The 108,264-nt window shown below is 48.5% G+C and overlaps 3 protein-coding genes across 6 annotated transcripts; 2 read left to right on the top strand and 1 right to left on the bottom strand.

Moving 5' to 3' along the window:
- Positions 1-21,631: 21,631 nt before the first annotated feature.
- LOC130204676 (sodium/potassium-transporting ATPase subunit alpha-1) lies at positions 21,632-58,319 on the top strand. Of its 3 annotated transcripts, XM_056431574.1 has the most exons (24): positions 21,632-21,723; positions 22,558-22,720; positions 46,736-46,849; positions 49,488-49,547; positions 50,958-51,059; positions 51,197-51,298; positions 51,393-51,506; positions 51,615-51,749; positions 52,061-52,178; positions 52,271-52,539; positions 52,633-52,941; positions 53,559-53,693; positions 53,877-54,069; positions 54,154-54,329; positions 54,416-54,552; positions 55,037-55,187; positions 55,299-55,467; positions 55,555-55,709; positions 55,806-55,929; positions 56,013-56,158; positions 56,256-56,386; positions 57,069-57,170; positions 57,629-57,720; positions 58,125-58,319. In XM_056431574.1, the coding sequence occupies exons 1-24, from the start codon at positions 21,716-21,718 to the stop codon at positions 58,151-58,153; spliced, it is 3,234 nt and encodes a 1,077-aa protein (XP_056287549.1). In that variant the 5' UTR covers positions 21,632-21,715; the 3' UTR covers positions 58,154-58,319. The 3 variants fall into 3 exon arrangements, with proteins under 3 accessions (XP_056287549.1, XP_056287550.1, XP_056287551.1); XM_056431575.1 differs by lacking the exons at positions 21,632-21,723; positions 22,558-22,720 and adding an exon at positions 27,167-27,243; XM_056431576.1 differs by lacking the exons at positions 21,632-21,723; positions 22,558-22,720 and adding an exon at positions 46,228-46,338.
- Positions 27,585-30,252, bottom strand: LOC130204680 (obscurin-like protein 1). Its single transcript, XM_056431585.1, has 3 exons — positions 29,970-30,252; positions 28,371-29,607; positions 27,585-28,012 (listed from the first exon to the last, which is right to left on the bottom strand). Exons 2-3 carry the CDS (start codon positions 29,515-29,517, stop codon positions 27,699-27,701), a joined length of 1,461 nt encoding a protein of 486 aa, XP_056287560.1. The 5' UTR covers positions 29,518-29,607; positions 29,970-30,252; the 3' UTR covers positions 27,585-27,698.
- A 2,572-nt stretch (positions 58,320-60,891) lies between the features above and the next one.
- On the top strand, positions 60,892-77,728 carry LOC130204677 (sodium/potassium-transporting ATPase subunit alpha-1). 2 transcript variants are annotated; one of them, XM_056431578.1, is made up of 23 exons: positions 60,892-61,117; positions 68,027-68,146; positions 68,615-68,674; positions 69,395-69,496; positions 69,590-69,691; positions 69,782-69,895; positions 69,995-70,129; positions 70,255-70,372; positions 70,467-70,735; positions 70,814-71,122; positions 73,330-73,464; positions 73,579-73,774; positions 73,870-74,045; positions 74,201-74,337; positions 74,447-74,597; positions 74,712-74,880; positions 74,968-75,122; positions 75,245-75,368; positions 76,140-76,285; positions 76,358-76,488; positions 76,753-76,854; positions 76,971-77,062; positions 77,384-77,728. In XM_056431578.1, exons 1-23 carry the CDS (start codon positions 61,106-61,108, stop codon positions 77,410-77,412), a joined length of 3,084 nt encoding a protein of 1,027 aa, XP_056287553.1. In that variant the 5' UTR covers positions 60,892-61,105; the 3' UTR covers positions 77,413-77,728. The 2 variants fall into 2 exon arrangements, with proteins under 2 accessions (XP_056287553.1, XP_056287554.1); XM_056431579.1 differs by lacking the exon at positions 60,892-61,117 and adding an exon at positions 67,412-67,942.
- The last annotated feature ends 30,536 nt before the right edge of the window (positions 77,729-108,264 follow it).

Below are 108,264 nucleotides of genomic sequence, written 5' to 3'. Positions count from 1 at the left end.
GTGACATTTCCATCAGCACAGCCCCCCCCCCCCCCCCCGCTGAACGAAATTTTCGGATATCAGTCAGTTGCGCGCAATTCCAGGATGCTTTATTTTCATTGGTTGCTGGATTAAATCTTACCCAGATACAACAGATACGGGTTTTTTTTCTGATTGGCTATTGTGTAGCCCATTTCTTTTTTTGATTGGCTAATAAGTGGCTCCTCACAGCCAGTGTTGCCAGGTCCGCGGTTTTCCCGCGGAATTGGGCTACTTTTGAAGTGTTGCCGCGGGTTGAATTGTTTGTCCGCTGGTTCGGGTAGACCTATTTTGCATGCAAATTACATGAATATCTTTCAATAAAAATCCATATTTTAAATGAAATAATTTATTTATACCCAAATCCTACCAAACTGACTCCAGATCAGCACATACACACATTTTATTTCTGATAATATACTGTATCTAATTACACAAGGCCATTTTAAGGACCTAGGTGAAATAACTGTTTCGGGAAAACTGCTTTTAATGCTGGCATACTAAACATTTGGTGTTACTTTGTAGATATTACAATACATTTGGCAATGATAGCAATGCTGTTGGACTTTAAAAGCAGTGTATATGGTTTGGCACGGGCATATTTTGAGTTCTGATATTGGGCTGTGTTTTGGGCTGTTTTTATTGGCCATTGGGCTGGTTTTGTCACACAGACCTGGCAACCCTGAGTGAGAGACGACCCGCAGCAGCACACACACCTGAGCCTCGCGCAGCGTCTTTTCGCGGCTCTTTTTCGGACCAACAGTTACACGTAAGTACGCCGCATTTTGTCAATGAAGTTACTTAATGAACGGTTCTCAGTTGTATATGCTGGTCAACTGCTTCTATAGTTTACTTTACTTGTGTTGGTTAGCATTGTAACACTGTGTGTTGTTAGCACCGTAAGGTTAGTAGTGGGACGTATTTAATGTATATTGTTGTGTGTTTAACGTGGTCAGCATCAACAGGAAATCATTGACTTGTCTTTATGAATAATATTAGTTTGAATGGGTAATTACTACAGTTTCCCATCTGGAGTCAGTTTGGTAGGATTTGGGTATGAATAAATTATTTCATTTAAAATATGGATTTTATTTAAAGATATTCATGTAATTTGCATGCAAAATAGGTCTACCCGAACCAAGGACAAAAAATTCAACCCACAAGAACACTTCAAAGTGGCCGATTCCGCAGGAAAACCGCGGACCTGGCAACACTGCTCTATGGGCTGAGGGAACATACGGTCTCTGATCAAGATTCCCGGTTTCATCCGCCAATGTGAAGCCGGGTCATTGCCAAAACGACTGAAATGTTGTATCGATGCCAGCACACACACGTTAGACCAGCGTCGAAAAAGGGAGGGCTTCTCCGTGATAATGGCGATATATTATATTTTTCACATTAACTTAAGTGGTTGTTGACAGGCTTACGGTCTCCCACACACATTTAGCGTCACAACACGGTATATTTACTATTTAAATGATTTGGCATATAATGTTTTTGACAGGAGTTTGTTGTATTAAATAAACAGTTTACTTATAATTTGTTACAACTACATTATAAATAATGTGTTTAATAAACAGTTATTAAGTGTTTATGATATAAATGCTGAGTAACAGGGTTCAAATTGAATACATTAAGATTTGAGAACGTCAAATCTAAAACCGTACATATCTAAAATATATGAATTATTGCCACCATATATTTTTATACTTTATTATACTGTATGTATGTCACAGACCTAAAGTTATATAATGTTTGTCTTATTTCAGCTGTGCTGGAAAATATGACGTGTGGATTTATAAATAGATATACATCTTTGTAATAATTCAATAATAAGGCACGCATTATACATTAACTACAGGTTGTGAGTCATGGCTTTATTAATGGTTGGCAAATACCTTTTTGTTGGGGTTCATCCTCATCTTCTAATAAACATCACTTACTTAAACATTTCAGAACAAACTGAATATGGGCAGTTATGTATGCCAAATATGCAAGAACATTGGATTACTGAAGGATACACAAACTATCAGTTATCAGATATGAACAGCTGTTACTAAATGGCAATTCCAGATAAATGTAACATTTTTATTTTCACGAACATATCCTCAGTTCTTCAATGCTGCATCACAAGTCCAATTCCGTCTCGGCTTCACGGGATGCGGCCTGACCCTGCAGTAGTACAGTTCAGGAGCACTTGACCTGTATGACCTGGGTGGCCTAATTCTGCAGGTCATAGTTAGGTTCTCGCCAGTACAGTGATCCTTGCTGTACTGCTTGAGACCCAGTGTCCTCAAGCTCCATCTGTGGTTGTTTGGTGAAGTACCGGGTCTGCTCCACTTTCACATGTCTGCTGGCTCGACGACTGCTGCGGGTTCCATGTCCCCAGCACAGCGAAGCAGACCATAGCTCTTCTGGTAGTGCCGGTAGTGTCCCAGCATTCCTGTCGAATATTGTTTTTGTCTCTGCTGGCACAGCGCTTTCTGCTGTAACCACGCTATGCAGACCAGTTCAGGTTGCAGTTGTTTCTCTGTGCTGGTAGAATTGAGCGTAATCGCCTGCTCATCAGCGCCGCGCTTGGCAACTCTTAGTCCATCAACTGCGTCCCAGCAAACTGAGGCACGGGTCTATCTGCTGCATGCCGGTCCATGAGGGCTTTGACAGTCTGAACAGCCCTTTTCAGCCAAACCATTACTTCAAGGGTACAGCGGGCTGCTTGTGGTATGCTCAAAGTCCCATGCGTGAGCAAAACCTCTGAACTCTTGTGAACTGTAGCAAGGTCCATTGTCACTGACTACTGTCTGTGGTATTCCAAATCTGACGAACATGGATTTCAGCTTTTTTATGACAGTTGTAGATGTGAGGTTGGTGCTATAATAGTCAACAAGAACTATATAGTCAGTACTGTTCCATGTGAACAAGTCTGTGGCTCCTGTTTGCCAAGGTCGTTCTGGGATAGGATGTGAGAGCATCGGTTCCTTTGCATTGGAGCTGCGCCGCTCAAGGCATATGCTGCAAGATCCGACGAGTGCCTCTATCCGTTTGCACATTCCTGGCCAAAACAGTACGTCTCTTGCTCGCTGCTTACACTTCTCCATCCCTAAGTGTCCTGTGTGTATGCGTGAAAGCATTTCAGCTCTGAGTGAGTGAGGCACGATGATTCTTCCACGTTTGAGCAGGATCCCATTAGTCTCTGATATCTCGTCCCGATGATTCCAATACTCAGCGATAGCAGACGGACATCGTTTGTTTGACTCAGGCCATCCTGCTTGGATAACTTGTCTCAACATTGAGAGTTGCTCATGTGTGGGAGATGACTAGAGGCCTGGTTTGCTCAGCATTTGCACTGGAGCTCCACCGGTTGGGCTCTGCTCAGGACTCCAGCGCAGCTGTGGCCAGGCGCGGACATTCCGCCGGGGAAGGGCGGTTTTAAAGAACGACACGTCATTGGAATACTTAGAGCCAATAGAATCGATTGGTACCAAGAAAGACAAGATTGACAGCACTGTGAGCCAATAGGAGACAGAAAGGCGTCGCCATATTTGAAATGTGAAATCCGATTTGCTGAAATTGAACTTCCTGACAGCTGATTATGACGCTTCCCCAAAAGTCCGCCTGGTTTTTAAAGGGACATACACACACACTAAAGCCATGCCAGCTGGAATGCAGGGGAGAGAAACGTTTTTTCTTCTTCTCAAGAACAAAAGTATGTTGAATTTGCTGAATGTAAAGCTATGAAGCGATTAATATTTCTGTGTTCTTTGGCTTATATCTCCGTGATACTTTGGTGCAGAAGGATTCTGTAAAGATATTTAGAATCTGTGTGAAGTCCTCTTGCTTTCGAACATCTCTTCTTTTATGATTGCACAAAGCTACATGTCGCTAGCTACGGAAACGTTCTGAGTGGGCCGACACCTGACAAAATTATGATTATGATATTTGTATTTTTATTTCAGTTGGTGTTTGAGTTGTGTTTAAATGGCTCACTGATACTTGTAGCCCCAGTTGTCTTCTTTAATTTGATGTACAACATCAATATATTTGCTCATGTTTATTATAATATTATAGACAGTTTAGAACAAAATAAACTGCCCAGGGTGGGAGCAATTGGTAACTTGTATTAAGTGGGTGGCATTTTCCCATTACCAATCAGATATTAGTAAAACATTTATCTTATTATTCGATTTTATGAGTGGTTAAAGCACAAAGAGACACAAATTAAATACTTCCAAATTCTTATATCTTGGGTAAAGGGTGTTGCTTGACACTTAATAAATAAACACGGATTTGAGATATTGTCATGATCATGCAAAATATCAGTTTATTTAAAGTTAAGTAGCTGTTCAGTAAATTGTACCTTATTCAGAAAACATATATATAAAATATATTTGACGCCATGTAATGAACAACTCTTTTATTCGGGGGAATTTTCATCAGAATACAAGAATGTAAAGTCAATTAAAAATCTTTATCAGGCAAATAAATATCATAGACTACACAGTCAAAAAAAAAGAAGAAGAATAACATGCCACTGAACACCCTCAATTTTAAATATAATCAGATCGCTGGAAACATGACATTCGCACGGTTTCTCACGCTTTTCTGTCCATCTTTCTCTGTCCCAGAATTCCCGTCACGCTGGTGGCGCTGCCTCCTCCCGTGGTGACAGCATCATGTCCACACTGGTGTGTATCAGGGTGAGCTTGTGGAGCCCTGCGGCTCCAGGCGGACGGGGCGGCTGTCCCGTTCAGAGTCCAGAGGGGAGGCTTGTGTTCGGACACCGCACTGAGTGCTGGCCGCGACCTCCACATCCTGGAGCTCTGTGACCACGAAGGGATGGCGCGCCTGCGGGGAAGTGTTATGATGAGGCCGTGAGTGGCCTTGCTCCCAACCCGACTCACCTTCCACCATCAGTTTGGCTCACAGCTCCACTGCCAGGTGCCTGCCTCCACGGCCACTTGCTGGATCACCAGTTTGTGGCAGCATCCGTCAGCCAGGAGCTCCACCGGAGGGGGTTCCCCTTGTACCAGGCGGCGCTGGAGCGAGGCGTGGAAACGGTGCATTCGAGGATCACGCGGTGTTTCTCCAGGGCGGTTCGGTCTCGTAGGGGTTTCATGGAATGCAGTTCTGAAGTGAAAGGAAAATGTTTTTAAAAAGTCGTATTGGAACATTTTCACGCTGTTGGCCTCCTAGGTAGAAAACGGACGTACCTTTTACTTCCAAGTCAGCTGTAGATTCAACATCCCGGGCTGCAAACCGGATTTCCCCAGCATCCTCAGGGCTGACGTTACACATCAGTAGGAAGTGTTTAGTCCCTGGAGAAAAACAACAACAACAACAACAACGACAGGCTTGAAGAAGCAATCCTTTGATTTGTATTCATAGTGTATATCTTTTCCCTCGGCTCCTTCCCTGGTCTTGTTATCTGTTCTTTGCCCACCAGAGGTCAACCTACACACATCATATTTACATTTTTCTTTTAGTATTACATTTTTCGATCACCTCACTTCTAGATATTCAGCACAACAACAAATGTGCACGCCACACCGTTGGCAATTGTCTCGAGCTAGGTACCAATAAAATGATCTAATGTCTCATTCAGTCCCATCAATCATCAACACCCTTCTTCTCTCTGACCCTCAGTGCGGATCTTGACGCTGCTCAGGCCGGATCGCGGGCTGTCTGTACCACGCCCCAGGACTCATCCAGGACACCTCACACAGGCTGTTCTGTCTCCTGGATGGAAAGGTCCTCCAGGGCGTGCACTACCTCCAACGTGTGCTCTGTGAGGTGAGTGAAGAGATTCAGATTCAGCAAAAAAAAAACACAAGAAGCATCTTCGAGATAGAGATACAGAACCAGCTACTCCGGACACATACCATAAACCTCCAGTGAACAGGAAGTGGTCATCTCCCCCGTGTCACACGTGTTAGAGTCGGCCGGCCCTGCTGTGATCTGACAGGCGCATTTCCATGGAGTAGATCCGATGCGGCTTCAGCTCCGTCCCGTTCTGATTCACGGGGGGGAGGCAAAGGAACGGAGGTATTAAAAAAAAAAAAACATGCCGCCGTCACATTCTGCCATTCTCCAAACACGCTGGAGCAATGACAGCGGTCATCAGTTCGCTTCACCTTGAGCCATTTGACGTCGACGTTCTGTCTGGAGAATTCACACTCCAGGGTGGTCGGTAGCTCCTCCTCCACGCGGACGTCGGCCAGCATCTTCAGGATGGACACCGGAGTCTCTGTCGGTTCGACATCCAATCGATGAACCGGCGGATCGACGCCGCGGCGAATCGTTTTACGCGAAATCAAAAGAGCCCGGGGGGCCCGTGTTCACCTTTGACCGTGAGTCTGTGTCCGTCATCTCTCGCGGAGGTGTGACTCGGTCCTCAGGCTGAGGTTGGTCAGCTGAGGCCGACGGCCTGGTGTCACCCACTGGTGGGGCTTCACCGACGCCAACCTCTGCCAGATTCCCTCCACGTCCGCGTGGGACAGCTCCACCTCGAAGGAGGCGGTCTCTCGCTCCACGGTTTCTTGCTCCGTCAGGCCTTTGCGGATGGAGATTTTACGGGCTGGATTGCAGAGAGACTGGGAGAGGGACGTATAGACAAATACACTTCTCAGGATGAATCAGCTACAAATGCATGAAGAATATATAATAAGAGTCGGCATGTTGGCGTAACCTTTCACTGTACGGAGAGTACCGTGTTTCGGAGGGTGGTTCAAATATAGATCCACAAGACAGCTCGCAGGTGCCCATCGCTCATTCTCAGTCTTTAATATTGAGCAACACCCACTGGCCACTTTTCACGCCGTCGCCTCGTCCAAGGTTATTCAGTATCTTCACACTGTGACTGTGTGAAAAGCACCGATGATATGTTCTCTGGACCTGAGCTGGCAGTCCACCTGAACTCCTGAATCAAAGTCATTCCTGCTTATTGTAACGTTTCCAAGGCGAATCTCCAAATGTATTCATGTCGAAACCTCTGAACGAGGTTCAAACCCCCGACCACCACGTTCTACATTGAGCGCCTAACGCGTCCGGCCGTGCAGGGTCTGCAGCGTGGTGCCCGGCGGACGGAGTCAGTCTGATGCTCAGCGCGCCTGTGCCGCTCTTCCAGCGATGGGGCTGCTGATGACCACGCCTTGTCATTCATCCACTGACCTCCATCCAGGCTGTAGTTCCAGGGTGCCACCGATCCTTTCATGACGACCTCCATTCTCTTGTCACGGAGGCTCTGACAGAGAGGAGAGGCAGAGATGAACATTTAACGAAATACTCCGTGACTCTCTACCTTCGTGCCTGACCCTGAACTTTGAGGCTGGCTTTGCTCCTCTGCCCCTCGGCCTCTGCTGTGATCTTCGAGCAGTCCGACATCTGGCATGATGACCAATGAGCGAAGGCCGTTCCTCGCGCTGAACGGTCGCTTCGACGCCGTCCTGAACCAGGCACTGACATCCTCGGAAACCACACACGCGCGATGTCCGCCGAAACCACGGTGGTGCGCGATCTCGGTGAGATCACCACCGAGGCTCTGATGATCATAACATGGTCAAAAAAAAAATAACATCCAATCCAAGCGCGGCCTCAAAGCTGACTCTCAGCGCCGAACCTGTCCGTGCCTCCTAGCGTCACAGGTGTATCTCCCAGAATCCTCAGGGGCGGGGTCAGTTGTCGGCCGACGACGGTGGTGACCTCTGAGATCACGCCGTCTCAGCTACTGGACTTCTTTGGCTTGCACACCTCAGCGGGGTCACCGACACCTCCGCGGCCACCGTACCCGAGTGGCAACGAACTTGACATTTATGTGAGCAAAAATCGAGTTAATGTCAACAGGCAAATAATTTTTGTTTCGATAAGAAGTGACTGACGTTAACCTTTCACGTGCGAAGTGACCTGGTCGAAGGCCACAGGTCGCCGGCGTCGGATCCAGCAGCTCGATGGTATCGCCACAGTGGCCCTCCGGTATAAGCCGAACGTCACGACGGGCGCTCCAGTCTTTCACCTCCTGACCTTGGACACGATCAGGAAGCGCGCCTGGCCGGTCACTCGTCAGACGAGCCGCCCTCCGAAAGGAATCTGACCGCGGCTCTGATGGGAACGAGAAGAGGAAACAATGCGTCGACATCTGGTTCTAGAGGGCATGGTTTTTGCTCACTGATCCTGAAGAGGGAATCTTATGAGCGCCACAGTCTCCCGACTCAGCTGGACATTGAGATGATGCCTCAGCGTACCCCTCGCGGATGCGGGGTCAGCCGTCAGCAGTTGTCATTCCTCCACTCCTGGCGTCGCGCACCTTCACACGCCAGACAACTCGCCGCAGGCGGATCTCCGAGACGTAGCTCTCCTTCGAGGCCCACTTGTCAATGGGGCTCTGTTGGTGCGAGAAGAAGAGAGTCGGCATTTATCAAATTTCTCCCCGTGACTCTCTACCTTTCACCGCCACCCGAATCTGAAGTCAAGGCAGGAGTACTTTAGTCTCCGAATCTGCTGATGATGACCAATGAGCGGAAGGATTCTCCTCTCGCAGCCTTCGTGCCTGCCGCACCGTGGCTGACGCTATCAGCCGGCTCAGGCCGCTCCACGGCACGGACCACGTCAGTTGCGCCTTGATCTGGCCTTTCTCAACTCCACCGGGCCCTGAGGATCATAACATACGGTTACAGAGGAATGAAAACACCTCCGCACGCCAGCGGATATCCAGCTGAACCCATCAGAATTGATGCCATTTGTCACGAGCGCTCACAGGATCTCCCATCCTCACAGTGACGGCAGAGACGGGCAGGCTGGCCTCCAGATGGTCCATGCTCTCCCTCACTTCTTTGTGCATCACAACCGGCCTGAACTCCACCCCACCTACAGACGGGCTCGCCGCACCTCGTCGGGCAGCCCGGAATCCCACCTGAACGCCTCCATCAACTGAATAAATCATGAAGGGATAAAAACGACCCCACGATCAACTCAGGTGACCAGGAAGGCCACGAGTCGCCGCCAGTGTCACACGCACTGTGCGTCTCACGGCGGCGGGATCCACCGCGCCGCCCCTCCACCTCCAGGCTGCTCACCTGGTCACTCCGGTGTCGGCGTACCACGCTGGGGCTGTTGCCCGCCGACCTCGGGCCAGCGACAGGTCGAAGCCAGGCGAGTTCCCGCCCGCAGCCTGGAAAGGAATCTGCCGCTGCCTGTGAGGAGGACGATTTAAAACACGCTCACATTTGTCTTCTGATCAAAGTGAGGCATTTCAGTTCCAACACCGCTGGACAGAGTCGCCTCGACTCCACGTCGATTCCTCCAGCAGACCGAGATGGTCGCTCGGCGACTCGCACGCGCCGATTGTCACCTTCTCCACTCCGAGGTGAAACGTTCCCGCCCGCCGCCTTCTCCACCAGGGATAGGGTCACCTGGAGGTCTCGCTGAACCCAGGTGGGCAGGGTGCTTGGGCATCGGTCCCATCCACTCCCACGGGGCAGATAGGAGGGCAACGTCTCGTGGCTGAAAGTGGGGAAAGGCAATAAACGATTTTTGTCCTTCAAGAAATAAAACTCAAATTCTTTCGCGTTTCACGCACCTTGAGCCGACGAGTCTTGATCGCCGATGACGGTCACCCTTCCGCGCTGGGATGGCCAACAAAGACCAGATGTTTGCGAAAGACTTGCACGTGTCTCGCTGATGCAGCTGAGCGCCTTTGAACCAGTGACCTCGTGGACGCGATGGAGAAGTGGGCGCTCCTCCACCAGACCTCCAGCCCGGACCTCCAGCTTCGCCGGGAACTGAAATGGAATGCTTCACCGTTTTTTGTTGCTGGCGCAACCATTTCCTGACAACTTTTGCTCACCCAGATGGCCGCCCGGGTCTCGGGCCCGCGACGGCACGCGCACGCCGTGGCGGTAGTCGCCGCGCTCACGCCGTCGCCGCCGATTTCGGGCGGGCCGCTGGTCCTCCAGGTACACTTCTCCCACTCTGAAGCCCACGCCCGCCTCTCCACCACGAAGATCGTGGAGGCTGGCTGGGCGCCTGAACCCGGGCCTGAAGGAGGGTGTTGTTGGGTCAGTGTCCACATCCATGTTTTCACCGTGAGGATAGTTGGAGTGATGGGAAATAATGTCATGGGTGAAGATTTTTGTCGTCTTCAGAGACAAAACACAGATTCTTTGGTTTCCTTTTGAAGCTGTACCTTTGCTGCAACCACGATATTATCAGACATTCACGAGAGTGAAACGTTGACCCACCGAGACGAAACGGACACTTAACGGTAGAGGCAGCTGACGATCGATGCCCCATTTTTTCAGAATTGCATTGAAATATGATTTATAGTCCATTTACGCAGAACACGGCTTTTCGCTACCAGGACCTCCGCTGAGAGTTTTGAACAGCTGAACACGCATCAGGTTTCGCGGCGCAACCTTTCCTCAGCCTGACTGACAGCTTCAGCGTTTGGCCCCTGTCTCCACATACAGCTGCCGCTCTCCTTCCACGCCGCGGATGGTCAGCCCTGCTTCCTCGCCACGGCATTTCTGGCTGGGCGCCGCCGGTCCTCGATGACCAGGCCGACGGGCGACCGTCGCACCTCGCACCGCACCGCGACGCCTCTCCGCCACCACGCCTCCGGACGCCGCCGCACGGCCTGAAGGCGGCGCACGGGCGGGCGTCACCTGCAGGTGTTGGAGTGATGGCACGCGGGCCCGGCGCTGGCCCGTCCGTGGCGAGAAGTGCGCGCCGCGCGCTCGTTTCGCTTCTCTCCCACCGCCACCGGTAGAGGCAGGAGCGCCCACGGAGAAGCACGGCGTCCTCGGCAGAGAAGCGGCTTGATGAGGAATCGAGGTTTGTCCTCCGAGCGCTCGCGGCCTCCTCTGCTCCTCCTCTCTCGCCCTCTCCGCTGTCCTCTGTCCTCCTGTGAGGCTTCGGTGTGGATCCTTCTTCTTCAAGTTCTGTTTCTGGGTTCCTTCCAAAGCTGCATTTTGGATTAAATGTTTTCTTGATCAACGGAATGTCTGTATTTATAAAACGAATCTTGGTGTTTTCCACCTTTTCCCGCGGATCGATCTTCAGGGTTTCATCAAATTTGATCTTGTTGTTATTCATAATCTCGGCCGTTCCCTGACCGAGCCTGTTGCTCGAAAAGGGCTTGTTGAGTGAGCCTGGAGGCTGTGACTGCCACGCCCACGCATGGATCAATTCAGCCCACTTTGATGGTAACAACCTTCTGGTTGATTATGCAGGGTTCTGCTCAAATGATTTGGGCAGCTGCATACCTCCAGTATGACTTTTCTTGATCAACGGAAGCCTCCAGATATATCAATTCGATCTTGATGTTTCCCTCGATCTTCAGGGCTTTATAAATCTTGATCTTATCCATCATCTCGTCGTAGCTCTGACCGACCTTAGCCCCAAGAAGCGCTTTCCGTGGCTCAGTTCGTGGCGTGTCTTCTGAGCCACTGGTAACGTTTCTTTGATGGATGATGGTGGTTTCATGCTGTAGCGCTGCATTCAATGACTGCTGTTTGCTGATGTATATCTTCTGTAGCTAACAAGTTGATCTTGTCTGAGTGCACTTTTGTTCTCTGTGCGCTTTGTCTCTGTGCGCCTGTGTGTTGTGCCAAATACTAATAATGCTCTAAGAACTGGAAATAGTTGTCTCCTATATATTGGCATCCAGATAACACTGATTAAAGCCCCCTCATTAATTATATCTCTTCCTTCATGACTTTGTATCTGTATTTTTCCAAACACCTGAATGTTCTGTATACACCGTTTGTATACCCCAACTTCTGGAAGTGAAATTTTCTATCCTGTGTTTTGCAAAATCAATACAAAATCATAAAGTAAATAAAATAATAAAATAAAATAAAATAAAGTTTGAACTTCCTCAGCCGCCTTAAGCTACAAGCATTCCTTGAGTTTTTAGCGGCTCTTGTAGCTGCTGGAGGATCTCAGGGCTCTGGAAGGAGGAGTGTGTGTCCTCCTCCCAACTGGAGCTTGTTGTTGTCTCAGCTTGAGTCGAGCGCCTCGAGGTCGAGCTACTTTTGTTTCACTGTCTCGTTCAGAGCTGTTATGTTCCAGCTGGTCTTTGTTGTTGACCTGTCCGTGTGGGAGCCCTTGAGGGAAGCCCTTCTTTCTTTAGTCACAGACGATTTTACAACCGCTGAGATTCAAAGTGTTCTCAAACTTGATCTTGTTGTTAGCCACCATCTCGGTCGTAGCCTGACCTCGAGACCTTTAGCCCCGCGAAGGGCTTTCCAGTGGCTCAGCGTCTCCTCCGTATGCGGGTCTTCTGAGCGCCGCTACCGCTGGTGGTAACGCTTCTTTGATGGATGATGCAGGGTTTCACGCCAAAGGCTGCTTTCTCGGATTAAATGTTTTCTTGATCAACGGAATGCTCCGTATTTATAAACGAATCTTGTGTTTTCACCTTTTCCTGCGGATCGATCTTCAGGGTTTCATCAAATTTGATCTTTGTTGTTATCCATAATCTCGGTCAGTTCCCTGACCAAGCCTGTTGCCCCGCAGTGTTTGTTGAGTGGCTTAGTTGTCCACGCATGGACCAATTCAGCCCACTCTTTGATGGTAACAACCTTCTGGTTGATTATGCAGGGGTTCTGCTCAAATGATTTGGGCAGCTGCATACCTCCAGTATGACTTTTCTTGATCAACGGAAGCCTCCGTATTTATCAATTCGATCTTGATGTTTCTCCCTCGATCTTCAGGGCTTTATAAATCTTGATCTTATCCATCATCTCGGTCGTAGCTCTGACCGAGACCTTTAGCCCCGCAAAGGGCTTTCTCCAGTGGCTCAGTTCTCCGTGCGTGGGTCTTCTGAGCGTCGTCACTGGTGGTAACGTTCTCTTGATGGATGATGCAGGGTTTCTACGCGAAAGGCTGCATTTCTCCAATGACTGTTGTTTGTTGATACATGTCTTCTGGAGCTAACAAGTTGAGCTTGTCTGAGTGCACTTTGTTTCTGTGCGCTTTGGTTTACTGTGCGTCTGTGTGTGTTGTGCCGAAATACTTAATAATGCTCTAAGAAACTGAAATTGTTGTCTCCTATATATTGGCATCCGTGACAACACTGATTAAAGCCCCCCATCCTCCTTCATGACTTTGTAGCTGTATTTTCCAAACGCCTGAATGTTCTGTATACACCGTTCTGTATACCCCAACTTCTTGAAGTGGTATTATTCTTCATTCCTGTGTTTGCAAAATCAATACAAAATCATAAAATAAATAAAAATAAAAAAAAAAAAAAATAAAAGTTTGAATCCTCTAGCGCCTTAAGCTGCGTTTATTCCTGAGAGTTTTAGCGGCTTATCTCCATGGCTTTACCAGTATGACTTTAAACACCGTAAAGTCTTTTCTTTGACATCGGTACTAAATTCTCAACGATCCCATCTCACATTAACTCTGAATCCTCTCAGATGCTGCGTTTACTTGCCTGAGTTTACCCGCTTGAGCTTTTATGGCTTTTGGTTTCACTTGACTCGCTTACACACCCACACAACCTGCCATCGGCAGGCGACGCCTCCTGGCCTTCACGACACCGTAGCTAGACACCTCGTACTTTTGAAGTGGAAACACGTTCTCCACCGACACATAACAGTTGGTTTAAAGAGATCCTAAATCATATAAAACTTTTAAAGATCCGATTTGGACCACTATTTCCAGCGCCACTTTTTCATAACGCTGATCGGCTTTCCCAACTCTGCTTCTTCATCTGCAGCACATGCAGCAACATAGTTCTATTGTTCCATTATTGTGGCCTGTGTCTCTTGTTGTCTGTCTCGTCTCTAGCCTTTGTCTTTCTTTGATGTTTGTGGAATGGGTTCATCTTTGGTACCATTAGATCTCGGGCTGCTGGAGGATCTCTGTGGCCTGAAGAAGGAGGTATCCTCCTGCTCCAACGGGAGCTTGTTGGCCTTATCTTCAATGTTCTGGGTCCAAGCTCCAGCAGCTTCTGATTCACTGTCTGTTTGAGCTGCTATGGTCTCCAGCAGCTTTTGTTGCTGACCTGGGCCCGTGGAGATCTTGGCGGAGGTTGTTCCTCCCTTCTCCAGGTCCTCAGCCTGTACCTCATTGAACAGAAGAAGCGATGGTCTCCAGCTGGTGTCCATGCATATTTGACCTTGAGCTCTTTCAGCTCTGTTTGAGGACGATGTTCTCCTGCTCCAAAACCAGCTGGGTGTTGTCCGGTGCCTTTGATCGAGAGGCACTCGGTTCACTGCCACATTGAGAGAAGCGTTGGTCTCCATCAGGTCTTTGATGGTAACCTGGGCAGTGTGGAACTCACCTTGAAGGGAAGCAACTCTCTGCTTCCACTTCCACAGGTCTTTCTTCAGCTTATCTGTTTTCTGCTGGTAGATCTTGAGAGTTTCCTGGTCCTTGGCTGCCTCTTGATTGAGCGGATGTTGTTTTACCTTCTCATTCAGAGCAGCTATGGACTCCAGCTGCTCTTTGATCTTGAGCTGGTGTGGAGCCCGGTGAAGTCTTTTACTTGAGTCAAGTAACTCTCTGCTTCCTCCAAAGGGATTCAGCCAGCTGGGCTTTCCTGCTGGTCTTTGATCTGGAGCTGTGTGGAGCTCAGTTTTGAGGAAGGTGTTCTTCCTCCAACACCACCTGGGTGTTGTCCGGTGCCTTTGATCGAGAGGCACCCGGTTAACTGCCCTTGAGAGAAGCAATGGTCTCCAGCAGGTCTTGGATGTTAACCTGGCTGTGTGGAGCTCAGTTTTGAGGAAGGTGTTCTCCTCCAACACCACCTGGGTGTTGGCCGGTGCCTTTAGACCGAGAGGCATCCGGTTCACTGTCTCCTTGAGAGAAGCAATGGTCTCCAGGTGTTCTTTGATGTTAACCTGGGCCGCGTGGAGATCTTGGCGGAGGTTGTTCCTCTCCTTCTCCAGGTCCTGGGCCGCAGCCTGTACCTCGCGGAGCTGAACAGAAGAATCCTCGGTCATATATGCGATGGTCCTTGCATATTTACGGTGTTTGACCTTGGCTTCTTTCAGCTGTGTTTTGAGGGCAGTGTTCTCCTCCTCCAACACCACCTGGGTGTTGTACATCCCTTTAGATCGAGAGGCATCCGGTTCACTGTCTCCTTGAGAGAAGCGTTGGTCTCCAGCAGGTCTTTGATGTTAACCTGGGCTGTGTGGAGCTCACTTTGAAGGGAAGTCTTTTCATCATTCACAGCCGTAACTCTCTGCTTCCACTTCCAAAGGTCTTTCTTCAGCTTTTCTGTTTTCTGATGATAAATGTTGAGAGTCTCCTGGTCGCTGGTGTTCTTCAGGGCTGGTGTTTTTCTCAATTTTTCATTTTCAACAGTAAGCCGTTTTATTTCTAACCGCTCGAGGTTCAGAATTTTATCAAACGTGATCTTGTTGTTCTCCATCAACTCGGTCAGAACGGTGACCGAGGCCTTTGCCCAAGAAAGGTCTTTCTCGAGTGTCTCAGATCTCCAGGCCTGGATCTTCTGAGCGCCTCGCTGATGTTAACTTTCTGATCATGGATTATGCAGTTCTGCGAAGCCCTCCGCAGCTGCATTTCTCCAATCAGGTGGTCTTCTTGATAAACCGAACCTGCCGTATTTATCAAGTTGATCCTGATGTTTTCAAACTTTTCCTCGATATTCAGGGTGTTATCCATCTTGATCCCGTTGTTATCCATCTCGGTCAGAGCCCTGACCGAGGCCTTGCCCTGCAAAGGTCTTTCCTGAGTGGCTTTGTTCTCCAGGCCTGGATCACCTCAGCCAACTCTTTCTTTGGTAACAACCCCGATGTTTCCAACCTTTCCTCCTGCCCGATCTTCAGGGTTTGATCCAACGTGGTCTTGTTCTTATTCATCAACTCGGTCAGAGCCCTGACCGAGGCCTTTGCCCCGAAAGGTCTTTCAGTGGCTCAGATCTCCAGGCCTGGATCTTCTGAGCGTCCTCGCTGATGTTAACCTTATCATCACGGATTATGCAGTTCTGCGCCTCCGCAGCTGCATTTCTCGGTGATCGTTGTTTGTTGATGCATGTTCCTCCATAGCTATCAATCTGATCGTAGACAGCGGTTTGCTTCTCTTTGTGGTTTGCTTCTCTCTGTGTGCGGCTTATTTCTCTGGGTGCGCTTGCTTCTCCTCTAACTCTCAAAGAAACTGAAACGGTTCTCTCCTACTTATACACTTCAGTGATGTCACAGATCAAAGGCAGCACAGGCAGAATGATGTCATCATGATGATGTCACTATATTATGTTGAGCATGAAAGGCAATGCTGATGGGTTCTATCTCCATGACAACAGATTCTATGCAAATTTTTTTCCTTCTTCTTCTTTAATGGCGGTTGGCAAACAACTGTTTGGTGCTTTAGCGCCACCAACTGGTATGTAATTGCATTTATTTTATAAAATATATATATAAATTTTTATTTGACCAAATATGGCAAACTTGAAAGTGAAAGTTAGAAGGGAGTGAAGAAGAAGTTTGTCCGCTTGACTTGCAATAAACTGTTGTGATGAACAATTATAATATATATATATATTAATGTTCTGATCAATTATTCAAGTTTCGACCAAAAGGCTCAGATGAAGAAATCAAACGTGAAATATTAGATGATCAGAATGCTCTATCGATGAGATCCATATTATCAGATATAGGTTGATCGAGATCACAACGGTCTATTGATCGGCAATAGACAAAATAAAAGAGTTTCACCTCACATGAAAGAGGTTCAGAGCAGATGTTACAGATGTGGAACGGGCATGGAAGAAGTCGGCTCAGATGGTGGATTTTCCCAGCACTTATTTATTCTGCGAAGACAACAGAACACACACATTTGCCTTCTGATCGGCATACTGCACTTCCACTTCCCCTCAACAAAATAAAACCATTGTCCATGGAAGACAGGACCACATTAAATCTAAATAATAACAATGCCATCAAAAACCATGACATATAACATACAAGGGAAAACAGAGAGACCCTAATGGACAAATAAATAACCATGAGCTAGAGTCATTTCAGCAGAAACAGAAAATTCTAACTTTTGAACAAAGGAAGCTTACCTGCAGAAGACAACAGAACACACATTTGCCTTCTAGTCTGTCTCACTTCACTTCCTGAACCATAAAACACAATTTACACAAGGAAAATATCGTCAGGCGACCCGGATGTGGCAAACAAGCAGTGCCGAAGTGGCTCAATGAACCGCTAAGCATTGACGGTCTAAATAACCACATTAGCTGGACGCGGCTGATAGTATTTGCGACCATTACTGTATGTAACAAACGGTTAATTTTTAGAAAAGAATATAGCCAAAATAGTGCAACATCGTTTTTCACTCAACTCACCCTTAGCAATATAAAACCATTGTGAGCAGGGTTGCCAGGTCTGTGTGACCAGCCCAATGGCCAATCAAAAACTCAGCCCAAAAACCGGCCAATATCAGAACTCAAAAATATGCCGTGCCAAACCATATACACTGCTTTTAAGGTCCAGCAACATTGCTATCATTGCCAAATGTTGTAATATCTACAAACAACATATGTTTGGTTGCCAGCATTAAAAGCGGTTTTCCCTCAAGTTATTTCATCTAGGTCTAAATGGCCTTGTGTAATTATACAGTATCAATATCATAAATAAAATGTATTATACGTGCTGATCTTGGTCAGTTTGGTGATTTGGGTATGAATAAATTATTTCCATTTAAAATATGGATTTTATTTAAAGATATTCATGTAATTTGCATGCAATGGTCTGCGAACCAAGGACAAAAAATTCAACTAACAACACTTTAAAGTGACGATTCCATGAGGAAAACCGCGGACAACGCTTACTGCTCTATGGGCTGAGGCTCAGACCTCTGATGCGAATAATCCAGTAGCGTGCGCTTTGTTGTGCTAAGATTCAGTTTCATCCATGTGTAAGCCGGTGTTACCAAAACGACGAAATGTTGTATCGATCGTACACTGCGTTAGAACAGCGCCTCGAAAAGGAGGCTTCTCTCCGTGATAATAAGCGATATATTATATTTTTCACGTGCTTAAGTGGTTGTTGACAGGGCTTCTGATCTCCCACATTTAGCGTCAACACGGTATATTCTATTGAAATGATTTGGCATATAATGTTTTTGACAAGTTTTTTATTTATTTTCTTCTTTTTCATCTCCAAATTTTAAGAGGGGCGGCGCACTAGCGCCCCCTATGGACGAACCGCCACTGTTATTAAGTGTTTATGATATAAATGCTGAGTAACAGGGTTCAAATTGAAATACATTAAGATTTGAGAACGTCAAAACTAAAACCGTACATATCTAAAATATATGAATTATTGCACCCTATTTTATACTTTATTATACTGTATGTATGTCACAGGTCTAAAGTTATATAATGTTTGTCTTATTTCAGCTGTGCTGGAAAATATGGCGATATTGGTTATATAAATAGATATACATCTTTGTACAACTTATTAATAAAACCGCATTATACATTAACTACAGGTTGTGAGTCATGGCTTTATTAATGGTTGGCAAATACCTTTTTGTTGGGGTTCATCCTCATCTTCTAATAAACATCACTTACTTAAACATTTCAGAACAAACTGAATATGGGCAGTTATGTATGCCAAATATGCAAGAACATTGGATTACTGAAGGATACACAAACTATCAGTTATCAGATATGAACAGCTGTTACTAAATGGCATTTCAACTATGATAAATGTAACATTTTTATTTTCATGAACATATCCCTCAGTTCTTCTAATGCTGGGTATCACAAGTCCAATCTGTCTCTCGGCTTCACGATGCGGCCTGACCTCGTGGTAGTACAGTCTGGTGGCTCTTTGGAACCTGTATGACCTGCAGGGTCGACCCTGCAGGTCCTGGATTCTCAACTGTCAACAGAGATCCTGCTGTACTGCTTGAGAGAACTCAATCCTCAAACTCCATCTGGTGGTTGTTTGGTGGAAGTACCGGGTCAGCTCCACTTTCACACGTCTGCAAGAGGTGACGCCGGTTACGCCTGAGCGTGTGACCTCCATCAGTGGGAATATTGTAGGATCTCTGGGTACCTGCTGGCTCGACGACTGTTGCGGGTTCCCATGTCCCTGTTGGAAGCTGGAAGCGGACCATAGCTCCTTCTGGTGGTGCCGGTCGTGTCCTAGCATTCTTGTCGTAATATTGTTTTTGTCTCTGCTGGCACAGTTGCCTTCTGCTGTGAACGACGCTGCGACAGACCAGTTCAGGTTGCAGTTGTTTCTCTGTGCTGGTAGAATTGAGCGCAAACGCCTGCTCATCAGCAGCTGCGCTGGCGACTTCAGTCCATCAACTGGTGTGTTTCTGTATTCCAGTAAACTGAGGTACGGGTCTATCTGCTGTGCATGTGCTTTGTCCATGAGGGCTTTGACAGTCTGAACAGTCTTTTCAGCCAAACCATTACTCTGCGGGTCCAGCGGGCTGCTTGTGGTATGCTCAAAGTCCCATGCGTGAGCAAAACCTCTGAACTCTTGTGAACTGTAGCAAGGTCCATTGTCACTGACTACTGTCTGTGGTATTCCAAATCTGGCGAACATGGATTTCAGCTTTTTTATGACAGTTGTAGATGTGAGGTTGGTGCTATAATAGTCAACAAGAACTATATAGTCAGTACTGTTCCATGTGAACAAGTCTGTGGCTCCTGTTTGCCAAGGTCGTTCTGGGATAGGATGTGAGAGCATCGGTTCCTTTGCATTGGAGCTGCGTCGCTCAAGGCAGATGCTGCAAGATCCGACTAGTGCCTCTATCCGTTTGCACATTCCTGGCCAAAACAGTACGTCTCTTGCTCGCTGCTTACACTTCTCCATCCCTAAGTGTCCTGTGTGTATGCGTGAAAGCATTTCAGCTCTGAGTGAGTGAGGCACGATGATTCTTCCACCTTGGAGCAGGATCCCATTAGTCTCTGATATCTCGTCCCGATGATTCCAATACTCAGCGATAGCAGACGGACATCGTTTGTTTGACTCGGGCCATCCTGCTTGGATAACTTGTCTCAACATTGAGAGTTGCTCATGTGTGGGAGATGACTAGAGGCCTGGTTTGCTCAGCATTTGCACTGGAGCTCCACCGGTTGGGCTCTGCTCAGGACTCCAGCGCAGCTGTGGCCAGGCGCGGACATTCCGCTGGGGAAGGGCGGATTTGAAGAACGATGTCTTTGGAATACTTAGAGCTACTAGAATTGATTGGTACCAAGAAAGACAAGATTGACAGTACCTGTGAGCCATTAGAGACAGAAAGGTGTCACATATTTGAAATGTGTGAAATCCGATTTGCTGAAATTGAACTTGACAGCTGATTATATTTTTCCCAAAAGTCCGCCTGGTTTTGAAGGACACAGTTATTACTCAAAGCTATGCCAGCTGGAAATGCAGGGGAGAGAAACGTTTTTTTCTTCTCAAGAACAAAAAGTATGTTGAATTTGCTAATGTAAAGCTACATGAAGCGATTAATATTTGTGTTCTTTTGCTTATATCTCCGTGATGTTTTGGTGTAGAAGGATTCTGTAACGATATTTAGAATCTGTGAAGTCCTTGCTTTTGAACATCTCTTTCTTTATGATTGCACAAAGCTATGTCGCTAAATACGGAAACGTTCTGAGTGGGCCGACACCTGACAAAATTATGATTATGATATTTTGTATTTTTATTTCAGTTGGTGTTTGAGTTAGTTGTTATGGCTCACTGATACTTGTAGTTCTAGTTGTCTTCTTTAATTTGATGTACAACATCAATATATTTGCTCATGTTTATTACAATATTATAGACAGTTTAGAACAAAACATCAAATCTGCCCCACAGGTGGGGCAATGGGGCTTAAGTGGTAACTTTAGCGATTAAGGATTTTGGGTGGCTTATTTTCTCCCATTACCAATCAGATATTAGTAAAACATTTATCTTATTATTCGATTTTATGAGTGGTTAAAGCACAAAGAGACACAAATTAAATACTTCCAAATTCTTATATCTTGGGTAAAGGGTGTTGCTTGACACTTAATAACAAATTACTACGATTTTGTACGTTACATTATCATGATCATGCAAAAATATCACAGTTTATTTAAAAGCGATTTATAGCTGTTCAGTAAATTGCTTGTGTCCTTATTCAGAAAACATATATATAAAATATATTTGACGCCATGTAATGAACAACTCTTTTATTCGGGGGAATTTTCATCAGAATACAAGAATGTAAAGTCAATTAAAAATCTTTATCAGGCAAATAAATATCATAGACTACACAGTAAAAAAAAAAAAGAAGGAATAACTTGACTGAAGCGTCACTGAACACCCTCAATTTTAAATATAATCAGATCGGGTTGTGGAAACATGGACGATTCCCTTTTTTGCACTTGGTTTCTTTCTCACTTGCTTTTCTGTCTCATCTTTCTCTTGTCCTCTTCAGCTTCCCGTCACGCTGAGCGTGGCGCTGCTCTTGGCCTTGCCCGTGGTGAACTTCACCACGCCGCTCATGTCCACACTGGTGTGTTTCAGGGTGAGCTTGTGGAGAGGCCCGTGGCTCTCCAGGCGGACGGCGGGGCCGTGCTGGAGGGCCTCCCCGTTCAGAGTCCAGAGGGGAGGCTTGTTGATGGCGACGGACACCTCGCACTGGAAGGATGCGGCTTCGGGCTCGCCGACCTCCACATCCTGGAGCTCTGTGACCACGACGAGGGATTGGGCTGCGCCGCGGGAGAGGAAGTGTTATGATGAGGTACGTGGGATGAGCTTAAAAGGCCCTTAGCTCCCAACCCGACTCACCTTCCACCATCAGTTTGGCTCTGCACGTGTGCTCCCCGACCTCGATGCTGTAGGTGCCCTCGTCCTCCACGGCCACTTGCTGGATCACCAGTTTGTGGCAGCATCCGTCAGCCAGGAGCTCCACCCGGTCCGAGGGAAGCAGCTCCTCGCCGCCCTTGTACCAGGCGGCGCTGGAGCGAGGCGTGGAAACGGTGCATTCGAGGATCACGCGGTGTTTCTCCAGGGCGGTTCGGTCTCGTAGGGGTTTAACGATGGAAACGGGCAGTTCTGAAGTGAAAGGAAAATGTTTTTAAAAAGTCGTATTGGAACATTTTCACGCTGTTGGCCTCCTAGGTAGAAAACGGACGCATTCTTTTACTTCCAAGTCAGCTGTAGATTCAACATCCCGGCTGCAAACCGGATTTCTAGTATCCTCAGGGCTGACGTTACACATCAGTAGGAAGTGTTTAGTCCCTGGAGAAAAACAACAACAACAACAACAACGACAGGCTTGAAGAAGCAATCCTTTGATTTGTATTCATAGTGTATATCTTTTCCCTCGGCTCCTTCCCTGGTCTTGTTATCTGTTCTTTGCCCACCAGAGGTCAACCTACACACATCATATTTACATTTTTCTTTTAGTATTACATTTTTCGATCACCTCACTTCTAGATATTCAGCACAACAAATGTGCTGCACGTTTTCACACCGTTGGTACATTTGTTCCCGAGCTAGGTACCAATAAAATGATCTAATGTCTCATTCAGTCCCATCAATCATCAACACCCTTCTTCTCTCTGACCCTCAGTGCGGATCTTGACGCTGCTCGTGGGCCGGATCTTGCGGCCGTCTTTGTACCACGCCCCAGGGACATTCTCCAGAGACACCTCACACATGAAGACAGCGTTCTGGTCCTCCTGGATGGAAAGGTCCTCCAGGGCGTGCACTACCTCCAACGTGTGCTCTGTGAGGTGAGTGAAGAGATTCAGATTCAGCAAAAAAAAAACACAAGAAGCATCTTCGAGATAGAGATACAGAACCAGCTACTCCGGACACATACCATAAACCTCCAGTGAACAGGAAGTGGTCATCTCCCCCGTGTCACACGTGTAGGTGCCAGAGTCGGCCGGGGAGCCCTGCATGATCTGACAGAAGCGCTTGCGTCCCATGGAGTAGATCCGACAGTTCTTCCCCGGCTTCAGCTCCGTCCCGTTCTGATTCACGGGGGGGAGGCAAAGGAACGGAGGTATTAAAAAACATGCCGTCATCATTCTTGCCATTCTCCAAACACGCTGGAGCAATGACAGCGGTCATCAGTTCGCTTCACCTTGAGCCATTTGACGTCGACGTTCTGTCTGGAGAATTCACACTCCAGGGTGGTCGGTAGCTCCTCCTCCACGCGGACGTCGGCCAGCATCTTCAGGATGGACACCGGAGTCTCTGTCGGTTCGACATCCAATCGATGAACCGGCGGATCGACGCCGCGGCGAATCGTTTTACGCGAAATCAAAAGAGCCCGGGGGGCCCGTGTTCACCTTTGACCGTGAGTCTGGCGGCCGTGCGCACCCCTTCGGCGGAGAAGGTGATGGCGCCCGTGTCCTCCAGGCTGAGGTTGCACAGCGTGAGGCCGTGGACGAGCCCGTTGGTGCTCACCCGCCACTGGTGGTTCGGCTTCACCCGGACGCCGTCCTTCTGCCAGATTCCCTCCACGTCCGCGTGGGACAGCTCCACCTCGAAGGAGGCGGTCTCTCGCTCCACGGTTTCTTGCTCCGTCAGGCCTTTGCGGATGGAGATTTTACGGGCTGGATTGCAGAGAGACGAAGGGAGAGAGGGACGTTTTATAGACACAATACACTTCTTCTCAGGGATGGAATCAGATCTACAAATAAATGCATGTGAAGAATATATAATAAGAGTCGGCATGTTAAGGCGTAGCAGACCTTTTCACTGTACACCGAGAGAGTACCGTGTTTCAAGGAGAACAAAAGGTGGTTCAAATATAGATCCACAAGACAGAAACAACACCTGCAGGTGCTCCATCGTTCATTCTCACCGTGTCAACACAATATTGTATATCAACACGACCGCGTCTCGACCTTTTCACGCGTCCGCGTCTCGTCCTGCTATTCTTAGTATCTTTTCACACTGTGACTGTGTGAAAAGCACCGATGATATGTTCTCTTCTCTGGTTACCTTGAGCTGTGTCGGTGTCCCCACCTGAACTCCTGAATCAAAGTCATTCCTGCTTATTGTAACGTTTCCAAGGCGAATCTCCAAATGTATTCATGTCGAAACCTCTGGCAACGCGCGGTTCAAACCCCCCGCGCCGCCGACCACTCACGTTCTACATTGAGCTTGACCTGCGTCCGGTCGTGCAGGGTCTCGCAGCGGTAGGTGCCCCGGTCGGACGGAGTCAGGTTCTGGATGCTCAGGCTGCGTCTGCAGCCGCTCTGGGCCAGCGTGTGTCGGGGGCCGGGCTGGATGACCACGCCTTGCCTCATCCACTGGACCTCTCCCATCTCCAGGCTGATCTCTGTCTCCAGGGTGGCGTCACCGAACTCTTCCCCCATGACGACCTCCATTCTCTTCGTAAACGTGACCTGAGCCTCTGAATATCACAGAGGAGAGGCAGAGATACAGATTACAATGAACCGCCGTCACTTCCGGTGACGCGACTTCCCCTTTCTCGTCGTTCGGTTGCCTGACCCTGAACTTTGAGGCTGGCTTTGCTCCTCTGCCCCTCGGCCTCTGCTGTGATCTTCGAGCAGTCCGACATCTGGCATTTCCTGATAACCAGAGTGCGGCACAGGCCGTTCTGGTGCGCCTGGAAACGGTCGCCAAGGGCGACGGCCTCGTTGTCCATGAACCAGAGCAGCTGGACATCCTCGGGGGAAACCACACACTTGAAGGTGGCGTCTTCGCCTTCGAGCACGGTGGTGCCGCGGAGCTCGGTGAGGAACTCCACCACCCGAGGCACTGGAGAGACACGAGGAGGGTCATGGACCCGCCACCTCGCGCGGAAAGAAAGGACATCCAATCCGAGCGCAGGCGTACTCACGCTCTACTCTCAGCGCCGCCGCGGTCCGGTCATCTCTGGACTCGCAGGTGTACTCCCCAGAATCCTCTCTGGTTAAACGGTGGATGGTCAAGCTGCGCTCGACGCCGTCCGCCCGGATGGTGAACCTCCTGCTGGGAGCCAACTCCACGCCGTCCCTCAGCCACTGGACGTCCGCTTTAGGCTTGCACACGTCACAGCGGAGGGTCACCATCCCGTCGGCGTGGGCCACCGTGTCCCGGAGTGGCCGAACGAACTTGATTCTCATTTCTGCGATGTGAGAAAATTGAAAAAAAATCGAAGTTAATGTCGCTTAACTGAAATGCAAATAATTTTTGTTTCGGATAAGAAGATGAAACTGAAACGTTAACCTTTCACCAGCAAGCTGAAGTGGACCTGGTCCGTGTTGGCGTCGCAGGTGTACTCGCCGGCGTCGGAGCGCCTCAGCAGCTCGATGGTGAGGGTGCGTCTGTGGCCCTGGCCCTCCGGCGAGCCGGGAACGTCACCGCCGCCAATACGGGCGTCCAGTCTTTCAGCCAACGCACCTGAGCGCTCTCCTTGGACACGTAGCTCGTGAAGGTCGCGCCTGGTGTCTCCTGGCACTCGTCACGACGATTTATCGCCGTCCTCCTTGTTCGCCACACAACCGGACCGCGGGCTCTTTGATGGGAACGAGGAAACAGGAGCAAAAACACGAGGTCGTCGTACCGACAGTCGTGTCTCTGGAGACGTCGGCGTGGTGTGTTTTTTTGCTCACCTTGGATCCTGACGACGTTGACCATCTTATCGTCCACGGCGTCACACGTGTACTTCCCAGAATCCGAGGGCTGGACATTGGAGATGATGATTTTCCTCAGCGTGCCGAAGCTCTCGATGGATGTGCGGGGGTCACCGGTCAGCAGCTTGTCATTCCAGTACCACTGGACGGGGGCGTTGTCGCGGGACACCTCACACGCCAGGATCAGGTCGTCCCCGGCCACCATCTCCTGGTAGTCTGGGTCATTCGAGTTGCCCACAATTGTCACGGGAGGCTCTACGGCATAGGAGAAGAAAGAGATGAATAATGTAAGGAACATTTAATAATCAAATTCTCTCCCGTGACTCTCTCTACCTTCTACCGTCACCCGGAATCTGATGTCGTCGTCTCCGGCGTCCAGGAAGTACTCTCCCGAGTCTCCGAGTCTGCTCACAAGGAGGATGACCAATGAGCGGAAGGCACCTTCTTCCTCTTCGCAGAACCTCTCGTCGCCCTCGATTCGACCGCCGTCCTGACGCTAGCGCCGGCTCTGAGTTTTGCCGCTCCAGCATTAATAGATAAAACCACGGCGTCGGAAACCACGGACTTAAGTTGCGTCTTGATCTCGGTCTTTCTCAGGATCTTCACCGGAGGCTCTGATGATCATAACATGGTTACATGATGGTGGTTTAAAAAAATAAAAATACTTCATTGACGCACGCCATCGCATATTGCCTCATCACCTGAACTTTAACTTTCTCATCACCTGAAACTTTAACCTCGAAATCCATTGTGTCATCGCAAGCGTCACAGGTGTATCTCCCAGAATCCTCAGGGGCGGGGCAGTGGACGGTCAGACGACGGGTGAGGCCGTCCTCTGAGATGGCGACGTTACTGCTCTCCTCGACTTCTTTGCCGTTCATCCGCCACACGACCTCCGCGCCTAACCGGGACACCTCGACCTCCAGCACGACGGGCTCGCCGGCAAAACTCTCCAGTTTGTCGGGCGTGTTTTCCGGACGAGTGAGCGTCACTGACGGCTCTTAATGAACAGGAATAAAGTCATGAATGCGATTTTTTAAAAAGTCTTACATTGACCCCGATGTACTGATTCTAACCTGCGATGGTGACCAGGAAGGCCACAGAGTCGTCGTCAGTGTCACACACGTACTCCCCTGTGTCGTCCACAGTGGCGATGGGTATAACCAGCCGGCGTCGGGCCCCATCCACCTCCAGGATCAAGTTCTCACCCTCCTCTACCTCCAGGCTGTCGATGTACCACCGGACTGGGGCGTCCGCCCGGGAGATCTCGCAGCTGAGCTGCAGCCTCTCGGAAGCCAGGCGAGTCACTTCCAGCTCCGAGCCACTCGGGGAAAGGAATCTGACCGGCGGCTCTGGTGCAGGAGGACGCGATGGTTAAACACGTTCATGCATTTGTCTTGAATGCATGGTGTAATCAGAAGTGAGGGCATTTCAGTCTTACCCTTAACACTCAGCTGGAAAAAGACAGAGTCGCCATCTGTCTCGCAGACGTACTCTCCGTTATCCTCCAGCGAGCCGCTGAGGATGGTCAGCCTCCGGTAAGGACCCTCGCCGATCAGCCGGAGGTTGTCACCTTCCTCCACTCCTGGAAGCCCACGCCCCGTCTCTCCACCACGAAGATGGATCGAGTGGAGGTCTGGCTGTTGGGGGCGGGAACCCAGGTGAGCAGGGTGCTGTTGGGTCGGTCCACATCCATCGTCACTCCCACGGGGCAGATAGGAGGGCAACGTCTCGTGGCTGAAAGTGGGGAAAGGCAAATAATGTCATGGGTATGAATCGTATTTTTGTCCTTCAAGAAATAAAACTCAAATTCTTTCGCGTTTCCTTTCTGTACCTTTGACCTTGAGCCGCGACGAGGTCTTGGATCGCCCCGCGACAAAGGTCACGACCCCCGAGTCGCGATGGGCCACGTTGACAAAGACCAGGATGTGAGTTTTGCCGAAAGACTTGAGGACGGTCTGATGCGTCTCGTGGAGCTCCGAGCCGTCTTTGAACCAGTGGATCTCCGCGTCGTCGTTCTCCACCTCCACGCAGAACACGGCGTTCTCGCCCTCCAGGACCTCCAGCTTCCGGGAGAGTTTACGAACAATATCGCCTGAGAATGCAAAAAACGTGTTCACCGTTTTGTTTGCGTTGCGCAACCATTTCCTGACAACTCGCCTTTGACTGACAGCTCTGCGATGCTCTTGGCTCCGTCGGGCATCTCGCACAGGTACACGCCGTCGTCGTCCGTCTCCACGTCGCGGATGGTCAGCCTCCGCGTCGCTCCTTTCTGCTCCATCCCGTACTTCCTGCTGGGCGCCAGCCGCTGGTCCTCCAGGTACCAGGCCGACGGGAGCGACTCGTCGGGCACCTCGCACTCCAGCACGGCGACGTCCCTCTCCCTCACCTCGACGTCTTTCAACGGACGCCTGAACCGCACCGCCGGGCCTGAAGGACAAGAGCGGACACGGGGTCAGTGTCGATGTTTTCACCGTGAGGATAGTTGGAGTGATGGAAATCACGCGTGGAAGATTCTCACAGTGACGTCTTTCAGAGACAAAACACAGATACAGTAGGTTCGTAGTTTCAATACTTTTGAAGCTGCGCGCCGTTGCTTTAATGCAACTCGATATTATCAGTACATTCAGGAGTGAAACGTTGACCCACCGAGACGAAACGGACACTTAACGGTAGAGGCAGCTGACGATCTGCCCCCATTTTTTTCAGAATTGCATTGAAATATGATTTATAGTATTTTCACATTTATAAATCCGGCATTTGTTAAAAGCAAGGCGCCGCCTCCTACCTTGGACGGACAGCTGAACCGCGCTGAGGGTGTTTCCTAGAGCGTTCGACGCCGCACACACATACAGTGCCGTGTCCTTGACTTTACAGTACAGCACCTTCAGCGTGTAGTACCCCTCTCTGTCCTCAAATATCAGATGGCGCCTCCCGGGTTCCAGGGGAACCCCGTCTTTCTTCCAAATGATCTCTGGCTTGGGCTTCCCTGTCACGAAGCAGCGGAACTTGGCGTGTTTCCCCTCCGCCACGGCAAACTTCTTGGCTTCGGATGCTCCGGCCGGCTCCTCGATGACCCTCGGCAGACCGAGGCTCCCGGCCCCGTGCGTCTGACCGCCGGCGCGACCGCTCGACGACACCCTGCCCGCCTCTCGTTCCGGCACGCGCTCGACGAGGAGGACGGCGCCGGCCAGGGCGTCGCCGTGGCGGTTGACGGCCCTGCAGGTGTAGACGCCTTTGTCCGGCGCGCGCGTCCTGTAGACCGCGAGCTGGAACCAGCCGCCCTCCTGGCCGCTCGCGCTGAAGTGCGCGCTCTCGAAGACGTCGCTCAGCTTCTTCCCGTCTTTCTCCCACGCCACCTCGGGCAGAGGAGCGCCCGAGATTTTGCAGGAGAAGGCGGCGTCTTCTCCCCGATCCACGCGCAGAGACAGCGGCTTGATGAGGAATCGAGGTTTGTCCTCCGGCGCCGCGTCGGCCTCCTCTTGCTCCTCCTCTCTCGACGTCTCTCCGCTCGGCTCCTCTCCATTGTCCTCTGTGCAGGAGCCGTTCTGGTGTCCTTCAAGCTCTCCATTTTCTGTTGGTTGCTGCATACCATTGACTCCGAATTGCGTTGGCCCCCCTTCCTGTGGCTGGGCCTCTCCTTCCACTTTGAGGGAGGCCGCTGCGTAGGTTTCACCGACGCTATTTTGAGCCTTGCAAATATACTGGCCGGCATCCTGCAGGGTGACTCCGGCGATGGTCAGCAGGTACGCGTTCCCGTCCTCGGAGGTCTGGTGGCGGCCATCGGACGGGATCTGGATGTTTTTACGCTCCCAGATCACTTCGGGACGAGGGTCCCCCCCGATTTGGCACCTCAGCGTGGCGTCGGCGCCCTGCTGGGCCGTCACCGGGCGCGGGTAGCCCAAAACACGAGGAGCTCCTCCAAAAATATCCATGATGAAGTCAGCCGCTCTGGGGTTTGAGTGAAGGGATTTCTCCTGCCGCGGGATCGCCTCGGCGAGAGCCTCGTATCTCTGGGGGAGGAGCTGTAAGAGAAAGAACATGTGTCGGCACGTCTCATGTATTTAAACGCACTGTGTGCAAGGTGACGATCACACGCCTGGTGGTTTAGTAAAGTAAAGCAACGGTAAACCGCTCTTTATTTATCTCTCAGCTGGTGCTGTAACTCACTGAAGAGTGTATTTATAAAGTAGTCCAAAACCAGACCAGCCATCACCATCTTCCTTTTGCCATCAGCCGTCCACGCCGTAGGGACCACACACACACCCGGACGGCATGGGAAGCAACTCTCCGGGTAGCATGTGAGATATTCCTACGGTCTTACGGTCCAGCGAAGGCACGGAAGAGGCTCGGCTACAACCCGAGCATCGCGTGTCATTCTCCTTACCGCGATGTGAGTCGCTGTCTTCTAAAGCATCCCGCCACCGGTGGGAGCTTTTCTTTATGGCCCTTCCTTCCGTAGATTCCGACTCACATTTGGCAAAACCTCCCTTTCGCTGTCAGTCGGAGCAAGTGAGGGCAAAGTCGATCCCGTGGTCACAGGTTACCGGGTCTCGGCGGTGTGTGTCCCCCCCCTCCCCGGGTAGGCGTGTGGGTGGCAGGTGGCAGAGAGGGAAACGACCACAGCGTTTGAGCCGAGCGCCTGGTCATGCGTCGGCTCCGATACTGTCATTGTCCAACGAGCCAAAGAGTGAGGGAGGAGAGAGAGTTGGAATGATAGGGGGATGGGGGGGGGGGGGGTAAATGCCTTCACAGCTGCTGCAAGTCACCACCTAAAAATAGCCGGCGGCTTCGATGACAGAGGTCCAGATAAAGTTAGGCTCCCCATTCACAGACAGTGGCTCACTGAAGATAGAGGGGGGGCTCAGCTGTGGATCATCTAGAGTTAACCCCCCCCCCCTCCTCCTCCCCTCCCCTGAAGACCACCTGCTTTAGCTCCTGACCCGTAAACAAGGTCAAACTGTAGAGTCGCATCAGTAAATGATTTGGGCTTAGAGAATGGGCCGAGGCGACAACAGCCACAAAGAAGAAGGTGTCGGCCGGGAGCGTTCTCGGTGACGTATTGGCCACTGATAAGGGAAATATTTGACCAAGTGTTGGAAGCATTTTAAGCCTCGAGGATCCGGCAAGTCAAATATGGACTTTTCAGGGTGTTAGAAAACAGTTTGAATCAGCATTTTACACAAAGGATGCATAAATACTGCCTCCTCTAATTCAGTTGCATTAAACAGGGACAGTCTGGAGACGGTGGAGTCAGCGTCCCCGATTGACTTCATTCTTCACCGAAATGTACCTGCCACCTCTCTGAGTTGTGCGTGTGTCAAGATATTGACGTGGACATATTTTTTGTATTTTCCACGGTGTCGACGCGCGTGGCCGGCGTTCTCCGCGCCGTGGACACAGATATGTGACCTTCACTACCGGTCACATGGCTTCAGGGGGGGGGCTCAGCCAACGCAGACGTACTGTCATCCTTCCTTGAACTGATATTGAGTCATTTAACAATTTGCTCAATGAATATCATTTGGAGGACTCGCACCGCACCAGTGGGGCCCTTTAAGGCTGGATAACATTCTCCTCTGTGCAGTCATCCTGCAGCTGTTGGGTTCAATGACACCAGGAATCAGAAGCTCTTTGTCCTGAGATTGGGTTTCAATATCAAAAGTGTTTTGCGTGCTTCTTAACTGGACCTATCCACCCGGATACACGGACTCAGACCGGCAGTGTTCCGGTGTGACGGTCGTGCACAATATCGTCCACTAGGTGGAGCTAGAGGTTTATTTTTAAGAGGACAAATTACTTGAAATCAAGGTCCAGTCTGGGGATTGATAGGAAATAGATTAAAGAGGTTTCAACTTTGACCTCTGACCTCCCCGAATGAGGTCGACAGCAGAATTTTCATCAGGAATAAACGTCATTATGACATATAATTGCTCGTATTGAAAACATACAGATTTTAGCTGATATGGTTGGGGAAAAAAGTTTGAAGACTTGACGCCAAGCAACAATTTAATTAAAATTTCTTTTGTCATTTGTCAAAAGAACGAGAAGTCGTAAAACCTTCTCTTAAAAAATGTGTCGTAGTCGAGCTAAAAGCACGATATTGCTTCTTATCGTTGTGATCTTATCAAATTGGAAAAGTCTGTTTTTTTTAAATTCGTGACCCCGGAGAGTGGAGGAAGCGTGTTAGAGCGCACGTACACTTCCCTCCGCCCCTGAGACGATCAGCGACTGAATGTATACTGGCCAGAAAACAGGAGTGGAGGGGTGGTCCATGACGTACAGAGGGGATAAAGTCAGATCAAAGATTTGGGTCAGGTGACCTCTGACATTGTGGCTCCTCCTCCTTCTTCCTGCATCCTGCAAGCATGCTGGGAGAAACAACAAGGGATTCTGGGAAGGACAGGAGGAGGGCTTTCTTTAAATATAAACAACATCTGTGTGTATGTGTGCGAGGCAGATAGAGGAGTGCATGGACTCAAGCAGACGGTTTTTTAAAATTATTTTATATATTATCTCCTCAGAATAATTTTCGCTCTGACGTTACATTTGAGAGAGCGAGAGAGAGAGATTTTATCTTCTGACCTTGTAAATCTAACTGTCATGGAGGTCAAACGTGTGACCTTCAGGTTGCAGGACCTCCACCTCTAAACTTCTTGAACTTCTGGTTTTTCCATCTCCTTCAAAATGTTCCATTCCCATAATTTGGACTGCGACGGCAGAGCGGCGTAAACATTCGTTCAGATGTATTCTCTCGTTTTCTCTCGTTTGCTGAACAGTTGCTCTCGATGAGCGATCCCAGAGGACGGGGGTTCAGACCTCTGAGCCGCACCAGCCTTTGTTTAGTGTGTAAACCCAGACCCGTATTTAGTGTTCTGCTGCGTAAAGCTGATACACTCCGATCTGGGGACTTGGCCTTTAAACTCCATATTGTACTTGTTTTAATAATGGGAGTCAGATGTCACGTTGGATAAAAACTGCGTTGCTTTTCATGATCAGAAGCAGATGTGAAGCAACGTGTGAAAAAAAGGGCTCCCTGCTGAGAAAGCCCAGCAGAAGGAAGAGCAGAGGGGTCCTGCACTGTCGGGTAACTCTTTGAAGAAGTGTGGATCGATCCGTTTTCATTTTCAATACCAGAGTTGCTGTATATCTGTTGATCGCTGCTCAAATAACAAGTAGACATGTTTGTGTGTCTATTGATGCGTTGTGATCCGCTTGCTGAGGGGGTCTGGGACGCATTGAATTAGATTTTGTGTGGTGCAAATTGTAAAACTTTGCTCACGCTACGAGCGTCGTCATGGGAACTGGCATTTATGTTGACAATGGTCATATAAAACAATGACCTTAATGCACCTTAATGCATCTTCATGCATCCTTATGCATCCTCATGCATCCTCATACATCCTTATGCACCATAATGCATCCTCATACATCCTTATACATCCTTATGCACCATAATGCATCCTCATGCATCCTCATACATCCTTATGCACCATAATGCATCCTCATGCATCCTCATACATCCTTATGCACCATAATGCATCCTCATACATCCTTATACATCCTCATGCACCTTAATGCATCTTCATACATCCTTATGCACCTTAATGCATCCTCATGCATCCTTATGCACCATACTGCATCCTCATGCGTCCTCATACATCCTTATGCACCTTAATGCATCCTCATACAACCTTATGCACCTAACTACATCCTCAATGCATCGTCATGAGTCATCATGCACCTCAATGCAGCCTCATACGTCCTCGTGTGACCTCATGCAACCTCATGTGTCCTCATCCTCATGCACCCTTATGCGTTCCCCGACAAGCATGCAACAGGACAGCGCTGCATTAATGCCCCGGCTCTTCGATCTCCATCTTATACGTGCCTTAAAGCAAAAGTCTTGATGGCACGATGTAATGACGTAGCCGATTACATCACCTGAATGTAAAGCCACGCTCCTAATCCGTACGTCCTGCATCGGACATTGGAAATGAAAACCCGGTTACACAATGCGTTAATCTCACCGTCTGCACGTCGCACTTCACATCGCAGAAAGCCGTTGCAGTGGAGGTCCCCTCGTTCACGCTCTCACTCCCTCTCTCACTCCGGTTCTCACATTGTCCTGCGAGGCGGCAGCAACGCAACCATTTTTCTATTTTGATTTCACAACATGAACTAACCATATGCGTCTAAATATAACATCAATATAGTTCTGGATCGTACGTCTGGTATGTGGCCAACACACCAAGCTGCTCATGCGGTTAGTTGGCCTTAATTAATAAATCTCTTTTATTAGTGACAGGTTATGCAACGAGAGAGAGAGAGAGAATAACGGAGGTAAAGGAAGGGAGAAATGTACACAGTGCATTGTGTGTAACGACTGTAGTGTAACAGAAAGATACAGACAACCAGATGCAGGGAGCAAAGTCGTCCTCCTCGTGAACCCTTCGCACGCACTTGTCTTTCCAAAGAGAGACAAGCCACTCACTCCTCTTTGCTGTTTTTTTCCTCCTTTCCCGTGTAAAAGTAGTCCCTCGGAATCAATCATTTGTAATTGGTACAATTCACCTTTTAGCTCTGAGCTCAGTCGCATGTTTTACTGCGGGCTCGACACCAATGCTGCTGCATTAGTTACGGGCCGCTCTGAAGCTGCCGCTCTCGTGTGGACGAGCTCAGACCTCCTCAAAGATCCAGAGACACGCTGAGGCCGAACGGTTTAGATGCATCTCATTAATTGGGAATTTTGACGAGAAAAAACACGCAAACGCTAGCAGTCAGATGAATATGAATGAATGAAAAAGGGACTCAATCAGGAGAAGAAAACACACACAGGACTGTGAGGACTGATCATGGTGCTCTTCCCTCATTAGACTTTCTCTTAAAACATCTTTCGCCTCTCCCGCTATCTGGTTACCATGGTTACCTTTACACCTGTCACTTGCAGACACACTTATTCTCAAAATAGCAGTTTTTTTTGCACCGGCAATCTGGTGGGAAAAGATCAACCGTGAACGCTTTGCTTGCTGCAACTTCTCCCCTGACTTCTCCAAAAACATCCGGAGACAAACAACATGAGCTTGTAACGGCGGCTGAAATTGCCCAGAATGCTGTGCGGTTACAAGCGACACTGCGTGGTGTTCGTGGAGATCGGTAGAGCGTACATTTTCTTCGTATGCGCATCACAATGTGGGAGAGAAGAAGTATCAGCGGCGTTGCGTCATCCATTCAGATGGACTGTGTTTCTGAATGCATGGCAGCAGAGAGGGAGGGAGGGATGGAGGCATGAGGTCCCCGTTGACCTGCCACTCAGCTCCATTAGATATCTTACACACACGTTACCAGCAGAGTCGACGACTCATCATGCTGTTATCCATGTGTTTTCACTAATGCATTGTGTATCTGATTTATTTGCAGCGATTTTGCATTTTAAAACCCTCCTAAATTCCTCTTTGTATTCCTCAACGGGCCGCACGTTGAACCGGCGAAAGACATGAAGTGTTATGTAACGAGAACGCCGCACACACGTGCTCTCCATGGAGTAAACCGGCGTGGGAGAAAAAGAAATACTGAACAGAGTTTCACGTGTGTGTGTGTGTGTGTGTGTGTGTGTGTGGTGAGTGTGTGAGTGTGTGTTTGTGTGTGCATCCAACTTCTAACTGGCAGATTGCTTGCAGTGAAATGTCAGCTGCCCACACCATACGACATGCTGCGCTGCTGCTGTGTGAGTGTGTGTGTGTGTGTGTGTATGTGTGTGTGTCAATCTTCATTCACAAGAGTGTATATAAGAGTGACAGGCATATGAATAAATAGATGGAGGGTGAGTTAGAGAGACAGCAGGGAGAGGAAGAAGGAACAAAATCTATATTAAATGTCAGGAGGCATTTATTTGGTATCATAATTGGCTGATGCTTTGACCCGGTATAAATGCTATTTGCCAAATATACATTCCTCATTAAACGCTCCTCAAAGTCCGCCGTAAACGTGAACCACATGAGAATATTCTGCTTCAAATCCTGATCCATGGTCAGATTGAAAAATGAGGTTTTAATAGAACGGCTGACCTGCAACAGACTGTGATCCACGAATATCTTCTTGTTTTTCTGATTGTCAAAGAGATTAAAATGAATCAAAATATGGCGCCCAGTACCGGACAGACAGCAGGTGCAACTCCTGCTCGATGAAAGAACGCGCCCAAATAGTCCGTCATTTATTTTTTATTGTAAAATGTCATGGCAGCTTAATATTTTAGGGATTTTACAGAACTGTGTATCTTAATATGTTGAGACCTGCAGAGGTTTTATAGAATAATGGATTTAAGTCATTCATAAATATATGACATACATACAATTCTCTTTCACATACTAAAAATGGCAGGATTAAAAACGTATACAAAGATCTCACCGAAAGAATCAAATGCAGAACATGCATTTAAGAATAATTTATTTTCCCTTTTTTACCTCTGTGTCTCAATGAAAATGTGGCGACGTCATCTTGTTACGGAAAGATAGAAAGTCAGACGTTGCTAAGCTCACCGTTGTATGCCCTTGAGCCCACACACACACACACAGACACACACCCTGGTTGAACTTGTACACACCGACTGCCTTCTTCTCAGCCTGAGCAGACATTGTCTCGTCTGCATTCACGCATGTGTGTGTGTGTGTGTGTGTGAGTGTGAGAGTGTGTGTATCACAGGGTGTACTGCTGGAATGGGTGTCTTGGTTGGATGGGGTGTGGATCGTTGTCATGGCAACTAGATAATGGGGTTCAGATGGCGAGTTGTGTCTGTTTCTCTTTTTGTGTTGCGCCTCTCCAACAGGAGGGTCTCTTTGGGAGAGTGTTACAGTGTCGTCGATGACTCTTGGTGTGTGTGTGTGTGTGTGTGTGAGTGAGTGAGAGTGATGTCATCCTGTTTCAAAGCCATGCTGTTTTCCTGAGTGTGACCAGTAGAGGATCCAACAGGGCTGGAAGTGGAGTCTAAATCTAAATTCAGTTTTTTGTTCTGCAGTGGAAGCCCAGAGGGGATCTGGACACATTTTACTTTGCATCCATCCTCATATTGGCCCCTAGAGGCTCCCAGAGCAAATCCATTTCCATTACTGTGTGTGTGTGTGTGTGCGCTGTGGAAATCCATCTGCTCTCTCCTTGTTAAGACCGGCCCCTGGGGGCCCCTTCAGCATGAATCCACACAGGGAAAGCAGAAGCACCCGCCTCAGGACGGGATTCATTTCACTCAAACCGCTTCTCAGTCCGAGTCCGCCGTATTGCCATTGAGAACGTGGGTTTAGGATCATCTGCTTCTTGTGTAGCCGTCTGTATTATCATAGTGAGACACCCTGATCCTGATGGGGTCTGTTTGTCCTCAATGTTGCATTTTACACCGCGAGGACAAAGTGTCCCACGGCGAGAGACTCGCAGTTCATTTGACCGTCCTGCGAGTCGAGAGTGGAGGAGCAAGAAGAAGAACCTTCCTCTGAGGCGAAGGTCGGGTGGAGGCGAAGGTCGACGGCTCGAACTTGGACCTTTCGCTGCAGACACGCGCAGTTTTTATTCGGGTTATTTATAGTTCTCACGTGCAGCTGCACGCCAACGCTAACTCCTCTTCATCACGTCATTATTACTACTTTCCCTTCCTTTACTCACACACGCAGACACACACACACAGACACACACACACACACACATGCGCGCGCCAGCAGTACGGACAAAACACCTCTATAGACTTCGTTCATCGTGCTGTATACTTTGTTGCTAGGCAACACTGGCCTATGTCAGCACGTCCCTGCATGAGCGATCAGACTCGCAGTGTGTGTGTGTGTGTGTGTGTTCTTGTCATTTTCTAACAATACTGTACCGCAGTTTGATATCTGATCATGAGAGGAGTTGTCTGTAGGGCACATGAGGACATGTGTGTGTGTGTGTGTTGTCACTAATCTGGTTTGCTGGGTGCATTGTGTGGTTAAGCCGTAGAGGGACTACACACACACACACACACACACACACACACACACTGTGTTGCAGCATGTTTCCTCTGCTATCGCAGCATCTTTAGAGATATGAACTCTGCTTCCTGTTCACACGGCTGTCAATCAAAACATCGTCTTCCGCTGTCTTTTTTTCTAAATGTGGGGGGTCAAATATAACCTATGAGCCACATGAATGTATTATTCATTTGAAGAACTAGCAACCCATAATCCTCTCATCACACACGGGGCCATCGTTGTGAAACGAGGAAGCAAGGATTAAAGAAAAGTGCTGATATCAGACAAAAAAGATAACAACTTAGAGCTGCTGACTGAAATATGAGAGAACGTTATATTAATCAGACTGTGTGCACCGTGACTATTAAAGACATAAAAGCAAGAAAACTAAACAAGTATAACATTTTGAGCCATAAATATTCATGCTAATTACACAGTTCTTCCTCTACACCCCCCCACCATCGGTGCCACAGTTCCCCAAAATTCACCAGATGTTAACGTGTGCATTCAGTGGATATCCTGCTGCCTCGGTGTCATGGTTACGGTGCATTGCATCACCGTGGTTGGGTTCAAGCGTTGCAGAGTAAACCTTCATTGTAGGAACACGTGAGACAGAGGAGTAACGACTCCAATAAGTACAGATGTAAGGATGAGATGTGTGTATTTAGCACAATGAAAACTATCACTGTGTCTCATCCTCAAAGCGCCACGTGGATGACGTCGACTCTCAACGTTAATGAACATTATTGGACATAATTCAATATTGAAAGTCGACGGAGAATGAAACGAGTCATCACATTTTTGTCTTTTTTCCACCTGCATTCTTAAAATGACTTTCTGCTGAGCCCGTCGGGTTGCTCAGTCGGGGGCCCGTGTGTACTTTGTGTAGCTTGTGTAGTTTGTTGCGACAGCGTGGAAATACGTGTGCGCCCGCATCCAGGAGGAGCTCTCTGTTTGTGCCTAAACAGACGCCGGCTCACCTTTCTGCCGGCCTCCAGAATAGTTTTTTTTACACTCTATAAACCAGTTTTCACTCAGGCCGTCCTCTGCATAGTGCCTCTGCATATTTTTGGTTAACATGTTTTTTTGTTGGATAATCGTCGTTCCCATGGGGACGTTAAGTCCTCCCCATAAGACACAACAATTATGAAGGACGTACATCACTAAATGGCTTTAATCTAAATGATATTCAGGTACTCTTTGTGATTTGAATCACACGATATTGTGACATTACTTGTTTTGCCAGATATATTTTTTTTATTTTTATGGAAACACACAAACTGAGTTCAGACTTTGACCTTGAGCGGGCATGTTTCCGTGGAGACGGAACACGGCGAAGCACCTGCGAGGCCCCGAGACGTCTATGGAGGATTAGTCCAGGGGGAGGTGGTGTTGCTTTGCATCCACTTCTCTCTCTCTCTTTCCACAGCAGGTACAGTGGAGGGAGAGGGAGAGGCTCCAACCAGTCGTCTCTCAAGGCTGTTGGGAATGTAAATATGAGTGTTGTCACGTGTGTGTGTGTGGGTGTGTGTGTGTGTGTGGAGGAGTTGGAGGGCTTTAACATTTTCATCATTTTTTGTTAGTACCATCAAAGACCCCCTCTCTCTCTCGCTTTATTATCTCTCTCCCTCCCTCTCTCTCTCCATCTCTTCTCCCGTTATTGTGCCGTCCACTGTTAACACAGATCTCACTGTGTGTGTGTGTCTTTGTGTGTATGTACTGGTAGTTTTCCACGAGGGAAAGTTGTGAGGGCCCCAGGAGAAAGTATTCACTGAGGGGAGGAGTCAGCAAAGGAATTCTGTGTGTGTGTGTGTGTGTGACAGCATGATTATGATAATGAAGAGGAAGAGAGAATGTGGGGGGAGGGGTGTGGGTGTGTGTGTGTGTGTGTGTGTGTGTGTGTGTGTGTGTGTGTGTGTGTGTGTGTGTGTGTGTGTGTGTGTGTGTGTGTGTGTGTGTGTGTGTGTGTGTGTGTGTGTGTGAGTGAGTGAGTGAGTGGACTTCTATTGGGCAATAACTGCCTGCAGTGGAGCAGAAAGCGGAAAACTCCAAAGTACAAAGGGGTTGTCGCTCGTCTCTGACACACACGCACACACACGCACACACACGGAAAGTGGAAAAAAATAACTTCCGGCGTGTCACTCCGTAACTTTGCAGCAGCATCAAAAAGTTTGCCAAAGAGCAGGGAGACAGAAAAGAAAAGGAAGGGCGAGACAGATAAGGACGAATGAAGGTGAGAGAGAGAGAGAGAGAACAAGACAGATTCTGATGGATAGAGAGACAAAGAAAGCGTTTGTTGTGAGACGCCGGTGTCCTTTCCAAGGGCAAGCAGACGGGCCAGTAGCGTCATGGGAGGGGACTCCTCCTCTTCCTCGTCTCCTCCCCAGTCTCTCCGACTCCTCCCTCTCCAACTTCCACTTGTCCGGCCTTTCCCCTCCGCTCCGTGCTTCTCTCCGCTCGGCGATGTGGAGGGGAACGCAAAGACGAGAAAGGAAGAACAAAGAAAACCCGGAGGCACGTGTTTCTGATGAAATCCCACTTCCCCCACTTCTCAAAGCGTCTCTCTCTCTCTCTCTTTACTTCCACTTTTCAATGTGTGTGTGTGTGGAATAAACTTAAAGCTACTAAGAGAACGTCACAAGTATTGGTCCACTGTCAAACATCTGTTTCTCCCCAATACCCTCTGTATCTATATGTGTCAACCGTTGATTTAGTTTCTACTAGTTTGAAAAACTTTCCACCGGCTCGGCGACCTTTGACCCAGTCGGTCCTTCTGCTGCTATCTGTCAGGGAAGTGAAAACAGCTTGGGTCAGGCAGCGGGGCTTTTATTCTGAAAGGCTCACTCGGCGCTGTGATTCAGAGGACCGGGGAAGCTGACGGGGAGGAAGTGACTCAGTGATCCGTTACGCTGCGTTTACAAACACTTTTCCCAGTTGTCATCGTTTTAGGACATTTATTTCACTTGATGTGACTTGAAGGCAGCGTGTTGACTTCAGGTTTTAATGCACGTGCGACTAATTCACTCAGCATTAAACTTCTTTACCTTTTTATTTTTTTACATACAAATAATCTTTAAAACATACATGAGTTCACCACCCCGGCGTTTCATAACGACGATGATGAGTTCATGACCCCATCGCCGTACATGCAACATGTCACGGTCAATCCCAAGTCTTTAGCCACGCCCCTCCATCCCGTGACATCGGTCCGACTCCACAACCGATGGATTAAAGCGTCGCACAATCTTTTTGAATTCGAGTGCATTTCCCCCCAGATTTTCACAAGATAACCATTAAAAACTAATATTCACATTGGGAGAGTGGGGGGGGGGGGTTGGTTCTGTGTGTGTGTGTGTGTGTGCGCCTCTGGGCCGGAGTGGACACAGTCCAGTATTCATGCGCAGTGTGTGAGGCGCGCAGTGAGGGGGACAGTGGCTCTTTGTTGCCGTTGCCAGGGCTCGGGATCAGCCAGGCTGGCAGTGCCTACACTCACTCTTTTCTTTCTTTATCCTTTCATTCACTCTTTCACTCCTTTTTTCTCTGCGCTCTCCTTTTCCGCTGCAGAGTGAGACATGTGCTGGTTTAGGAACGAGGGATACCTGGCTCTTTCTATGGGTCTAAAAGGAGACGTTTTATCGTTTAGGATCACTTCGCATATGACGTGAAGTTTTCTGCACGCTCTCTTCGGGATGATGTCCCCCGTAGTTTCACACAACACGAGGTTTTCTGTGTCGGAGTGGCTGGAAATACCTATTTCTGCTCTGATATTTGCTATTCTTTCGTACCTGTCCCTCGGCCAAGAGACAAATATTTGAGCACCATAATTAACACTGGGGTGTTTGAGATGATTCACCTTTCATTTCTTCATATTTTAAGGCAGCTGATATTTGCGTTTGGCCACATTTAAGACATTTTTGACACATTTTCTGAAACTGGAGTTATTTTAAGAAGGTGAACCCTCATAAACGCGTGTTTGATAATTTATTTTATTAATAAGTGAGACAACTTGTTTAATTTTCTTTAAATACCTGTTTGCAGCTTCGACAGTGACCTGAACAGTCGGTGAAAACGATAACTGATAGCTGTAATTAAAATTAAAATCTCTCTCTTCCTCCATTCGTCTCACTTTCTCATTCCTCTAATTGCAGCTGTAATCCCTCGCCAGATTAGAGGGATGTGCAGGGTCTCTACTGTGTGTGTGTGTGTGTGTGTGTGTGTGTGGTCTGAATGAACGACGCAACGATCTTTTAGAGATGACTCGATCCCTCTCATCCTCACGTCGGTTGAAATTGACTCGAATACGAATCTAATTAGCTCCCCAAGGAATGTGAGGTTGGACTGACACACACACACACACACACACATGCTGTAATGTTGGATTTGGAACCTTCCTGGAAGGAACTCGGTTTCTGGCGAATGTTTGGACCTTTAAATAGCAGCGCGCTCTGTTGTGAGTCTTTTCCTCTCCTGGTTCTCAATGCTACCTAATTATTGTGCATTTATGATCCATTTAAGTGACATTTACAGTCTTTAGTCTTTCAGGCCATCAAGTGCAGAATTCACTTATTCACAATAATCCACTCTCCAGTAAACTCAGGGAACCATGCCGAGTGAGAAGGTCATGGCACCAAGTCACTTCCTGTTTGGCTCCTTAATGTTGTAATGTTATCGTTTTAAAGCCCTGTTCCTTCATCTTAAGAGGAGAGGAGGTGGGAGATCAAGGAGGCCAACTTGTTTCCTCATCATTCTGGTTTTCGCTTTCTGCACATCTGTATTATTCTGTCGTGTCTGTTGAGCTTGACGTTGAGCGCTTGAGAGTCAACAGCCGGACTCAAACACCCGGGTTGGGAATTTCAAGCAAGTGTGTGAAGTCTTTTTTTGGGGAGTCGGGACCGTGATGCATTTGAAGGTTTCCTGGCTCTCCGACCAAAAGGGAACTGTTACCGGTTCGTCGTTGGCACCGTGAGCGTCGAGCTGGAAACAACCAGAACATCAGAGAGATGCTCTTCGGGGAATTGCAGGTGCCACCATGCCATCGCTCCGAAATGTGGGACAGCAAGAGCAATAACGGGGGGGAAACGCTGGGTTTATTACTGCTTTATTATTTACAATTCCACGCTGTTCGGTGCGAGAGCACGAGATCGTCTCCCGTCACGTACCAGAGGAAAACACAAAAAGGCCCTTTAGGGGAAACTCAGTCGGATTAAGTGTGAAATGGCGTTGGATAGAGGCCTAAACGATTTCCCCTGATCTCGCTTGTATGAGACCAATGTGCTGTGAAGGCAGACCGATGTTCAGCGTCAGCAGGATGGCAGAAGCAAAGCGAACCGGCGGAAAGAGGCGACGATTCACTGTGAATAGTCACGTTTTTGTTTTTTCCCGGCGAGAAGGCCCAGAAACGTCTCCGTGCGGCGACAATGCAGCGTGTGTGCTGTGGGAACCCGGAACGCTCAGTGGGCCGGGAGTCACACGGCCGGGTGGGCTGCAACTTGTTATTCACTTCCTCGCTGCCGTCTCGCCCAATATACCCATATAATAGAAAATGTGTTTAAAAAAAATTATATTACCAACATTTTATCGCTTTTTTTTTAAATTTCACAATTCAATAAAATAAAAAATACAATGTTTCACTGCGAAAAATGACGTGGAATTGTTCGTTTAAAATTTGAGTTGTTTGAAGTCTTGTGACGGCCGCCGGAGAAAACAATCGCCCGTTGTCTGCTCCGGCTTCTCTGGAGGACGAGGACATTTTAAAGGAATACTCTCCCACATCTCTCCTCGTTTTGCTCAATGTGTGCAACTTGTTTTACGTCACCAGGCCCAGTAAATACACACACACACACACACACACACACACACACACACACACGTACACCGATGCCAAATAAACTCCACCAGGCCGCTCGAGCGTCGACGTAATCTAACCGTCCGGAGAGACGCCGCCGTGCCAATCAGTGCCCGACCTCTCGTCGAGCGGTTTGATTATTAAACATGTTCAAAAAGCCTTCGACGTCGCAGCCGGTGCAAAGTTCAGGACAGTTTGAAAACTACAAGGACAACCCGTGAAACATTGACAGCGCTCCCTCGTATACGCTTTTAGCCGAGGGAGCGTTTAAATGTACACTTTGATCAGGCGAAGGAGAATAATGACTCAACAGCTGGTTAATGCCCGACAGAGGGAGAGAGAGAACACTCCGGACGGATCGAACAGTCGCTCCATGTCTTCGTCAAAAAAAAGGAAATCTCACTATCTCCCTCACCGCTGGTGTTGAGCGGTGAGTAGAGGAGATACTATTATCTGCTGAGGTTCAGGACACGACCGCCCCAAAAATATAACGCCATTCGAGAGGAAGGTCAGGAGAATCTTCACTTTATCTTCCACCGTGCCTCTTTTCCTAATATGGCCTTGAAGTGAAAGTTTACTCCCTAATATGTTGACTCTGATAATATCAGTATTACTCCTTGTGCTCCCTCCACAATGACATTCCAAAGACCGTGTTGACGTCTTCTCCTCCCGGGCTGTTTATGCATGTCAGGGCATTGTTTGGGGTTAAACAAGAACGTACACCTCATTAATGATGGAGCTCAAGCCCCCACCAGTCGCTTTAAAACCCTCCGAGGGAGTCTCTTAGGCCCCATCATGGTGCGCCGCTCCGGGTTCTTATCGATGTGGGAGAGAGGCAGAGCGCGTGGGAGGTCGCTTTCCCAGAGACTTAAAAAACACTCCCGATGAAAGCGTAAACAGTCTCAGCGAGAGTGTGTGTGTGTGTGTGTGTGTGTGTGTGTGTGTGTTTGAAAAGAAGGTGTGGTCGTGTGTCATTGTGGGGTTACAGAGACAGGTGCTGGAAGTGCAGCACACCCGCCTTGTTTAGTTAGCATCCCGATGGCCGGTTGCCATCGGCTGCCATTGTCATGCGGCCATTATCGGAGTGGGGGGGGGGGGGGGGGGACTGTCCCCTTAAGTGTTTTCTCAACCCCTCTCCCCTTATCTCTCTCTTACATCATGAATGGATTTGGGGCAAATTGAATTCAATACGCCGCCGCCGCCCCTGCCGCCGCCGTGCTGCAACAGGAGCCGCCTCCATTGTCCCCCGCCCGGCTAGCGCCCCTCCCCGCCTCTCGTACTCCCGTCCAGTTTCCGAGAATTCCCATTTTACGATCTCCCCTCGTCCTTCCTCTCTCTGCTCATCTTTGTATTGTAACCCCCACCCCCCCTCCTCCTCCTCCTCCTCCTCCTCCCTGCGTAGTCTAGTGACTATAAACAGTAGGAAGTTTACTACAAACACATCCAGCAGCCCCCCCCCCCACACACCCCTCAGAGCCAGACAGACAGCCAACAAGGACAACCCCCCCCCCTCTCCCTCTCCTCCATTAGAGTTTCACTGAACAGGAAAGCCACTTCTTCAGGGTCATGAGATCAGGTGGCAGCCACAGATAAACGATAACGCCTTTGTCTCCTGCACAAATACACACGCCATAATTATTTGGCTCTGGTGACCAGTCGAGAAATCCCATTGTCTGTTCAAGGACGTGCCCGGGAGGAGGGGGGGGGGGGGCTCAATCATTCATTTAAAAAAGCACAGGAACAGCGAGGTGGGGCGCCGGCTTCCTGATAGTGGATCAGCTCGACCGATTAAACCGTCGTTAATATCCGTTTTCCTGGTTTTAGTCGCACAGCTCGAGCTCGGACGGTTGAAACCTAAATCTCACCTGAACTCGATTTGTTTGCACAAATTGTGTCCCGAATCGGATTTCTGTGTCTTTTTTTCCCTTCTCTCTTCCCCCCGCCGATGATTAACACATATTAATCCAGCCAGAGCCGACGACCTTCTCTCGCGTTTGCGTGAGACATTCCAGTTCGGGGTCCCACGTTTTATGAGGACTTCAGAATCAATGACAGGGCAGATGTATCTTTGAACGGGGCACATTGACCTCAGAGAGCCGAAGGATTCCTCCCTTTGCATTCCAGCCGTTATCTCTGCTCCGAGCAGCGGCTTCTCACAAGCCCTCTCGGGGGAAAAGGTCGTAATCAGCTTTTTGTTATTTCAAATGCCTCGTTCAACCCGATGCAGTTACTCACCTGCAGAACTGGACCATCCCCTAAAAAAAACCTCTGCTTTTCTCTCTCTCTAATTCATTTCCCACCATCCACAACCTTTTATTCGGCAGCATTCGTTCATCCCTGTTTGCACTGTAAACGAAGCACTGCGAGGGATTCGCTCTGCGGGGCGTGGGGGGGCGTCTGGCTCCTCCAAACCGCCGACCTGTCGCCCTGTAAAGGTCAGCAGGCGAAGCTGGATGGAAAAAGAGGAATGGACTGAGGGGAGAGACCGAATGAGAGAGAGGGAGAAGAGGAAGGGAAGCGGCGAGAACAAAACGGAAGTGGAGAGAGGTCTACCCCTCCCCTTTCCCCTGTCGTCCTCCTCCACCACTGCCTCCCTTTCCCCTCTAACACCTCCCTTCCCCACGCTACGACCTCACCTGTCCAGTTTTACCCCTTCCCAACCCCCCTCCCCCCTTCCCACCCCCCACCAAAACTCCTCCTCTCAGGGCAGGTGAGCCGGCTGCGGGTATAAAGGTATGCTAATGCAAAGCAGCCTATCTTCTCTGCTCTGGAGAGTGAGGAACACTCAGGGCTGAGAGAGTGAGGGGAGTGAGCGTGAGAGAGAGAGAGAGAGAGAGAGAGAGAGGCGGGGTAGGAAAGTTGCAATTTAAAAAGACAATTGGATTGAGTGTTCTCAGACGTGCAGTGCAACCATGGGGCTGGGAGTAAGTATTGGAGCTGTGTCACCGTGGACTAATGTTGAAAGAGTCTTTAGGTTGAGCTGCTTTTGCTTTCCAGTTCTGAGCTCAGACCAAGATTTTGTCAGGTTATTGCTTCAGCTTGACAGTTCAGAATGCCTGAAGAACTTTGTACCTTCGTTTCGAAATGTGCCGTGCGTGCGTTCAGTTTTTTTTGTCCAGGGGAACTCTTTAAACTTAAATTTTTCTTCCGCTCGAGAGTCGTTCACAATCCTTCTACCAATGATTAACACACGTTTTGCAGCATGTTTGAACAGCGGCGTTGACACTGCTGCGACTCTCGAGAAGGAAGCTCCGGGGCAAACTTTCCACGTGTGCTCGCTCGTGTTAAGCGGCGTCCTCTCTCTCACTTTCTTCGCTCCAGAGAGGGAAAGATGACTACAAGTTGGCGGCGACCTCCGAGAAGCCGACCTCCAAGAAGGCGAAGAAGGAGAAAGGGAAAAGGGATATGGAGGAGCTGAAGAAAGAAGTCGACCTGGTGAGTACACAAAGAAATGTAAAAACAACAACAACAACAACAACAACAGCCTGTCATTGTCTAGAAAAAGCACTATTTCCTTCGGGCAATATTTAACTCTGTAAAAGTGTCGTAACCGTCGTAAATCGAGGGAGGAACCGGCGTTGACCCCGTTGAACTTAACAACCATTGTCCTCTCCTCCACATTGTTGCCTCATGCTTAATGGCAGCTTTATTCCGGCCGTCGGTCGCGGCGGCGCTCCGAGAAGAACCTCGGCTTTGACCTCGCGGCCAGTCACATGAGATGCAGCTGTCCGTCCCGTATTTCACGAAGATTGCTCCTTACACGGCTGCATGTGCCGTCACGTGTTATGAAGGACTTCACAGCTGTACTTAACTTCTAAGTCACGCTTATCGAGATTAGCCTCCGACGCTGGAAATGGCTCCGTTGTCATTATTGTCTTCGGTTTCTTCAAAACATATCAACTCAGTCCCCTTTTTTCTGCCGCCGGTAAACATCCACGAATCTGCAAAACTCTCAGATCACGCGCAGTTCGTTCTTCACCTCCACTCGGCAACAAATGTGCGGAGCTGTTAGTGCTGGCGTGCGTGGAGGTTTGGGTGTCGAACAGTTGTCCGATTTTCCACTTGTGTCAGCTGTTTTTACCCCCCCCTCTGCCTGTATCTGTGGCTGGCGGAGGTCATTTCCCAAGGTCACCGAGGGATTCCTGCGTTAAGTTCATCCCCAGTAACTGAGATAATAACCGAGACATGATGCCGCCCACTGTATGCTGACACGGTGGCATTTTATAGGCAGATATACACTTATTAAAGGTGTTCGGGGTCCCCTACCTTTAGATTAGTTTGCTGTCCACTTCAAGCCTCTCTTCTGTTGGAGGATAGTGTCCTTCACAAGGTCAGTCCTCACAGAGGTTCAGGTCTCAGGTTCATCTCAAAGCCAGAAGTAGAGTCGAGTGAACTTGTTCAAATGTCTCTGATTAAGTCATAATGATCATTTTTCTGTAATTGTGCTGTATTCTAGATGCGAGCGGCTCTTTGACCTTCACAAGGTCATTCAGTGAAGGTTGACGGATGCTGTCAGTTAACTGTTGAAGTCAATTAACTTCCCCAAAAACAACCAAGTACAGGAATGTGATGGCCTGTTGCCAGTTATAAAATTAGTCCTTTGATTGGTGCCGATTTTTTTTCTTGCAACAGCCTCTTCCCAATGTCACTCGGCAGGTCACTGAGTGCTGTTGGTTATGAGGTAATAAAATTCCTAACTTGGAGACATATTAATGATTATTGTCCCCGGAGCGTTTTAACTAGATCTCAAAGTCTGCCGTCGCTGAAGGACATCTCAATGCCATAGCAACGGTATCGCCAGCATGCCATAACCTCCTTAACTTAGCATATCATTTACTACAATTACCAGAACGCGGTGTCTTTAGTGTGTCTACCGACGGTGGGCGTCGTGTCCTCGGGAAAAGGTTTGATTTCGGGACCAAAGAGACGTTCACGATCCTCGGGTTTCAGATCTGAACCCTGATTTAAGAGCAATGGCATATCGGGGAGCGGTAAAACAGGAATAAGTGCAACGGCGTCTCTCCACAAAGCCGACGTGTTAATCATTGTTGCAACATCATGCAATTATCCGAGGTGTCAAAGTCCAGCGGAATATTCTGCATAGCAACATCTCGCAACCAGTTTTATTTATATATATATAAAATGAGACAAAGTCCAACAGAAAATGCCAGATCTAGAATAATGTGAAATGTGAGCTTTTGAAAGAAGCTCTGGTCCAGAGGAGCACGTGGAGCTGGGAGCACTTCTCGCTTATTATCATGCAAAAACAGTGACAACTGCACCATTATGTAAATGTTTGATTTTCTACAGGACTCCGAGCCGTGGATGTGAAACGCCGTCCTCCAAGAGGTCAATGCGAACATACAAAGGGTCACACTGAGGGGTGTGAACTGATGCTTCATTCATTCACTCACGACCGGGAACAAAGCTGCCATCCATGAGGAAACGGTTTAGACAAGCGGCATTCATAAAACAAGTCAATGCTCTACCATATAAAACAGTTGCATCTATAAAATTTTGATTTATGTCGCTGTAGTCGCTGAGGAAAAACCAACAACTATGTAGTGGAATGGAAAATATGTCACATATGTGAGTAAACCAGCGTTGGCATTTTTACTGAGGGGGGGGGGTTACTCTCCTGCACAATACTCTGTTGTTTCACAGCATGACTAAAACAGAAGGTGGGAGTCAGATATTATTGCAGATCGTACAAATAACGCTGTAAGAATCTGTATTCTGCCCCTCGCTGTGGGCGTCATCCAACAGGCTCTCTGGTTGCTCATTTCTGCCGGATGGAACCCTCTTAAGATCCATTTAGACAACACTTCTAAAACCACCCGACAAGTTCATCTTGACGAGTTGAACTCCAACGTCCGCTTTGACGAATCCTCGCGCCGCACGGACCGTTGGCGTGCGTCCGTCATCCCGATCAGATTCCGCCCCGTCACCTTCATGTTCCCCGTGTTCCTCCTGGCGGGACACGCTGTAATCCTCAAAGGAGATCATATCTGCTGCGATTTGAGCTTGTTTGAGCAAATGTGCCTCAACCTCTCTCTCTCTCTCTCTTCCATAGGATGATCACAAGTTAACCCTGGATGAGCTCCACAGAAAATATGGAACCGACCTCGCCAGGGTGAGTGCATGTGTGTGTTTGTTTGTCTTTGAGGATGTGTGAGCCACAGATAAGCCGAGAGGCCCGGGAAGATCTGACGGCACGACCCGAGGTCACCAGCACTCTCACTCGCAGATATTTAGTGACGAGTGCAAAGTAGGGGGGAAATGATTTGAATGGGTCAGTTCAACCATTTCACTCCCTCCATGCCCTCTTGAAGATAGTTTGGGATTTTCACAACACTATAGGGACAATATTGACATAGAGAGACGTATACCCCCGAAAAGGAAATAACAAACACAACTATCTGCATGGCTGGAAAAGGTTGTGATTTGAGTGAACTGGCCCTTTAAAGAGTCAATACATGTCATATTGCGCTGAAAGGGGGGGGGGGGGGACTCGGCTGCTACGAAAAATGTCATTTTCATGTTTGGACCATGATCTTCGTCACGCCGACACACACACACACACACCGCAGAATCCCATTACACAACCCAGTAGAGCCCCACGTTGGCCAAATGCTCGACTGATGCCGATTATCCACTGAAATCTGATCTGTCTGAGTTTGACCCAAAACAAAGACTTCTTTCAGGCAGGCACACCGGTCTCACAGCGCTGCACTGACCACGCAGTTCTGCCGGGCCAACCCAGCAGTTTGCACGCCGCCGCCTCCCCTCGACTGAACAGCCAATGGGACTGCTCCACTTTGGATTATGGCAGAAAATAAGCTCTGCGGGAAACACATGTGCATGATAGTGAATGCAATAAAAAGCTAACGATAGGCTGTGAGGGGACTTCACCAGGGTCACGTGACTTCCTGTCAACAGCACTGAGCGACGGGTGTTCGGAGGGATGCCGTTTTGTAGTTTCATTAAGCCACTCGTCTTTTTAAAGACGTGTAAGAAAATGTTAAAATCTGTTAAGCGTGTGCTGATTACAGACGTTATTTCAGCCATGTCACCAAAATGTGACTCAGAGACGAGGAAATCGGGAAAAAGGGGAACTGATTTCCTGGTTCTAGGACTCAATTGTTGCTTTCCATAAACACCTAAAGGAACCTCGTTGAAGTACGCTCCCTCGCAGCAGAGATACAGCCGTCTTCTCTCCCTCTGGTATCACTCGTATCACAGGCTGTAATCCACCGCTAACTGCACGTTTCTGCTCTCTAATTATTCAGAGAGGAAGCCCTAGTTGTGAGATCACTGTAGATTTAGTTTCTGTTGTCATTTGTTTTAAAAGTTAAAATGCGCCACCTCCTCGAGGAACAGCGAGGTATGCGTTGAGCAAATAAACCACGTCTCTGACTCGTCCGCGCTTCAAAGTGTGAAGTAAAAAACCGGACTCACAGGTTTTTCTTTGGAGTTTATGATGGCATAACCGCTCACGCTGACTGCCTCTGGTCAAACCTGTCTGTTTATGTGTCTGTTTTAGGGTCTTTCCAACACCAGAGCCAAGGAGATCCTGCTCAGAGACGGCCCCAACGCCCTCACGCCCCCCCCCACGACGCCCGAATGGGTCAAGTTCTGCAGACAGGTAAAAGTCACTCCTCCTCAGTGGCAATGTACCAGCAGCCCGCTTTGCATACTCAAATACTTTATGCAAACGAAATCAGATTCCCTGCAGACTGTAGAAACCCAGCTTGAAACTTGTTGTTTGATGGCGTCCTGCAGCTGTTTAGCGGGTTCTCCATGCTGCTGTGGATTGGTGCCATCCTCTGCTTCCTGGCTTACGGTATCCAGGCTGCCTCAGAAGACGAACCGGCCAATGATAACGTAAGGGGGGGGCGGGGTATGTTAGTTAGTGTGCGATGGAAAGTTAATCCCCCCCCAGAGATGAACTGAACGTCTCCTCCTCTCTCCTCCTCAGCTGTACCTGGGCGTCGTGCTCTCCGCCGTCGTCATCATCACCGGCTGCTTCTCCTACTACCAAGAGGCCAAGAGCTCCAAGATCATGGACTCCTTCAAGAAACTGGTCCCACAGGTGAGTTCCTCCTCACTTCCTCAAGGCGCTAACACATAACGGCACACGTTGCGCAACCCCTCCCGCCGCTGGGGATCAAAACGATAACTCCCCCCGATGTTCTCGCAGCAAGCCCTGGTCGTCCGCGACGGCGAGAAGAAGAGCATCAACGCCGAGGAGGTGGTGGTCGGAGACCTGGTGGAGGTGAAGGGTGGAGACCGGATCCCCGCTGACTTGCGAGTCATCTCTGCTCACGGCTGCAAGGTGCGTACCTCCAAACACGTTTAGTTTTGGAGTATTAACAAGTGAGACAAAAACATTCATGATTTACTGGCACGCCATTCAGTCTGGTGTGATGAAATGAAGACGGTGTGGTGACAGGTGTGGTTGTCGAGCTTCGCTTCCTTTTCTATATTCTCATGTTTTCTTCTGACTGGCTCGACTTGTTCCTGAGTTGAGGTTTTAATGTCGGTTTTAAATGCTGTTTTCCCACTCGACGACAATGGCAGTCATTGTTGTCCCGCAGACATCGTGTCACCCTCACTTATCTTCCTTTCCTTTTCTCACTCCTCCAGGTGGACAACTCCTCCCTGACCGGTGAATCCGAGCCTCAGAGTCGTACTCCGGACTTCACCAACGACAACCCGCTGGAGACCAGGAACATCGCCTTCTTCTCCACCAACTGCGTCGAAGGTACGGGGAACACACGAGTCGGGAAGTTAATTTGGGAGCAAATGAAAGTTGCGAAAGAGCGACTCGTGGAGACAATGTGTCGCTCTCTCCAGGGACCGCCAGAGGAGTCGTCATCAACACCGGAGACAACACGGTCATGGGCCGCATCGCCAGCCTGGCGTCCAGTTTGGACGGCGGCAAAACCCCCATCGCCAAGGAGATCGAGCACTTCATCCACATCATCACCGGCGTGGCCGTCTTCCTGGGCGTGTCCTTCTTCGTCCTCTCGCTCATCCTCGGGTATGGCTGGCTGGAGGCCGTCATCTTCCTCATCGGCATCATCGTGGCCAACGTGCCGGAAGGTCTCCTCGCCACCGTCACCGTGAGTCCTCGCGGCGTTTCTGGCCGAGTCTCATTTCCGATAAGACTTCAGATATTACAGCTTAAAGCTATTTATTCTCCTTCCCGTCTCCAGGTGTGTCTGACGCTGACCGCCAAGCGCATGGCGAAGAAGAACTGCCTGGTGAAGAACCTGGAGGCCGTCGAGACCCTGGGCTCCACCTCCACCATCTGCTCCGACAAGACCGGCACGCTGACCCAGAACCGGATGACCGTGGCCCACATGTGGTTCGACAACCAGATCCACGAGGCCGACACCACGGAGAACCAGAGCGGCGCCTCCTTCGACAAGAGCTCCGCCACCTGGGGCGCCCTGTCCAGGATCGCCGGCCTCTGCAACCGCGCCGTGTTCCTGGCCGAGCAGTCCAACGTGCCCATCCTGAAGGTGAGAGAAAAGCTCATTGACCTTTTCCGAGAACTCAAAAAGAGTCTCGATGATTCAAGAGGGGAGGAAAACATCGCCGGCTTTCTCCTGTAAACAAGCGCGGAGACGAATCTCCCCCTGGTGGAATATTCCTCCTCTCCACGTCGAGTTAAATTTGAGACCCAGACGCGTCTCGAGATGCCGTGTCTGAGTGGGAGGTGACTTGGCGAGAAACTTTTTGGAAATGAAATGCAGCCAAATGCACTGCAAATCTTTATAAAAAAGCACTCAACATAATTAAAGGTCTTTCAGATATACATAGCTGCAGCTATCGCAACAGGTGGCTCGACAGACCCATTGATGTACTCCTGAATGAGAACTCAAGAGTGCATTTCTCTCTCTGACGGCATCGTTCTGGAGGAGGTTCTTTTAATCGTGTCTCTTTGGGGAATGAGTCATTGCAATTTAAGATAATCTGAAGTCATCTGTTTTATCCTCCCGCTCTGTGTTATCGTTTACAAACCCTCGCAGACCTGTACCTATTAGATGAATAGTCATATTTAAATCGTAAACACAACCTTTTTGTATCTGTAAATAAAGACATGATCCAACTCTCTGCGCTTTGCTTGAACGCACAGAGAGACGTCGCCGGTGACGCCTCCGAAGCTGCCTTGCTCAAGTGCATCGAGCTGTGCTGCGGACCTGTCGGCAACATAAGAGACAAATACGACAAGCTCTCTGAGATCCCCTTCAACTCCACCAACAAATATCAGGTAAACAAGCCCCAGAGTTTCCCACTGCCTCGAAATCAGTTCAACCTGTCCAGGCAGGTGAAGTGACGCAGATCTAAATCCCCCCAAAACATCACGGAGGGAAATGTTGAAATGCGCCCTCTAGTGGTCGGGCTCTATAAATGACTGATTTGGGGTTTAAAATCCTGCCTTCTTGTCCCACAGCTCTCCATCCACAAGAACACAACTCCCGGAGAGACCAAGCACCTGCTGGTGATGAAGGGCGCCCCGGAGAGGATTCTGGACCGCTGCTCCACCATCCTGTTGAACGGCAAGGAGCAGCCTCTGGACGAAGAGCTGAAGGACGCTTTCCAGAACGCCTACGTTGAGCTGGGAGGCCTCGGAGAGAGAGTGCTGGGTGCGACACCGCTCCGGTCTGAAGCTCCATCCTTCAAATGTCAGGGGGGGAGGAGAAGTAATGTGTGACGCCTTTCCTTTCCAGGTTTCTGCCACTACAGCCTGCCCGACGACCAGTTCCCAGAGGGCTTTGCGTTCGACACCGAGGAGGTGAACTTCCCCACGGAGAACCTGTGCTTCATCGGCCTCATGTCCATGATCGACCCTCCTCGCGCCGCCGTGCCCGACGCCGTCGGCAAATGCAGGAGCGCCGGAATCAAGGTGAGCCGTTGCACCCGCGCGGCGCTTTTTACGCGTCATATGTCGAGACCACGCGCACGTGATCACGCCCTGTGTTCACCCCGCAGGTCATCATGGTGACAGGCGACCACCCAATCACAGCCAAGGCCATCGCTAAGGGCGTGGGCATCATCTCCGAAGGCAACGAGACCGTGGAAGACATCGCGGCCCGCCTGAATGTACCAGTGTCAGAAGTCAACCCCAGGTGAGGACGACGGCCCCTAAACACATCCAATCAAAATACGGGGAAACACTCATGCTGTTTGTTAACCGATGAGTCAGATTCATATTTATAACGAGGAAGGTGTATACCGATGAATATACCAAAAAACATTATAAAAGCAAGGACTGAAATAGTCGAGAAATGTAAAATAAATATAAATATTTCCAATAAATGTATGAAAAAAATATACAAAACGTATGTATTATGTTTTATTTCGGGGAAAAGTACACTATCCTGCACCATGGGCTGATAGTATGTAAAATAAATATTCATTGTTCGAAGCAAAGTTCAGATTTTTTAGCAGATTCTTTTGCTGATGATGCCATTTTATTAATCAAGGGGTATTTTCTAAAGGAACTTCCTGGTCCGCCTATGAGTCTCTCTCTGATCACACCCCGCCTTCCTCTCAGAAACGGGATGTGGGATAACCGCCGCTGTCCTAACACTGCTGTGATTTCCTCTCCAGGGACGCCAAGGCCTGCGTGGTCCACGGCGGCGAGCTGAAGGATATGACCGCCGATCAGCTCGACGACATCCTGAAGTACCACACGGAGATCGTCTTCGCCAGAACCTCCCCGCAGCAGAAACTCATCATCGTGGAGGGCTGCCAGAGACAGGTGGGCGGCGCGGAGAGTTCAGGAGACACGCACCGACACAAATTGGGTTTTTAAAAGTTCAGCTATTTCTTTGCGCCGTTGCTCAACGCTGCTCTCCTCCCGTGTCCGCAGGGCGCCATCGTGGCCGTGACGGGCGACGGCGTGAACGACTCTCCCGCCCTGAAGAAGGCGGACATCGGCGTCGCCATGGGCATCTCTGGGTCCGACGTCTCCAAGCAGGCCGCCGACATGATCCTGCTGGACGACAACTTTGCCTCCATCGTGACCGGAGTGGAAGAAGGTGACGGGCGTTCCTCAAAGGGCGTCTAAAGCTCTCATATTTCCACTTTATAACGTCCCCATTTCAACGCGTCCGTGTTCTCATCAGGCCGTCTGATCTTCGACAACTTGAAGAAGTCCATCGCCTACACTCTGACCAGTAACATCCCCGAGATCTCCCCCTTCCTCCTCTTCATCATCGCCAACATCCCCCTGCCCCTGGGCACCGTCACCATCCTCTGCATCGACCTGGGAACTGACATGGTGAGCGACGGCAGAGCAGACGTCCTTTTTCTTTCTTTCTTCTCTCACGGGAAAGCAACTGAATGTACCTTAACCGTCTCACTGTCGCCTCCCCAGGTGCCCGCCATCTCCCTGGCTTATGAAGAAGCCGAGAGCGACATCATGAAGCGAAAGCCCAGAAACCCCAAAACGGACAAGCTGGTGAACGAGAGGCTCATCAGCATCGCCTACGGACAGATCGGTAAACACGAAGGACGGCCGAGGCCTCCCGGGGGAGGGCGACGCTGCGTCTCCAGACCCCTCACGGCTCTTCTCCCCTCTCAGGCATGATGCAGGCCACCGCCGGGTTCTTCACATACTTTGTGATCCTGGCGGAAAACGGCTTCCTCCCCTACGACCTGCTGGGGATCAGAATGCTGTGGGATGACAAAATGGTCAACGACCTGGAAGACAGCTACGGGCAGCAGTGGGTGAGTGCCGCTCTGGTTCTTTTCACAACGCCTTTGGTCCCAGAAGAGGAGTTGTTCTAACCTTCTTCTTTTTATTTATTTATGTTCTCGCCACCAGACATACGAGCGCAGAAAGATCGTAGAGTTCACGTGTCACACGGCGTTCTTCGCCAGCATCGTGGTCGTCCAGTGGGCCGACCTGATCATCTGCAAGACCAGGAGGAACTCCGTCCTGCAGCAGGGGATGAAGTAGGAGCGCACGCCGACACGCCGACGTCCAAACACACGAGACATGCAGCACCTGTGCAGCCCGGGCTCTCTCATCTCGAGCCCTCCCTGCTAGTTTTAGTCTCACTGACTACTTGTCAAAGAACTCAAAGGAAGACCAGCGAAGATCAGGCCAAAGAATCCACTCGCGCGAAAAAAGCGACGTGACACGACACGGGCCGCTGGCGGTCGCAGGGTTAACACACTCCCGGTTCCTCTGAGATGTGGTCCCACAACAAAGTCTTCATGTTGCTCGCTGTAATGAGGAGGAACACGAAGGTGTCTGCTGCTTTTGAGGAGAGCTCTCCCTGCAGCAGTCCGAAATCAACAGAGTGCTTCTTTGTCTTTATTCATGAGCTGAAGAAGCGACGCCGTGCAAGTTCCTGTACTGTACAGAACCACCCCCGCCCCCCCTTCCACCCATTTAAGGGGGTGAAACGTCCCCAACACTTTCTTCAGACTCTGGTCCCTGCTGCAGAAGCGCAATGAGTTCCTCAGACGGCCCCTGAGAGACTTTCCATCGTCTTAAGAGTCAGTAAAAAAACACCAAACTGACTCGAGAGTGAATTCTTACAGTCTAACGATCCTAATGTTTTACCTTTTAGAGTTCCTGTGGATAATAAAAGTTAGAGCGTCCTGACTGTGTCTCTCTTCGCTTCCACAGGAACCGTATCCTCATCTTCGGACTGTTCGCGGAGACAGCTCTGGCTGCCTTCCTGTCTTACTGTCCGGGCATGGACATTGCTCTCAGAATGTACCCTCTCAAGTGAGTAAAATACACACACACACACACACACACACTAGGTTGTGTTCACTCAGGCGTGATATTGAATTTACCCAAATAAAAACAATGTCTTTTTTTCATGCCTCTTCATACGTATGCAGGCGACTTCACGAGCGCAATATGCGTTCAGTTTATTTATCCCTATTGAAGTGCTAATCCATGAAATCCTGTTTTCTGTTCATTAACTGCCGTTCACTGAACAAGAGAAGGCAGATAGGCTCATTAGCTGAAGTCTCCTCGTCTCCTCGTTATGCGTCTCCCTCTACTCTCCTTTCTTCTTCTTCTCTGCGTCTGTCTCCTCGGTTCCGGGAGTCTCGCGTCTCTCCTCCCGTTTCTTTTGTCCACCCGTCCCCATTTCTGTCTCTCTTTTATCTCCGTCGTCACTTCTCAAATGTTGAATGAGTTAAACATCAAATGTCCGTGTCTGTGTCCCACCTCAGGCCATGCTGGTGGTTCTGTGCCTTCCCCTACTCCCTCCTCATCTTCCTGTATGATGAAGCCAGAAGATATATCCTCAGACGCAACCCAGGCGGTAAGACATGACCGACTCTCAGCCTTTGCGGCACACGTCTCGTGAATGCAGGGCGGGATTATCTCACCTTTGCCAAATGCAAAATCAGGTTTGATTCAAAGTGTTCCTTTACGGTCGAGGAAAACCCTTTACTTACAGATATTTACATGAGATATTTAGTGAATGACGTTCTGGCTAGTCGTGGACGACGTAGCTTAGCATGCGCCGCAGTGACGCCTCTATCTCGGTGCACGTGTCGGCTATTCCTGCCACGACTGCGCCTCCGGGGCAGATGGCGAAGGCCCGGTGCGATGTCATCCCGCAGCCTGGGTGCAGAGTGAGCGGGTGTCACTTTTAGAGGCCAAATGTGAGGGCGAAGCATTCCCAACCAGCCTGTCCCTAACTGTGTCTCTCTTGGTTTGCAGGTTGGGTGGAGAAGGAGACATACTACTGAGTCAACACACAGTCAGTGCTTCATCGTTATTTACTGCCATGTTACATATTTGTCTGATATGTCAGTCAGACCCCGAAAAAGACACAAAGCATGGATGAAATAAGAATATTTTGATGTATATGTCGTTCACAATAAAACATTTCCGTACTCCTGTACATTGATGCCAGTTGGGAACGCGTCTTGTTTCGGCTCAGGCGTCTGTTGTTGCCGCTCGCCTCGACACGCGGAGGCTAAAAACAGCTTTTCATGGGACTCGATGCAGGATGTTGTTTCATGGTTCAATAGATGTGCACCAGTGAGTCAGATCCGGTGACCCGCGCGGTGGGATTATCCACCTCAACAGTTCCTAAACTTCACTTCTGGAGTGTGATTGGTTTCACAGACTTTCACAATAAAACAATCCTGGTGAAGAGAGAATCATTCACACAGAGGCAATGAGCGGCTTTAGACGTTTCCACAGCATTCGACATCTGAAAAAACTGGAAAATTAAATCAAACACCAGTGTCGGATGTAACCGATCATCACAACCAGAATCAGTGAGTTTTTCTCTTGATTGACTTATCAGTGTCATTACATGTCATTTTAGAGACTTACAATCACGTTACATTCATACACCGTCGAGACAGCTACAGGGAGCAACTCAGGGTGAAGTGTCTTGCTCAAGGACACATCGACTAGGGTGGGAATTGAACCGCCAACCCCCTGATTGAAAGACACACCTGCTAACAACTGAGCCACAGTCGCCCAGTTATCTGCGACTTTGTAATCTTTATTTTTCCTGGATTTTATCTTTAACCCAACAGATATTAAGAAAAAGCCTCAGTGTGTGTGTGTGTCCATTATCTCAAGAGTCTGCCACAATGGCGTTAGCGATGGACCGCTAATGCAAAGTGGCCCTCAGTGGAAATGAACTGAGCCCACTCTAGTGCTATCTCCTTTGTGTTTACCTTGGTCATTATGAACGCTCCCTTCCCCCTCAACCCCTCTGATGTGTGTGTGTGTGTGTGTGTACATGCGTGTGTGTGTGTGTGTGCACGGCATCGTCATACCAACCTGGTCACAGATGGCATCCTTCACACACACACACACACCTAGGGAAACGTTCGAGCTCGTAGAGGGAGAATATGACCAGAAACGTCTCAACCGGGCGATCTGGGTCAGATTCACAGGCGACGGCTTCTACAGCAGAGGGTGCTGGTGGGAGATGGGCCGCGAGGGTCCGGTAGACAAAAGGATGGAGGGATGAGGAGAAGAGAGAGAGAGAGAGAGAGAGACGTGATGAAGAGTCGGAGCAAGAGAACGGTGTTGGGGGGGACAGACAGACGGTATCATACCTTCATCCTCCGTTCACAAGCAGCGCCGCCCTGAACGTGCCTGTTGCTATGGCAACTCTCTCTTTTTCCCTCACATCTAAATAAAATCTTGGCTATTTATAGAGCGGCGCCGGCAAACACAGATCGCACACACACACACACACACACATGGTCGTGAATGCACCCATCAAAACAAATCATGTAGGCTGTGGATACTTTGTTCTGCAGAGCTTACGTGCACACGTGTGTGTGAGTGTGTGTGTGAGTGTGTGTAAGCTGCACACACACACACACACTCCTCCGCAATGCCAGTGCTGTGTGTCCGCCTGTGACTCGGGTCCACCTGTGGTTCTGTTTGTTTACCCGCTCCAAAGCTGGACTCACGGGTTGAAGAGGGTTGCTGTCAGAGGAGAGCAATGGAGGGAGCTCTGCATGGAAGGCCACGCCCCCTTCCCCCCTCCCTCCTCCCCCCTCCCTCCAACTTCCATCTCCACAGGGGGTTTGAGAGGTCAGGGGGCATCCTGGAGCTCGCAGGGATTCAAAGATGCAAGTGTTTGCAGCCCAGTGACAGTAAAGACGGAACAAGGTACAGGGGCTCTCCACTCGTCAGGGGGGGGGGGGGGGGGGGAGTTACAGAGGGCCCCAGAGCTAAAGGGGGGCCCCTGTGTCCCGAGTCATTAGTGCATCGGTGGTGCGATGAGGCCAGAGAGGGTTCAGGAGTTGCTCCCCGCTATCGGGGGAAAGGAGGTGTGTGAGAACCCAGCTGTTAATCTGGTTGAGATGCATCAGAGGTGTGTGTCTGTGTCTGTGTGTGTGTGTGTGTGTATGGGGGGGGGGGGGATAACAAAACACACCTATCAGCACTTCCACTCACTCACGTCGTACTTTGTTTCTAAGTTGTTGTTTTTTTTTATCGTCACGGGGCGTTGTGCAAAACTATTTCTTCGAGCTTGGAGCAGTTGCCAGGCAACCAGTCGACCAGAGGAGGATTTTTTTTTTTACACTTTTGTGCAGAATTCAGATTAAACAAACAAGACGCAACACTTTAATGAGTGAGATTTAGAGGAGATAAACAGCCCGATACGTCAAGATGTTATTGTGTGTGATGTGCATGTGTATAATGAGGACAAATAATATTGTGTTATTTCTCTCAAGCTGTTTTAAATCCCTTTTATTTACAATGATGTCATTGTTTTTTCCTGTAATATTATATTTAATTATTGATCAATTGGTTATTTGTGAATCTTCTTGCCCATCCATGCTGAATGGTGTGTGTGCGTGTGTGTGTGTGTGCGTGTGAGAATAAAACGCCCAATAATGGAAAACGCCCCGCCTCCATCCGTGGGGTTACCATGGCAAACGGGATGACGTCACAATGGAAGGAACGCCGTCTATAAGTATTGGAGGAGCGACCACGGCGGCTCGCGAGCTCGGATGTGTGTCCTGGAGGAGTGACACGTGCTGTTGGGCACACAAAAAAGATATATAAAAAAAACATTAACAAAATAAAGCAATAACGGCCACATCCAGGGATATTATTTCGTTTTAATATCTCATGGTGTGCATAGCTTTTTTTTAGGTGGATTGGTGTTGCCCAACTTTTACTTGAAGAAGAGTTGAGTCCACATCTTAGCAACCATGGGACGAGGAGTGAGTATACATGTTGTCTTTGTTTAACACTCATCTGGTTGGTATTCATACATGCGGTGGGGGGGGCGCATGTCGGTACCATTCAAACAAGTGGGTCGCTGCATCGATGCTCACGCTGCAAGAATCACATGTGTGTAACTTTTTCTCTGCAAACAAAAAGCCGCTGTGTGTGAGAGAGAGTACCGGGGGGAACGGGGGACTTCCGCGTTGGAAGGCAGAAGTCCCTGGAAAGAAGTTTCTCCACCCCCCCGGCTTACAAAGACTGTCACATTTTTTTTGTTTTTTTTATTATTATAAAGTTTTTTTTTCAACCAGGTAACGGAATTCGTTGCAGAGAAGCCCGTGTGAACGGAGACAATAACGGCTGCAGAGTGGGGGGTAGGGGTGGGGGGGACGGTCACCGTTACTTCTGATCCAATGCATAGCCCCAAAAACTAGTGAAGACGTGCGCTCTTTTTCTCTTTAATGTTTCATGTTTCATGCACCGGGAGTGTTTTCCCGTTTCCAAACATTGTTCTCCTCTCGTCACTTTTCCTTGGAGCAGCTGTGTGCGCTGGTTCTGCGCTGGTTCTAATGGCCATGAGTGGGAGGAGATGTTAAAAGTCCAGCCCACGTTTCTTCTTCTACTTCTTCTTCTTCTCCTTCTTCTACTTCTTCTTCGTCTCCTTCTTGGAGGTTTGTAGCTCTGCCACCAATTAACGCCTAAGTTATCTTAAACCACATCTGCACCCCTTGAGGGAGAGGAAGTGTGACTGCTTCTTTTTAGACTCGCATACTTAAAATATATATATTTTTTTTATGACTCGACTAAAAACAATGCATTGTGGTAAAAGGCATTAAATTGGTCTTAACGTTCAGGAATAAAGCAGATGAAGAGGTTAATTGTGTTAACGGCTCTTTATTTTCACATTTCAAAGCTTTGTCATAAAAAAAATCATACAAAAATTCATAATTCACACATTATTTATATTGCAGTTAGAATATGTTATATTGCATGAAAATAGCCTGAAAGTGTAAACATTGTAATTAATGGGAGGTTGTTCACGCTCGGTAGGAAGATCTTAATCTTTTCTTTCCTCCTGTCGGGCGTTTGGCTTCAGACGGAGTTTTGTTGTTTGTGTTAAATCTTTTATTCACGTGCATTATTGATCATAAAGTGCTATTCTTTATTGTGATATATTTGACACGATGCTTCCTTTTCGAGGCGGTCCGGTCAAAAACACGATTCAGACCAACTCTTCTGTGATTTTTCCACAAACTTAAATTGTAAGGCGATGGAATTGAACCCTCGGCGTGTGAAATATCAGTCGCCGCCACACCCTGCCTTGCTGCGCAACGGCAACGCTCATGGATTCAGCCTGCGAGGGATGGACAGTTTGACGGAGGGAGAGAAAAGGAGGAGGAGATGGACTGAAAGAGAAGGAGAGATCTGGCGGGAGATGTGAAGCTCATTCAGCCTCGCTCCTCGTTCTCCATGACAGCCTCATTTACAGTCCTGTAAACCCTCGCTCCCTCTTTCTTTCTTTTCCTCCCCATGGGTGATGAGAGCCCTGCCCCCATCCAACCTCCCTCCTCTTCCCCTCCTCACCCCCTTCAGTCCTCCTCTCCTCTTTTACATTCAGTACTGCCACAAACAAATAATGAAACTTGGAGGAGCTGATTGGCACCACAGAGCTCTCCATGGTGCAGAGAGAGAGAGAGAGAGTGAGAGAGAGAGGTCGAGGGGAGGGGGAGTTGTTTCTTCGTAATGGAGAAGAAGCCGGGCAGTGAGAATGAGCACAGGTATAAAAAGAGTCAAATAGGGCTGTTTATTTGTTTTTCTCCCCTCATGACATCATGCTTCTCAGTGGTGGGGGAAAGTGAGCTGAGAGGAGGGATTGGTCGCCGAAGAAGAGGTGGGGGTGAGGGGGCATATTGGGCAGAGCCGAGTGGCACCAGTTGCCGCATTGCTTGGCTCCCAGACGTGATGGCGAGGGAAGAGTCCGATGGGTCCTGAGCTGGAGATGAAGGGGAAAGGGGGCGGGGCTAAGTAAAGATGTCTTACTGGGTGATTTTTGTTGTTGATTGCATGTGGAATTTAAAACGTATGAAACAGTCGGCAGGATGAACTGGTTTACTGGTCAGCGATGCGCAGCAGAAATTGGGAGACAGCTGTGGAACTCGCAGGAGAGGGGGGGGGGGGGAAACTAAATATTTAGCAATCTCACCTGAATCAACAGCTCTTCCTTTTCTCCCTAATTGACTGGATTCTGAGCGGTTTCCTTGGAGAAGCCCGTTGCGGTCCCTCTGCAGAGCGTCACCCTGCTCCTCTCTCCCAGTTTGAAGACTCCCCCCCCCCCCCCCCCCCCCCACACACACACACACACTGTTCCTCCCACTGTGAGCTGACCTGGCACGTCGGCCCTCGGCCACTTTCCCCCTCAGCCACAGGGGCACCTCGGCTTCACCTTAACATCCATTCTTCACAGTCCGTTTCCCCTCTTGTTCTCTGTGTTTGTACCTGTTCTCTTCCCCTCCCTCCCTCTCAATCTCTCTCTCCCCCCCTCTCTCTCTGTCTCTCTCTGAGGATTTAACATTCTTTCCGCTCGGCAGTCACTGTGTATTAACGGCGCTTTTGTCACACGCCGCCTCTCGCCTGTGACGGAACGCGGCCGACTCTCCCTCGCCTCCTTTCCCTCGTCGTCGTGGCGCGTTTTCATCCCTCTTGTCTTTTCTTTCACAAATCCACCTCTCTCTCTCATCCCCCCCTTTTCTCCGCGAGCCCGTGTTGCTCTGCAGACGTGGGCCAGTCTCGCCCAGAGGACACTGTCCATGCGTCTCCTCCAGGGGGGAATGTGACATGCGACTCCTCCGTAAACCAGGCCGCTGGCTCTGTGACCATGACGACGGGAAGTCGCAGGAGGTTCGAGGAAGTGATGCAACTTGTAGCCGTGTTGTCTCAGCCGGTGAATGTCACGGATGTGCGGCTAAAGGGCTTAAAGGGGGGGGGGGGGCAGACATTGATTTATTGGTTCATTCATTCTCTGCTGCCTGTTCAGCTCTTCAATGACTTGTTTTTCCCACGTTGAGAGCACGTTATCAAAGAGTCCATCTCTCGTCCAATGATGTCAGATCTTTGCCTGCATCTTTAATGCGACCGCCCTGACATGCGAGGGAGTGACAGCGATGTTGCGTTGGTGCATTTTAAGAAGTAGTTGTGTGTTCCCTGCAGAGGATTGTGACTCGGTGAGCGGGGACGTTCATGAAGTCACGTTTACCGGGACCGCGTCTGTAATGTTGAGTCCAGATGTGCGAGTCAGGTGACCGGCGATGAACATTTTCTCAGGTCGGTGGCGTTGTGCGTCACTCTTGAGGGGAAAAAAGTTCCCAAAGAGGACACAAGGATTCATTCATTCACTTTTGTTCCGCTGGAAGCTTCTCGGGACGTGGAGAGAGTGTTAAACACGTCCCCGTGTAAATTAACACACTTCCTTTTCACTCCAACAAGAGGGAGAAAGAGAAGGAAAACAAAAACCTGGGTGGAAATGGAGGCGGAAAGGAAGGAGTAGGGGAGGGAGGGAAGTGGGGGAGACGAGAGGTGGGGACTCTGGCCATTCCCATACATGAATAGGTGTGGCAAGAGTTGCTGGTAGCAACCAGGCAAAGCCCCAGGTGTGTGTGGGTACACAGTTGAATGAGCAGCTTGTGCATCGGGCTAAAGACCCTGCTGGCACTCGGGAGGACAGTTCAGAGGAATTCACCCGGCCTGTAAAAGAAAAAGAAGAAAAAAAAGCTTTAAAATATGCGGCCGCTTGACCGACCGCTCTGTTGTGATGTCGGTTGGAGCCCGGAGGTCGTTATTCTCTCAGGCCTCCAAACATTGTCGTGCGTTTCAGGGGTTTGGTTGCCACTCGGAGACAATCGCTCTCCATCCGAAGGGTTTTCTCGGAGTCCGGTTGTCACGCACATCCGGGCTTCTCCTCTTTCAGCGAGAGCTTCTCCTCCTTCGGCCCTCGCTCACGGCTCCGGGGCCCTTTCATTCAGGTCTGTGCCCACAGAGTTCAAAACCCCGTTTGAAAGGTTTCGTTCCCACCGCTCCGCTGGCCCGAGACCTCCAGCTCCTCGTGACCGATCGAGGCCTTTCTTTCTTTCTGGCCCGTGAAGCCGCTTGACTCCCGACCAACGAGCCCAACCCGGCTGCGTGTTGAGTGAAGCGTTGGCTCCTTGGTCGTGGTCCATTTAGAAAATCCCCGCAAATCTCCATTCAGGCCCGACGGGAGAAAAGCATCGGCAGCGCTGGCGGGACACCGTGTCCCACATGCTCGCGGTCTTAACAGACTCATGGAAAGATTTGAGCCTTTTGTTTGTGTTTTTGATGCGGATTTAATGGAAGTGGTACAAAGGGCCTTTTTGTTCTGTGTGTGTGTTTCATCCGCCACACCATTGCTGTCGAGCATCCCTCCAATTCTGCTTTCAATGCCCTCCTCTCACCCTCCTCCCCTCGGTTCCTCCTCGTACTTCTGATTTGTTTATCTCCTCGAGGTCGGGGGATTACTTCCTGTTGGAGAACGTCGTCTTTTATCTGGAAAGTGATGCATCGAGAGAGGGTTTTTCCGGAAGGTTTTGGGACTAGATCCACTACCGGTGCTACACATGTGGCTCTACAGGTGTTTTCAGATTATTGGGTCAGCAATCACTGGACCTGAAGTCATTAAACTCCATCAACCAATGAGAATAAAGAGATAAGAAGCAAAATGTCAGCCAAATTCAACATTTGGGGGCTTTAATTGCTCAAAATTCTTTGCTTGGCCGACTCCTTGAGTCCGATGTCCTGGACTCTGTCTCTTATTTTGATAAGTAAGTTAGTCATTTATTTTCCATAGGTACGTATACATAGTGTCAGGCATTGACAAAAAAAAAACGAACGAATGGAAGACCGTCCAAAGACCGAGGTCTGGAGGCTCCTCTGAGATGAGGAGTTGGACGGCCCCGCCCCGAACCCTTTAGCCCCGCCCCTCCCAACTCCTACAGGCACACAAACAGTACACACACATATGGATCAAAACATAACATTTCGTACAAGCAACAACAAAACCCCAGAACAGGAAAAAGAAAAGAAAAAAACAAAGAAAAGAAACATAATAAAAATAATAATAAAGGCAAATGTAAAATTAAATTGATAACTTAAAGGGGTGCACTTGAGCCAGCAGGTGTTTTGTATCGTGCAGATGTGCAGGCCTCACTGGTTGCTAGGCAAACGCTTCAGGTAACCAAGGAGCGAGTCAGGGAGCCGTCCCCCGAGGGCATCGTTTATCTTTACATCATTTTCAGTGACTGCACTTATTTTGTTTTAGTCGTGGTTCTCTAGCTTTAATTTCCATCGTCTGTTCTTATTTTATATCTCTAAATATCGACCATGTCAAGATTTGTACGAAATGAACAACATTCATATGACTCTGATACACTTATAGTAATTGTCTGTTACGCATAAACAAGGAAAAGAATCATTAAAATATCTGTATTCAAGGTAACAATCTCAACTATTCTGCTTGAAGACGACTCGTATAAACAAAAGCACCAAGCTTTAGTTTCCACTTGCATAAATACTGAAATCACAAGTTTCAATCGTTAAAAAGAGGCTCAAACAAACAGAGTCCTTCTCTCATGTCTGTGGGACATAACGTCTTCGTGCTCCCCTTGTTTTATGAGTTATTTGCCCCGGGCCAGATGGGCCCCTGGGGGCCCTCGGGGGGGTCCAGAGGGTGAGATCTGTCCGCATTGTGTCCAGAACCAGGCTCCGTGTTTTCCCAGCTTCCCGGGCCGGGGGGCCGCAGCAACAATAACAACATGTGTGGGATCGCCCTCTGCTCCGGTGACTCCCTGGGAAACTTTGTTTTTAATGCAGCAGAAGAACCCATTGGCTTGTTTCCATGACGGAGCCTGTGGGCGGGGCGTCGTCTGTGGGCGGGGCGTAGTCTGTGGGCACGCCGCTCGCTTCCTGTCAAATATACACACGGTTCCATAATGGCTGCTTGCAGGCGGGCGGCGGGCTCGTTGTCTCCGGGCCTCCAGCTGACGCCTCTGATCCCAGACCGCGGCCGGAGCCGCCGTGAGGCCCGACGGGGTCTGGACCGTTACATCTGCACCGCCATGTTGTCATTTGTTTTTGAAAGTTGGTCAAGAAGCCGTTTAGAGAAACCCAAACAATTATTTTTTAAACCTGCATTCAACAAAATGTATTCGTTTATTCACAGCACACGGCGGTAGTTGAGTAGTGGGAATTTAACCCGATTATAAAATGTAACTTAAGCGCTCGCCTCCTCTCTCTGGTCCTACACACACACACACACACACACACACACTCGTACGTCTGGCTGTCAGCCGTCTAAGACACAACCGTTTGTTGCTCCGTCAGCGGGGATGTGTGTGTGTGTGGAGATGGTGCCACAGGGGAAGTCACATGCCAGGCGCATCGCACACATTAAGATGTGTGTGTGTTTCTGTGAGATCCAGTTTTGCGCTCCCGTTTTAATTAAGATCTTTTCCAGACTCCAGCGTGAGAATTTGAGTCTGTCTGAGTGAAAATCGACAATGTCCCCGAGTGTGATTATCAGTGAACGACTCCTGTGTGTGTGTGTGTGTGTGTGTTATTGCTCCTCTGTGTTTAATAGTCTGGGTTATGTTCAGGAAAGCCTTGTAGTCGTTGTTTCCCGTCGCCCTCTAAAAGGGTTGTGTTTAACTTTAACCGAATATGAAAGGTGAAATGTATGACTGATGGAATAACTCTGTAATTTGACATCTTCTGGCCCTTAAAAGTCCAGCTAGAGTCCGAGTGGCAAAGCAACGGTGTGTATTTCCGATCCTGGACCTGTTGCTCTCCCCCTCTTGGTTTCTCACCGGTGTCTCTGCCCTTCGTCCTCGTGTCTCCAGGAAGGACGCGAGCAGTATGAGCTGGCCGCCACCTCGGAGAAGGTCGGCAAGAAGAAGGCGAAGGCGAAGGGGAAGAAGAAAGAGAAGGACATGGACGAACTGAAGAAGGAAGTGGATATGGTGAGTGTCTCGGCTTCGTCGCTTCCTCAGACCGTCTCCTGCTTCCTAGATCCCTACCCCGTCCTCTCTGTTGTGTTGGCTTCATTTCACGTCGGCTCTTCTTCTGTGAAAACATCCACTCTCTCTTTCTTCCCCCCCATCCAATTCCCCCCCCCACTTAATTTCACACTTCTCTCGTCTTTGTGTTGTTCACCCGCAATCTTCTTCTGCTCTTCCTCCTTATTATTTTCCTTTTATCCTCCTCCTCCTGCTCGCTTTCCTTTTGTTGGCTCCTCATTTTCTCACCTGTTGCAGCTCGACTTTGTGAAAGGTGGCCGTTTAAAAATGAAAAGTCGGCACACATTGAGCTGTGAATGTCACAAGTCGGCATATTGAACACACACACACACACACACACGTACGTGCACGTTCTGGATACACACACACAAACTGCACTGACGCTACCTTCTTTTCTCTGTGTCCTCGCAGGATGATCACAAGCTGACTCTCGACGAGCTCAACCGCAAATATGGAACGGACCTCAACAATGTGAGTGAGATGAGGAGGAGAATGCACAGTGTGTGTGTGTGTGTGTGTTGAACCTGCAGCTTTAAAAGTCACACCAAGATGTCTTTTTCCTCTCCAAACTCTGACATGGTAATGCTGTTTTTTTTTTTTTTAAAGATCAGTTGTATCAAAGTGTCTAGACGCAAGGATTTTTTTATTTTTATATCCGTCAGCCGGTTTGAGACTAACTCAATATTTCACTTGAGAGATGACGGACGGTGGGTTTGGTTAACCAGGCTAGCTTTCCCCCCCGTCTACAGTCTTTGTGCTAAGCTACGCTAACAGGCGGTTGCCTCGGGCCGAATATGAAAATGGTATCTCCACTGTCTCATCCCTACCTTTTTTTAAATTCCATACAGACACCGCATTAAATCCCCCCCCTCCATGCACATATGCTCCTGATCACGCAGCAGAGATCAAGGGGAATAGCTAATGCCTCTAAACTGGGGAGTCCAAGCTCTGAATAATTAATGTGGCAGAAGCCCCGCTGCCCTGATTTTTATGCATCCTCCGATTTTCTACATTCACTTCTCTCCTTTCCTTCTTCCTTTTTTGTTTTTCTTCCTCTTACCGATGAAGGAAATGGCCCTTTGTTTTGCAACTAGTAGCACCTGAAGTCCCCCCCCCCCGGGATTTTGAATACGTGGCTGTATGTACAATGAAGACGTGGTTGTCAGCGCTCGTGTCTTCTCTCCCCGTCAGGGTTTGACCGGTGCCAAAGCCGCCGAGATTCTGATCCGCGACGGGCGCAACGTCCTCACTCCTCCTCCCACCACCCCGGAGTGGGTCAAGTTCTGCAAACAGGTACAGGACCGCCGTGACCACGCCCCCCCCCCCCCCCCCCCCCCGCCCCGTTTCAGGCTCGCCAGCTCAAGCCTGTTCTGTTGTCCCCTGCAGATGTTCGGCGGGTTCGCCATGCTCCTGTGGACTGGCGCCGTCCTCTGTTTCCTGGCCTACGGTATCCAGGCGGCGATGGAGGATGAGCCCGCCAATGACAACGTGAGGAAGGGGGCCGATGAAGCCAGAAGGTGGCCCCCTGAGCTGCGTCGCTGGGTCCCGCCTGAACGTCTCCTCCTCTCTCCTCCTCAGCTGTACCTGGGCGTCGTGCTCTCCGCCGTCGTCATCATCACCGGCTGCTTCTCCTACTACCAAGAGGCCAAGAGCTCCAAGATCATGGACTCCTTCAAGAACATGGTCCCACAGGTGCCCCCTCCCCCTTTTCAGTGAACCCGAACAAAATGAAGCGGTCCGTTTCCCCTCCGTCTCACGCAAAGTGTCTCCCGCCTTGTCTCGGTCTCGCAGCAAGCCCTGGTCGTCCGCGACGGCGAGAAGAAGAACATCAACGCCGAGGAGGTGGTGGTCGGCGACCTGGTGGAGGTGAAGGGTGGAGACCGGATCCCCGCTGACCTGCGGATCATCTCCGCCCACGGCTGCAAGGTGCGCCGCCTTATTTCCTTGCAACAAAAACCAGCCCGAGATAATGACCCATTTATCTTCCATCAGCCCGCCATCATTTATTGTTCTGTTCTTCCATCCATCACAGTCTCTGTTTAATTCCTCAGGTGGACAACTCCTCCCTGACCGGTGAATCCGAGCCTCAGAGTCGTACTCCGGACTTCTCCAACGACAACCCGCTGGAGACCAGGAACATCGCCTTCTTCTCCACCAACTGTGTCGAAGGTACGGGTCGGCAATATTTTTTATTTATTTTTTGTAGTTCAAAGACTGCTGTTTAATAAAAACACATAATAAAATTGCTTCGTCCTTGTTGCAGGAACTGCCCGCGGCGTCGTGATCAGCACCGGCGACCGCACCGTCATGGGTCGCATCGCCACGCTGGCCTCCGGCCTCGAGGTCGGACGCACCCCCATCTCCAAGGAGATCGAGCACTTCATCCACATCATCACCGGCGTGGCCGTCTTCCTGGGCATGTCCTTCTTCGTCCTCTCGCTCATCCTCGGGTACAGCTGGCTGGAGGCAGTCATCTTCCTCATCGGCATCATCGTGGCCAACGTGCCGGAAGGTCTCCTCGCCACCGTCACCGTGAGTCCTCGCGTCTCATTTCCCGATTTCGATGATGTTGACGCGGCGACTGAGACCTCTCCTCCTTCCCGTCTCCAGGTGTGTCTGACGCTGACCGCCAAGCGCATGGCGAAGAAGAACTGCCTGGTGAAGAACCTGGAGGCCGTCGAGACCCTGGGCTCCACCTCCACCATCTGCTCCGACAAGACCGGCACGCTGACCCAGAACCGGATGACCGTGGCCCACATGTGGTTCGACAACCAGATCCACGAGGCCGACACCACGGAGAACCAGAGCGGCGCCTCCTTCGACAAGAGCTCCGCCACCTGGGGCGCGCTGGCCCGGATCGCCGGCCTCTGCAACCGCGCCGTGTTCCTGGCCGAGCAGTCCAAGCTTCCCATCCTGAAGGTGGGTTTCTGCACCTCGCGATGGTGGTTTCTCTTTCTCTGTTTACTCAAATTTATAATTCCAAATATTTAGGCGGCTGCTCTGAGACAACAGCCTTTTTTCCCATTTTAAATTTGTCCATTATTTTGACAAATAATTAGCTCCTCACTAAAAGAAGACATCTATTGTTTAAAAACCACAACGCTGCTTTTATTCTGTTCCAGGTCTTTTCGTTTGTGGGCTCATCATTTTTCAATTTGAAGTTTTAGTTTCAGTTTGAAAATGACCAAACAAGCGTTCTTCTTCCCTATTCTTATATTTTTGTGATTTATTACCTTCACATTGAAAATGCCAGAAGGTTTTGTTTTGATCGCCGTGTATTTATTTATTTATTTGTATGCGTGTTATTCGCAAATCTCAAAAAGTATTGAACCGAATCGCATGAAATTTGGTGGGATGATTGTTTATTATCCGGGGACCAGTTGATTAGATTTTGGGATCGATCGGGTCAAAGGTCATGAACAGGTCAAAATCTTTCGCAGAACTCAAAAAGTATTGAACCGAATCGCATGAAATTTGGTGGGATCATTGTTTATTATCCGGGGACCAGTTGATTAGATTTTGGGATCGATCGGGTCAAAGGTCAAGGTCAAAGGTCATGAACAGGTCAAATGTTCTTGAATCACATGGAATTTGGTGGGATGATTGGTTATTATCCGGGGACCATTTGATTAGATTTTGGGATCAATCGGGTCAAAGGTCAAGGTCAAGGTCATGGAAAGGTCAACATCTTTTTTTTACCATAGCACGATACATTTTTGTCCAATTGGCATGCAACTAATGCCAAAATGTTCATAATTCAATGCCCAATCTTGTGATATGCGAAGGTATGCGCTCTACCGAGTGCCCGTTCTAGTTTCCAACTGATATTGGCTTCACTTCATTTATAGTCATGCCAAAAACCTGTTCAAGATAAGTGTTTATTGTAGACTGCAACGTATTTAAATAAAATCATACGCATGAATAGGCATCAAGCACACGCGCAGTCCGTGGGTTTATGATAAGCTTGACCACATGAGTACACGAGTTTGAACAATATCTTGATATTGGGAGGTATGCACTTCATGGAGATGTTTTCCTCTCAGCCGACAGGCTTCTTTACCAGCTTGTAGCTCTCTCTCCCAGGAGGGAACGCACGCGTGAATGTTCCACACGCCCAGATGTAGGCATGTCTCTGGGCTCCTAGACTTCCTCTGGAGCCCGGTGTCTGGTTTCCACCCTGTGTTAATAACCTGCGATTGTGTGTGTGTGTGTGTGTGTTAATCACCTGTAACTGTGACTGGCATCACGGCTCTAATTACCAGTCATTCACTCTCACTCTGCATTATTCTTGGCTGGACCGCAGCAAAGTGAGGCCCGCCCCCGATTTACCGAGTGAGGCCGTTACACCATCGGTTGCTGCTGTCACTGCTCTACATGTTGAGGAAACTATATATGAATACGATACTACAAACTAAAGTGTGTCTGTAACGACACGCCCACAGGGACTGAAATAGGACAATAAGGCGTTAGATGAGTGATATTACAAAGGGCAAGTGTGACGGTTCAATTCGGTTTCAATTCAGTTTATTTGTATAGCCCATTTTCACAAATTACAAATTTGTCTCTGAGTGCTTTACAATCTGTACACATAGACATCCCTGACCTTTGACCTCACATCAGACCAGGAAAAACTCCCAAATAACCCTTCAGGGGGAAAAAGGGAAGAAACCTTCAGGAGAGCAACAGAGGAGGATCCCTCTCCAGGATGGACAGATGCAATAGATGTAATGTGTACAGAAGGACATATTTAGAGTTAAAATACATTCAATGAATGTGACAGAGTGTATGAATAGTTCATAGTAGGCATATTCCACGATGGAGACCTCCACGATCCATCAGGCAGATGGAGGTAGAGAGGAGGAGTGGGCGGAGTCTCAACAGGGCAATGGCATAGTTGGTAGTAGGCATATTCCACGATCTAGACCTCGATGATCCATCAGGCAGACAGGATCTATGACTTCATGGTTTACAGGGATGCGAGTGCGGTACTCCTTTAAAAGGTCATGGGCAATCACTTTTATTTTCTTCGTCCTGGTTTTAAGCCCTCGGGAGGCTTTCACGGCGAGGAGTTGAATAATTAAAGTCAAGGTAAACGGTCTCCGCTCTCCATCTTCTCGCCACGCCAGAGAGACGTGGCCGGTGACGCTTCGGAGTCGGCGCTGCTGAAATGCATCGAGCTGTGCTGCGGGTCGGTCCTGGAGATGAGGAACAAGAACCCCAAGATCTCTGAGATCCCGTTCAACTCTACCAACAAGTACCAGGTTTGGCCTCAACGATCATTAACATGTGGACGACGATTGTTATTTCCTCCTCGCACTTTTAAATCCTGAATGCTCCAAGTCACCTGCTTTTATTTCGTACCCGTGTGCCCCTAGCTGTCCATCCACAAAGACGACGCACCTGAATCGGGGTCCAAGCACCTGCTGGTGATGAAGGGCGCCCCGGAGAGGATTCTGGACCGCTGCTCCACCATCCTGTTGCACGGCAAGGAGCAGCCCCTGGACGAAGAGCTGAAGGACTCTTTCCAGAACGCCTACCTGGAGCTGGGTGGTCTGGGAGAGCGAGTGCTGGGTGAGGATGGACGGCGGCCGGGAGGAGATCAAGGAATTTATTAACGGGGCCGAAATCACTTCATTTGGGTGTTTTTTCCCTCGTCTCCTTTCCAGGTTTCTGCCACTTCAGCCTGCCCGACGACCAGTTCTCAGAGGGCTTTGCTTTCAACACCGAGGAGGTGAACTTCCCCACGGAGAACCTGTGCTTCATCGGCCTCATATCCATGATCGACCCTCCTCGCGCCGCCGTGCCCGACGCCGTCGGCAAATGCAGGAGCGCCGGAATCAAGGTGCGGCCCAGAAGATGTGAGACGGTTCACGTGACGCTAATCTCACGGAACGGTTCTGTTAAAATATGAATACGCGATGCATATAGACCCAGGTTGATGGAACGCCTCTACCTCAGGGCGACCCTCAGGCTTCATGAGCGTTCCCCTTGTCCCAGGTCATCATGGTGACAGGCGACCACCCAATCACAGCCAAGGCCATCGCTAAGGGCGTGGGCATCATCTCCGAAGGCAACGAGACCGTGGAAGACATCGCGGCCCGCCTGAACATCCCAGTCAACGAAGTCAACCCAAGGTGCAGAACAAATGGAGCGCCCCAAGGTCGTGTCCTGGGCCCCCCCCCCGTTTTTCGTCTCTGGTTAATCTGGCGCAAACCTTAATGCCGCCTTGGCGTTCCCCTCCAGAGACGCCAAGGCCTGCGTGATCCACGGCGGAGACCTGAAAGATCTGTCGGCCGAGCAGCTCGACGACATCCTGAAGTACCACACGGAGATCGTCTTCGCCAGAACCTCCCCGCAGCAGAAGCTGATCATCGTGGAGGGCTGCCAGAGACAGGTGGGAACGATTCATTCATCCGTCGATGTTCTTGTGAAATATCGCCCGATCGAGGGCAACCGGGACCGTGATGTTCTTCTTTCCCTCAACGCTGCTCTCCTCCCGTGTCCGCAGGGCGCCATCGTGGCCGTGACAGGCGACGGCGTGAACGACTCTCCCGCCCTGAAGAAGGCGGACATCGGCGTCGCCATGGGCATCTCCGGGTCCGACGTCTCCAAGCAGGCCGCCGACATGATCCTGCTGGACGACAACTTTGCCTCCATCGTGACCGGAGTCGAAGAAGGTGAGGGGCGTTCCTCAAAGGGCGTCTAAAGCTCTCATATTTCCACTTCATAACGTCCCCATTTCAACGTGTCCGTGTTCTCATCAGGCCGTCTGATCTTCGACAACTTGAAGAAGTCCATCGCCTACACTCTGACCAGTAACATCCCCGAGATCACCCCCTTCCTCTTCTTCATCATCGCCAACATCCCCCTGCCCCTGGGCACCGTCACCATCCTCTGCATCGACCTGGGAACTGACATGGTGAAGATGCAATGTTACATTTCTGGACACGCTATATTCCAAGTTATTGGCGACCGAGCTGCGTCGAAATGGCGCTCGTTTCGTGTGTACTCGCTGATTGGTCGCGTGTCCCGCCTCCCCAGGTCCCCGCCATCTCCCTGGCGTACGAAGCGGCCGAGAGCGACATCATGAAGCGGCAGCCCAGAAACCCCAAAACGGACAAGCTGGTGAACGAGAGGCTCATCAGCATCGCCTACGGACAGATCGGTAAACGGGCCGCTTTTTAAGAAGTCCAAATGTGCCGAGTGCACGGCGCCGTGTCTCCGTGGTAGATCCTTCAGGAGCTCCGAGTCTGGGTGGTCCAAGATAACCAGGAGAGGCATTCACCAAATATAGGCTCATGCCGATGGAGAACTGGAGTGTGTGTGTGTGTGTGACGGAGCTCTCTGGCTGTGGTTTTTACCCTCTTTGGTAATGAAGCCAGGAAAAGGTTTTAACCCCCCTGGACTTCCTGTACTACTTTGAGACCAGTCTCCCTCTTAAAAGTTGCATATATATATATATATATATACTTTTTTTGAGACGTTCTTTCCCCCTAATGTTACAAAGTGTTATTGGCCCCCGTTAATTGTCTTCATGAGCTCACGTCACAGGCTATAAAAAAGTAACATTGTAAACCCTTTTAATCATTATTCTGAGATTAAGTGGGTCCCAAACTGCCTTGACCCGCTTGTTAGACTCTGTTTCTTAATAATTAAACGTCCTTCATGGATTATTCAGCGTAACAATTTCAATACTTAATCGTCTTCATTTTGATTAAGCGCCTCAAATTCCTCAGACGACTGAATCTCGTGGATATATTTATTGATCAAATTACAGGGTTTAGTCCTCAAAACACTGAAATTCCATCAGTTTTTTTTAATCCGCCCTCCAGGCCAACTGGTTTCCCTAATCATTTATTGATCCCTGGTTTCCAAATTCTCATTAATGGTCGTCAGTTCCTTCAGTCTGGAAACACCGGTGCTCTCCTCCCTGCAGGTATGATCCAGGCGCTCGCCGGCTTCTTCACCTACTTTGTGATCCTGGCTGAGAACGGCTTCCTGCCCTACACCCTGCTGGGCATCCGCGTGAACTGGGACAACCGATACGTGAATGACCTGGAGGACAGCTACGGGCAGCAGTGGGTGAGTAACGTCCAGCGACGCTCCGGCGCCCGGCTGAGACCCGTCGGTGATGTGTTCGTGTTCCCCCGTCAGACCTACGAGCAGAGGAAGATCGTGGAGTTCACCTGCCACACGGCGTTCTTCGCCAGCATCGTGGTCGTCCAGTGGGCCGACCTGATCATCTGCAAGACCAGGAGGAACTCCGTCTTCCAGCAGGGCATGAAGTGAGCGCACCGGACCCGCTCCCCGGGTCTCCTCTCGGCTCCTCGAACGGCTGTCGTCTTGAATGCCACGCCCCCTTTTCCGTATCGCCGTTGCACTTTTTTGGTGGAAGAACTTTTTGTTGTTGTTTAAACTGGTGCTTTGGCTCGGCGTCAAGACTGAAATCCTGAGGCGTCCATTTTCGGTCACTTCGGGTTCGTTTACGTCTCAAATGTTCCAATCGGTGAGTCCTGATTCTCCCCCCCCCCCCCCCCTGTGTGTTTCAGCAACAAGATCCTGATCTTCGGACTGTTTGAGGAGACCGCCCTGGCCGCCTTCCTCTCCTACTGCCCAGGCATGGACGTCGCCCTCAGAATGTACCCGCTCAAGTGAGTAGTGAACTTCCCCCCACATCCAGTCGACTCCCCCCCCCACTCATGTTGCTCGTCCAGGCCCGGGGCACTGGATCACATTGCTCATCTCTTGGTGTGTGTGTGTTTTCCAGGCCCAGCTGGTGGTTCTGCGCCTTCCCTTACTCCCTGCTCATCTTCATCTATGATGAAATACGTAAGCTGATCCTCAGACGCAGCCCAGGAGGTGAGTCCAGAACCCGTGCTTTTATTATCTCTTCCTTTGTTTTCATTCTTCTCTCTCTCCATCTGCTGTTGCTTTTCTGCCCATTTCCTTTTTTTGTCTCTCTCTCTCTTCCCCCCCCCCTCTCCATCTCTGCTGTTGTTCTTTCCCCTCTGCCTGATGGGTAATCCTTATGTTTAGTGAGGGGGTTATTCCTCTCTTCTAGATCTTCTCTCTCATCACACAGTGTGTTTGCATGCTTTTCGATGAAGTACAAAGATTACATGCATTCCAAGAAGTTGCCTCTAAATCCTGTGTGTGTGTTTTCTCCCCCTGCGTGTCCAGGTTGGGTGGAACGAGAGACCTACTATTAAAGATCCAGTCAGCTGGCGTCTCCTCCTCCTTCACTCTCGTCTTTGCATGAATATTGTCTTGCTGCTCGGAAATATAAATTTTAACCTCTGTGAAGAAAAAATAAATTGGAACGTGTTTTTATATTAGGGAATGCTTGATACTACTATTAAACAAATACTGAGATTGGAACGTGCTGACGATGTTGATAAATGCTAATAATGAACACTGAACATCGACATGACTATGCGTGCCTTGTTTCTGAAACGGGACCAATTTTATACATGTTTTTAACCGTTATAAATGTTAAATAAAAATGCGCTCGTCAGGTCCCACAAACGTTTCCTGTGCTCATTTATTGTGTGTGTGTGTCCTGTAACTGGAGATCTGATTTATTTTTCTTCCTCAAGGTAGCTCCAGAGTGAAAACTGTCCAAATTTAAGATTATGGAGAGAAATCTTACTGCAGAAATATATTTTACCACCTGAATTTGATCAATAACTTTTCTACATTGTATTTAAAAGCCTTTGGCAAGTTGTTCTGTTAAATATTTTATCACATTTTTGTGTTTTAACCTGCTTGATATCCGACAATGATAAGTACAATTCAATAATACTTGCGTTAAATGTATAAAATGACTAGAGTAAAATGAACCTGATGGGGTGTTCCATATCGTTATGTCTTTTGTGAAATATTATTTTGGAAACTAATAATTTGAGTGAAATTTTTTTTTTTTCTATGTTCATATTAGAAACGTACATGATATTTGTTTGAATGCGTAACAATTTATTGAAGCGCTTGACTCATAAGCAGCTTCAAGTTGGTCTCATGCAAAGATGAGCGCGGCCGGTTTGTTTACCGAGAGGCTCTGCTACGTCTAATCCATTACCCATAATGCACTAAATAATAAAGCTGGAGATCTTCATGCAGCTCCTGCATGTGGTCTTTGTCTCCCACGCACTGCTGGCTGAGTCTTGATATGAACACACACACACACACACGGTGGATTTAAAGTGGCGCAGCTACTTTAAGATTGAGAGAGAGACATTCACATTTGTGATCTTGAGAAAAAAGAGCAACATGTTGACATCAAAAGCTAATTGATTAATTAAAGAGAACATCTTGGATGTCTTACAAATGTAGGTTCAGGGTTTCATGAGCCGTTTCAAGACACTTGAATATTTACTCTTTTTAATTGAGTATATTATTTTAAAATGAAGATCACATGTACATTTCTAGGTTCAGCTGAAGTTCTCAAGCCATAAAGGCATCACCGATGCAACTGGAAATAAACTGAAAAGATATATATATATATTTGTTAAGATATAGCACGTCTCCCGCCTGACCCCGGTGGCGTCGTGTGTGTGTGTGTGTGTGTGAACCCATCGCTCTGTACGACGTGCTCTGCCTCTTTAAAACACTTTAACTGCAAAAAATAAATCGTAGAAGGAACTCTAAATGCTTTTTTCTCTCTCCGCAAATTACAATTAAATCCTCAATAAATGCGGTTGTTTCCACATTGCCGTGTTCCTGCCGAGCGGGCAGCAGCTGCCGTGCTGTTTGCTCGTCATACGGCGGATGATTGCTCGCCTTCTGTCGTCTCGGTTATGGCCTGAATAAAATCAGATGCACGTCAGTCCTCTGCTCTCCGGCGTGTCACGCTATAAACACAATCACACGAAGAGGAAACACGAGATTTGGCATCACCGAACCGCTCTAACGTATCCGTTGGCAACCCGAGTGACGGCTCACCGGTTGAGTTCACAGAGAACAACGACACACACTCGCTCTGCTCCACGAGCCGGCACTTTGACTTGTTCCTCCTTTCTCTGGCAGGGCCGCGGCGGCGCCTCCTGCGCTCCTCCTGCGCTCCTCCTGTGCTCCTCCCCCGCCTCTGGCACACGGCGGCGGCGCTTTTAATATCTTCACAGTCATGTCAGAGTGGAGCGTCGCCTCCTCGTCCTGGACCTGGCGGCTACAATCCGGTGTTGCAACTTTATTTTGGGGTATGTATAGCATGCCGCACCATGACCATGTGAATGCATACAAATGTCACAAATGAAATGACAAAAATGACACAAATGACTATATGAACATCTATTTATTGAACTTTAACAAAACTGCAAAGTGCAAATGTAAAACAAATCTTATTTGTGGCATTTAGTCCAGCGCTTCTTTAATGTGTCTTGTGTAGTACCGGAGATACGGAGTCGGAGGCGGAGTATTCAGGATCGAATTCCAATCTTAAATATCCATACAGGCAGAGAACCTTAACAACACAACTGCCTAGCATAGCGAGTTAGCAGGAATGACCTGCCTCCCCCTGTGTTACCACTTAATCAGTCCGTGTGGCAACACTATTCCTAAAGGTGAATTATGTTACATTACGTGTCACCACACAAGCCCCCCCAGAATTCACACATAAACAAAATCTGCGTGGCGGGGAGGAACAACACGACCCGACCAACGACTCCTAATAACTGGAGTTGGAAGCGACTCCTTCCTGTGCGGTCCCGTAAGAGGAGGGACCGGAACAACAGGTCTAGCACCCGTGACAGGAGTCAAAGCTGGGCGGCCCTTCTCGGCGGCCTAGCGAGCACCACCGGTTGGCCCAAGTCCAAATGAGCAGCCTTCACCCGACCGACCAAGATGTGCTCCGCCTTGGCACCCAGGTCGACCACCAGGTGCTTATCCCGTGTTCCAAGACCCTGAAAGGTCCATCATAAGGAGGCTGCAGGGGACCTCTGCGTGGCGGATAAAAACGTGCCCAGCCGGCGTAGATCCGTGGGCACCTGAACCCCGGAGTACCGTGCTGAGTAGTAGGTGCACCGGGCGTCCAGCAAGAAAGCCCGCTGGGCCCTCGCCGACCAGGAAATCCTGGAACCCTCAGCGGCTGACCGTAAACCAACTCAAGAGCACTGCAGATCCTCCTGGCGGGCGCAACCCCAGCATCACCCAGGGCAGCTTGTCGACCCAGTTGCCGTCCGTAAGGCTGGCCTTAGGCCGCCTTCATGGAGCGATGGAAGCGCTCACAGAGGCCGTTAGCCTGAGGGTGGTAAGCGGTAGTCCTGTGCAGCTTAACCCCCAGACCGCCAGCCACCGCGTTCCAGAGCTCGGACGTGAACTGCGAGCCCCTGTCCGAGGAAATGTCTGATGGGGTGCCAAGTTGCAATGAAAGCCGGGCAGCGTCAGCGGCCGTGACCCGGCGGAACTGCCTCCGCCAACAAGTCGTCCTGTCCACCATAGTGAGGAGGTATGAGAAACCCTGAGAGGGAGGCAACGGACCAACTAAATCAATGTTCACATGGTCAAACCTCCTCTCCGGCACCAGGAAACGCTCCAAAGGGGCCTTCGTGTGGCGGTGCACAGCAGCGTTGACAAGCCACGCACTCCTGCCCAAGTCCTCACGTCTTTTTAAGTCCATGCCAGACGAACTTTGTGGCCTCAAACGCACTGAAGGCTTAACGCCGGGTGCGATAGGCTGCGCACTGCCTCAAACACCGAGCGCCTCCAGCAGGCGGGCGACAGGCCGCGACAGGCCCCGTCACAAAGCAGAGTGATGTCCGCGAACACCACGTCCTCCAAGCGCAATCCAGTGCTCTCCAACTTCAGAGCCTGGGCGCCAGGGTCAGCGACCTGGTCCGCCGCCATGCGCGTATAATCCAGGCCCAACTGGGCGGCCCGATGGCGACCCTGGAGAGGCAATCAGCCACCAGGTTTGACTTGCCAGCCACATGCTTAATGTCCGTGGTAAACTCTGAAATGTATGAGAGCTGCCGCTGCTGCCCGACAAAGGCTCCGCCACCTTCGACATGGCGAAGGTGGCGGCTTGTGGTCGACAACGCCGTGAACTCACGGCCCTCCAGCAAGAAACGGAAGTGCCGCACGGCCAAATAAAGACCCATGAGTTCACGATCAAAAGCGCTGTACCTGCGTTCTCTGGCGTAAGTTGGCGGCTGAAAAAGCGGCGGTTGCCAGCGCCCTCCACCCACTGTTTGTGCACGCGCCCGACCCGCGTAGTCCGACGCATCTGTAGTGATAGAGATGGGTGCCGTGGGTGATGGGTGTGCCAACAAAGCCGCCTGCGCCGCTGCCTTGACCTCAGTAAAGCCCCTCCGTTTCCACCGTCCAGTCGATCGCCTGGACGGGGTCTTGCCTTCAAAGCCTCATACAGCGGCCGCATGATGTGGGCAGCTCGGGCGATAAACGGTGATAGAAAGTCACCATCCCCAGGAACTCCCGTAGCGACCGGACTGTGAGCGGGCGAGGAAAGCCGCGACAGTCTCCACCTTCGCCGGCAGGGGCGTCGCCCCGCCGTCTGTGACGCGGTGTCCGAGGAAGTCAATGGCAGACAGCCCGAACTGGCACTTTGCAGGATTAATGATTAATCCATGATCGCTGAGCCGCGTGAAAAGGGCACGGAGGTGGGACAGGTGCTCTTCCACTGAAGCGCTGGCGGCAGTATGTCGTCCAGGTACACAAACACGAACGGCAGGTCCCGTAGCACAGAATCCATCAGGCGCTGGAATGTCTGAGCGGCGTTTTTGAGCCCAAAAGGCATCCGCAGGAACTCAAAAAGCCCAAAAGGCGTAATCACCGCCGTCTTGGGAATGTCTAGAGGGTGCATGGGCACCTGGTGGTATCCACGCACCAGGTCCACTTTGGAAAACACCTGCCCGGCCAGATGCGCGAAAAGTCTTGTATGTGCGGCACGGATAGCGGTCGGCGAGTGGCGTCGTTGAGCCGACGATAGTCCCTTGCGGGCGGAATCCGCGGCTGTCGGAGCGGCGGACGATGCCCAGGCGCTCCATAGTCGAAAACTCCGCCCTCGCCACAGCCAGCTTAGAAGGGTTCAACCGCCGGGCCCTGGCGTAGACAGGAGGACCCTCCGTCGTGACGTGGTGCTCCACGCCATGCTTGGTAGTGAGTGCAGAAAAGGTGGGACAGGTCTGGAAACTCAGCCAAAAGTTTAAGAAAATGTCTGACCCTGACAGCGAGCTCGACAGTCCGCTGCGCTGCCAGTGTGCACACCAGGGAGGAAAACGACAAGGCGTCAACCAAGCGTTTATTTTTAACGTCCACTAACAGTCCATGGGCACAAAAAAAATCTGCCCCAAGCAGGGGAAAAGAAATGTCCGCTGTCACAAACTCCCAGCTGAAACGCTGACCCCCGATGCACAAACACATAGGCGGCGCCATTAGCCGTCGTCAACCGCGGACCATGCTCTCGGCGGCGTCTTCCCTCGGCGCAGGAACTACACTCCGCTGGGCGCCCGTGTCACACAGAAAAAGGGTCTTAAATGCTGTCGTTGATAAAGGAGCCTGCCCGTGCGCTCACGGCCACTACTGGCGTGGGCCCTCCGTTTCCGGAGGTTTGTAGCTGCATGGGCGATGCACTTCTTTGCCTTTGTCCCGTGGTAAAAGCACTGTCCGGTGTCTCCACGCTGATTAGACATAGGCGCCTCGCCGCCATCGTCCTGCCTGTAAGCGGGCGCGGCGTCACAGCTAACGCCTCCGCTTCTGGCTGTCGTGGAGCCAGGAAAGCGGTCCGCCTCCTCAGCCAAGGCGCGGGGTCTGTGATGGCCGTGTTGGCCAGCGCCGTCTGGACGGAAAACCTCCATGAACAATATCTGGGGATCTTCCCCCCCGAGCAGATTCAGCATTTTCTCCATGAGATGAGACGGTCTGCTGTCCCCCAGGCTCTGAATGTCAAGAATCTGGCGGGCCTCTCCTTAGCAGATAAGCTAAATGTCTTAAGGAGGAGCTCTTTAATCGCCCTGCCCCAGCGGGGAGCAGCGATGAATCCCACCAACCTGGACGATGTGGAACTTTACCACTAGGTAGTATTTTGCGTCCCGTCACGGACCTGACGGCGGAAGTGTGCCTCACGTGGGCAAACCATGCCTCCGCCGCATGCTCCCAAAACTCCGGCAACTTTACATAAACATCACGCTCTGCCATGTTCACTAAGTTTCTGGAAACTTTCCTAGAAACGTCAGGGTCACCACTGTAGTACCGGAGATACGGAGTCGGAGGCGGAGTATTCAGGATCGAATTCCAATCTTAAATATCCATACAGGCAGAGAACCTTAACAACACAACTGCCTAGCATAGCGAGTTAGCAGGAATGACCTGCCTCCCCCTGTGTTACCACTTAATCAGTCCGCGTGGCAACACTATTCCTAAAGGTGAATTATGTTACATTACGTGTCACCACACTTGTCCATATATGGAAGCAATAATGATAACAAATAAAAAAGATGTCATGTGCTGTAAACAATGCAACTAGTGGAGGCGGCAAGGTGCTCAGTGTTGCCAGATTGGAAATGATGAAGTATCGTACCAAAGGCTCAAAATGGTCGTATTTGGAGGATAATTATCGTGTATCTGGCAACACTGAGATCAGTCGACCAATGACTGTTCTCTCTACAGTCAGAGCTCACGCAAGAAGGTGGAACGTAAGGGAGATACCATTTCCAAAACTTGTAAGGGCGTAATAACTAGTTTGTGAAAGACCCAGAGAAACACAAATATCCGACGAAGCAAAATCCCGGACGTTTTAGGAATCCCTGCCGGACGCATTTTTTAGGTCTCAAAAAGAGGACATGTCCGGGGAAAAGAGGACGTCTGGTCCCCCTACTTGAAGCAGCCGGCTCGGCCCTGTCTCCAGACGGTGTTCATCATCTCAGTGCCCTGCGTCGGTCTCCTCTCCTTATAAAGGCGCGATGCCACACGGAGAGACGCTCAGCAGCTCCTTGTGAACACACGTCACCGTGAAGACAAACGTAACACGTCAAACCTATCGGAGTTATCTGGGAACGCCTTCCCTCCGCGAACACAACGACAGCGTGTCCTCTGGATGAAGCCGAGAGGTTAGAGAGACGGCTGTGAGGATAATCACATTTCCAGCGGGGCCTGTTTATCGTCATCTGCAGCCTGCTTTGAGTTTACGGATGTCCTCGGCTCATGTATTGAATTTGAGGGCTTATAAAGATTGATAAAGCCATGAACTGCGAAGTAGTTAGCTCCCGCTTCAGGCACCAGTTTCATATGAAGAAGAAGAAGAAGAAACCTCCGTTTCCTTGTTTTTAAATGACCTTCGGAGAGGAGCTCCTGGTGTCGGGTGAGAACCTGCTGGAGACGAGGCGCCAACGAGTCAAAGAGACGGAGGACGATACAATAGACCTTTACGAGCTTGTTGGACCGGTGCGGGCCCTCCGGCTCTGGGAAGGACCCGATGAGCCAGAACACGTGTCCACGAGAAGCAGCCACTTGTCCCTGTGTCACTGTTTGTATGCCAGTGTGTGTGTGTGTGTGTGTGTGTGTGTGTGTGTTTCAGAGGGGATGGGGTTCTCTGTGGTTCAGTCTCTTGAGGGCTAACCCGAGTTGCGGAAATACGTTCCCTCTTTCCATCCTCTCTCCCTCCCTCTCTCTCTCTCTCTCTCTTTCCCTCCCTCCCCTTCTCTCTCTCTCCCTCTCTCTCCCCTCTCTCCCCCTTCTCTCTCTCTCTCCCTCTCTCTCCCCCTTCTCTCTCTCTCTTTCCCCCCTCCCCCTCTCTCTCCCCTTCTCTCTCTCTCTCTCCCCTTCTCTCTCCCCCTTCTCTCTCTCTCTCCCTCTCTCTCCCCCTTCTCTCTCTCTCTCCCCTTCTCTCTCTCTCTCCCTTCTCTCTCTCTACCCTTATCTCTCTCTCCCTCTCTCTCTCCTCTCTCTTCCTCTCTCTCCCTCTCTCTCCCCCTCCCTCTCTTTACCTCTCTCTCTCCTATCTCTCCCCCCCTTGTCTCTCTCCCTCCCTACCTCCCTATCTCTCCCCCCTCTTCTCTCCCTACCCTCTCCCCCCCCCTTTTCTCTCTCTCTCCGTCTCAAAGGCCTCAGGCAGAACTTATTTCTTGGCCAGCTGCAGCCGTCTTCTCTCTTCTCTCAACGTGCGACACTCACAAGCTGAACCTTCTCATGAACCTTCACGGATGAGTGAACCAGGAGGAGTAAACGGGAGCTGCAGCGGCGTGAAAAGAAATCTCTCTAATGATGAAAGTGGTCTACTTCAGAGTACCAATGAACCACAACGAGTTAATTAAAAAACCGAAAGTCCAGCGCCAATGGGAGACAGAGAGAGAGAGAGAGAGAGAGAGAGAGCGAGAGCAACAAGGTGCAGAGTGTTTAGTCAAAGTGTTGAAGAGAAGTTTCAGGAAGTAGTTTGTCCTCCTGCGCTCTGCCAGCGGCATCGTCTCTGGCTCGCACTTTTTCCACTGCCTCGGCCAACTCTTTCTCTGCTTCTCCCACACACACACACACACACACACACACACACACACACACACACACACATTCAACCGGGCACAGATAGACAGCAACACACGTGCAAACTAGGTCCCTCTCAAACACACACACACATTTTTAGCCTGCTCTTTGCTGCAGACCTGTGTGTATGTGTGTGTGTGTGTGTGTGTGTGTGTGTGTGTGTGTGTGTGTGTGTGTGTGTGTGTGTGTGTGTAGATGCCAGTGATGCTGGTGGCACCAGAACAATGTGGTCGTTATTGGACCCGACTCAGAGCCAGGAGCAGAAGAGGAGCGTTGAAAAGCATCGAAGCAGAACGCGCAGAACAAACGCGTCTCTGTTAATTGAGACTGATTGTGCTCCCAATTATTGTTTATACATTTCAGGTGTGTGTGTCATGTGACCACGGTCTATATAAGCTGATGCACCTGCAGATAATAAAGCGCTTGAGTACCATTCTTACAAACTTGCATCCAGTGTTTTTGTCCTCCCAAGTTTATATATGTTGAGTCGATACATGCGGTCAAGCTCTGCTTCACAGGTTATGGGCCCAGACGCGTTTGACGTTTGTGCGCAGAGATATCCGGCGTGAGTCGCCACGGAGAGACATTTGTTCGTATGCACGTTTGAATGCCCGTCTCACGGATTGGAGTGCCAGCACCATGAGCGAACGTACGAGTTCACGTGCAACGGTGATCTTCAAGGAAGGAAGAGACGTCCTGCAGTACAGAGACGGTACGTGCTTCCCCGTTCATGAGCACAACAGACTGTTCTATTTGCCTCCTGTGCCAGTAAACCGTGAATGTGACGATCAATGTATGAGCCGTCATGATATTCAGACGTGGCACGAGATTTTGGGGCACTGTAATTTTGATTATGTCATGAAGTTGGAGAATGTAGTGGATGGAATGTCAATCAGTGGTAAAGTGTCAAGATCCATGATATGTGAAGTGTGTACTCAGGGCAAGTTCACGCAGAGCAGGAACAGGAAGCCTGATGTGAGGGCCAAATCAGCCTTGGAGCTGGTTCACACTGACTTGGCAGGCCCCATTGACCCAGAGTCCAAGGAGGGGTATAGGTATGCAGTTTCCTTTACTGATGACTCCTCAAGTGCAGTGTTTGTGTACGGTCTAAAACACAACAGTGACACTGTAGAAGCTACAGAGGTTTCTAGCTGACACGGCCCCCTATGGGAAAGTGAAGTGTATCAGGTCTGACGATGGTACAGAGTTCACAGGGCAGGGTTAACAAGCCCTACTGCGTAGAAACAGAATCAGACTTGAAACATCAGCACCATACTCGCCACACCAGAATGGCACTGCCGAGCGTAACTGGAGAACCCTTTTTGACATGGCTAGATGTATGCTCTTGGAGAGCCAGTTAGCCAAGGAGCTATGGCCGTATGCGGTCCAGACTGCTGCAGTGGTGAGGAATAGATGTTTCAACAACCGCACCAGAGAGACGCCTTACTTTATGCTGACAGGAAGGAGACCTAATGTCTCCAGGATGCAGAAGTTTGGTACTGTGTGTTATGCCTCCAGGCAGGACAGGAAGAAGCTAGAGTCGAGGTCTGACAAAGGCATCTTCATTGGTTATGACAGGAACAGTCCAGCCTATGTGGTCTACTACCCTGACAGCAGGAAGGTGATGAAGCACAGACTGGTGAGGTTCATGTCCTGTGTTGAGGGACATCAGACTGATGACTTGTCCGACGATGACAGTGGTGTCCAGTCTAGGACAACCAGATCTGACCCTGACAAACCCGAGCAGAATGACATCCCAGAGGCTAGGCCAGGTCCAAGTCAGATAGGCCTACAGACAGGTGAGGTCAAGCCAGAATCCCAGTCTCCACAGAGATACCCTGCTAGACAGAGGAGGCGGCCAGACTTCTGTGGGATAGAGAGTGATCAGGCTCAGATCAATATTGATTATTGCTACAGGATGGTTTGTAATGTACCTCAGACATTCAGAGATGCTGTGACTTCATCCAACTCAAGAGAGTGGGTCGATGCAATGGATGAGGAGATGAAGGCACTGAGGGATAACACATTTACTCTGACCACCTTACCAGAGGGTAAGAAAGCAGTGGGGGGTAGATGGGTGTATACGATCAAAACCAATGTTGATGGATCTGACAAGTACAAGGCCCGCTATGTAGCCAAGGGATACAGTCAACAGATGGGTGTAGACTATGGAGAAACGTTTTCTCCTACTGCCGACCTGACTAGTGTGAGAGTGTTGATGCAGAAAGCTGCCCAGGAGGATCTGATCCGACATCAGATGGATGTTAAAACTGCCTACTTGCATGCACCAATTGATTGTGAGATTTACATGGAACGGCCAGAGGGTTAAGATGTACAATCTCAGACAAATGAGAAGATGGTGTGTAGACTAGAGAAATCACTATATGGGCTTAAACAATCGGGTCGAAACTGGAACAAAATGTTGCACGACTATCTATGTGAAAACATGTTTGTACAGAACCCAGCCGATCACTGTGTTTATACGAGAGAAACGGAACATGACGAGCTGATCATACTGATCTGGGTTGATGACCTGGTTATTGCAGCCAGTGATGAGGGAGCTTTAAAAGCAGTAAAAGAGATGCTTGCTGTGAAATTCCAAATGAAAGATTTGGTCAGACTGAACAACTTTCTTGGCATCACTTTTAACCAGTGTAATGGATGTGTGACCATGTCACAGCAGAGCTATGTTGACAAGCTGCTTGACAGGTTTGATATGCAGGATTTTAAACCCAGGTCGACACCTTGTGAACCAAAACTGCATTACACTGATGATGAGAAGCGAGGTGACCCCAGAAAATACAGAGAGGCAGTGGGTAGCCTGATCTACCTAACCTCTTGCACCTGATCTGAGTTTTGTTGTAAGCAAACTGTCACAGCATTTCAGTGAGCCGACAGAAGAGCAGTGGACAACTGTTAAGCATGTACTGAAATACTTGAAGGGCACAGATGACAAAAAGTTGTGCTACAGAAGATGTGATGGGCTGAGGTTGTTTGCAGATTGGGCAGGTGATGCAACTGACCGACGCAGTACAACTGGTTATTGTGTTAGTCTGAGTGAGAACGGTCCTATGATTTCCTGGAAGACCAAGAAGCAGCCAACTGTAGCACTTTCAACCTGTGAGGCAGAGTACATGGCGGAAAACATCTGCAACAGCGATTGTTGAAAGAGAAATATTGACACACACACACACATTCTGCAAAGGGTCAGTTAGTTGAAATATCAGGACAATTAAAGACAGTGAATCAAAGCTGTGTATTCTGTTTGCAGCTGTCGGGTAAATAAATAGCTTTAAGGGTTAAAGGTTTTGGGAAAACCCTCCGAGTTCCTGGTTGCAGGCCGGCAAACTCGGTTAGAGGCCGCCGGGGGAGAGAACACCGGATTTAATGGCCACTTGAGCCCAGATGAAATCAGATTTGAGGGTCATTTTCTTGATATCAACGGATCATGTGACAGGAAGTGAAACTCCGCGGCTCCATGTGGAGAATCGAAGCTGTTGCTGCTCTGGAGAGTTGAAGTCACGGCTCATTTGGGGACTTAACGTGCACATTTATTCATTTTTTTTGCCAAGAAATATGTTCAAGAAGATCCTGCAGACATATTGCATTCTGGACTTATAGTCCGAAAATGTCAAATAAGGGTTATCATCTAAACCCTTGTGTTGCCTTCGGGTCAATTTGACCCGATTAAATATTACACCCTCCTGTCGCCTTCGGGTCAATATGACCCGTTTCAATGTTTAACCCTCCTGTTACCTTTATATTTACTAACATATTTTACCCTTGAGGTCAATATGACCCCAGCTATTAAAATCTCCAGAAAATTATTAGAATTAATATTGTTTTCCAAGTTTAAGTATGAGGTACTTTATGTTTGTTTGTTGACTCCCGAAAGAACACCGACATTAAATATTGAATCGGGTCAAATTGACCCGAAGGCGACACGAGGGTTAAATATTGAATCGGGTCAAAATGACCCGAAGGCAACACAAGGGTTAAGAAGGTCATTATTTTTTAATGTAATTCACCCAAATGCAGAGCCTAATCTGTCTAGTCAGCATAAATCAAGTCGTCTCCATCAAAGTTTTGCTCCATTATTTATTTATACGTCTTCAAATCAAAAAAGATTAACAAGTGAGAAGCTGGAAGTAGTGAATTTATTTAATTACCACATAAAAGAGAGAAAAGCGGCACATATAAACATGTAATGTTGGGATCTGTATTTGAACAATATTTGGAATAAGGGTCTCATCACACCTTGGGATTGACACAAGAAAACAAAAAAAGTCATTATTTTAGCTGTAATTATAAAATATAGCCATACAGCGAAAGGACGGTGGGGGGATGTTGCAGTAAGAGAATGGCGGAATTATTATGAGGAGAGGAAGCAAGGATACTAGGACTGGGTAGAGATGTGAAAATTTAGTGACGAGTCTGTTCAACCAAAACCACTTCTAATATGTCCACGGGAGCAATAAAAAAAAAAAAAAATCATCTTTCTTTCCAGACGGTGCAAAGAGCTTCATTAAAATTTGACAACGAGAAAAAAGATGTGAGGCGACGAGGCGCTTCTTTTTTTTTGGGGCCTTAATTATGAAAGATGGCCTCATTAATGTAGACGGAGGCCGTTTGAGGATCCATCAGGTGGCTTTTAATGGAAACTCTGCTACCGCATATTTTCAATGGAGGACATTGAGATTCAGCCCTCTGCTATCAATATATTTTAAAAACTTTTATTTCTGCATCGAATAAATATTTTAACCTGCTGATGCGTTTCACTCAATTAAAGATTCAAGGGTCTATAAAATACCCAAAACCTAGACAGGGATATAAACCAAAACCCAAATATATGCAATATACAGATTAATGAAGAATAAGGAAATATTTTTACATTTTTGGCATTTCCGTATTAAAGAAAATGTAAACAAATACACATGTGCGTTCTTTCCTTAATTCAGCCAGATCTACTTGTTTAGGTTGAGCTATTACATCATCACAGGGCCAAAACATATCGGGCCTTTTATTAGAGTCGAGGAGGAGGAGCACATCAGGAGACATGGAGGAAAGGAGGGGACAAAGGAAACAGGGGAAAGAAGGGAGGATGCATTATTCTGCTGCAGTTCTGTGATTATGGAATAATAGTATATCTCCAATTTTTACCTTATAGGATTTCTTGTCTCTCCAAGAAACTCAGATTTCTTTTTTGTCTCTGGGGTTGAACAAGCATATGAATGTGTGTGTGTGTGTGAGAGAGATGAGGATTTTTCATTTGCTTACCGCTCAGACTGTTTATTATCATATCCACCATCTGCCACAGAGCATATGATAAGGAGGAGAAGGAGCAGTGCTGCCAAGAGGAGATGGAGGGAGAGAGAGAGGATGGAGGGGCATCGGAGGGGGGGGGGGGGAGGGAGGAGAGCATGTACGCGTGTGTGGCTATACCTGTGTTCATGTGTGTGTGCATGCATGTGTCACCGCATACATTAATCCACGAGTGTGTTGGTGTGTGTGTGGGCAGGTAGAACGAAAGAGAGAGAGAGCTATTTATAGTGTCCGTGTGTTTACGAGAAACCGAGAGGCATCATGGGAGTTCCAGGAGAGGGAGGCGGGCACCGTTATGTCACTAGCCCCCCCCCCCACACACACACACACCTCTCCTCCTCAGCCAACAACAACTCAAGTGCCGCCTGCCAAATCGAAAGTCGTGGCGCCATTTGAAAACAGCAGAGTGTCATATGAGCTCGTTAACGTGGTGTGGAAACAGTGAATGATTCATAGTTTTATAATTATTTTTTATTATTTGACTCAAATAAAATGATTACACTGACTGCAGAGGGGAAAACAAATCAAGCAGGTAAGAAATACAATAGCGTGTCTAGGTGTTAGTCAGTAAGGGGGCTAAAAGAGGATCATAGAGATAATGAAAGAAACCCACGATGTGAATGGAGGGCGAGATCCAGAGAAAACTCAAATTAAGCAACTGAGTGTGATAGAAATGGCCTCTCGCCGCCATCTGTCCTCACCGAGTCATCGCCGCACCAGAAGGCGGAGTTGGCAGTCGGCAACACGTTTATAATCACGACTAAATGTTTCGACCTGAAGTTTAGGACATCGGGTCGGCGCCCGATCGCCGTTAAGTATTTCTACATGGATCTCATCGCTGCAAGATATGTGAAATATGAGGAAAGAAAGTGAAACAAGTGTCGTGGTTAACGCTCCTCAGAGAGGGGAGGGGTTTGAACGCAGCCCTCAGACTGGCTCCGCCCCCAATCAGCGCCAGCATATAAAAGGCACCTGTTGTCACCTGTCCTCGCCCTGCGGTGGCTCCTGGTGAGTTAAAGACATGACATCTGACTACTCCATATGTGAGGTGGTAAGTAGTCACACTCTTTGTATTTATAGATATTAGAGTTACCATTTAATCTCTGTTTATTCATGTGTGGGTTCACCTGCTGCTGTTTTTCTGTCTCCATTCTGCTTGTTTTCACTTCTGCTTTTCACGGTTTGGCCGTTGTTAAAATAGTTCTGCATGTTTGGGCTTTTTAAATGTTTTGTTTTGGGATTATTTTCCTGTAATAAACTTCTGGTTCGTTAAAACTAAACACGTCTCTGGCCAAATATCAGTAACACATCGGTGTCCTTCGCTGCTCTCAAACTATATTATTGGGTTGTTAAACTTTTTTTTTCTCGGGGTGTAAATCCCCAGGTGGAGCTGTTGATTCCCTCGCTCCCTGAAGGCCTCGCCACACAAGCAACTGGTAAACGTTACTTCTTCAGAACCCACTGGGAGAATTTAACGCAATTTGTTTCACGTCCGAATCCCATAGAGTATTTATACAGCATCGAAATGGGCGTGGCTAAACGTTCCCAAAGGCATTCTGGGAAATGTGGCCCAGATTACAAATGTAGGCACACGAGCTGCTCGAAGGCCTGAATGTGACGTTGTCATGAGGCTTGTAGTCTCGCACCTTCAATGTGAGGTTTTATCTCTTATGAAAATGTGATTATGCATATATATATATTATATCACTTTAACAACATGACTATCGGTTGAAGAGGACTAGATTCGTCCCGCACTACCAAATCAGATTCTATTCAGTTATTTCAAAGGTTGGCTTATTTATGCCATCACCGAAGCTCACTGACGAATGGCGGCTCTTTTCAGCCTCTGAAGAGCCGATTGATGATTCACTTTGATCAAATGCAGAATGATCGGCGCTCCTTTCTGAAGCCGTTTCAAACTGACTCAAGAGAGGACACGACAATACACCCTTTTTAGGGATTCTCAGGAAGAAAAGGAAACGGAATAAACCTGCCGACAGCTGGACGAATGTATTTAATTGGCTAAAACTAAAGAAAGAAACTGACCCCCCCCCCAAGGGACGCCCAGACGGCCAAAAGCGTTCACAAGGGTGGACTGGAGCGCAGAACACCAGGGAGAGACACCGGTGTGAAAGAGGGACTGGGGAGGCGGGCGGAACATCGAGGACTGGCCTGTGGAACCCGGAACATCTCATCATGTCGTCAGGTTGTCGCAGAGAGAGAGGACCAAGCCGCGATTATTGCACAAAAACAATCTTGAAACTTTAAAACAAATACATGAGATCCTGCCAAGTGTGTCCATTACACTCCCAAGTCTGCTTAATCCAGGGATGCAGCTTCTCATCGCGATGATCAAAGTCCGTCTGGGCCCGCCGCGTCGGCAGATGGCGTGATGCTGAGCGAACGTGCGACTTGAAAGGAGTCTGACTCGTGAGTGCCCGTGATGACATCATCCTTATTTTTTGTTATATTCTCGTGTTCTCGTCAGGCGACGGAAGCGGCCTCGAGTCCGGCCGGCGTGAACATATTGAGCGGTGAATTCTACTTACTAAATTATTTCATGTTCTTTGCTTCTACGATCATGAATAAAAAATGTTTTGAACTTGTTCATACGAAACGTGTACGTTGATACAATAAGATGCATATTCATGACGTAAACTACCCCCAAGTGTATGAAACACCCAATTCAAAAAACAAAATATATATATATATCTCTGTAACTACAGGAGTTTATAAAACGTGCACATGAATATATGATATTTTGGTACTTCTAGTCTCGGTGTTGACAGTATTTTGTGGTATTGCTCGACTCTGGCTGAAGGCCGAGCTCTGCATTGTAGTTTGCGTCAGCAGGGCCTTAAAAAATATATTTCATTGGGGACTTGTAATCTCTTCGTGGCGGGTTTCATTTAGCTCCATCGGCCCCAAAGTAAATATTATGGTTTTGCTTGTGAAAATTCTCCAGAGAGCCGGACACCTCAACATCTGTCCAGACGTCGGAGATAAACAACTAAAACTGGTATTTATCGTCTCAATAAATGCACAATTAGCCCCTCTTCTTTATTCACCTCGGTATAAATCATTTAGCATACTGTTTAATTATTATATACTATTGGTGTGACTAACGGGCTTTATGTGTAAAAAGTTCCCTAACTATTCAACTTGGTACCAAATTGTCTGAGCGTCTTTATTAATATTGTTCAAACTGTGTTTTCTACTCTAAGCAGTCAAAACACACACACACACACACACACACACACACACGTAGGCAAAGGGAAGCTCTTGAAGCGGCAGATGCATCTTTATTCCGTTTTCCTCTGAACCAGGTTCATGAACAATAGATAACTAGGGGTGGAGAGATGGATGGATAAAGTGAATGAGAGAAAGAGGGGGATCAGAGGGAGAGTAGCATTAAGAGAGACCGCACCTCAAGGGGAAGGAGAGATGATTACTGCGAAGAGGAAGAGGTAGCGAGGCGTGAAAACAAGAATCGGATGAAGAAAATGTGCCAGGGAAGAAAAAACAAGTTATGGCAGAGTGAGAAAAATGAGATGAAGGCGCATGGGAGACGAGGAGGAGGAGGCAAAAAATCAATAGAGGATGAGCTCCAAGCATGTCTGTGAAGTCTGTTTCCTAATCGCCCCGGCAACTAAAGAAGAAAGAATAGCTGCTGCTCAACCATCACCGCCCTTCCCCTCCATTTCTTTGACTTTCTTTCTCTCCTTCTTTTCTCTTTCTCGACGACTATAGTGTGGGAAGCAAGACGCGTTAAGTCCACGCTAATGGGAGCTCTGTGTTCCTCTTTCGCACCGCTCTTTATTACCCACAGCGAGGGTCGGGAGCTGGGAGGAGGCCAGGAGGAGGCCAGGAGGAGGCCAGGAGGAGGCCAGGAGGAGGCTGGCATCAGCACAGCGTATGGAGTCTGAGGGACGCTCTTTTGTTTTGGAGACGGGCTTATAGGGTTTAAAACGTAAGACCCACGTTGTCAGTTTTTATTTCTGGGCTGTTCATTTCAACATGTTGATGAAATGTTGATGTTTAGAACTGTCTTATCGAAGAGCTTCTGAGTCTGCTTCGGCACAGCAATGCCTGATGATTTGAGATTAATATTTCATAACACACATGTGTGTGTGTGTTCCCTCCCGCAGCTGATGACTTCTCTGGACGCATACATACACAGACACACGGTTACCTACAAGCTACCCATCACATCAGTATAACCGAGCTAGGTTGTGTGTGTGTGAGGGTATTTTACAGAGCTGATCAATATGCCTTTGATTGTTTATCTTGCAGATAAATCACTCTGATTACCTGCTGCTGTAGATCCAAGCACTTATTGATCACACACACAAACGTGCTATAAGCAATCTCGTTTGCACTGTGATTGTATCCTGGTGGGCGGATGGAAGTGCTTCAGCTCGATGGAAGTGCTCTACTGGATCACACACGTACCTTTCATGTGTTACCTGTGTGCCATGAGTCCAAATGCCAACGTTGAGAATGTTCTCCAGCTTTGTGATCCACCTTAAGTCCAGAGTCAAACTGCAGTTACCTTCACCATCGCTCTCTCGCCTGCTCAAACACACTCTTGACTTTACGCCTCGCTCTCACACAGGCCCCGCCTCCCACAGGCGATGGTCCAATCACAAGGTTTTTATAGGATGCTGGCAGCAGCAGGCAGAGACGTCATCACACATCTGTTTTCGTGTCGTGATAGCGAAGGCAGCGGAGAATCAAGGTTTACCTCCAATCGCCAGGCTTCGGCCTCCAGGTTGGACGCTAAGCGGTCCGTGTCCAGGAGATCTGAGATGCTCTCGTATGACTCTTTCCCCTCCTGGATAACCAATGAGGGCGTAGCTTGTCGTAGATGTTTTACCAAATAGTTTGAGTTCAAGTTTAAAGTGTGTATGGAGTTAAATAGATTCAAATCAACATGATATTCAAAATAGGATCAAATACCTTGTATCGCTGTGCTTTAAGTTGAGTGAGAGGAAGGTGTGTAGGTTGATGAGAAAAAAGAAGAGTCCTTCCAAATGTAATCCATTTACTGATGACTAAAGTCCTGCTCTCAATGGAAGAGTTTCCTTCCAACACCCGCCATTAGACGACAACAACAACAAACCGCTGGTTATTCGCCGAGGGAGCGGTTCTGTTTCTTCCCGGCTGAGAACCAGACGTTCCTCAAAGGGGCATCCAGGTGTAAGAAAGAGCTTTTATGAATTATTTAGTCCTAACGCTGTTCATAAAGATAAGGCGCCGCCGGCGATGCCTCTCCGGCTGTTCTAGCCGGAGCAGATTGATGAACTCATAAATTAGAGCGCCGCCCCGTCTGGATTCACATAGCTGCCGTACTGTGAATCCTCAGCAGCATGAACAGAAACCTCGATCAGCTCCATTAAAACAAAGAAAAACATGAAAATTAATCTTTTTTTTTGGGCCTTCGTGTGAATCGATGAGCGCGTGTGTTCCCGCTCCTTCACGCGCGCCTCCATCTTCCCCCCTGATGCATGATGGGATTATTATGACGGATGGCTCTCTTCACGAGCTTCATCTCTCAAATTGTCCCGCTAATCGAGTCCTGGTGCTTCGTTCCGCCAGCTGGGACTTCCTGTCCACATCTTCACAGAATGAAAATATCGTGTTTTGAAGTAAAAAAAAAAAGGGGACAGATTGTTTGGTCGTGTGTTGCGCAACTTTACTTTAAATTTGACTTTAGTTTGCACGCTTGTCACATCGTCATCGTCGGTAACGTTCTTCATCATCATCTTCAAGCTGCTAGTTCCGCTTTGGAACTGCAAGGAAAAATAACCTGTGACAATTTTCACAATCAACTAATATTTACATTTAGGTATTTTATATATTGTTTTTGTGTTTGTTTTATGGACCCATGAGTCTGGAATAAAGATATATATTTATATATTACACATTTTTTTGCCGTTTATTATAGAGATTTCCTACTTTTTTCTTTTTTTAATACGCAATTCATCCATCCATCATATTTTCTGACACTAACTAGAAGAAATGATTAATCTAGAAAATAATCTGCAGTCCAACCGATCATTAAAATATTCGCCAGTTGCCACTCTTCGTCTTCATCACTTTGTTATTACAGCGTATTCCATTTCTTGTTAAATGATAATATTTCACTGTTGGACTTAAAGCAACTTTCATAATACAAGATGAACGTGCTTCTGGCCTCGATGCGCCGACTCGAAGTCATTGATAGTCTTTAATTGAATTCCCCGTCACCGGTTGTCGTCACCTCCCTCCCGTTGTCCCTTCTTCTCTCTCTCCGCTGTGCAGCCTCTAAGGCAGGGCCCTCAAGCTGCCTAACAAAGTATACACCTAACTACTAACACGGTATAATTCTAATAACATAACTGTTTGTGCATTTGTTTATTGTTTATTTGTGGTGTAATTATATTATGTAATTATACAATAATGTAACTATAATATAAAATGTATTTATTATTATTTAATATTATTTTATTTTATTATAATCAATCATTTAACATTATTACATTATCAAACAAAAATTATTACATTAACTTTGTTAAACAGGTGATTCTCAGTCTGGACAGGTGATTCTTTTGGGGTCTGTCAGTGGTTCTCCACTGGTCACTGGTGGGCAGTAGTTCTCCACTCTGGGGGCTGTGGTTCTCCACTGGTCTGGGGCTGTGCCCACTCTCACACCCACTTTGACACCACTGGACCCCTATCGAGAGGGATTTTTAACTTTCAATATTTAATTTTAACTTCTTGCTGTTTGTTTTGATGAGGGGATGTCAGAATATATACATATAGTAAATTAACTGCACAATTTTATCAAAATTTATTTTGTTAATATGAAAGACAAAGTGACAATTACAGACTGACAAGTAAACATACATTACTACCAACTACAAGACACTAAAAATACATAACACACACTTTCAAGTAATCTAACAGTGGTAACATGAAACAATAGAAGTTCAAAATGTAAATTTTTAAAACCTCTCAATGTATGTAACACTCACTCATGTAAGAATGGCTGCTCTTCTACAGCTTTTGTAACAAACAAGGTCTTGAAAATTAAAAAAATTAAAAAAAAAGATAATTAAACATTCAATTTATTTCACATTAACTTATCTATACACTGAACAACATGATACAAATACTTTCAACCTTAGTGAACACTGACATAGACCTGATCGAGAATTCCATAATGGAGACTGGGGATGTTTAATACAAGGTCAATGTGGTCACCGCACGCACTACGCACACGGTCACGCGCGTCTGGAAGCGCGCCGCACGCGCCGTGAAAAAAAGCGCCTCATTCGGGCTGATTTTTTTAATTTCGGCGGTAGTAGTAGGTGAGACTGTTGAAATGCAAGACGTGACGAGACTGACGTCACGCCGTTGAATCAGAACCTCGACGGAGATCTCGATCGTCTGGCAGCCGTCATCCAGATCCGCCCTGGAGAAGCTGCAAGCGGCTATAATATGTAATATATATATTATTTATATTATGAACGAACTCGAGGGCTTGATGGTCCGGGACTTGTGGGACTTCCTCAACAGAACAAATAGTTGTATTTCTTCCGTGGGTGACGGTGATGAACGAACTGTTGTGCCACGACCGCCCCCCCTCGCCCGGCGAAGTAGCGCAAGTGACGAAAACGACAAAATAGTCCGACTGACGGGACTGAAAAGTACACGCAATAGGCAACAGTCTCTCCCGCCTCTGGCTGAACCAGACTGAAAGGAGCGTGAACACCGCAGTCCGCTGCAAAAAAAAAAAAATCAAAAATAAAGCACAATTTTTTTTTTTTTTTTTAAGAAAAGGCATCATATTTATTTCATGCCGTCGCGGGCCACATAAAATGACGTGGCGGGCCACATTTGGCCCGCGGGCCATGAGTTTGACACGTGTGCTCTAAGGCTATATTGACCATTAAAGTTTAATTATTAATAGACGGAGGAGGTGGGATCCTGCTGCTCTTAACCCGAGGCTACACACACACACACACACGCGAGCGCATACTCGAGTCCTCTAAAGAAACCATCACCCCCTTGGGGAAATGGTTTCTTCATTTGTTTCTCACCTCTTTTAGACCTTTATAGTTGAGCGTCTCATAACTAAGTGATGGTGTACAGACTGAAGGCGGAGTGCCTCTTTGAGACCGACATTGATCTTTTAATGGGGTTAACTTCGACAGCAGGAGCCCTCCTTTGAGCATTAGGAGACATCTCGATCGTCAGAAGGCACCGTCTGGTTTCTGAGCTTCATGTTCATCTCCTCTGAAGGGAGTAAGGAGGACGGCGGATTGACTTCCAGGAGGTGAATAGGATGTCCCGCCCAGTGGCGTCCCTAGGCTAAAAAACCCGGGGCTAAAGCCCCGGATGTTTTTTCATTAGCCCCGAATGTTTTCAACAAAAAAAAAGATTTGGTACACAAGTGGTTAACACCTCCAGGTCGCACGTGACGTCATTCACCCAAAACAGCGGAGTCAGACTGGCAGCAGGCGCACGTAACAGCAAGCTGCTGTCTGAGAGTGTTTCTATGTCTACAAATTTCGCTGCTTCACTCTTCTGGGCTAAGCCCAGCGCCGCCGCTCCCATAACGCGCATCGCTCTGCCGTGATACGCGCCGACACATCCGCGCACACAGGTGAGCACACTCTCACTCTAATAACTCACTAGCACCCCCCCCCCCCTCCCCGTCGACAACGCTCGCACTGGCTAAGCCCCGGATATATCCAAATCCTAGAGACGCGCCTGGTCCCGCCCCCTCCCTGTAAACGCCGTCCGTCTCCTCCCGCCTCACGTCTGTGTGTTTGAACTCTGACCTCGTGTCACGTGGTCTTTCTCTCCCTAACATGGTTGTGAACAATAGGACTTCTCTCTCAGATTCCTGCAGTGTAATCGCGTTATGCAATCTCCCCCCGCCCCTTCACCCAACACACACACCACCCCCAACACACACTCAGTCTCCCTTCCTCTTAACTTTTCTCTTTCACACAATCCCCGAAAACCGACTACTGACTCGGGAAACGTGAGGGAAATACAAAGTCCTTACGTGTGTGTGTGTCAGCTCAGTGGTGCCAACGGAAGAAAAGATCTGCTGTTTTAAAAGCCAACTTTCAGACGTCTTAAAGGTACACATTTATCGGAGATTTCACTGCTGCAGGTTGATCTTTAAAAGTCTGGAAACTAACGAGTTCTGTGGGAATAAAATCTTCTCCCTATTTTGGGATTTTCTTTTTGTTCTCTTTATTCCATCTGGTGATAAAGTATTCATGCCGCTCACAAGAAAACAGCCTTTGAGTCATCTGTTAAAGTATAGAGACAACAATCTCTGGAGAAATATGATTTTAGATGCCTGCAGGCACACGTTGATATAAAGTGAATACCAGAGAAAACAATTAATTATCTCAACTTGACTAAATATCCACCTTAGCGGTCCAGTGTGAAGCCATTAGGACCTGTTTACAGCATCTGAACCCGGAGAACCTACTGGATTTATGACCCGCTCGTGTTGGACGCAGCGCCATCCTTCACCCCACATCATACTCACCACCTCACCATGTAATCACATAATCCTGCATCAATTTAAATGGTAAATGTTGTAAATAACTTGGAAAAATGCGCGCACTTATTTGCTGTAATTCAGAAGAATCTCACCTAATATGTCACTTTATAGAAAGAGTAGATCCCGACACACTTTGATGAGATCTGTGGTGAATAGTGTGATTATCTCATCAAACATTTAGAAACAAAACAAGAGAAAAGGCAGCTTGGTTACATAAACATACACCATGCGTGATATCAGCTGGAGAATGAGGACGTGCATATATGGAGTTATTATTGAGGTCAGTGCAGAACATATGCAGGAAAACTGATGTAGGCTAATACTTTGTGTAAGTGAATCATGGTTTGATGTACTATTTAGTACAAATCCTTTCTCAGTCTGTCCCTCATAAACACCTCATGAAAAAAATGGTACATTTAACGACCCATTAATCCGGGTTTACATTTCCTCGCCGCCGCAGGGGAGGAAGCATTCAGATGCTCATCACTCAGCAAACTGCAACGCATCGGGGCAGGTCCTCCGAGAGGAGGCAGGTTGCTGGTTCGACTCCTGGATGAAGTCGTTTTGTGGCCTCTCAGGTTTGAATGTGAAGTAACCAAAGATGTTGTTAGTGTGACAAGTGTGTATGAATGAATGAAGAGAGTGAATGGAAATGGCTGGAGCTGTCATGCTTTATAAAACGCTGTAATAACATTTAGATGTTGTGTGTTTTTGCTTTTGCTGTTACTCAAACATGCCAGCAGGAGTCCAGATGCATCAATTTAGCTGCTTTTTTAAATACAATTATTTCTGCAGAGGCTGGCCCATGGAAAATGGCGTCTGCTGCTTCCCAAAAATATGTCGCCACTAAACACATGCGTGACAAAACACAGGAATAGCTTATTGTGGAAAGTAATAGTTAGACTGGGAGGACACCTGGTGGACGCGACCGGGAACTGCAAGCCGAAATAAATAAACACGTTTATATCAAAATATAACGGTAGGAAATGTAACTTGTTTTTAAATCTTTGTGGTAAGGCAGGACACAGGCAGCCTGCAATTAAGGACCCAGGAATAAAGAGGCAGAACACACCAAAAAAAGGGGTGGTAGTCAAACACCAAACATACTAAATTGAATATGCGCTTAACTTCCTACATACATTGTCTTCAGTATGACAGGTTGATTATTTTCAGGGTTATGTTTTTAGTGCCACACTTGTTCCTCTGTCATCATCGTCAAGGGGCCTGAAGATTAATAATTGATCATACACAATTACAATTAGTTTTCATTTACAAAATGATAAGAGCGAAAAATGCCATATAATAAACAATTTACTAACCTCGACCGCTCGGTCATGCCGTGAAATATCAAACCTCTGTAAAAAAGTTATAAAGCCTCAGTCTGATATTTCCCGGCATGACCTCACTCTGGGTTGGTTATTACAAGTGTTGTTTTTTCTTCCGTTTACTCTTTTCACCCTCTGCAATGCTCATACAAGATTGATCTTTGTAAAACTGGAACAGACAAAACAAAGAGAAACATACCACATAAAACAATGTGGTACAAGCATGTCGGGGCGAAATTCTCACAAGAACTCAAATAAATCCCCCGTCGGATATCAAAACACATTTGGGGGGACTTGATGACAGAGTCATTTTTATTCTTAATTACTGATGAATGAAAAAAGTGGGCTCCAGCAAAAAGGGCACTTTTCTCATCCAGGGCAAAGGGGCTGGTGCTTGAGCACCACTAGGGCTCTATCTGTGCACGTGCCTGATTCATACATATCCTGTATTACAGCGGCGTCCATTCCATCAGTGCTCATGTTTGAGCCTTCTGCATCTCCCTGCTGTACCTCTAGAGGGCGCTGTTGGTCTTCTAACAGGAGTTGGTTGAAAGCAGCAGGACACGTGAGGTCAAGGATAAGGTCCTTTTCGCCTTTGAATAGATGTCTTCAAGCCTTTTACTTCCAAAAAGATGAAGTGTTGTTCTGCAGAATCTCTCCTTGAGGAGGCTTTTTTCCGTCAGAGAGATTTGGTCCACGCTCGGGACACGTTGGCCCTTTCTATTCATATCAGTCGTCTCTGATTTGATTGGAAACATGGGACGTCTGAAACGAGCAATAGGCGAAGTGAGGTGAAGTAAATTCATCCTTGGATCGGCATGTTGTTCTCTTCATTTGTCGTTTTTTTAATGCACTTTATAATTTTTTAAAATTTATAACGAGAATATAGACTAATCAAAATAATACAAATGAATGCATTTGAGGGAAAGCCATGATGTTGTTCCATTGCTCTTTGAATTCTTCATATAAATATGATAAATGTTCTTTACACCAATAAAAGATAAATACTCTGCAGTAGTCTTGTTTTACCAAAAGTCTAAAATCCAAGGACACTTAGTTTAAAATGATACATGACAGTGAAAGCAGCATGAATGCATTTATTGTGCGTGAAAAAACCCTGAAACAACATTACAAATACAGCTGCTGATATTCTAGCGTCAGTCGTGTCGACTCCCCATTTGAGCTTCCTGTTTGCCGCTTAGTGGACGGATATGTACCCGCGTAGTGAGAGATGTGATGGTAACGCAGCGTCACCGCCATCTCCAGAAACCCTAGAGTGTGTGCACGGTGCCGTGTGGTAGAAGCTTAAAAGTGATTGTTGGATTTGGGGATTGACAGAAAAGCAGGCCGAATCACACAGGTGATGACCCCCCCGCTTCCTATCTCTCGCCCATTCAACTCCCCCTCCAGATATACCCTATTTCGTTTTTCATCATTTTCACCTCCCGCCCTCCGTCCGAGATGATTTGGCCCTCGCTCATCCACTCGGCCCCCGCGTGATCGCCGTAATTCAATGTTTCCAATCTTTCTAATCGAAAGATTTCGTTTTCATTTTTCTAATACTATCAAGGAAAAAGAGAGGGTGTGTACACAGCCTGGGCACCATTTGTGAATATTACAACCTCGTTATATTCCTTGTCTTGATTAATAAGAGACTCACTAAGACTCACTGGTTCTCAAAATGACTCGTTCCGTGTGTTTTTGGAGAGGAGTCGCCCCCTGGTGGTCAGGAGAGATAATGCAACTTCAACACATGAAGCAAAGACTTCTGTACAACCAGTTGTCGCCCCCTGGTGGTCAGGAGAGATAATGCAACTTTAACACATTAAGCATAGACTTCTATACAACCAGAGTCGCCGCTCCCTGGTGGTCAGGGGAGAGAATGCAACTTCAACACATGAAGCATATACTTCTATACAACCAGAGTCGCCGCCCCCTGGTGGTCAGGGGAGAGAATGCAACTTTAACACATGAAGCATAGACTTCTGTACAACCAGAGTCGTCGCCCCCTGGTGGTCAGGAGAGAGAATGCAACTTCAACACATGAAGCAAAGACTTCTGTACAACCAGTTGTCGCCCCCTGGTGGTCAGGAGAGATAATGCAACTTCAACACATGTAGCAAAGACTTCTATACAACCAGAGTCGCCGCCCCCTGGTGGTCAGGGGAGAGAATGCAACTTTAACACATGAAGCATAGACTTCTATACAACCAGAGTCGTCGCCCCCTGGTGGTCAGGAGAGAGAATGCAACTTCAACACATGAAGCATAGACTTCTATACAACCAGTCGTCGCCCCCTGGTGGTCAGGAGAGAGAATGCAACTTCAACACATGAAGCAAAGACTTCTGTACAACCAGTTGTCGCCCCCTGGTGGTCAGGAGAGATAATGCAACTTCAACACATGTAGCAAAGACTTCTGTACAACCAGAGTTGTCGCCCCCTGGTGGTCAGGGGAGAGAATGCAACTTTAACACATGAAGCAAAGACTTCTATACAACCAGAGTCGCCGCCCCCTGGTGGTCAGGAGAGAGAATGCAACTTTAACACATGAAGCATAGACTTCTATACAACCAGAGTCGTCGCCCCCTGGTGGTCAGGAGAGAATGCAACTTCAACACATGAAGCATAGACTTCTATACAACCAGAGTCGCCGCCCCCTGGTGGTCAGGGGAGAGAATGCAACTTTAACACATGAAGCATAGACTTCTATACAACCAGAGTCGTCGCCCCCTGGTGGTCAGGAGAGAGAATGCAACTTCAACACATGAAGCATAGACTTCTATACAACCAGAGTCGTCGCCCCCTGGTGGTCAGGAGAGAGAATGCAACTTCAACACATGAAGCAAAGACTTCTATACAACCAGAGTCGCCCCCCCCCTGGTGGTCAGGGGAGAGAATGCAACTTTAACACATGAAGCATAGACTTCTATACAACCAGAGTTGTCACCCCCTGGTGGTCAGGAGAGAGAATGCAACTTCAACACATGAAGCAAATACTTCTATACAACCAGAGTCGCCCCCCCCTGGTGGTCAGGGGAGAGAATGCAACTTTAACACATGAAGCAAAGACTTCTATACAACCGGAGTCGCCGCCCCCTGGTGGTGAGTTTTAAAGGGCAAGGAAGCGAGCGATGTTCTTAAAAAAGAGTCAAAGCCGATACTTTTACAACATTAATTAAGTAAAATGCCGACATTTAGAGACACAAGCAAGAGTTAACTCTTGTATTTATTTATTTATTTTAATGGCTGTCAACAACTTGATCCAGTCTGACATTCAACCTCACTCTCTTTCCACGAGTCTACCCGAGTAATCCGGTGCGATCCATAAAGCCGTCGCAATATAATCTTCCAAATATTTTTAAAAACCATTTTCATTATCATATGTCTGGCTCCATTATCCTTATTTGGAGTCTTTTTTTCTCTCCATCTCTTACGTGCCCCGAGAGGCAGGGGGCAGTAAAGGAGCATTACCACGGTAACGTGCAGCGCGAGGCCCCGGCAGGGTAAGAGGCTTTGAGTAGAAGACCCTCGAGGGCGTCGTTTACAGGTAAACAACGTCTAATTGATTCACGTGTGCCATCATTCCGAGAGACATGATTATTTTTTTGTTGCTGGAAAAGTGATAACAAATAGATCCGACTGTACAGACGGGGGCGCAAACAACTCCTCGGAGTCTCACAGCGCTGGCAGTAACTCCACAAAGGAATCCGTGCTCGAGGATGTTTGCGTGTGCTAAAACACACGCCAGGCACTCGGGGCGCTGATTTAGCGTTTCACGTGCCACCCGACAGTTTAACCTCCTTTTAACCCCAATAAAAAGTATTTCGCTGTTCTCCGGCAGGCCCCATTGTTTCACCTCGGATCTGCTTAGCTGCCGATTGACAGCTGTCCACAAGTGTGTGTGTGTTTAATTTTCCATACGCCCGCTCCCCAGTTGACCTGCCAGTGAACCTTGACCGCTGCCTGATCAAAGGCACCAGCATAAGCTTATTTCCAGTGTTTGTGTGTGTTTGTGTGTGTGCACAAGGCCTCAGATTCTTCCCCTCTGCTTCTTCTTTTCCGTCACTTATTTTTTCCTCTCCTCCTCAGTCCTTCCGAATGTCGCGGCGCGCGTGCTCGCAATCCGACGCCGCGTGTCACCCTGTTATTAATAGTGTGTGTGTTTGTTTCTGAAGAGGGCTCTTCTAGGAGCCCTATCCATTTCTTGATAAATGAAATTCCTTGGCCCACTCTGGGGTCTTAACAATAGGACAAGGCAGACACTGAGCTTAAGAGTCTCAGAACATTTAAACACACACACACACACACGTACGTTTGTGCACCTGCTCCTCGTGTCACATTACTGTCTTCGGTACACATTTCGTCCACGAGCAGTCAAAAGATTTCCTCTCCTCTAAACGTCTCGCTGACGGCCTGAATGGGTTTGAGTCGACGTCCCCGGGGCAATTATTTCTCGTTATTTCATCCTGTTGATTGATTTAGTTTTTATTGGGTCAATGAGGGTTCATCCTGTTGATCAGACTGAACAAGACTTCACTTTGGACACTTGGAAATCATGACGTTGCGATTATAATATGTCACTTTAGCTTGCAATGACACGTAACGTCATTTCAGACCATTTCATGCCACTGGCACAGCGATCACAGGATAACGGGACCGAGGAGTGATAAACTCTGGGTTCTTGAGGCGAGATAAGGCTGGTCATATTGGACAAGATCAAGCTCGGCAACAATCAGTTTTCTTGATGCATTGCTTGCAAGTTTCCTCGTCAGTTGCCTCGTTGCCTACATTGCTCGCCTGCTTTGTCAAACGAGGCATTGGCTGTTGTCGCCTCGCTCATTGAAGTTCTCTGGCCCAGAATACCTCCGTATCCCTGACATTTAAAGATAGGCTTTCATAAATGGGTTATTTTTTTGTTATAACAATGCTTTGATTTTGATTGGATTTATTTGTCTCCCCCCCCCCCTCCCCTATTGAAATATAGTTTCCCCGTCCCCGTCACATTGACTTCTCCCGATGCGAAGCTTTCTTCGGCCATGAAGGGAGCCGCTGCTTTTCTTCTGGGCTTCTTTCAGCGCCGCCATAGAATCGTAGCTCTGGACTGGATTCGGTGGCTCAAGGACGCCGATTATTCCGCCGCCGCCATTGTGTCCAAGGCCGGATGTCTCTGTTCCTTTCAGGCTCAAACACATCAGCCTTTTTTCTTCTTCTAACATTAACAAAACTCCCTCATTTCGGTGGTCATATCTCTCTCCAGGCGCCGCAGAAGACGACCCAGATTTTCAAAACGAGCCTTTTTTGAAATCCCTTCAATCTACTTTGAAATTAAGTTTCAACTTTTATATGATGCCTGTGTCTATAATGCATTTCAAACTTGCATGCTAATGTATTATACTATGCTTATGACACTGTGTAATTAAAGCGATAAGCACTCTAAAGCATTTTCTAATTGCTTTAAAAACAAAAAAATGTCTAATTTCAAAAATAATTGCAGCTCACTGACACATTTGTCATTATTATACATTATAATTATTTATTCTGATCCATTGTAATCACTGTTGTGCATTATAATTTGAGTTTAGTTTTTAAGTAACGCTAAATAATCAACAAAACGTGGTGACATGAATGTTACAAATCATATAATCACATTATAATGCATCATAACAGGGATTATAATGCATTGTAACAATAAAAAGACTTGGAGTTATAAACACTACAAAACCTTCGTTAAGGGAACAGATATTAAGAAGTATTATGATACTTCAAGTCCTTATGAAATGTTATATAATGTGTATAATGTGTAATTATTGTTGTAGCATTAAGGATATTGAAGAGTGCTTCTAACTTCAAATACGCAGTTCTACAAGCATTTCAACTGTGCTTATAATGCGTTATATTAAAAAAGGGGCGGATCCATGAAGACTAATAAAACCTGAAAAAGTGAAAAAAAAGAAAAGAAAGTAAGACAGATGAGCGACAGGGAGAAAAGGAAACATACAGAGGGTTAGCCCCGGGCTGCACTCCATTTGTATCTGGTTAAAGGACAAAGTGAGAGGCGAAATATATGTGTGTGTGTGTGTGTGTGTTCGCAGACGAGAGTACAATCCGCGTGTCGGTTGATAGAACCCCTGTTATTCTTGAAAGGCTCTTATTGATGGACTTAATGCCCTTATTGGACTGGAGACACGTGGCCGACACGCTCCCTCAAGTGCACGTGTGTCCGTCTATAAGCGCACACCGGCGTGTGTGTGTGTGTGTGTGTGTGTGTGAGAGCCCCCTGTATCCGCCCTGTGTGAGGCGGCATCGATTCCCTCAGCAGAAGTCTCCTCTCAGCTGGTTGAATTAGATCCTCGCAGGG

This window comes from Pseudoliparis swirei, chromosome 14, assembly GCF_029220125.1.
Source record: "Pseudoliparis swirei isolate HS2019 ecotype Mariana Trench chromosome 14, NWPU_hadal_v1, whole genome shotgun sequence".
NCBI lineage: Eukaryota > Metazoa > Chordata > Actinopteri > Perciformes > Liparidae > Pseudoliparis > Pseudoliparis swirei.
This window is presented reverse-complemented; position numbering and strand designations above follow the sequence as displayed.

Bases quoted from the DNA above. Each gene is read 5' to 3' on its own strand.
- LOC130204676 (XM_056431574.1), top strand. The intron at 51,299-51,392 runs GTAAGGGGGGGG...TCTCCTCCTCAG, and splicing joins ACGAACCGGCCAATGATAAC to CTGTACCTGGGCGTCGTGCT. The intron at 54,330-54,415 runs GTGAGCCGTTGC...TTCACCCCGCAG, and splicing joins GCAGGAGCGCCGGAATCAAG to GTCATCATGGTGACAGGCGA.
- LOC130204680 (XM_056431585.1), bottom strand. From the start codon at position 29,517: ATGGATATTTTTGGAGGAGCTCCTCGTGTTTTGGGCTACCCGCGCCCG. The intron at 28,013-28,370 runs GTAGGAGGCGGC...CTTGTCCTTCAG, and splicing joins GGTTCAGCTGTCCGTCCAAG to GCCCGGCGGTGCGGTTCAGG.
- LOC130204677 (XM_056431578.1), top strand. The intron at 74,881-74,967 runs GTGAGGGGCGTT...TGTTCTCATCAG, and splicing joins CGTGACCGGAGTCGAAGAAG to GCCGTCTGATCTTCGACAAC. The intron at 75,123-75,244 runs GTGAAGATGCAA...CCGCCTCCCCAG, and splicing joins TCGACCTGGGAACTGACATG to GTCCCCGCCATCTCCCTGGC.